Here is a 121,896-nt window from a genome sequence, read left to right on the forward strand (position 1 = left end):
GGCTCTAGGGCAGAATCTGTTTTTTGACCTTTCCAGTTTCTAGAGGCCATTCACTCCCTCTGGCTCAGGACATCCATGCTTCAACTTTCAAGCCAGCAATGTTGCATTTTTCTGACCAGTCTTGCGTCATCACATCTCTCTCTGACTTCAGCTAGGAAAGGTTCCCAGCTTTTAAGGACTGACATAATTAGATTGGGCCCACCTGGATAATCCAGGCTAATCTTCCACTCCCAAGGGCCTTAACTTAATCACATCAGTAAAATCCTTTTGCCAAGTAAAATAGTGCACCCATAGGTTCCAGGGATTAGGAAGTGGACATTTCCTCCTTTGGGAGACCATTATTCTGCCTACCATGTAGAGAGACAGCTGCATAAAGGGAAGCGGGTAGAGGTGGGGATTGGAGGTAGGAGGCCCTTTCCAGGAAACCACGTGGAAGGGCCCTTAGGTGAGAATATTGTGCATTCTAGGAACCGTAGGGACTTTTGTAAGCCCAAGTATGAAGTTTACATTGGAATGTGGGAGGCTATTCATTCAATACATATTTATTGAATACTATGTGGTGGGTGCAGTTTGGGAGATGCAGGGATGCACAAGACAAAGTCCTTGTTCTCTGAGGCTAGAGTGAAAAGCAAGGGCTGATTGTGAGAGAATTCAGAGTTTCCTTAGGAGATTGGACTTTAAGAGTTAGAGAAAGTCACGCATTAATTCATCTGCCAAAAATTTTGTGAGCACAAGTGCCAGGCATGGTTCTAGGCTCTGAGAATACAGATGTTTAAAAACCAAAGTCAAAAAATCCCATGTCCTACATGTTAGTTGATTTTAAGCAGGAGAAGCAGATATTTGCTTTGGAAACATCACCCTGGCTGGGGTTACTTGAGAAAAGATTGGAAGGGGAATAAGACTAGAGGTAGCCCAGTCCCTTTCTTCCCCCTTCTTCAAGATTCACAGCCTTTGCTGAGCTTCACTTTCCTCCTTGAGGACTTCCTCTTTTGTCAGGAGCCCTCTTGTCCTTTTATGCCTCTACTGTACCTATCTTGGAAATCTGACCTCATGAGGTCACCTGGTCTTCCAAGTGCTGCAGAAGAAAATGATGAAAACATTCGAATGTTTTTATTCATAGCCACAACATATTAGAGTATCCAATGCCAGCTGTATCTTCAACTCTGCTGACAATTTTCTCTCTTTCTCCTCTCTCTGGAGCTACCACTCTCATTCCTTATTCCTTTCTATCTTAACCTTAACCACTTTTTTTTTTTTTTGAGATGGAGTTTCACTCTTGTTGCCCAGCCTGGAGTGCAATGGCGCGATCTCGGCTCACCGCAACCTCTGCTTCCCTGGTTCAAGCGATTCTCCTGCCTTCGCCTCCCGAGTAGCTGGTATTACAGACATGCGCCACCACACCCAGCTTTTTTTTTATATATATATTTTTAGTAGAGACGGGGTTTCTCCATGTTGGTCAGGCTGGTCTGGAACTTCCAACTTTAGGTGATCCACCCACCTCAGCCTCCCGAAGTTCTGGGATTATAGGCATGAGCCACCGTGCCCAGCAACCTGAACCACTTTCTTTAAGCCTTTAACCTCATCTTGAGCCTTTCTCTCTCAGCAGATTGCTTAGAGACTACCAGGCAGCAACCAGTCCTCTCAACATCTAGTCTCAAGTTCTAGTCTCTTTACCAGTCTACAAATGCCTCTGCTTTTGTACAGCCTTCCTCTCAAAGATATCAGAGGCAGCTCCACCCCATATGCCTGGGTCCCAACTCCCTCCTATTCATGATCTCGCTCTCCTTGGTCTTACTCTTCAGCATATGGACATGCTTAAGCCTTTCTTATCCTGAAAAGAAAAAAAAAAATCTCTCCTCTGATCCTGCATTCCCCTCTACCCACTGCCTTATATTTCTCCTTGTCTTAAATTGCCAAGCTTCTAGAAAAACCATGTCCCTTTTATTCTAGATCCAGGTTCATTCGTTCACTTACTGACCAATAATTTATTGAGCACCAGCTTTGAATCAGGGAATGAATCAGGCCTAGAACCCACTGGAGGCTGGTTTAACTATGACCACTCTTACTCCATGAGCACCAGTGACTTTCTTGCCCACCCAAAGGGCATTTTCCAGCCCTACCCTCCTGGAGGTTCCTGCTGCACTGGTTATCCAGTCATTCTCTTCTGAGATTCTCCCACCCTAGTTTCTGACACTCTGTGGCCTCCAGTTTTTCTCTTACCTCTCTGGTTGCTTCTTCTTTCCTCTTTATGCCCATCTGGATGACCTCATACAGGCTTATAACTTCACTGACTACCTATAACCTACAGAATCCAAAGCTGCTATCACTTGTCCACACCCCAATATGAGTTTAGTTTCATAAGTTTGCTGTCTACTAGACATCCCCATCTAGACATTCCATAGATACCTCAAACCCAACATGTTCAAAATTAAGCTCAAGATCCCTCTGCCAACACCTGGGCCCTGTCTTCCTAATTGTCCCTAACTTAGGGAATGGTACCACCTGCCAACAATTTCTAAGGCTTCACGTAGGGAGTAATTCCAGAGTCCTCCTCTTCCCTAATTTCCTACATTTTATATATTTATCAAATATTATTGATTTCTCTTCATAAGTATCTCTTGTATCTGCCCGTTTTTTTTCATCCCCACTGCCACAGCTCTGGCACAGTTTTGAGATTCCGGCTCCTGAGATCAGGAGTAGCATTATATACATTACGACATATGTGCAGACCAAGCTGCCTTCAGTTAATTATCAAGATGTTTCACCTACATTCTCTCCTTTGATCATTATGAAAGCCCTGCGTGATAGATGAGGACGCTATTCTTGATATTCAGAGGGCGAAGTGGACTACTGAAAGTCACAAGCATTGGGTACAGAAGGCACTGTAGGATCAGAAAGGGGAGTGATCCCTTTCCTCCCCATCATAAGAGTCACAGCCAACACTTCTATAACAAAAGACAAGTTAACAAGAGAAAAGCATAACAAATTTATTTAATCATGGTTTTACTTGAGAGGCTGAGGACCAGGTGTTAATCTTCATAGTCTGTCGAGAAAGAAAGAAGAAATGAGGGCAGTGGAGGAAAACACGATTCACGTTTTTAGGAAAATATACTTTGAGATTAGTGATCGTTGGTACTATGCAAACCAAATGCAAACGAGGAGCTGGCCAACTCATGGTTTCTTTTGGGTGGAGCCTTTGGGAAAATTCTTCCAGAGACCACTGCTGGAAGAAAGGTATTTAGAGTAGAAAATTTAAATATAACATATTGTATGAAAGGATTTTTTTTTTTTTTTCTCACTACCCTAGTTGGGTTGGAGGATCCTCTATCTCCTCTCCCTACTTAGGTTGACTGCTATTTTCTGGATCGCAGCTCGGAAGATCCACCTGGGCGAATACAAAAACAGACAAGACTCCCCTTCCAGAAAGGGAGGAAGGAAGGAGACAGAAAGACGAATGACACTGAGCATGTAAAGCCCGGAGACGGCCTCTCTCTACCCCAACTTAACCCTCAAGGTAGGGGATCCCCCGAACATCGCTACCGTAATTATGGTAGAAATTCCTGAAACGGATAACTGGACCTCAGCACCGTCATTTCTAGCAGAATGATTGCGCTTTCCTCTGACCCAAAGCCAAGGGGTTCCAGCAGGGGAAAGTAACGACCATCCGCAAAAACCCTCACCCAAGTGGGGAGTGGAAATCCTGGATCTTGGGTTGCAGAGCACAACTTGACGCCAGCGCGTTTCTCTTCCCCCACGCAATGGCAAGTGGGGCGGGAGTCGGAGGGGAGAGGAGGAGAGGAGAAGAGAAGAGGAGGGGGAAGGGGAGGGGAGAGGTGAAGGGCGGCCCGGGTTCCAGCAGCCGCCCCGCCCTCCGGCTCGCGGCGGATTCGGCGCCGCGGCTGGAGCCGGCGGCCGGGTGGCAGCCTGTCCAGGCAGGGTCTGGCCGAGCCTTGCGTCGCCGTGCAGTGCGTCGGGTGTCCGGGAGATGGCTTCCCCTCTCTCGCCCGCTGCTCCCGCTATTGTCTCACCCGGGGTGGCCTGACTCTGCGAGCTCGCGCACGCTCTCAGCAGAGAGCACCCCTCCCCACCCCCACAAGCTGGTCCTTGCGCCCTTTGCTACCTCTCCCTCTGCCCCTTGGAGCCTAGGGTCTGTGCGGAGCCTGGAGAGGGAAGCGGCCCGGGAGCAGGCGGCGTGCGGCCGGCCAGCTCCTCTCGCGCTGGTGCAAGAGGCGCCTGGAGCCGCAGAGCGAGCCCGGGAGGCGCGGAGCGAGCAGCCCACGTCGCCGGGCACAAGACACGTCGGGTGTTGCAGCAGACCCCGCAGCTAGCGCAGGTAGGACACGCACCCTGCGGGTTGCATCGGCCCCAGGGTCTGTAAAGTGCCCCCAGAGTGGAGGCAGCCGAGGTCAGGGGGCTCTCCCTCCAACATGGCAACAGCGGAGGTGCAACAATGGAAGCAGCCGAGGGTTCCTGGCGGCTGGCTGAGCGGCGGACGCCGTGGGAGCCCGAGCTCCTGCCCGCCGGGCAGAGCAGGTTGCCCCTCACCCCACCCCACTCCACTCCAGCAGCTTCAGGGCCTCTGGGGCTCCAGGCACCCGCGTCCCCACCCCCTTCTCGCTAAACACACTTCCTGGCTCCCAGCTGCAGGGCGATCTGAACCAGCCAATGGCTTTGGGGTTTGTTTATTTAAGATGAGAAATAAAAAAAGCAAAACCTGTCCTGTGATGGGGTTAGTGCCTTCTGTGGACTGGGTGAGAAGTCGGCATCTAGCCTGGGGAATGTGTACATTTCTTAGCCGGGCGGAGGGTAGGATTGGATTCTCCCTTATAAGGATACTGCAGCAAAAGGAGACTGAAAGCTTGAAGGAGGGAGAGGGACCCTCAGGCCTGAGTTCGCCGGTGCTGGGAGAAGGCGCTGCTCTCCTGGCCTATACTTGTCCCTCGTTTTCAGCTCCCGACAGCGGTGACTTTGATGTTGGAGGAGCAATCGCAGCAGGAAGCGCAAGCAAGGCTGCCAAGCTGGTGTGGGGTGGAGTAGGGTGGGGAGCCCAGGGGCTTGGCAGGCTCCTGGGTTGTGGGAAGAGGTTACCAAATGTATGAGGTTAGTACACACACCCTAGTTGGCTGATGTTGAAGAGTGTGTGTGTGTGTGTGTGTGTGTGTGTGTGTGTGTGTGTGTGTGTGTGTGTGTTTTCTGCCATCGCTCTTGCTCCTTCAGGCCTGCCTTTTCTCCATCTCCACCCGCTTCTGGGGTCTTCGTAGCTTCCCTGCCTCAGCCCTTCCAATCATGCCTGGGATGGAATCGCTGTATTGTCTCTGGCAGCCCTCTTGGGCTGTTTTTTCTCAACTCTGTTGGAGAGTTTTGTACCCTGGGCTGGCTGGTCCCAGCATGGCACCAGATTCTTTAGCAGGCAGCTACCCAGGCTCCAAGAAGTGGGCCAATGCTGCCCCTCCTCCTTGCTCTAAACTACCTATTTGGGATATGGCCAGGCAGATGTAAGCAATTTGTACTAAATTCCAACCCTGAATCAGTGCTGAATGAAAACTTACTCTGTTGCTGTATCAGGCCTTGGGAAGATATTAGGAAGAGAAATGGCCCAGGGGGTGGCAATGCCGACCCCCAAATACTTCCCTCTCCCCAACTCCAGCTGCCGATCCCAGAGCAGAGGCAGTGAGCCTTTGGAATTCCAGCTCCTCCAGAGTTTGGCGGTCCCATCTTGAGGTTGTGTCCATGGAAAAATTAAGTCGAGGCACATTTTATAGCTCTGCTTGGCAGCCAGTGTCTGAAGAGATGGTGGCTCCAAGCTGGAGCCCTAGACCCAGACTGTGGCTACTTCTCCTTTGGCCTTTGGGTGAGCCTGAGGTTTGATTGCCATGGCTCTGAGCTTACTGCTCAGTGTGTATGGATGAATCTGATCAAGTTCTCAGGCCTGGCTGCTTGTCCATTTCCTTCTCCACTGGAAGCATGAGTGAGAAAGGGCCAAGGGGGTGTGCTGGGTGAGGAAGGGTCAGTTTATCTGGGGACTTGGGCTGTTTTGGGGGGAGCTCCTTTGGACTTCCTTGGTGGTCTGTAATGCCTTTGGTCTTTGTCATGACCTAGTATGCTCTGGCAGATACTCTATACCCTCTTGGGCCTTTGGTCCCTGCTTGGTGGTGTCCCCACTCCTCCTGTGCCTGGTGCTTTGCATCTATATCATGTCTGTGGTCCTTCAGCCAGGATAGCCCTGGCCTGGACCAGTGGGTAGAAAAATGAGGTCTCTGTTCCTTTCAGGGGCTTGTAACTAGCCATAAGGTTCAGGCTCATGTTCCCAGGATGTGAACTTGGACATCATAATGTGAAGTAGTAGAGAAAACAGTGTCTTCGTATGACTTTCTTTTTAGCTATGTGAGCACTGACAATTTGTGGACCTAAGATTTAGTCTGTATATTTGTAAAATGGAGGTGGGGGAGTAGCCATGGCTCACAGGATTAATACTGAAATACTGCTTACCAAGAACTAAACAGAATCATGTGTGCAAAAGTACCCTGAACACTACAGAGTACTTTACAAATGATTATTCATACTGGGTTTAGCCTCCCTCATAAGGGAGGGAGAACTGTCAGGGATGGGGATAGGGTGGGATCTGAGGGCCACATGGAGTAGGGAATGTTTTGGGACCGTTTCTTTCTTGCTAAGGAAAGAGTAATGTGACAATACCAAGGTAACTGCTGTATTCCTTGGGTATTTTTCTTTAAATAGTGTTGGCAGGATGGGAACTGAGAGAGAAGGAAAGGCTGCCTCATGATATTTGTAGGAATTGAGGAGGGATAAACACCTTCCAAAGGCTGGCTACTGCCTATAGAGAGGATAGTGCTGAGCTGGCAAGTAATGTAATCGCTAACACCCACTGATGTTAGCCAGCTAGTAAATGGTAGAGGTGGGATTTGAAGCAAGCAGTCTCACTCCATACCCTGTGCTCATAGCCTCAGTGCTACTCAGAGAGATATTGGGTCTTGGGAGAACAGAAAGGGACAGCAAAATTGTGGAATTCATTCTTTTTGTTTGTTCTTGAGACAGGGTCTCTCCCTGTTGCCTAGGCTGGAGTGCGGTGGGCTCAAGTGATCCTTCAACCTCAGCCCCCACCCTGAGTAGCTTGGACTATAGGCATGCACCACTATGTGTGGCTAATTTTTAAATTTTTTGTAGAGATGGGGTCTCAGTATGTTGCCCAGGCTGGTCTCAAACTCCTGGCCTCAAAGGAACCTCCTGCCTTGGCCTCCCAAAGGGTTAGGATTATAGGCATGAGCCACTATGTCCAGCCTCAGAATTCATTTTTTTTTTTTTTTTTTTTTTTTGAGACAGAGGCGAGCCCTGTCACCCAGACTGGAGTGCAGTGGTGCCATCTCGGCTCACTGCAACCTCCATCTCCCAGGTTCGAGGGATTCTTGTGCCTCAGCCTCCCAAGTAGCTGGGATTACAGGCGTGTGCCACCATGCCTGGCTAATTTTTTGTATTTTTAGTAGAGACAGGGTTTCACCATGTTGGCCAGGCTGGTCTCAAACTCCTGACCTCAGGTGATCTGCCTGCCTCAGTCTCCCAAAGGGCCGGGATTACAGGTGTGAGTCACCATGTCCAGCCTCAGAATTCATTCTTAAGGGATTCCTTGAATGCCCATGAGACGTCACCAGCCTGGGACATCTCATGGGCATATAGGCATAATAAATTTTTCTGGGCCTCATCTGCTTTTCTATGCATTTTTATTTCCATGTCTACCTTCCAAGGAAGGAAGAGATGTAGGATAATCTGATCAAGTCACATTGCTGCCTTCTGAGCAACACTAATAGAAGGTTTGGGACTTGGAAGATCCTGGGGAAATTAAGGCAGATTTCTTGTTTTGGTTTTTTTTTTGTTTGTTTGTTTGTTTTTTTCAGACGGAGTCTCACTCTGTTGCCCAGGCTGGAGTGCAGTGGTGCAATCTCAGCTCACTGCAAGCTCCGCCTCCCGGGTTCACACCATTCTCCTGCCTCAGCCTCTGTTTTGGTATTTTCATATCTGCTTCATTTTGCATCTGTTTTATAAAATGAAACTTGAGGGACTATTCTTGCATTTTTGTTTTTTCTTTTTCTGTTGAGACAGGATTTCACTATGTTGCCTAGACTGATCTCGAACTTCTGGTCTCAAGTGATCCTCCCACCTCAGCCTCCCAAAGTGTTGGGATTATGGGCATGAGTCACCTCTCCCAGCTTGTTCTTGCATTTTTGTATGATCACATAGAGTATCAAAACTGGAAAGGACCTGGGCCATCACTTCCCTGAGAAAAAGTGACTTTCTCAAGGTCATGCAGTTAGTAGCAATGCTGGAACTGAACCCCTACCCCGCAGATCACAACATGACCCATGAAAGGACTTATCCTGCAGCACTTTGGAGTTTCGTGCCGACCCAGTTAGTGGCTTTGTCTTTGGGAAATTTACTTCCCCAAAACACTGGGACATTGGGATGGCATTCACTCACCCCAAGTCATCACCCTGGTTAAGGAGGCTAAAGAATCAGAAGACATTTGTGCTTTGGGGAGCAGAGGCCCTCAGGGTATAGAGAAGGAAGAAGAGAGAGGTTCACTGTAGTCCTGAAGCAGAAATAAGACCTGTGGCTGAAGGAAGCCTTAGCAATTCACTCCTTCCTCTTCCTGAGAACTCTCTGTAGGAAGTCTCACCTAGCAGAGGCTTCACAGTGTTTCAGAGAAGCCAAAGATGGTTTGCCTCTTTAGAAACTGTTATCCTTCCATCATGACTGTGTCACTCCTACCACTGTTCCACCATAGAGGTGGGTGCCTAGTATTAGAGAGTTGCTTCACACACGTGGCTCATTCCTCAAGCCTGGCTAAGCCAAGCCCACCAGGAGGAAGCTTGAATGGAAGCATTCTCTCCAGCCAAATCTTTCTCTCTTTCTTTCATACTAGATGGCGTCCTTTGCAGCAAGCCATAAGTTATAAGGATGAGGGAAGAAGAGTAGAGGGCCAAAAGGATTCCATTTTGAGGAAAAACTACAGTTTGTCTTGCCAGGTAGAAGAATCAGGTATGAGTTCTTTTTGTCTCGGTAATAAACTAACCAAAGCCCAGATAGTAGTAATGATGGAGCCCTTCAACTATTGACGTCTCCCTAAGAGCCCTCGTTTTCTGAAAGCAGAGTGTTTGTCTCATTCCTGACTCGCCATGCTGTGTGTCTCCCAGAGAGTGAAAGAAATTGATGTGACTGTGAGCACCAGTAGAGTGGATTTAATTCTGACCAAGAAAAGGGAGGTGGTTTGCAAATGGGTTGTTTTGGGATCCTGGGAGAAGAACATTGTAGCCAGAGATATTAGATTTTCACTCTAGACTTTTAAGGAGGCAGATTTTTTTTTTTTTAATTAAAAGATAGGGGCCAGGAATAGTGGCTTATGCTGTAATCTCAGCACTTGGGAGACTGACATGGGAGGATCACTTGAGCCCGGAAGTTTGAGACCAGCCTGGGCAACATAGCAAGACCTTGTCTCTACTAAAAATAAAAATAAAAAAAATTAGGGTGTGATGGCGCACACTTGTGGTCTCAGCTACTCAGGAGGCTGAAGTGGGAGGATCTTTTGAGCCCAGGAGTTTGAGGCTGCAGTGAGCTATAATTGCACCACTCTGATTGCATCCAGGTTTCACTCTAGCCTGGGTGACAGAGTGAGACCCTGTCTCTAAAAATAATAATAATAATAAAGAGCTTGTACAATTAACTTGAGAGGAGCCAAAATTTGAGTCTAGGTCAGGAAACCTCTAGAACCTGTGTTCCTTCTGTGCTATGCTGAAGGGGCCTGTGAGAAAAAAAATGTTTATGAGGCTCGAGTCCTGAATGAGATGGAGCTTCCCCAAGAGCCAGTAATGACAGAAGTGGTTCTTAAAGTCATTTCTGGAATATGATAGGATCACAAGGGTTGAAGTCTATCAGATCATGTTAAAAAGGAACTCATTCATTTATTCATTAATTTGACAAACATCTTGATTGTTTACTAGTGACTTTAGGTACTTTTAAGTCATTGAGTGGGGGAAATATGGGTTGCCTTGTGAACTCATAAGTGGGGCCTTTTTGATGGTCAGACTTCTTGGAGGAAATTAAGTGTCTGCAGAGATCTGAACAATAAGTAGGAATTGGGGCAGGATGGGGAATGGAGTGTGGTGAATGAGGTGAACTGAAAGCAGTTTAATCTGGCCAGAGCCACTGAAGGAGTTTGCATTTTATCTTTTGGGCATTCATTCCACCATTGTACATTGAATGCGCACTGACACTCTTCTACGTGCACAGCAGTGAAGAGGACAGGTAAAACCCTTGCCTAGTGCTTGGTGTTCTGAGAAAACTTAGTTCACTCATAGTTCTTAGTCCACTAAGAGTAGTTCACTAAGAATTAAACCAAGCTTTTTAATGTTACTGACAGGAATTCTATACTGATAGATAGGGAATTACTTGGAGAGATTCTGTAGTTGAACGCAAGGAAAGTTTGAGAAGGACTCTCATGATAATCCTGTAGATTATACAGAGTAGAGACAAAAGATGGGTTAATGATTGGTTAATTGTTCATTCAACAAAAACATTTTCGGTGCCTCTGCTCATTCATTCTTACATTTATTCATTCATTCATCAAATGAGGGGCAGTGCAAGTTCAGCAGATGGTTAAGAGCATGGCTGTGGAGCCAGATTACTTGGGTTCAAAGCCTGGCTCCACCACTTACAAGCTGTATGACCTTGGAAAAGTTAATTTAATTTATCTGTGCATCACTTTCCGCATATGTAAGATGAGGGAAATAATAATACCAGACAAAATTTGTTGTAAAATGAAATGAGTTAATTAATGAACTACTTAGAGCAGTGCCTGATGCATGTAAATGGTGACTCAACAGCTCATGGTTCTTGTAATTATTATTCCTCAATAGCAGGTTTGTGCTAAATTCTAGGAATACAACCTTGAATTGAGTGTGGTCCCTGACCTTGAGGGAACCATGCTGTACCCCCCTCCCACCCAAAATGCCAGTAAATGGATGAGTTTCTTCATGGAGTGAGGTAATCCTATAAGCTCAATATGAATCGATTGTGATAAGATGCCCCAAGAGTTATATATATATAGTCTCAGGCAGCATTTCCCAGCATCTTAATATATACAGTCTTAGGCAGCATTTCCTAGAGATTATAGAAACTAGAACTGTGGTGTTTATTATTTTGGAGATCTCTAAACTCTTAGAATCTGATAAATGCTATGGGGTGTCTACTTGGAAAAATACATTACAATTTTGCCTTCCTCAAACAGCCTCCAAACCTCTGATCCTATGACAAGGAGCTGTTAACTCTTCTCCTCTGGGTTGGTCAGACCACGCTGAGAACACAGTATTAACAGTTCTGTACTGAGCATGTACTTGGTGTAAAACATTGTGCTAAGCAACCTGGGGGAGACAAAGATAAATACAAGGTAATCCATGTGGTTTAAAGGCTTAGTGGAAAAGAATGTTTTGTATGTAATGAGGCGTTTGTAGATACATGTTGAAATGATAAAAGTAAGAATGTTCAGCTTGAGCAATGGAACGAGATTTATCTGTACAAAAATTTAAAAATTAGCCAGACATGGTGGTGCGCACCTGTAGTCCTGGCTACTTGAGAGGCTGAGGTGGGAGGATCACTTGACCTGGGGGGTTTGAGGTTACAGTGAGCTATGATTGCACCACTGCACTCCAGCCTGGGCAACAGAGTGAGACCCTGTCTCTTTAAAAAACAAACATAGGGGACGGGCGCAGTGGCTCACGCCTGTACCAGCACTTTGGGAGGCTGAGAAGGGCGAATCACCTGAGGTCAGGAGTTCAAGACCAGCCTGGCTAACATAATGAAACCCTGTCTCTACTGAAAATACAAAAATTAACCGGGCCTGGTCGCATGTGCCTGTAATCCCAGCTACTCTGGAGGCTGAGGCAGGATAATTGCTTGAATCCAGGAGGCGGAGGTTGCAGTGAGCGGAGATTGTGCCACTGAACTCCAGCCTGGGCGGCAGAGTGAGACTGCATCTCAAAAACAAACAAAAAACCAAACAAAAAATGAAGGCTGTTACTTAAAAGTTGTGTTGGTAACTGTGTTAATAAATAAATAAGAGGTAATCCTCTCTCTTTTTTTTTTTTTTTTTTTTTTTTTTTTTGAGATGGAATCTCCCTCAGTCATCCAGGCTGGAGTGCAATGGTGCAATCTCGGGTCATTGCAACCTCCGTCCCCCAGGATCAGGCGATTCTCCTGCCTCTGCCTCCCAAGTAGCTGGGATTACAGGCACCTGCCATCATGCCCGGCTACTTTTTGTATTTTTGTACAGACGAGGTTTCACCATGTTGGCCAGGCTAGTCTTGAACTCCCTACTTCAGGTGATCCATCTGCATCAGCCTCCCAAAATGCTGGAATTACAGGCATGAGCCACCTCACCCAGCCATCTTTATTCCTTTTTTTTTTTTTTTTTTGAGACTGAGTCTCACTCTGTTACCCAGGCTGGAGTGCGGTGGCACTATCCCAGCTCACTGCAACCTCCGCCTTCCGGGTTCAAGTGATTCTCCTGCCTCAGCCTCCTGAGTAGCTGGGATTACTGGCGTGCATCACCACGCCCAGCTAACTTTGTATATTTAGTAGAGACAGGGTTTCACCATGTTAGGCTGATCTCGAACTCCTGACCTCTGGTGATCCACCCACCTCGACCTCCCAAAGTGCTGGGATTACAGGCGTGAGCCACCATGCCCAGCCTTATTCTTAAGATTAGTGGGCTAATGTCTATAAAAATGCTTTGTACCTATAAATACCTATACAAATAAAAGCTATTATTTTTATTCTAATCACTAGTAGGGATAATCCAAAGCAGAATGCACATAAATGCAGTAGAGCACATTAAAAATTATAAAAATATTCAAAAGAGCAAAGTCACTTTTATTCATGGGGGATGTGCAGGCACTGCTCTTATATTAGAGCCATCGCACATCCCCCATGAATAAAAGGGTGTGGTGGCTCACGGCTGTAATCCCAGCACTTTGGGAGGCCGGGGCAGGCAGATCGCTTGAGTTCGAAATTAGCCTAGGCAACGTGGTGAAACCCCATCTCTACCAAAAAGACAAAAAATTAGCCAGGTGTGTTGGCGACCACGTCTGTAGTCCCAGCTTCTCAGGAGGCTAGGATGGGAGAGGATTGCTTGGGCCTAGGAGGTGGAAGTTGCAGTGAGCCAAGATCCTGCCACTGCACTGCAGTCTGGGCGACAGAGTAAGACCCTGTCTCAAAAAAAAAAAAAAAAAAAAAGAAAAGAGGAAGAATGACATGATCAGAGCTGCCCTGTAGGAAGATTATCCTGGCAGTGGAGAGCAGATACTTTAGGGGGTCAGCAAGGAGACAGACTAGTTAGTGGTCTGTCTCAATCATTCATCATTCAGGTGAGAAAAAGGAATAATAATTTTTTTGGTGCCAAATAAAATAATTTTTCAGGTAAAAGAATAATCATTCAGGTAGAAGAAAGGAATAACAAATTTTTTGGTGCCCAATATATGCTTTATATAGGTTATTTCACTTGAAGTCATCAGACGCTTGGAAAGGAATGGACCAATTTAAGAGAGATTAGAACAGGAGGGCTGAGGGATTTCCTTTCTTGAACGATTTTAAAAATGGGAGAGATAGCTGGGTGCAGTGGCTTACCCCTGTAATTCCAGCCACTTGTGAAACTGGGGTGGGAGGATTGCTTGAGACTGGGAGGTCAAGGCTGCAGTGATCTGTGATCACACCACTTCACTCCAACCTGGATGGCAGAGTGAGACCTTGTCTCTTAAAATTAAAAAAAAAAAAAAAAGACTGGAAGACTGGTTATAGCTCAGCCTGGGAAGAGCACTGGAGAGGGAGTCTAAGGACCTGACTCCCACTTCTAGTCTCATCTCTATCACTGACCAGCTGTATGACTTCACACAATGCCCCCTGCTCATTGGTTCTCTTGTCTACCAAACTGTGGGGTGTGTTTGTTTGCTTTGCTTGTTTATTTATTTTTATGTTTATTTTTTTGAGTGGCCTGGGAGAGTGAAATGTTCTCGGATGGGGGTGTGGAGAGCATGGAGCTGTTCCAGAATAATCACCAACATCCGCTTAAACACTTTTTTTTTTTTTTTTTTTTTGAGACGGAGTCTGGCTTTGTCGCCCAGGTTGGAGTGCAGTGGCGCGATCTTGGCTCACTGCAACCTCCACCTCCCAGGTTCAAGCGATTCTCCTGCCTCAGCCTCCCGAATAGCTGGGACTACAGACAAGCGCCACCATGCCCAGCTAATTTTTGTATTTTTAGTAGAGATGGGGCTTCACCATGTTGGCCAGGATGGTCTTGATCTCATGACCTCGTGATCCGCCCACCTCGGCCTCCCAAAGTGCTGGAATTAAGTGAGCCACCACGCCCGGCCATCAGCTTAAACACTTAATCAAATGTAATGTGCCTGGGTTTCCACAACAGGATGGGAAAAAGACCATGAAGTTTGGGCTCACACGCATTTCAGTTTAACTCTTGATTCTATCATTTACAAGTTGTGTGACGTTTGGGCCAATTACTGCATCCCTTTCCTGTTTTCTACTTTTCCTCTTCCATAAAAGAAGGATGATAACATCTACATTTAAGGATTGTTGTGAGGACTAAATAAGACAATACCTGGCACAAAATACCAGAGGGGGAAAAAAAGGTATATTTCCTTCCTTCTATTTCTGTGATGCTTATATGCATGTAGTCTTCCCTCCTGTCTCCCCACTTCTCTGCCATCCTTCTCTTTCCCTTTCACCAGCACAAAGTGTAATACCCTCACTCCTGTTGGGACAGTGGGCTGTATGAGTTTCACAGACCTTGAAATGGCACATACACGGGAAAGGTGTTTCGACACAGTTCCTGTGGACTGTTCGTACAGGATGCCTGCACAGTCACACCCTGGCCGCTCATCCAGCTTAAGCGGTCAGTGAATCCCTGCTGAGAATGACCTCTGACTGTTGCTACCCTGGGAGACACTGGGCGAGGGTCACATGGGCAAGGGGCTGGTGGAATGTGAGTGTGCTATACTGTGCCGGTGGTTCACCCTTCTGCCGAGTGTCCCCTTTGCTTAGTGTAGACTTAGGTTCTGTCTTAAGGAGATCTCTGTCTCCCTTGGGACCTTCCTGCGCAAACTGGGGGGATAAGAGATCGGAGAAAGGCATCAGGGCATGTACAAAGCAACATCAAAACTAATTGACATGATTCTTTGCTCTTACCCCTCCCCCTCACTAAAGTCACTTTCTTTTTTCAAAATCTTCATGACCCATAACCATTCCATGCACAGAGATGCAAAAATGGCCAGTTAATATCTAAAGCAAGAGCGTGACAGGGCCACAGTTTTTATCAGTGTGAAACACAGAGTATCAGGGTATTAAGGAGACACCGAGAATAAAAGTGAGGAGATATTGGAAGGCTTAACCAGGGAAGGCTTCTGAAGATCGTTTTTTTTTTTTTTTTTTTTTTTTTTTTGAGACAGGGTTCTCTGTCACCCAGGCTGGAATGCAGTGTCTCAATCATGGCTCAGTTGATCCTCCTATTTCAGCCTCCCAAGTAGCTGGGACTACAGGGACATGCCACCACACCCAGCTAATTTTTGAATTTTTTGTAAAGATGGAGTCTCACTGTGTTTCCCAGGCAGGCCTCAAACTTCTGGGCTCAAGCGATCATCCTGCTTTGGCCTCCCAAAATGCTGGGATTGCAAGTGTGAGCCACTGTGCCTGGCCTTTCTGAGGATCTTGAATTCGGATGGAAGCAGGAGAGAGAGAAAGCAGGAGGAAGAGAAAGGCACCCCCAGTGGTAGCCATGGCTTTGAGGCCCTAAGAGTCAGGTGCAAATGGGAAATAGGGGATGGGGAGTCCATACCAGGCTGTACGTGCAGGTGAGCAGGGCTAAGGGGAAACTGAAACCTACTGCTGCAACATGTCTAGGGGTGACCAGGCTGACATGGGCAGTCCTTCTGGGATCCCCTGTGGTCTGGCACCATCAGGACCACTGCCTTCTTCCCATTCCCCACATCGAGGTATTCTTCCTGTGGTTTGGGGATTCTGGGACACCACAGGCTATCTTGGAGAGTATCTCGTTTCTCAGTTCTTTTTTTTTTTTTTTTTTTTTGAGACAGAGTGCAGTGCAGTAGCGCGATCTTGGCCCACCGCAGCCTCTGCTTCCCGGGTTCAAGAGAGTCTTCTGCCTCAGCATCCCAAGTAGCTGGTGTTACAGGCACCCACCACCACACTGGCTAATTTTTGTATTTTTGGTGGAGACGGGGTTTCACCATGTTGCCCAGGCTAGTCTCGAACTCCTGACCTCAATCTGCCCACCTCGGCCTCCCAAAGTGCTGGGGTTACAGGCATGAGCCACTGCACCCAGCCTTCAGTTCTCTCTTAAGGCATTGCATCCTGAGTAGGGTTTCTCCTTTGACCTGGCTAAAGTAGAATCCTTGGTCTTCCTGCTGGGTTCAGTGTCCTTGACTGACCCTGGAGCAGGATATCCTTCTGGCCTGCTACCAGGAAGAATGGAGGCTCCCAGCTTGGGAACTGCATGGCTATAGGCAGAGGACTGTGGCCACCTGGATCAACCTGGGCTAAGAATAGCCAAGGCCAGGGTTTGGAGGCGTCAGTGCCTTAAAGGGGCAGGCTGCCCAGTGGGCAGCATTGTGGGGACTGTACTCTAGAGGGGCAAGAGGTTCCTACATGCAGGAGCTGAGACCAGGGGGAGGCCATGGAGTTGTGGGGCCTAACATTAGAGAGCACCCCCGTCTTTTCATGGCTCATTCCTCCCTGGGAAAATAGAAGTCTTACCATTTCCAGGGCCTGTTGGGTTGGGCGCTCCCCTCCTTAGACTCTGCTTTTTAATGCAAATGTCCCTGGGAGGGACTAACACCTTGACCTTTCACAGCCCTGTGTAAATGAGTATCAGATGTTTAGGGGTGTTTCATTTTTCTGTTTTTCTCTGGATTGAAAGACTGGAACTGCTTGAAAGCCGGTGTCCCTTTCTTTTCCTACCCTGGTCTGTGGGGACCCCACGGCTTCTTTACACCTTCCTGCTTTAGGGAACGACCAGCCACCCTGGGGGCCTGCCAGAAGGCCTGGGGGCATTTGGGAGAGGGCTCTTGTGAAGCTCTTCTGCCTGAGGCTCCTTCTGTGGCATTCTCTTTGCCTGAGTGCCCTCAGCCTACTGGAATGCAGAGAAGAGCCTGCCTGGGGAAGGGATGGAGCTGCCCCCTGGCGCTGAGAGGGCCTGTTTTCCTTTTTCTTCTGGGTTTAACCTTTTTTCTCAGACTTCTTTGCCACTGACACTAAGAATGTGACCTCGGCGCTGTGGCTCACGCCTGTAATCCCAGCACTTTGGGAGGCCCAGGCAGGTGGATCACGAGGTCAGGAAATCGAGACCATCCTGGCTAACATGATGAAACCCCGTGTCTACTAAAAATACAAAAAATTAGCTGGGCGTGGTGGCGGGTGCTTGTGGTTCAGGAGGCTGAGGCAGAGAATTGCTTGAACCTGGAAGGCGGAGGTTGCAGTGAGCCGAGATCACGCCACTGCACTCAGCCTGGGCGACAGAGCGAGACTATGTCTCAAAAAAAAAAAAAAAAAAAAAAAAAAAAAAAAAAAAGAATGTGACCTTATGGGTCTAGGCCAGCTTCCTCTCTTCTCTTCTGGGAGAGCTGGTGAGGGAGTGAGTGAGCAGGAGGGTGTGTGTCGGGGGAGAGTAGGGTGTGTATGGGGAGGGTGTGAGGGGTATGGGATAAGCATGGGAGGTGTGTGGTGTGTATGTAGTGGGGAGACATAGATGTGTGTGTGGGGTGCAGGGGGAAAGTATGTGGAGGGGTTGGGGGTTACACATGGTTTGTGTGATCCCTATGGCTTCAGGTCCCCAAGAGTGACTAATCTATTAGGGATTGCCTTGATATTTGAGGAGTTAGCATTAACTGAAGCTATCCTGCTTTATCATTAGACTCTGAGTCTAGCTTGCTGGTTGAGGAACACCATGATGGCACAGGGACAGTGGGCTGGGCTGTGGGCACGTGGTGGAGAGCCTTCCTATCCCGAGGGAGGAAAGAAGCGTGGCGTGGGGGCTGGTCGGCACCTTAGCCGGTTCCCATGGATGGCTGGCTCTGCCTTTTTCTGCTTGACTTCCTTTGGCCCTTCTCAGAGCTGAGCAGGTGGCTGTCAGCTGCCGGCAGCCCACCACCCACACAGCCTGGCCCTGCCCATTGGCTCCTGCACCCAGGCTTACAGGCAGTCACCCCCGTCCTCCCCACAGACAGCACCACCACCTGGGAGCTGCTGGCCCTGCCTCCTCTACTCTTATGTGTGTGATCCTTCTGGGTACTGGGGCTCTGGCATATCTGTGCTGAGTGTATACTTGCAGGGGAGAGCACAGGGCTGGGGCCAAGAGTGTTTCTGAGTATTCTCACCATGCCAGCCTCCCTTCATCGGGTCTACAATCTTTTCCCAACTCTGGAACAGCTCCACTTAGCCTTAGTGGTCCTCCCTCTCATCTGGGACAGAAAGGAGGACCCTGTCATCAAGACCAGAGAGAACCTTTTAGACATCTGAGAAAGGTGCTACCAGAAAGCACCCTAACAATTATTATAATTGAACGAATCGGAGACAATTGCTCAAAAAGCAAGTGTCAGCCCAGCAAGGATGTCTTCCTTCTGGAGGATGGTCTCACGGGCATTATTCAGTGCTCTCTGGTCAGTCCAGTGCCTCTGCAGTGACGTACATCCTCATCCCCTTGCAATGGGGCTGGGCCCTCGTTTGAAGTATGCCTCCACACTGCCTCGTTGCTCCTTGCAGACCCGGATGGGTTAGCCCAGCCCCGCTGAGCCCAGTACAGAAGACCTGGGGAGGCAGCTCCTCTGCCGTGGCCTCTCCTGTCCTCTCTCTGATGAGCCCTCCAGGCAGAGCAGGGCCTTGTTGGCATGTTGTTTCCTCACTTTGGTGCCCTGGCTGGATGGGAACAGCTGGGACTTGCTTTATGGACTCTGCTGAACAGGCTGGCATCCTCCGGGGAGTTTTCCCCACCCACACAGGAATGAATCCTGCAGAACTGGATTCCCAAGGGCACGAACTAAGGAAGCTGAACTGAGGCTGGAGGTGACAGTGGTGACAATCTGGGCCTTGCAGGAGACCTCAGTTTATAGGAAGCAAATGCTGTGTTGAGGCAAAGCTGAGGAGGGTGGTAGATGCGGGAGGCCAGGCCTAAAGAGAGCTACTGTGTCTTCATCTCCAACTCCACCCATTTTCTGTGTCTTCTTTCAGAGGAGCTTCTTTTATACTTCACAGCATCTACAGTATTTTCAGAGCGTTTAGGGTTTCCTAGGTGTTGCTTTTTGGAAATTCTGTGGTTGTTTTTCTAATACGGGATGGGCTGGTGTGAAAGTTGTGTGTAAAGAAGTTCCCTCGATGGTCTCCTCAACTGGAGGCCAAGGTTGGTCAGGGGAGGTCATCTTGGGACCTTCCCTGTCCCCCTACCTTTCTCTGGAAGGCCAAGAAAGCTGGAGGAGTCCCTCATAACTACCATGCCCTTAGAGGGAACCTGGGGTGAACTGGATGAGAAGGATTGGTTCTTGGGTGAGGGAAGAGGGGAGGAGGAAGCAGGAAGTAGGAACCAGACAGAGATGTGGCTGCTCTGGCTCCTGGGATGATTCCTGGGTTAGAAATACACATACTGCCAAAGCTTTTCTTCCATCTTTGCCAAATGTTCCGTTCAGTTGATTGCCAGCTTCTGGTCCCTGGCCCTGCAATCAAAATTGCCAGCTCTAGAGGAAGGAAAGTTTTTAGAGGAGCCACAGTTGCCTCACCTCTTCCATCCTGGTCTCTCCTCATACGCAGAGCCCACAGTCTACAGGGTATGTAGCAGGAGCTATGATCTCCAAGGATTCTATGTGTGTGCATGAGACCAGATGGTTTCTGAGCTGGAATCGGGGTCTCTGAGTTGGAATCAGCAGTGCATGCAGACCTGACTTTATGTAGCCGTGTCCCACAGGCTCCAAGCTCCTGTCCCTCTGATTGTCTAGGACCTAGAAAGACTTCCACTAAACTCTTGTGTGCACTTTGGCTTCAAATTAATGGAGAGTCCAGGGTATGGTATGCCCAGAGAGTAGAAGAATGGAGAGTAAGTCCTGGTAGGAAATGCCAGACCATGTGGGGCTGCTTTAGTTTAGCTATAGAGGTTACTAGAGAGGGGATGTATAAGTGGGAAGAAAACACAAGCTGTTATTTTGTGTTCTCACATTTGGAACTAGATGAGAGGCACCCAGAGGGCATACACACTAGAGAAGAGAAAGACCTTATTGATGCATGTGATTCTGTAATAGACCTGCCATCAAAAAAGCTTATAGAGCTGTATACAACCTGTGGGTTTTCCATAAGGAAGCAGGGATCAGATGCACATCTGTTGGAGGCTGGGGGAGCTGACTTGCTTGACCTTAATACACCTCCCTGCTGTAGGAGTCAGATTCCTGGCAGAGTGTGTTGATGTTCCCTGTTAGAGCCGGGCTGTGGGAGGGGCAGTTGGAGCCAGCGGCACGTGTGTGGAGTGAGATGCGGGGCAGGGTCCCTGGCTGCAAAGGAGGTGGGATTGGGGGTATGGGTGAGTGTGGGTGCTGGGGGATGGACAGAAGTGGAGATCCTCTCTGAAGAGAAAAACCTGGACACCAAAGGGTTTAAGTCCTTATGGCCTCTGACTCCCTGACCCTGCCTGTCCTTAGGGGACGTGCTGAGGGGTCCCTTCCTGGGGAAGTCCTAGAGCTGAGTCTCTTCCCTTGGTAAAATCTACTGAAAATCAGGATGCCCAAGACTGGGGGCTTGAAACCCTGCATATTCTTCACCGCCTTGCTTGAGAGCTTTCCATTTTCCCTACCCACTGAAGATGGTCCAAGACATGCAGTACCTTCTTCCTTCCTGCTTTACACCCCAAGAGGGGATTGAATTCTTTATGTATGTGTCTGCCACCTTTGCTAGATTGTAAGCTCCCTGGAATTGTGCCATAGTCATCGGAATACTTCTACTCTTTAGATATGTATGTGCCTGGCCTGGCATGTAGCTGGTACTCAACACGCTTTGGGATCCAATCTGTGGCTCAGGGTATGGGGAAGAGATGACCCATACCCCTCTAGATTCTCCCAGTCCCAAGCAGAACAGTTCTGTTAGGGTGCCTTCCAGCAAGACAGCAGGAACCCTCACCACCCACTGGCTCCAGTGGTGGCCCCTGCGCTCCTCCCCCTCTGGCACAGGGACTAAACCGAACCAGCTCCACTGGAGGGAGTGCCCTCTCCTTTCTTTCCGCCCTTTGACTCTGAACCATTGTGTCACTCTGTCCTGACCCCATTTCCTCCCCGGCCAGCCCTCAGCCATCTGTGGGCAGCTGTGAGACTGAGTTTGGTGCCTGGTGCAGCTCAGACCCTGGCACCGACCTGCTTGGCCATAAGCATGTCCTCTTGTTTCATCAGCTGACTGGTGCTTTTTGGGGTGCCTCTACCCAGGTCCTCTTGTCTTCCTGAGACTTCTGAAACCCTCTTCTGTGGGGTCAAACCTGGCTGCACATTTGAATCACTTTAGGGGCTTTTGAAGCATCCAGCATCCAGGGATTCACCCTACTGAGTCAGAACCTCCAGAGGAGAGGTCGGGAATGTGTATATTTTTAAAGCTTCCCAGATGACAACTGCGGTCAGTCAAATGTGGAGTGTGCATTAGATAATATTATTGTTGTCAATGTTAAGTTTTGTGGGTGTGCTCATGGCATTGTGTTTTACATAGGAGAATGCCCTTGCTCTTAGAGATTCAAGCTGAAGTTTTTAGAGGCAAAGTGTTTCTTACAAACACTTTGCAAAGGGCATCTTACTTTTAAATGGTAAAGCAGAGCAAGAAAGAGAGCAATTGTGGGGAAATGTTAACAATTATTGCAGGCAGGTGGTGAAAGAAAACTGGCTGTAACAGACCTTCTGGACGATTTCCGTCTGTTTTCTAAGAGGTGGACATTAGGAGAGAACGCAGCCTGAACCACCAAGGTGTATAACTCCAGGAGGCACCATTCACATGGTTTTCTTTTTTGTGGTCAGGGGGTATCACTCACATAGAATACAATGTGTGGGGTGCCCCCTAGAGTTGTGTGACATAGTGACACTGGCCCCAGCCATCTCTCCCTGGATGGGCTGCAGAGTAGCAGAGATGCAGGCCCTGATCTACCCTTCCTCTTTCAAGGGACCGACATGGCTATTTGTTTTTATACAGAATCCCTAGTAGCCCTTGAAGACTAAGGGAATAGAGCAATCTTTATTTTAATTTTAATTTAATTTTATTTTATTTGAGACAGGGTCTCTGTCACTCAGACTGGAGTGCAATGGCACGATCACGGCTCGCTGTAGCCTCAAACTCCCAGGCCCAAGCGATCCATCCACTTTACCCTTCCCAGTAGCTGGGACTACAGGTGCATGCCACCACACCCAGCTAATTTTTTTCCCCCTATAGGGATGGTCTTGAACCCTGGGCTCAAGCAATCCCCCTGTCTTGGCTTCCCAAAGTCCTGGGATTACAGACATGAGCCACCACGCCTGGCCCTAGAGCAATTTCTAATGTAGAGCCTGACAGAGAGAGAACTGAATTGGGGAAGAGGGGAGGCAGGAAACATGAAACCCTGATTCCTAAAATACTTTCTGCATGTCCTCTAGTCCTGGAAAATGAAATCTAGGGCTTGAATTTTTAGAGGAAGCCAGCTCGCTGTGTTTCAAGGTCGCTGGGACTGGTTGCTCCTGTCTTTCCGTCTCTGGAGTTCCCTCGTGTCTGGCTGCTGCTCTCTGAACCTTCACTTCACCTTGGGGGTGGCCCTCCTGGTCCTGTGGGGGATGCTGTTTGTCCTATTTCCTCACTGCCACCTCTCAGCATCATAGTGAGCTGAGTGCTGAGCCTTTGGGAGGAGCATTGCCAGTGTGGCCCCGGGCGTGAGATCTGTCAGAGGGCTGGACTTCCTTCCCTGTGTGGCTGAGACAGTCTAGTGGAGCCCTGGCCCAGAGCCAGGAGGATGGTGGTTGGAGAGGGGTAGCTCGCCTTTCCTCCATCTGAATTCCAGTCTGGGAAGAGCTTCAGGAACAGCGCCTGCTTGCATCACCCTGGGACCTTTCCTTCTCTTTCCTGTGACTTTGGAGTCCTGAGAGATTTGACCTAAGGAATCAGTAGGTTGGAATCAAGGAATCCCAGGGCTGGAAGGGACTGTGTGGTTTTCTTGCCTTCCTTGCACCCGCCTTACAGATGCCAATCCAACCTGGTTAGTTCCAAAACCCAGTCCTGTGTTTGAAGGATACTAAGCAGCACACCACCTATATCCTGACAACCCATCTCCATGTCTGAAAATTCCCCACCTCCCAGAAGGTTCTGCCCTGACGTTCCAGTTCAAGCTCGGTGGAAATGATGGGAATTTGGAACTTGAGGAACATAGTAGGGGTGATAGATCCATAAACATGTAATTTTGAATAAAATATCTTAAGCCTGTGTTTGAGATATACACTGGGTGCTATTGGGAGCCAATAGCAAATAGCAAATTGGAACAACTTGAACCAAATCACGGAGGTATCACATACGTGGTCAGGAATGGTTGGAGATGAGAGGGAGAGCGGGGCCGGAGAGAGTCTTATAGAGAAATCAGAGAGCCTTTGAAATATCTTAGGCAGGAAGCGAGGTGATCAGATTTACATTTTAGGAAGAGCCCTCAGGATGTTCTGTGAAAAAGCCTTGAAGAGGCCAAGGTTAGTAGGGGGAAGAACTATTAGGAGGCCATTGTAATAGCCCAAATGAGAGAAGATAAGGGCTTGAATTAGGGCAACCACAGTTAGGATAGAAGGAAAGATTAGCTTTGGGAAGTATTAAGGAGGAAAAGGTGGCAGGCCTTGGCAATTGGAGAGAGGGGTGAAAGGAAGGGGGACTCTAGGATGACTGCAGGATTTTTAGCTTGGGGGACTGGGTGGTGCCATTCACCACAATGGGGAACCAAGAGCAAGGAGCAGATTTTGGGGAGGAAAGAAGATGATAGTTGAGTTTTGGACATTTGGATTTTGAGATATGAGTGGGCATATAAACTTGAAGGAGAGATACATATTTGGAATCATCAACATGTGAGTAGTATGGATAGGAAACAAGAATAGATGAGATTGCCCAAGCAGAGGGGGTAGAGTTAACAGTAAGCTGAGAATAGAATCCTGAGCCAACACCAACATTTCAGGGGTGGACAAAGGAAGAGGAAGACAAAGAAGGAGGAGATGGAGAACAAGAAAAAAATATCTTCATGAAAGCCAGGGGAAGAGGGTTTAAGGAAGAAGGGAATGGTTTGGAGAGCCAAATATAGCAGCAATGTCCAGGCAGGTGGAAATGGCTACCGAACTGGGCAGCCCAGGCATTGGTGCTGGAGCAGTTTTAGTGGGATGTGGGGGGCAGACACCAGATTACAGTGAGTTAAAGAGTAAATGGGAAGGGAGAATTTGGAAACATCAGGTGTAGTCCATTCTCTGGAAGCTTGGCTGAGAACGGAAGGATAAACAGAGAGGACAAAAAGTCAAGGGGAGCTGAGCACCGTGGCTCACGCCTGTAATCCCAGCACTTTGGGAGGCCGAGGTGGATGGATCACCCTGAGGTTGGGAGTTCACGACAAGCCTGACCAACATGGAGAAACTCTGTCTCTACTAAAAATACAAAATTAGCTGGGCGTGGTGGCGCATGCCTGCAATCCCAGCTACTGGGGAGGCTGAGGCAGGAGAATCGCTTGAACCCTGGAGGCAGAGCTTGCAGTGAGCCGAGATCGCACCATTGCACTCCAGCCTGGGCAACAAGAGCGAAACTCCATCTCAAAAAAAAAACAAAAAAAAAAGTCAAGGGGAAGTGTTTAGGGTTCGGGGTTTTTCCTTTCTTGTTAAGATTAGGTGAAGCATGTTTATGTGCTGAAGAGAAAAACCATGTTAAGGAGAAGAGATTGAAGATAGAGAGGGAAGGGAAATCCATGGAGCATTATCCTAGAGATGAAGTGGATGGGGCAAGAGCAGAAGAGGATTGTGCCTCAGCAGGAGGCAGGAATCTGCTTCCCCTGGGCCAAAAGGAAGAAAGTGAAGCTGAGTGCAAGTATGCACAAGTGGGTGTTGGAAGAGAGGCTGGAAGTTGAAAAAGATTGTTTCCAATGGCCTGAATTTTCCTCCTCACAATAGTGCCTGCTAAGGCAAATCTTAATACTCTGTTTGTCCTAGCTCAGTGCCGAAAATACAGTCATTCTCTGGATTAACATACTTAAGCCCAATCCAACTTTGAGCATTTATCTGTTATCTCCTATCTGTAAGGCACTAGGCCCTCCTTTTCCTGGGACTAGTCTCCCAGCTCCAGGCAGCTAGGTTCTGGATATCTCTATCTGCTTATGCTACTCCTTTGAATTTCAAATAGCAAGACTCCCTCATACCCACTGTGGATAAAAAGTGATCTGTAAGGAGCTGTGGAAAGGCAGAGAAATTAAGTTAACAGTGAACTGCTTTAGATACCCTGAGGCTGGGCTTGGGCTGGTCTGTCCTTGGTGAACTAATTCCTAAGTGCAATAGTTGTCAGATTCACTCAGCCAGAACCCTTCAGACCAGGGTCCTGTGCCTATACCTGACAGATGTACCAGGGTCCTGGGAGGGCACCCCAGGGTAAGGGATACCTTTGTCCTAACTTATTTTGAATCTAAGCAACTTGCCACCCAAGAATCTATCTGAGCCTTTTTCCTATTGATGTTTTCAACATTCTAATCATGAGGTGTAATTTCATGTTTGTTACCTGTTGGGTGAAGCAGTACAATAGAATGAACATTTTCTGATAATTTTTATGGAACTGTCAACCTCTTGGCTGCTGATGCTAAGAGTCAGAAGTGACTACTTCACACTGGTCTCCCCCAACCTAATCACAAACACACATTCATAGATCCACAGTTCTGAGGTTGGGCTACACATTAGAATCTCCTGGGGAGTTTTTAAAAAATACCATTACCCTACCGCAGAGCAATTAAATCAGAATCTCTTGAGAGTATTCAGGCTTCAGTACTTTTTTTTTTTTTTTTTATAGACAGAGTTTTGCTCTTGTTGCCCAAGCCGGAGTACAATGATGCAATCTCGGCTCACTGCAACCTCTGCCTCCCGGGTTCAAGCGATTCTCCTGCCTCAGTCTCCTGAGTAGCTGGGATTACAGATGCGTGCCACCATGCCTGGCTAATTTTTTGTATTTTTAGTAGAAATGAGGTTTCACCATGTTAGCCAGGCTGGTCTCGAACTCCCAACCTTGGGTGATCCGTCTGCCTTAGCCTCCCAAAGTGCTGGGATTATAGGCGTGAGCCACCGTACCCGGCCGGGCTTCGGTACTTTTTAAAAGTTCCCCCAGTCGGGCGGGGTGCAGTGGCTCGCACCTGTAATCCCAGCACTTTGGGAGGCTGAGGTGGGTGGATCACAAGGTCAGGAGATTGAGACCATCCTGGCTAACATGGTGAAACCCCGTCTCTACTAAAAATACAACAAATTAGCTGGGCCTGGTGGCGGGTGCCTGTAGTCCCAGCTACTCGGGAGGCTGAGGCAGGAGAATGGCGTGAACCCGGGAGGTGGAGCTTGCAGTGAGCTGAGATCCCGCCACTGTACTCCAGCCTGGGCGACAGAGTGAGACTCCGTTTCAAAAAAAAAAAGTTCCCCCAGTGTTTTTTTTTTTTTTTTTTTTTTGAGACGGAGTCTCGCTCTGTCGCCCAGGCTGGAGTGCAATGGCACGATCTCGGCTCACTGCAAGCTCCACCCCTGGGTTCATGCCATTCTCCTGCCTCAGCTCCTGAGTAGCTGGGACTACAGTGCCTGCCACAACGCCCGGCTAATTTTTGTATATTTAGTAGAGACGGGGTTCACCGTGTTAGCCAGGATGATCTCGATCTCCTGACCTCGTGATCCACCTGCCTCGGCCTCCCAAAGTGCTGGGATTACAGGCTTGAGCCACCGTGCCCGGCCCCCCCAGTGTTGCTAATGTTGCAGCTGGGGTTGGGAACCACTGGGCCAGACTGACCTTGTCATTACCACCATTTGTTGAGTGCTTCTCAACTCTGTTCACGTCATGGCTTCTGGAGAAAAGGATACCACCACAGAAGTAAGTGGAAGCACTGGCCTGGAGATCCTGTGTGGCTTCCTGAGGGCGGGGGGGATCAATATTTTGGCACACCTGTAAGACATCAGGTAGCTGGGTCTCACCTGTTGGCAAGCTTTGTTTTATTTTATATATTGGTGTATTTTGGGAGGATCCTAGTGCAAACTGAGTAATTACAAGGTCTGTTTCACAGGGTTCTCTTGTACTTTTCATTTATAGTTTTATTGAGGTGTAATTGACATATAATAAAATATACATATTGAAAGTGTATAATTTGATAAGTTTTGACATGTGAGTGTACCAGTGAAGCCATGATCACAATCAAGATAATGAACATATTCATCACCTCCAAAGGTTCCCTTGTGTCCCTCTGTAATCCACCCCTCTTTCCACTCTGCCCCCCAGATACCACTGATCTGCTTTCTGTCATTATAGATCAGTTTGCATTTCCCAGAATTTTATATAAATGGAATCATACATACTCATACTGTTTTGTCTGGCATCTTTTACTCAGCAAAGCTATTTTAAGATTAGCCTTATTATTGCATTTGTCAATAATTCATTCCTTTTTATTGCCAAGTAGTATTCAATTGTATAGACATCACATTTTTAAAAATCCATTCACTGTTGATGGGCATTTTGGGATATTACAAATAAAGCTGCTGTGGATATTCATGAACAAGTCTTTGTGTAGACATATGCTTTTATTCTTCTTGGATAAGTAGGAGGGATAGTTGAATCCTATGTTACGTTTACCTTTTTTAAGAAGCCGCCTGTTTTCCAAAGTGGTTGTACCATTTTACATTCCCCACCAGTAGTGTATGAGAACTGTCCTCTTCAAATTGACTGGAGAAGGTTTGCTTCCATCTCTTCTTCTTGGCTAATAGAAGGTGCCTCTTGGGTGGGCGTGGTGGCTCACGCCTGTAATCCCAGCACTTTGGGAGGCCGAGGCGGGTGGATCACCTGAGGTCAAGAGTTCGAAACCAGCCTGGCCAACATGACAAAACCCCGTCTCTACTAAAAATACAAAAATTAGCCAGGCGCGATGAACATTGATGCAAAAATCCTCAATAAAATACTGGCAAACCGAATCCTGCAGCACATCAAAAAGCTTATCCACCATGATCAAGTGGGCTTCATCCCTGGGATGCAAGGCTGGTTCAACATACGCAAATCAATAAATGTAATCCAACATATAAACAGAACCAAAGACAAAAACCACATGATTATCTCAATAGATGCAGAAAAGGCCTTTGACAAAATTCAACAACCCTTCATGCTAAAAACTCTCAATAAATTAGGTATTGATGGGACGTATCTCAAAATAATAAGAGCTATCTACGACAAACCCACAGCCAATATCATACTGAATGGGCAAAAACTGGAAGCATTCCCTCTGAAAACTGGCACAAGACAGGGATGCCCTCTCTCACCGCTCCTGTTCAACATAGTGCTGGAAGTTCTGGCCAGAGCAATCAGGCAGGAGAAGGAAATAAAAGGTATTCAATTAGGAAAAGAGGAAGTCAAATTGTCCCTGTTTGCAGATGACATGATTGTATATCTAGAAAACCCCATTGTCTCAGCCCAAAATCTCCTTAAGCTGATTAGCAACTTCAGCGAAGTCTCAGGATACAAAATTAATGTACAAAAATCACAAGCATTCTTGTACACCAATAACAGACAAACAGAGAGCCAAATCATGAATGAACTCCCATTCACAATTGCTTCAAAGAGAATAAAATACCTAGGAATCCAACTTACAAGGGATGTGAAGGACCTCTTCAAGGAGAACTACAAACCACTGCTCAATGAAATAAAAGAGGATACAAACAAATGGAAGAACATTCCATGCTCATGGGTTGGAAGAATCAATATCGTGAAAATGGCCATACTGCCCAAGGTAATTTATAGATTCAATGCCATCCCCATCAAGCTACCAATGACTTTCTTCACAGAATTGGAAAAAACTACTCTAAAGTTCATATGGAACCAAAAAAGAGCCCGCATCGCCAAGTCAATCCTAAGCCAAAAGAACAAAGCTGGAGGCATCACGCTACCTGACTTTAAACTATACTACAAGGCTACAGTAACCAAAACAGCATGGTACTGGTACCACAACAGAGACATAGATCAATGGAACAGAACAGAGCCCTCAGAAATGATGCCGCATAGCTACAACTATCTGATCTTTGACAAACCTGACAAAAACAAGAAATGGGGAAAGGATTCCCTATTTAATAAATGGTGCTGGGAAAACTGGCTAGCCATATGTAGAAAGCTGAAACTGGATCCCTTCCTTACACCTTATACAAAAATTAATTCAAGATGGATTAAAGACTTATATGTTAGACCTAAAACCATTAAAATCCTACAAGAAAACCTAGGCAATACCATTCAGGACATAGGCGTGGGCAAGGACTTCATGTCTAAAACACCAAAAGCAATGGCAACAAAAGCCAAAATCGACAAATGGGATCTCATTAAACTAAAGAGCTTCTGCACAGCAAAAGAAACTATCATCAGAATGAACAGGCAACCTACAGAATGGGAGAAAATTTTTGCAACCTACTCATCTGACAAAGGGCTAATATCCAGAATCTATAATGAACTCAAACAAATTTACAAGAAAAAAACAAACAACCCCATCAAAAAGTGGGCAGAGGACATGAACAGACACTTCTCAAAAGAAGACATTTATGCAGCCAGAAAACACATGAAGAAATGCTCATCATCACTGGCCATCAGAGAAATGCAAATCAAAACCACAGTGAGATACCATCTCACACCAGTTAGAATGGCCATCATTAAAAAATCAGGAAACAACAGGTGCTGGAGAGGATGTGGAGAAATAGGAACACTTTTACACTGTTGGTGGGACTGTAAACTAGTTCAACCATTGTGGAAGTCAGTGTGGCGATTCCTCAGGGATCTCGAACTAGAAATACCATTTGACCCAGCCATCCCATTACTGGGTATATACCCAAAAGACTATAAATCATGCTGCTATAAAGACACATGCACACGTATGTTTATTGCGGCACTATTCACAATAGCAAAGAGTTGGAACCAACCCAAATGTCCAACAACGATAGACTGGATTAAGAAAATGTGGCACATATACACCATGGAATACTATGCAGCCATAAAAAATGATGAGTTCGTGTCCTTTGTAGGGACGTGGATGAAACTGGAAAACATCATTCTCAGTAAACTATCGCAAGGACAAAAAACCAAACACCGCATGTTCTCACTCATAGGTGGGAATTGAACAATGAGAACTCATGGACACAGGAAGGGGAACATCACACTCCGGGACTGTTGTGGGGTGGGGGAGGGGGGAGGGACAGCATTAGGAGATACACCTAATGCTAAATGACGAGTTAATGGGTGCAGGAAATCAACATGGCACATGGATACATATGTAACAAACCTGCACATTGTGCACATGTACCCTAAAACCCTAAAGTATAAAAAAAAAAAAAAAAAAAAAATTAGCCAGGCGCGGTGGTGGGCACCTGTAATCTCAGCTACTGGGGAGGCTGAGGCAGGTGAATCACTTGAACCCGGGAGGCAGAGGTTGCGGTGAGCCGAGATTGCACCATTGCATTCCAGCCTGGGCAACACAGCGAGACTCCGTCTCAAAAAAAAAAAAAAAAAAAGGTGCGTCTCTCTCTTTTTGGGGCACAAATGACAGAGGTGAGTGTAGGGATTAGGGCACAGAGATGAGGTATGTAGAGATGAATGGATGGGTAGTTGGATATAATAAGTAGGTAAAGTTGTCTTGGTACCCCTTTTTTCCTCCATCTTCCTGTACATTCCATTAGTTGTACACACCGAAGAAGCAGGCACTGGCTCAGATAATGTCACCTAAATTGGATTATTATGGATTATTAGTAAATCTCTCTTTGTGACTGATTGATATTTTTACCCCTAACCTGCAGGCGCCCAGACACCATGTCACAACCCTCCAGAACTGACGTTGACAGGAAGTAGAGACTTCTTTGTCGCCTGTGTCCCCCATCCTCACCATGTCTTCGACTCAGGGCAATGGGGAACACTGGAAGTCCCTGGAGTCGGTGGGCATCAGCCGCAAAGAGCTGGCGATGGCCGAAGCCCTGCAGATGGAGTATGATGCCCTGTCCCGGCTCCGGCATGACAAGGAGGAAAACAGAGCCAAGCAGAACGCAGACCCCTCTCTCATCAGCTGGGATGAGCCTGGGGTAGACTTCTACAGCAAGCCAGCAGGACGGCGGACCGACCTCAAGCTGTTACGCGGTCTCTCTGGCTCTGATCCTACCCTCAACTACAACTCACTCTCCCCACAGGAAGGGCCGCCCAACCACTCTACCTCCCAAGGGCCCCAGCCTGGCTCAGATCCCTGGCCCAAAGGCTCCCTGTCTGGAGACTATCTCTACATTTTTGATGGTTCAGATGGGGGAGTCTCTTCGTCCCCAGGACCAGGGGACATAGAGGGCTCTTGCAAGAAACTATCCCCACCTCCTCTGCCTCCCCGAGCTTCTATCTGGGATACCCCTCCCCTGCCTCCCAGAAAGGGGTCCCCGTCATCCTCCAAGATCTCCCAGCCCAATGACATCAACACTTTCTCTTTGGTCGAACAATTGCCGGGCAAACTGCTAGAGCATCGGATCCTAGAAGAGGAAGAGGTGCCAGGAGGTGGGGGTCAGGGGCGCCTACTGGGGTCTGTGGACTATGATGGTATCAATGATGCAATTACTAGGCTCAACTTGAAATCGACCTATGATGCGGAGATGTTGCGGGATGCCACCAGGGGCTGGAAGGAGGGCCGAGGGCCCCTAGACTTCAGCAAAGACACCTCTGGAAAACCTGTGGCCAGGAGCAAGACTATGCCCCCTCAGGTGCCCCCCCGCACCTATGCCTCCCGCTACGGCAACCGAAAGAATGCGACACCTGGCAAGAACCGCCGGATTTCTGCAGCCCCGGTGAGGACCTTCTTGTGTTTCTCCTGCCTTCGTTTCTCCATGTCCTTCAGAAACAGGGACTAGTGTCTCTGCTGTTCTACATCCAACTCTGCCAAGTCCTTACCCCTTTAGGCCTCTCCTACCCTCTTTTTCTGCCACTGGGACCCTGGCCCTGGTGGGGGAGGTCCAAGGGAGGCTTGATTAAGGGTGGACACCAGTAGAGGGAGGGCTCCTTCTCAGGGCCAGGTTTCATGTATCTTGGCCAAAACGGCCCTTCTGGGGCAGGCATTTGGGAATCCTGGTTCCTAGCGTGTGCCTGCTTCCTGATATAAGGACTGAATTGAGAGTTAGGGGATTCATTATTCACTGGCTGAATGGCCCTCTGGACCGGAGCAAGTTGCTTCCGCTTGCTCCGAGGCCCTGCGCTGCCAAAAATGCTGCATGGCGATGAAGATCATTTACAATAGTAACCACTTGTTTAGTGCCCACTGAATGCCAGACCCTGGTCCAGATCTCCACAACAACCCTTCCTGATAGTCCAAAGCCACACAGCAAGCAATAGCAGGGCCAGCATTCAGCCCTGGCCTCTCTCGTTCCTAAGCCCTCTCTCTCCTCCTCTCCTTGTCTCTTTCTCTCTCTCTCTTTCTCCCTGCTCTGTTCTTTATTGTGATAAAATATACGTAATGTAAAATTCACCACCGTAACCATTTGTAAGTGTGCAGTCAGTGGCACTGACGACAGTCACATTGTCGTGCAACCCTTGCATTATTCATCTCTACCCATTCTCCTCACAATGAAAATATTTAGAAAAAATATGCAGTATGACAAATAGTTTTATTTTTATCAGTACATAATGTAAAATAGCGAACTGTCTAGGTCAAAGCCCCCAGGCAGGTTCCAGGGCAGCTCTGATCTTTTTTCTGGTTTAGGGAAGCTTCAGCAGCGTCTCCTGGGTGGGATCAGAAGGCCTCTTTGTGTTTCATCCTTGGTCCCTGGAAACCCTGGCTGCAAGGAGTCAAGAGACAAGTGACACCCCCATGGCTGATTCCTTTTTTTTTTTTTTGAGATGGAGTCTCACTCTGTCGCCCAGGTTGGAGTGCAGCGGCGTGATCTCAGCTCACTGCAGCCTCTGCCTCCCAGGTTCAAGAGATTCTCCTGCCTCAGCCTCCCAAGTAGCTGGGATTACAGGCACCTGCCACCACGCCCAGCTAATTTTTGTATTTTTAGTAGAGACGGGATTTCACCACATTGGCCAGGCTGGTCTCGAACTCCTGACCTCAGGTGATCTGTCCACTTTGGCCTCCCAAAGTTCTGGGATTACAGGTGTGAGCCAATGCCCCTGGCTGCTGATGCCTTCTGTGACAGCTTAACATTCCACTTCATTCCGTCCTGGCTTCCTCCTTAGCCATTGTTTAAGGGGCACTGGGGTTTTCCCACCTTGTGTCTAGCCTTTGGGAACCTTCCCAACTCTGAAGAGCTCCACAGTTCTTCCTTCCTTTGCTTCTGCTAAGACAGTCCCCCCAAAAGCAGAATCAGCTCCTGGGATAAGCCACATCCCTAGAGCTCAGGGATTTTTAAAGGCCCTGCTCTGAGAGGTGGGGCTGTTCTCGCTATTTATAGGGACTGGGAGATTCCTGTTCCCAGCTCTGAGCTCCTCACACCCAGCTGGGCCTGCTCACTTAGTCAGGGCACCCTGGTAGGTGGTCACCTCTGTCACTCCTTCTCTTTCCTGCCTCCCCTACTCCCTCACCCTTCCCCATCTCCTGCATGTCATCAGAGTTCTGAGACAGAGCTCAGCCCAGAATCTCCTTGAAGAAGTGGGCACAAAGCAAAAAGCTCTTGCCAGTTCTGAGTGGGGAAATGCGGCCTTGGTCCTCCCCGGCTCAGCTTGTTGCAGGGGCTCAGCCTACTGGGAGGGGGGACCCCTTGGGCCCTCGGCCTATACCACCGCCCCGCTTTCATCGGGCTTCCAGCCGGAGGGAACCTCCTTATCCCAGGCCAGCGGAGCCAGTTCTGGAAATGGCTGGCTCCAAATGCCAGCCTGATACCCCCGCTGCCAGCCTCTGCCCGGCAGACTCCCCCAGCCAGCATCGGGCGATGCCACCAGGGCCTGCCAGCCGGGCAAACGTAAGTGGCTTTTGTTTTCTTATGGTGCCAGTGAGTGGTACAGAAAGGGCATGACAGTGGCCTTCAGTGGCCACTCTGTTCTCTCCCTCTCTCCCTCTCTTGCCTTCTCTTCCCTCCCCCAACTGTCTCTCTTTTTCTTCCTCTCGCTCTCCTTTCTCTTGTGGGTTAATTGCTGACAGTGGTACTATTGTTTTGACTGGGACACAGGCACGAACTTGGCAGAGCCAGGGCCTCACATGCCAACTGTCCCCACTGCTGCCCTCCCCTCTGTGCACCCCCACCCCCCGCCGCCCATGCACACCCAGGGGAGCAAGGCTAACAAGAGAGGGTCAACCAGAGGAAACAGTCTGGATATTCAAATGAGGAGCTCAGTTGCTGTCATCTGCCCCAAGAGGCAGGGAGGACTTGAGAGTAGCCAGTGGGTTGGATGAGAGATGTGAGGCGTTGCGACGTGCACAGGCCGGAGCTAGACTCCCCCCAGAAACAGCTGTTGGAACCACATGCCAGCCAAATCTCCATCTGAGCTGAAGCCTCGTTCCCCGGTGTGGCCTCCCAGGCTGCCCTGAGCAGACCTCTCAGGCAGAAACCTGTCATGCACCAGCTCTCCCTCCCCCTCACTTCCTTCTCCCTAGGGCTGGGCTACAGGCCTTGCCAGGGGCTTCTTTAGGAACCCTCCTGGGTGACTGAAAGCAGCTCTGGGATGGGAGACCGTTTGGGGCCTTGTCTGAGAATCCCACCACCACACACGTATTTTGAGAGAGGAAGTGTGGCCAAGGCAGGCTCCCTGACATTCCAGCCGTTCAGAGCCGGCTGACTTGGAAGCCAGAGGAGCCAAGCTTCTGCCAGGTCCTCCCCTGCCCAGACCACTGCTTTGACGCTTTCTTCCTCAGATAGCGTTTACCCAGAAGGCACATGTGTCTGAGTCATCTCCTCTATCTAAGGGTTCTGGGTCTCTCTCTGCTTTGGGTCCCTGGGGCTTGTGGATATTGAGGCTTTAGACCAGGGCCAAGCTTCCCTGGGCACCATTTGGGCAGCCTACCTGCTCTAGCCTCAGTAGAGGGGCTGGAAAAAACAGCTGCCTGCTCTGCTCCCTGTCACGCCTCTGGGAGAATCCCCCAGAAAGCCCGTGTTGCAGGAACGGCCCAACAGCACTGGATTGCCTTACCGGCTGCCTCACACTTATCAGACTGTCCCCTCCTGAAGTGGCTTTGGCCACACTCTTGTCCATCTCAGCCAGAGCTTCGCCTCCTTCTTCAACTTGGCTCCTGGTCTCCTAGGACAGCAGATACATGTATTCCCGGATGTCCCATATGTTCTTGTGTCCCTTTCATTGAATGTCCAGTGACTAGAAAGTCTTTTCATCTAGAGTTTGAGTTTAGGTCTGGGAGTACCTCATAGGGAGGGGACACCATGAGGGAAAAGGCACTGAGTCGTCTGCTCTTCTCTTAAAGGTGGGCCCCCGGCCCCGCACCGTTGCCAATGGCCATGAGTTGTTTGAGGTCTCAGAAGAGAGAGATGAGGAGGTTGCGGCATTTTGCCACATGCTGGATATGTAAGAGTTAAAGAATGGGGCAGGGGATTTGGGAGGGCTATGGGGGATGGGGAGGAGGGCCATCCATTTCAGAACTTTCTTTAGGAGGGAAGAAGCACCATAATTAAATAAATCTCAGTTCATAGCTGTGAAAATGCTTCCTACAGCAGGTGTCTGCAGGGTTTTTGAAATCTTAGAAGTCTCACATTTTTAACAAAATTCATGAAACCTCCATTGAATGGTCAAAGTATCCTGATCACTCTAGGGTCTGACCCTCAGTTGCCCTTAAGAGCAAATGCACCCCAGCTGGCGATAAGAATGTTATCTGGAACTAAAAGAGAAAGGAAATGGATTCATAAAAAATTTTCCATTAAACTTAGCATGGAAAGCTTTGTCATTTTAGAACTATTTGTACTGTTCAATGGTGGGAAACATTTTGCAATTAGAAGTGTCAAGAAGGGGGTTTCTCAGAGCTGCTACCCCACTGCCCCCATCCTGGCCTGCAAATTTGGAGGGCTGGGCTGAGTGGGGACAGAGGGGCTCTTGAGCCTCAGAGCATGAGGGTCCCAACAGACCTCTTCTCGACTACTCTCTTCTAAAGGCACAGTGAGGGTTTTTTTTCTTCCTGTACAGCCTTCGATCTGGCTCTGACATCCAAGACTACTCCCTCACTGGCTATGTCTGGAGTGCTGTCACCCCTAGCCCAGAGCACCTCGGGGATGAGGTCAACCTGAAGGTGACTGTGTTGTGTGACAGGCTTCAAGAGGCACTCACTTTCACCTGCAACTGTAAGTTAGTGAGGGTGGAAAGGGTGTGAGCATCCCTTGAAGTGGGGTGGGGATGACTGTGTTTTAGACTCTATTCCCACCTCATCTTGTGGCCTAGATGAAGGGCAGTGAGGATGCTCCTTTGGGGGTGAGGGGCTGGCTATGGGGCAAGCATTCTAGTGCAGTCACTTTCCCCAACTCTGAACTACTTGCCTGCTTTATCTGGTTGTTGATGGTGCTGGAGAATACTTAGCTGGGAAGGGGGATCAGGGTGGGGAAACTGAGACCCATCTGCCTTGACATCCATCGTCATTGCTCCCCCTACCTTACCCTTCACAGGTTCCTCCACTGTAGACTTGCTTATCTACCAGACCCTGTGCTACACCCATGATGACCTGAGGAATGTGGACGTGGGTGACTTTGTGCTAAAGCCCTGTGGGCTGGAGGAGTTCCTGCAGAAGTGAGTGAATGGGTGGGAGGTAGCCCCTGCCTTCCTGGTAATAAGATTGTGAGGGGGCTTCATGGGATTGGTGCTGGGACCGGCCTGGCAGCTCCACCCCAATTCCACAGTCAAGACTCCTGCTTTCTGGGCACACTCTCAGCCACGTAGCACTTTCCCCAGGAGCTCTGTCTTCCAGCAGGGTTGGCTGACGTCCTGAGCCAAGTCTGCTGTGGAAAGAGCTTGGAGCTGGGATTAGGCAAAGACTAGGTCATATCTGCTTGCAGATTCTGCTTATGGAGAGATGTGTGTATTTGTGGGGAGGGATGGGCTTGGGGAGACTATATGGGTAGTGCTGTATCTCCTGCTCTAGATTATGTGTGGTGTTTTTATGGCTGGGGCAAAAGGACTGGGCAGAAGTGCCCTTGTGGAGCCCAGGGGAGAAATTACAATTACTGTCTCTCCCCATTCTCCTGCCAACAAGTCTTTTCCCCAGCTGGCCCGTGCAGCTAGTTATCCTCCTCCCAAAGGCGTGCCTCCAGCTCCTCTCCAACCAGTGCCCTCTCTGGAAAGCACCCTCCCCAGAAAGTCTGATGTGGACCAGCTGAGGCAACCCCCTTTCCACTACCCTGGGCTCTGGAGGGCTGCAGTGGAAGAGAGGCAGGGGCAAGGTTACCAATTCTCAGATGGTACACCTGTGTGACAGCAGACAGATAAGATCTGCTTTCCTCTCTTAGGCTTCAGAGCCACTCCTGCCCCCAATGTCCACTTGGAGGAAGCACGTCTTGGGAATGGAGAAAGGAGAGACCTGTGTCTCACTTCTTAGGAGTGCCCTATAAGTGCCACTGCTTGCTTTTTCTCTCTCTTACATTCAGGTCTAGATGCAAGGATGGTTGATCTATGTCTAGAGCATAAGATTTGGCAGTCAGGATGGAAGATTCATTTCTGGGCTTCTTTCTTTCTTTGAGACAGAGTCTTGCTCTATCACGCAGGCTGGAGTGCAGTGGCACCATCTCACTCAGCTCACTGCAACCTCCGCCTCCCAGGCTCAAGCGATTCTCATGCCTCAGCCTCCTGAGTAGCTGGGATTATAGGCATGAGCGCCACCACGCCCCGCTAATTTTTGTATTTTTTAATAGAGGCTGGGTTTCACCATGTTGGTCAGGCTGGTCTCGATATCCTGACCTCAGGTGATCTGCCCGCCTTGGCCTCCCAAAGTGCTGGGATTACAGGCGTGAGCCATTGTTCCCAGCTATCTGGGCTTATTTCAAATTTAGGGATATTGTGGGTTCCTTTCTGGCCTCTGCCTCCTCATCTGGAAGCTAAGGGAAAGGAAAGAGGCAGGGTCCTGTATGGTACAACTCCAGGGTACCCTTCAAATGTGCCCCACCTTTAAACTCACTTATGTACACACTTTCCCCTAGAGGAACAGGAGGGGTCCTAGACTCAGGGTCGCCTGGCAGAGAGAGCGCCAGGTGGCCTGCCACTGTTAGAAGGGAACAAGGGGACATAGTGGGTAAGTTGGAGCTCCTGCTGACACCATTACACAGGTTTGAATTCTGACTTGCCACTTACTAGTTGTGAAGCCTGATTGATGCTTAGGGCCCTCTGTAGGCTGCAGTGAGGGTGAAATGTGAGAATGACCTGTGAGCAATCAGTAAATACCAGCAGGGAAGGAGCAGCCCACGGAGAGAAGTCCTAGGGCTCTGGGCTGCACAGATACTGCCATTTCCCTTGCAGCACCCCAAATCCTGGAGCCCCTGGGTCTGGAGGTAGTGGGAGCTGTCAAGTTCTACCTTCCTGCCAAGACTCAGGTGAAATATTCTTAGTGAGGTGGGACAGGGTCAGTGGTCCTTAGATCACACCCCTCATACTCTCACTTGAATGCATAGAGAGGAAGGCCTTCCACAGAGAAGATCATGCAAGTCCCCAGGGGACCTGTGTCCATGACTCCTGGCCCAGGAGCCCCACTCCCACCCAACAGAAAAGCACAATGCTGTTTCCTGGCCCAGCCCCCAGACCCCCAACACATGACAACTGCCTGGGGTGAGGGTGGAAAGGACCCTCTGGGGGTTCCAGAAATCTGCTAGTTCCCAAGGAAGCCCTCAGGTTTTCTACCCCTGCCTGGCAGGAGGGGCTGATACTGAGGGGGTGAGTGGGTTCAGGATGCAGGCTGCTTTCAGATAAGAACCTTGAGGCAGTCCCGTGGGAGGGTTGGGTTTCCTGCCACCTCCCCCAGCCCCACCACACTCTTCCTTCCTCCCAGGCTCTCCCACCAGGCCCAGCCCCGCAGCCCAGCCTCACCACCTCCCGATTTTGGCTGCACTTCAGTCTTAGATCCGAGAGGGCCTAGATCGGAGATTTGGTCCTCTCAGGATGTGGAGAACCCCTCATTCGAGTCCTCGTTGGACCTAGACGACCCTGGGCCCTGCACCTCCGCCAGCTTCTGCACATATTGCCCCCCTTATGCTCCTGTCCTCTCCTCTCCATTTCTGGCCTAGATTCCCAGCTCTGCTGAGGAAGGAAGTCCTTTTCCGGCTTCTGTTACCCAGCTGCTGAGACCAGGCCCAGGCCTGCAGTGCTGGCCTGGAGGTAGTTCTCCCTCTGCCCCTCCTCTTGGGTTTCCTTGCTGATGAAGGTGTGATTTGGGAGAGAGGAAGAGGTTGGATCGCCGCGGGCTCCCACACCTTCTCTCTGAAAGGGGGAGTCTCACACATGGGTGCTTGTGGGACTGGCATGGTGGGACTGGCATGCATTTGGGACTTTTCAAGAAGTCATAGAAACTTGTAAGGTTATTCACAAGCAGGCAGGGCCAACAGATGGAAGGTAGAAAAAGAAGTTGGGTGGGGACACTGATCTGGAGGCTTGGTGGGTTTGCCCCAAGTTCTTTTGGCCTCAGCACCCTAGTTGGTAGCATTGGAAGAGGGGTCACTCGCTGAGCTCCCACTCTGGAGCCTGAGCACAGGCGGACTCCAACATGTCTCTTCCTGGTTGTCCCCTATACAGAGGCCCAGAAGATAGGGCTTCAACAACTGCTCCCTGTGATGTGCCTCTGTTTCCCCGCTCCCCTCAACAGTTCCCAGCCCTGGAGTGAACCAGTGATTACCACACGGATAATAAATACCTAAGAGAGTCAATATTTATACCGACCAAGGATTAAGTATATTAGGTAGCTTTTGTTTAGATAGACCTCTGTTCCTTCTCCTAAGTTCTACCATGATATTTTCTAGGAGCCAAAGTAGGGTACAACACAGGTACTACCCCCTTACCTAAACCTTCTTTCTGTATCTCTCTCCCCAAGGCTAAGGTATGCATCTCCCTTGCCAGTGAGTCCCCAGGATGCTAATGGTCTTGTCCCTCTACCCTACCAGCAAGCATGCCTTGGGCAGTCATGAGTACATCCAATACTGCCGCAAGTTTGACATTGACATTCGGCTACAGCTGATGGAGCAGAAGGTTGTGCGCAGTGACCTGGCCCGGACGGTTCGTGTGAGGGTGGTGGAGGGTTGCCCAGGGCTGGGAAGGTGGAATGGGAATACAATATGGAACACATCAGGTGGGAGGGGGGTAGGAGTGCTGGGCTGAGATAAGGGCACTGCCCCTCTCCAAATAGGTCACTTCTTACACAGGTGAATGATGACCAGAGCCCCTCCACCTTGAACTACCTCATCCATCTCCAAGAGAGGCCTGTCAAGCAGACCATCAGCAGGTGAGTGTGGGCACCATCTTGGATGTGCTCCAAATAGGAACTGTGCAGGGATCCCATCAGATGTGCCTGCTTGCCTTTCTGCCAGGGCTAAGGGATTCTTGCAGGTGTCAGGGGTTGGGGCCCCCACATCTTATCAGGGAGGATCCCCACTCCAGGCATGTTTCATCTCTTCCCTCTGGAACTTTGCCATCATTCTCTCCAGGCGAGAAGTGGCATGATAGACTCTCCTTCCTTCAGTCTTCACAGGACATATAGAAAGAGTGGGAACTCCTTTAAATCAGAGTGTGAGCTGAGGAGAGGGAGGGAGAAAATGGGTTTCCGGGGGCACTGGGTCTTTCATGACCTCTCCTATGGTTTTTCCCTGCCCCCAACTCCCAGGCAAGCCCTGAGTCTTCTGTTTGACACTTACCACAATGAGGTGGATGCCTTCCTGCTGGCTGATGTGAGTACGAATCCAGGGGCTGGCCCTGCTGCCCGAAAGCTCCTCCTCTCCCCTTCCCCAGTCCTCCTGGGATCACCCAGCACTGTGAGGGATCTGGGTGGAGCCTGAAAACCTGTTGGCAGAGCACTTCTTTTAACCCCTCACTCATGGGCAAACTAAGACTACTAGATGTTGGGCAATGGCAAGTGCGTAGTCAGGGATTCTGCTCCTCTATAGGAGAAGCAGGTCGGAAACTGCACGCCAGTCCCATTCTCTGGAGTAGGATGTCTCCAGAGCTAAGGAACCTAGAGCTGTCACCCCCCAGCTGCTGCACTTGATGTACACTGGAGCATGCATCCTGTGAGCAATGTCAGAAACCTCTGGTTTGAGAGGTTCTGTTTTGCTGTTATCGCAGGTAGGAAACCATCAGGAGGTAGAAGGTTTCACATGTAGGGAGGGCCAGAGCCCTCCCCACTTGGACTCACGCAGAATCTCAAGCCTCAAAACCATGAGAGTCAACATTTGTCTTAAATGTCACAACGCCAAAGAAAATCTGACAGTGATCTTCAAAAACAATCCCTTGCTGAGAGTGATGGCCCACGCCCGTAATCCTAACCCTTTGGGAAACTGAGGTGGGAGAATTGCTTGAACCCCAAAGTTCAAGGCCAGCCTGGGCAACACAGCAAGACCCCATCTCTACAAAAAATACAAAAGTTAGCCAGGCATGGTGGCACACACCTGTAGCCCCAGCTACTCTGGAGGCTGAAGTGGAGGATCGCTTGAGCCCAGAAGTTTGGGGCTGTAGTGAGCTATGATCACACCATTGCACTCCAGCCTGCATGACAGAGTGAGACCCTATCTCAAAAAACAAAACAAAAACCAATCCTTGTCTCATTGATCCAGTTAATAGTAGTCAAAAGTGCTTCCTTTTTGAGGGGTTCAGCACTATGTCTAGTCACTGCCAGAATCCCTTCTCCAGCAGCCTGTGCATGAACATTTCCAGTGATGCGGGGGAAGCTCTCTGAACACCTGTGCTGTGCTGGTCTGGCCCTTTGCTAGTGGCTACGATGGATAGAGAAGTGTAAGAATTGTCGTAGCCGTGGCCAGGTACGGTGGCTCATGCCTGTAATCCCAGCACTTTGGGAGGCTGAGGTGGGCGGATCACCTGAGGTCAGGAGTTCGAGACCAGCCTGGCCAACATGGTGAAGCCCCATCTCTACGAAAAATACAAAAATTAGCTGGGCGTGGTGGCAGGCGCCTGTAATCCCAGCTACTCAGGAGGCTGAAGCAAGAGAATCGCTTGAACGCGGGAGGCAGAGGTTGCAGCGAGCCGAGATCGTACCATTGCACTCTAGCCTGGGTGACAGAGCAAGACTCTGTCTCAAAAAAAAAAAAAAACAAACAAAAAAAACATGTCATAGCCTTTGGGGAGCTTGTATTCTTGTTAGAAAAACTGAATAGTAACACAAAGCTATTAGTAGACAGAACAAGATGGTAATAAATTAATTAAGGGCTCCTGGAGGATGCTAGAGGAAGGGGATTGGCTGGCGGGGGGCGGGGGGGGTTATGCAGGAGGTAGAATTTTAGCCGCTCTGTGATTTAAATGTACGTAGGTAATCAGAGCTGGACAAGTGAGGGAATTCCAAATGAGAAAATTCCAGGAGCTAAAGTGCAGAGGGGAGGTTATGGCTGTGGCATGTCTGTAGAAATGAGATGAGATCTGTCTGGAAATTCTACAGGTCTCTGGGAGAGACCCTGTATATATGTGTATAGTATAAGTAGACTAACTATAGAGAGAGGCTAGAAATAGGAGGAGCTTCAAGGGGAACGGCTGAAAGAATTGGGGCATGTGGGCATGGCCCATTGAATTCAGTGGGAGAGATTATTTGCTGATGCTGAATATTTGAAAATAAAATGTATTGCACATTTACCCCCGAGGATCAAGAATCTCTCTACTCTTCCCAACGCTTTCCTTTAAAGACTGGGGGGGGGAGGGGTTGGAGACCAAGAGCATGAGAGCAGAGCCTGCCAGCCTCACTGTGCCACCTCCCACAGGGAGACTTCCCACTGAAGGCTGACAGGGTGGTCCAGTCCGTCAAGGCCATCTGCAACGCCCTGGCTGCCGTGGAAACCCCTGAGATCACCAATGCTCTCAACCAGCTGCCCCCTTGCCCCTCCCGCATGCAGCCTAAAATTCAGAAGGTAAAGGGGCTCAGGGTGCTGGCAGGGGGAAGGAGGAGAGGGATACTGCCAGGTAACTGAGTTGCCTGTTGCTAGGGTGTGTAGGTGTTCACTCACTAAAAAGGGGCTTCTCTCCACCTCCACCTTTTATGTTTAAGGAATTCAACCACAAGAGCTCTTCAAAAATGGATGCCAAGTGTGTCTCCTCTTCCTGAGGTTGAGGGAGAGCTACCTGGGACTGCTTGTTGGGAGCCCAGGCCAGTAAAGGCTTTATTCACAGTCACCAAGGCATTGCCTGACAGTCTGCATATCCATCAGGGTGCAAAAACAAACCAGGAGGAAAATCTCTCTAGAGCCAGGGGCTCCGGGACTCCAGCAGGGGCTGTGTGCTCTGCAGACAGGGCCAGCACCATAGGCACCGTGATCTGCAGCCGAGTAGCCTGAGGGTTGAGATATCTCAGAAGGGTGGACACGATGATTGCTATCCTCCGTCAGCTCACTCTGTCCATCATACAGATCTGGTACAAACCATTACTCTATCCTCTCTGGGGATTCTCAGCTCCTCACATTTCAGCCCATTCTGGTCCAGATGAGCGCAGCTGTGAAAAGCCCTTCTTCCAGCTGTGACGAAAAAGGCTATGGCCCTGAAGCTCCCCTCCCTCTTCTTTTTCCCAACAGGATCCCAGTGTCTTGGCTGTGAGGGAAAACCGAGGTAAGGGAACTGCTCTCCATCTTCATCCAGTCGGGCTGCTGAAAACTGCAGTCTCTGCCCAGATTCCTTTTTCTGCCTGGCCCCCTTGATTTATGTGTCGGAGTTCGGCTGGGGTGTGTGTGTGTGTGTGTGTGTGTGTGGTGTGTGTTCCTATATGAGGTGTGGACACAGCTGGAGAGCACATTTCTTTCCACAAAGTGTTTTCTCATTATTTTTCCTAGTCATTCCTCCTGGTGTCCCTGGGAGATGGTGATGAGGGGGTAGAAGTGTGGGAGTGGGGTGGTGGGGCAGCACTAGCCCTGTGATCCAGATGGGAAGCCTCCCACTTGGGTAGATTGTGATTATTCTCCCAACAGCTCACACTCGCTACCTTTCCGATTTAGAGTGGGCCTTGGGAGAGGATGAGAAAGAATTTTCCCTACGATTTTTCTAGGATTCCCCTGTTGTGTCCTTCAAGCTGAACTTTGCCCTAAGACTGACCTATATCCCTGGGATTCCTTTGTTTTGGTTTTGTTTTTTGTTTTGGCATCCCTGGAGTTCTTATGGTGATTCCCAGTCTTTTGGATTTCATAGACCAGTAAAATGTCCCCCAAAGTATTTGGGGGGCCAAGAGAGAATTGGCAGCCTTTTACTTGGCCAAACTTTTTTGACCTTTGCTTTTTTGAAGCAACTGACAATAATTATTAACATTGTTTCCTAAAAGAAAGGACATTTTAATGCTAAGTAGCAATACGTAAAAATAAGGATTATGTTTAACATTGTATAACTGTCATTTTATGAAAAGCTCATGACACGCTTCTGCTTTTTTCTCATTTCACTGCAGATGGGTGAACTTTGTCACAGCTATTAGAGACTGACTAGCATTTGGGGACCACTGTCTTAGGCCATCCCATTCTAGCCAGTGCCATGGCAACAAGGTAGGGCTTGTGGAGGCCTCATGACTTTCCCTTCTGACCCCTTCCCTTCCCAGAGAAGGTTGTGGAAGCCCTGACCGCTGCCATCTTGGACCTGGTGGAGCTGTACTGCAACACATTCAACGCAGACTTCCAGACGGCAGTGCCCGGGAGCCGCAAGCATGACCTGGTCCAGGAGGCCTGCCATTTCGCTGGGTCCCTGGCCTTCACTGTCTACGCCACCCACCGCATCCCCATCATCTGGGCTACCAGGTGAGCCCAGGGCTGAGTAGCCACTAGGGAGCAAGCTGAGTTTGACCTCCACCAGGGCTTTTTCCTATCTGCATGTAATACCACTGTCCTAAGTCTTAGGATGTGTGGCATTGTGTGACATTGTGGTGCAATGGGGCTGCGGGGATGAGCCAAGTGCCTGAGGAGGACTTGGGCTGGGAACATCCTAGAGGAGAGAGGAGGTCCCTTAGGAGATGAAGAAGATCCTGTTATTCCCTCTTGGTGCTGGCTGCCTCTGCATCCCTGCCCCCTCCAGATCCAAGACCAGTGGAAGGAAACGTGGCAACAGATGGCCGATTCCCAGATAGAGTGCAGCTCCCTGGCCAGTGGGAGGGGGCGGGGAGGTGGGATTGACCCTTTGTCTGGGGTTCTCTAGGCCTGCGGGGGTGGGTGGAGGAGGATGTTCTTCTGGTAGAATCCTCAACGCCTCTATTGGGTCCCCAGCATCCAAGGCCTGAGGGAATAGGCACTGGGCCCTACCCCGCCCCTGCCAGTCCCCTTTCCCCAACCCCCTTCCCCTTCTCTCTTTGTTCCTCACTTAATGTATTCCTCTGGGCGATTGGCAGAGAACAAAGGAGGCAGCCTGGGAAACCGGGGCCTTCTCTGACCTCTTCTGTCAGGCACCTGTCATGAGCCACAGGGACCCCCGTGTGTTGGCATTCATGTCGGCATATGTCGTCTTCCTCCCCCACCCTTCTCACTTGCGCATGCACGTGCGCGCACACACACGCACGCACACACAGACACTCAATGGGCTGGAGGTTTCTATAAAGAGGCTGGGTGGCCGGTTCCCATTAAAGAAAGAAAAACCACAAGGCTCAGCGTGGAGCCTAAAACCGAGCAGAGGAATCCAGATTGAGTTGCTTTGGCCTGAGCACATTTCCTTACATCCAGTTTGGCTGTCCTATCCGGAGATCCCGTGTTACAGCCCTCAGAGACTGAGAGTTTTACCAGGGGAAATGGATTTTGGCCTTAGAGGGATGCATAGGTTTGGGTGATTGGTTTTGGGAGCTGGGTGTCCTGACCTGCTCCCTTTCTTTTGTAGCTATGAAGATTTCTACCTCTCCTGCTCCCTCAGCCATGGCGGCAAGGAGCTGTGCAGCCCCCTGCAGACCCGAAGAGCTCACTTCTCCAAGTACCTCTTCCACCTCATCATCTGGGACCAGCAGTAAGCCCTTCCCCCAGGCTCCAGTGCCCAGGTCACTGCAGACCTGCTCAGCCTCTGAAATATCCCTGGGGCCAGATAACTAGTCCAGGACAAATGATAAAACCAGTCTTCCTTGTTAACCCTAACTGGACAAGTCATTCAACCTCTTGAGTCTCCACTTCCCTGACTCCTTTTTTTTTTTTTTTTTTTTTTGAGAGGGAGCCTCGCTTTGTTGCCCAAGCTGGAGTGCAGTGTTGCGATCTCGGTTCACTGCAAGCTCCGCCTCCCAGGTTCACGCCATTCTCCTGCTTCAGCCTCCAGAGTAGCTGGGACTACAGGCGCCCGCCACCACACCCAGCTAATTTTTTGTGTTTTTAGCAGAGATGGGGTTTCCATGTGTTAGCTAGGATGGTCTCGATCTCCTGACCTCGTGATCCGCCCGCCTCGGCCTCCCAAAGTGCTGGGATTACAGGCATGAGCCGCCGCGCCTGGCCTCCACTTCTCTGACTCTTAAAGGAGCCAAGTATAATTACCACCTCTCAAGTTCTCATGAGGATCCAATGAGAAGTATCTATAAAGGCTCTTTGTAAACCATAAAAAACATATAAATGTTAGTTGTTAATTTTAATAATACTTTATTTTCTGATCTTGTCTCCCTTAAAGAGTTTAAGTAGTTGGAGGGCTTCTCATCCTCTTCCTTCTTCCCTCAGTTCCTGTAGACTATGGCAAGGAGACTGTGCTTTTCCCTTTATATATAGAGAAGGGAGGGTTGTCTAGAGAAAGAATATTGAGCTTGGATTCCCAGGAGTGAGCCTCTATTTCTAGCTCTGTCTCAAATACTACTTTCTCTCTATTCTTTCTGTGCCTCATTTTCTCAAACTGAGAAATGGGGACATTTGTTTCACTCAGAGGCAGTTATGGCGTCAAGATGAGATAGGTGGGTTATAAATATAAATATGAAACCAAAAGCACAAGGTGGTATTAATCACCACATGTAAACAATAATTTGGTGTTGGGAAGGTAGGCGTCAGCCAAGCAAAGCAGGAAGGAAATGGAGGAGAGGGTGCCTTGCTTGAATGGGGACACTGCAGGGGTTTTCCTGCCCTGTGCCTCGTCTGTGCTATGCTCTACCTTCCTTCCAGTCAGTCAGAAAATCCCCTGTTTGCTGCCCCCAGCTTTGCTTCCCCACACTGACTATATTAGAGTCCTCATTTGCAGAGCAGCACTGCAAGCTAAGTGTTTGGAGCACAGATTAAAGAGACTGAGGGAGGGTCCTGGGGAGGCCGAGGATGCAAAATAGGTAGATGAAGAATCTGGAGATGCTGGAAGAGGTGGGTCCTTTTACAGATGGACAACTGGGAAAATGGACCCTTTCTTATGCCCTTCACACTTAGGTAATTCTTAGAGCAATAAAGGTGTATATGGCTGGGCACGATGGCTCACACCTGTAGTCGCCGCACTTTGGGAGGCCAAGGTGGGACGATCACTTGAGCTCAGGAATTTGAGACCAGCCTGGGCAACACAAAGAGGCCTTATCTCTACTAAAAAATTATTTTAAATGAGCCGAGTGTGGTGGCATGCATCTGTAATCCTAGCTACTTAAGAGGCTGAGGTGGGAGAGTCAATTGAGCCTGGGAGGTGGAGGCTGCAGTGAGCCATGATCACACCACTGCACTGTAGCCTGGGCAACAGAGTGAGACCCTATCTTAAAAAAAAAAAAAAAAAAAAGCACACAGGGTGTGCATTAAAGGTCCTTAAGCAAACAACTGCCAGGACAGGAGAAACTCCTTGCGGGCAGAGGATAGCTGCATTAAATGGCCCTCGAGTTCCACCATTCCCTTGGGATTTTTTGGTCACAATTGCTGCTGCTGTCAAGAGAAGGGGTGCCAGCCTGGGCAACAAGGGAGACCCAATCTCTACAAAAAATACAAAAAATTAGCCGAGTGTGGTGGCATACACCTGCGGTCCCAGCTACTTAGGAGGCTGAGGTGGGAGAATCACTTGAGCCTGGGAGGTCAAGGCTGCAGTGAGCATCCAGCCTCGGCAACAGAGCGAGACCCTGTCTCAAAAAAAAAAAAAAAAAAAAAAAGAATGGGGTGCTGTACAGTGTTCTGGCCCAGGAGGACTTTAAAAAATTGGGCTTAAATCCTTTTCTCATACAGTATCAGAGGTAGAGAGGCAGCCCAGCCTGCCCCATGAGTTTCATTTTGTTCCCTGAGATCCCTACCTTGAATTTTAAAGGGCCAGTCCCCTGCCTAGAGCCTTGTGAAGGGCATTATCTTGCACTGCCCATCCAGATGCCCCGAATGAGACTTCTTGGCCCTTCATGGTCAAGACCAGGACATTTGGGGGAAGGCGTGCCAGCGTTCTGAGGACAGGCTTTGGGCCAGTCATTCTCTCCTTCCTACTGTAGTTGCAGCCTCCGGCAGGTCTTTCAACCTAGAATGGTGGCGATAATAGGGCCTACCCTACAGGATTGTTTGAGGAGCAGTTAGGACACTGTAAATAAAGTACTTGGCACAGGCTTCTTAGCTGGGGAGCCCTCTTGGTTTTGGTTTCTCTGTTCCAAGCGACTGACAAACTGGCTGATACATGGGGATACGTGCGCATGAAAATACTATCTGTATAAGCCAGTGCCAATGCAGTAACCACAGCGTCACATAGCAAAAAGTACACAGTGCACACACATCATGCAAGTGAAGCTATGTTCCCCTTTTCCCTGATGAGAAACTGAGGCACAGAGATGGGAGTTAAGTTGCCCAGGATTGTGAGTGGCAGAACCAGGACTAGAGCCAACCAGCACATTCCAGGAATCCTTCCTGGAGGAGGCAGCCTGTGTGATACGATGTTGAATGGGCTGCAGGAAGGAGAGGGGTTTCTCAGGGAGGAAGGTAAGGGCCACAGCCAACGTAATGATTATCCTGACCAGCCCTGGGTGAAGGTCTGTGGGAGAGGTTGTGGAATACCAGATATACCCAAGGACTGAAGGGAAGAGGGCCTTGGCTCACTCTGGTTTCACTCATAAAGTCTTCTCACTCCCCTTTTCCTTAAGACATGAAGCTGGAAGCTTCTTCCTTGGGCGAAAAGAAAGGGCTCAGGACCAGCTCCCTCTCCCCTTTGCTATGGGGTCAGCTGATTCTCTGCCCCACTGTAGCGGTCCAGGGATCAGCTAACTCTCAAAATAGGCTCAGCAGCCGTGCTTTGTCACCTCTAGCCAAGCCCTGGCCTGGCATGTCTGCTGGCTGCTGGAGGGGCCCTAATTATAGCTGTGGGCCCCCAGGGTAGAGGCAGCTGGGACAGAGCAGGGCTCTGCCAGTCTGTGGTGGGCTGGAGGGAGTGCCTCACTTAGGTGGAGATTCCTCTGGAGGACAGCGGTGGAGGCAGGCTGCTTTATCATGAAACAGCTAACCTTGGGGGTGGCCGCCCTGCCTCTGTGCTCTCTGGCATAGAAGTTGCTGGGCCCTGGGCTGGCCAGGAGGGTGTGACAGTATGGACTTTGGCCCAGGGACAGCTTCCCCGAAAGGTAACGTGGGTCCTCCCTGCCTTTCCACAGCTCCCCTCCCCTGTGTACTTCACCCCACCCAGCAGTTCCTTATCCTGAGCTTAGAGGGAGTGGCTAGGTGTGATTCAGACTGAGAGACCTGGAGAGAACTTATGGGCTTGAATAGTGGTGGGGCTTATGTGTCTCAGTTCTCTTGGCCCTGCCATTGGCTTTCTTACCACTGGGGGACTTGGAGAAACCCCTCCTCTTTGTCCCTTTGGCTTTGAATCTGTTTGGGAGTGGGGGTGAGAAAAACCTATCGTGTGTCCCTGGGGCTGGGTGAAGGGGACTCCTGTGAGGACAAGTGAGAGGGCTGTGGGGGAGGGTGAACCGAGGGCAGAGAACATGGTGCTTCTTCCTGGTGGCTCTCAGCAGCAAGAAGTGGGGGAGGGATGGGGACTGTCAAATGGAAAAGGAGGACAAAAGGAGTAGCTTTGTGGATGCTCTGCAGAAATTCTAAAACAAGGAAAGGAGCAAGGCTGACAACATGGGACGTGTCATCACCTGAACTCTGAGGTGGCTGTGCTAAGCAAGTTCTGTCCAGGCACTATGGGTAGCCTCAAAATCAGGATGTTTGCCTCACTCTACTGCAAAGCTCCAAGGACACCACATTGTGCTTCTGGGAACATCCAGTGGGGGTTTCGCCTAGTTTGGGACCTCTCCTGGTTCTGCAGGAGGAGGGCTTCCTCAGGGAGTGTGTCTGAACCCCGAGAGGGAGGCTGTAGCCTCAGCCTCAGCCTCAGCCTGACTTCCTGGGCCACCTGTTGCTTGAAGCCACAGGAGGGGCCCCTCCTAATTTGACTTCCTGTCCTCCATAGGATCTGCTTCCCAGTGCAGGTGAACCGGCTGCCTCGGGAGACACTGCTGTGTGCCACTCTCTATGCTCTGCCCATCCCCCCACCGGGGAGCTCCTCGGAGGCCAACAAGCAGCGGCGGGTGCCTGAAGCCCTGGGCTGGGTCACTACCCCACTCTTCAACTTCAGGCAGTATGTGAGCCCCAGGGTACAGCTTCTTGGCCTTGGAAGGGGAGGAGGGGGACAGAGAAAGGGGCCTGGCTGCTGCACTGGCCAGTGCACCTTGGGAGAGTTGGCCATGTGGGGCTCACTGATGAAGTCCAGAGGATCCCCAAGCACAGAACTGGTGACCAGGACTATTGATGTAACCAAGAGCCACTGAGCGGTTCTGGTGGCACAGGACCATGTTGAGGATACATGGAAAAGCAATGCTTGGGTAATAGATCATCTGGTCTTGTCATTGGAAGAACCTTAGAGGTCATCTAGCCCAGCCTCCCCACCTCACGAAGGCATCCCTGCCACCAAGTCATCCAGACCGGGGTGTGGTTAGCTCACAAGTCCTCTTGGAGGGCGTGAGCTTTTACAGGACTTGGTAGAAGGAAGAGGCTATGGTCTATGGGGAGAATGAGAGAGGGGAGTTGGATGGTGGCTTCAAACAGAAAAGGCAGATTTTTGGATTGGGGGAGCAGGAGAAATACTCTCTGCTTAGCCATTTTAGCGGCTCTTCCCACTCTGCCTCCTTCTTAGGGTCCTGACATGTGGCCGGAAGCTTCTGGGTTTATGGCCAGCAACACAGGAAAACCCCAGTGCCCGTTGGAGTGCACCTAATTTCCACCAGCCAGACAGTGTCATCCTGCAGGTGAGGCTTTAGCCCTTCCCTCCCACTCACCAGCAAGACCATTCCAGTCAACTCTACATTTTTCTCCTGGAGATTTGGGCTGGGACAGCAGGAGAGAGTGCTAGAACTTCAAGCATGGGAGGATGATGTGACTGAAGCAACTGAGGGAATATGGTTAGATGTGGATTGTGAGGTGAGCTGTAGGGTATCCATCTCCCATCTCCTGGAGGTTAAATTGATTTCGTGGAGCCTGAAGATGGGGTCTGAGACCCTCTGCATTCAGAGCTCAGCTTCTGAGTCCCTTGTATTGAATCTTCATACTTCTAAGTCTGATCAAACCTGACCTGTGCCCTCTTAGGGCCTGAGGGGATACCTTTCCCCCTGCCAGTGACTCAGTGCTTTGGCAGGATGGACCTATTCTCCAGGGAGAAGAGGAGGAGCTGGTCATGCCCAAGGTGTAGTTCTCAGTTCCCAGCTTCCCCTTCTTGTGGTTATGAGATACTTTGGTATGGAGTATGAATGTTGACATAGAATGAAAGCTCCCTGAGGCAGGTTTTTTTGTTTTTTTTTTTTTTTTTGGAGACAGGATCTCTGTCACCCAGGCTGGAATGCAATGGCACAATCTTGGCTCACTGCAACCTCTGCCTCCCAGGCACAAATCATCCTCCCACTTCAGCCTCCCGACTAGATGAGACTACAGGCGCACACCACCACTCCTGGCTAATTTTTGTCTGTCTTATTTACTACTTTATGCCCAGACTCTAGAAAATGCCTGGCACATGTTGGGATTCAATAGATATTTGTTGAACAAGGCTGGGTGCGGCGGCTCACACCTGTAATCCTAGCACTTTGGGAGGCCGAGGTGGGGGGGATCACTTGAGGTCAGGAGTTCGAGACCAACCTGGCCAGAATGGTGATACCCTGTCTCTACTAGAAATACAAAAATTAGCTGGGTGTGGTGGTGTCTGCCTGTAATCCCAGGTACTCAGGAAGCTGAGGCATGAGAAGCACTTGAACCCGGGAGGCAGAGGTTGCAGTGAGCTGAGATCACACACCTGCACTCCAGCCTGGGTGACTGAGCAAGACTCTGTCTCAAAATAAATAAATAAATGAATAAATAAATAAGCTTGTTGAATGAAAGAAAGTAGACATCCTTTGGAGACTTGGCTCACTCAGCTCTGATACTTTAGTAGGATGAACATCTGGTGGCATAGAGTAGGGACCCAGTGTCCCAGGGCCTTCTCCCAGTGTGTGGTCTTGCCTCCCCTCTGGCAGCAGTGTCCTCTGGCACCATGGAAGGCTCCCCAGACTCAGCCTGGATGCACCCCGTGTTTCAGCTGGGTGACACCTCTGTTCAGAGTTCTGGCTGGGGCTTGTCCCCTCACCCCTCACCAAGGTGCATCTCCACCGAACCTCTTCCTCACATGTCCATTCTTTTTCTCTTTATGTTTCCCTCTCATTTTTTGCCGAGAGTTATAGCTGGAAAGGACTTTAGAGATCACCAAGTCTAACTGGGCTATTTTACGAAGAACCTGAGGGAAAGTGAGGGAGGGACAAGGCTGGAATGCTGGGGTGAGAGAAAGAAGCTGGGAGTCCACACACGCTGCCTGTTTTCTCTCCTCACATCCCTGATCTCATCCCCCAGATTGACTTCCCCACCTCGGCCTTTGACATCAAGTTCACCAGCCCCCCTGGAGACAAGTTCAGCCCCCGCTATGAGTTTGGCAGCCTACGGGAAGAAGACCAGCGCAAGCTTAAAGACATCATGCAGAAGGAGTCCTTGTACTGGTGAGACCCGGGCCCCCACTGAATCTGTCATGTTTCATCTGACCTCCCAGCACTGAGTCTCTGTCCTCCTGCTTTGGGAGTGGAGGTGGGAAGGGGTGGGCGTTGCCACCTCAGCAGGAAGTGGAGGCAGCCCCCAGGCCTTTCTCCATCAGCTGACACTAGGAAAAGTGGAGAGGTCAAGGTCAGGAAATTAGATCTGAGAATACCCAAGTCCCCACCCCAGGGACTTGGTCCAGACTCAGCTACCCAGGAGGACCAGAGCTCTGCCCCACATCCCAGATGTGCTGTCTACTACCTTCTGTCCACTGGGGCAGCTGGCCTCACCACCCTGCCCCCACCTCTTGCTCTCACCTCCTGCCCCTTCCACACCAACAGCCTTTGAATTTTTCTGGCCCTGTCACTTTCCAAAAAGGATCAGGTGTCAAGGCAAGCTGGCAGCTCTCAGGGGTAAGCGAGTCCAGGCTGATCTCATCCTTGGGGCTGCTGCTTTCACAGGATTGGAGAAGGAGGGGTGAGAATAGAATGGAGGAGCTGGAGGGACCTGGTTCCGCTGCCTGCTCTCTGTTTACCTCTCTGGCTCCTGCGCAGCCCTGTGCGTGTGTTGTGTGTGGGGGGGCACGAGAGAGATGGGGCTCATCTCTGTCCCTGATGTCCACCCCAAGTAGCTGGAGTAGCTGAGTGACCACAGACCTCCCTTCCCCCACTCTGCCGACTACACTTCATTAGCCCCTCAGCTCCCTTCTCCCATTAGACACCTGATCTCAGGCAAGGCCCAATTAGCTGCAGGTCCTTGAAAGCCGACAGCTGGTCCCTGGAGGCCCCAGGAGGCCTCTCAGCAGCCCAGACCCTGGTGTTGGGGGACCACTGCCCTCTGGTGGTTCTACTTGAGCGTGGTGCCCTCAGGGCATCCGCAGGAGGGGTAGCAGATTCAGTGCCCTTGGCCCATGCAGTCTCCGTCCAAGATGTCCCTGAGTTGGGATCAAAGATAGGATTTGGGCTCTGGTTCCCGAACTTTGATTCATATTGGAATCACCTGGTGATCTGTGGCATGGACCGATGCCTGGCTTCCCCAGCCATTTGGACTTAACTGGTATCAGGTGTGACCCAGGCATGGTGAGGGGGTTCACCCAGCCCCTCAAGTGGCTGTCATATGCAGCAAAGCTTGGGGAACCACTGAATTGCAGTGTGTGCAGCACTCCCTTAAGGTTAAGGGCTGCACCCCCTGGCTGACGCTGTTCTCTCCCACTGCCCCCTACCCTCCCACCACCTTCTCCTTTCCGTGTGCCCGCCAGGCTCACTGATGCTGACAAGAAGCGCCTGTGGGAGAAGCGATATTACTGCCACTCCGAGGTGAGCTCGCTCCCCCTGGTGCTCGCCAGCGCCCCCAGCTGGGAGTGGGCTTGCCTGCCTGACATCTATGCTCTCCTGGAGCAGTGGACCCACATGAACCACCAGGATGCCCTGGGGCTCCTGCATGCCACGTGAGTTGTAACATCCGCCTTTTCTGACCATGTGTCCTGGTAGAAGCCAGGGCACGACACTGCCCATCACTGATCTGAGCCAGTCCTGGGGAAAATGGTAAAGTGGGTGTGGATATTCAGGGATTTTCCATTTCTCCTTTTTGCTTTTTCTTTCTCATTTTTCCCCCCAATGTTATATTGTCATTTTTCAAACATACAACAAAATTGAAAATTGTACAGTGAATACCCATGTGCCTACCACCTAGATTCTATCGTTAGCATTTGCTCTGTGTGCTGGATTGCATACATTTCATTTATCCATCCCTGTATCCATCCATCTATCCATCTTATTTTTTATGCTTTTTTATTTTATTTTATTTTTTGTTTGAGACGGGGTCTTGCTCTGTCACCCAGGCTGGAGTGCAGTGGCATGCATATGGCTCACTGCAGCCTCGACCTCCTGGGCTCAAGCACTCCTCCTGCCCCAGCCTCCAAGTAGCTGGAGCAACAAGTGCACACTGCACACCACCACACCTGACTAATTTTTAAAATTTTTTTGTAGAGATAAAGTCTCACTATGTTGCCCAGGCTGGTTTCGAACTCCTGGGTTCAAGCAATGCTCCCTCCTTGGCCTCCCAAAAATGCTGGGATTATAGGTGTGAGCTACCATGCCCAGCCTTTTTATACATTTTGAAGTAAATTACAGACACCATTAAACTCCCTGCTTTGGCATGCACATCATTAACTAGAGCTCGATGTTTTTTCTGTTTTGTTTTTTTTTTTTTCTTTTGAGGCAACATTTATACATAAGCAAATACCCAAAGTTTACCTGTACATTGGCTGAGTTTTGACAAATGCATACACCTGTGTAACTGAACTCCTTATTACTTAGTTTTATTTTAACCATTGCCCATTCCCTCTTTCTCTTGAAGGGTTCCTTTGGGGCCCAAGCCTTCTAGTCTCAGATCTGTTAGGGCTGCCTTTTCTAGATGGTACCCAGGATTTCCTGCTTATTTCTCACCACTCTCAGTAATCAAAATGTACCTATTCATGTGATCTGCCTTAAGGAGTTTTTGAGCCAATGGTTTTGTTAATCTCTGCTAAACTAATTCTGCCAAGGTTTATTGGCTTATATAAAATTCTGCGATTTTCTGTTATTTGCGTGGTACATTTTGCATTAAAGGATGTTACCAAGACAAAATAATGCTTTTACCCACATCAGGGCCCTCCAATGGTGGGAATTTCTGGCACAGTGGGAGTCAAGGGAGAAATCTTTGGAGTAGAGTTGAGGACTTTGTCTCATTTTCTTTAAATCATCCAAGGAGTGAGAGTGGTTACCCAGTTGTTCCCCCATGGCTCAAGGTAGACTCTGACCATGAAGAAGGCTCATTCCCAAGGGTTGCTATCCAGGGAAGGTGCTAAGGATTCTTCTAGTGACTGTGGCAGAATCTAGGGCCATTGCATTTTCTTTCTCCGTGCCTCTGAAGCCCAGGTGTGAGGGTGCTTGGCTCACAGCTGTTTCTCAATCTGCAGCTAGGTTGTCAGGGCACTGGGCTCTGTTTTGCAGCTTCCCGGACCAGGAGGTGCGTCGTATGGCTGTGCAGTGGATTGGCTCACTCTCAGATGCTGAGCTGCTGGACTACCTGCCCCAGCTGGTACAGGTGGGTGGATTGGTCCTCCCTCCAGTTTTGCTGGTCCCATCCCCAATATCCCAAGTGAGTCTGCATTCTGCCCCTTAGAAACCAGAGATCCCAGTGCAATAATAATAGGTGTAGGTTACAGGCAGTTAATGAAGCTTCATATTCTCTTTCTCCCTTTCTCCGAAACAGGCCCTGAAGTATGAGTGCTACCTGGACAGCCCGTTGGTGCGCTTCCTCCTGAAACGAGCTGTGTCTGACTTGAGAGTGACTCACTACTTCTTCTGGTAAAACTGCATGTAGAAAAGTGGGAGGTAGACCTGTGTCTTTCACGTAGGAGTATTTCACTCTTAGGCACGCAAGGGTGAGGAGCTGAGTTGTCCGGGCTTCAGTATGTTGCTGACTTACCCTGTGGCCTTGGACCAGCATCTTTTCCTCAGGGGTCTCAGCTCACTCCCCTGTAACATGGTGAGGATTATGTTATCCTGTCTCTCCTCTACCCACACATGGCAGAAATAGAAAGGAGAAACAAGATGCAGAGGGGCTGTGAACTCTACTTAAAGTCAGAGTGAGTGCACACACTGGGGTATGGGCACAGGTGAGCATCTCCATATAAGCCATACATACAGAGTGTATTTTCCCTCCCGAGTTCGGGGTGGGTTTTGCAGTGAGTTGGAGCTGGGCCTGACTGTGTCTCCCCCTGTACCCTTGCCTTTGATCCCTGGAGTGCCCTGACTCCCGACTCCCTCTGTCTTGCAGGTTGCTAAAGGACGGCCTCAAGGACTCTCAGTTCAGCATCCGCTACCAGTATCTGCTGGCAGCCTTACTGTGCTGCTGTGGCAAGGGGCTGAGAGAGGAGTTTAACCGCCAGTGCTGGCTTGTCAATGCCCTGGCCAAACTGGCCCAGCAGGTCCGGGAGGCAGCCCCATCTGCAAGACAGGTTAGTGGGGTGAGGCTGCCTCTACCCATTTCTCATCCAGGGCTTTGGCAGCCAGTTTCTTCTTAGGAATCCTGAACAACAAGATTCCACGTGATGATTTTTGATTTTGGAGCTGGGAGCAGATGACTCTGGAACCTGTAGGCCGTAAACGGGCAGTCCACAAGCTGGATACAGCCCGTGGATGTGTTTGTTTGTCCTGTAAAATATCGAAATTTATTTAGCTGTTTGCTTTAAAGGCTAAGCACAGTTGTGTAAGTTGTTCACTGCACAAGAGCACTCAGCCAGAAGGGGCAAGTGAGGGCTGAAATCCAGCCATATTTTGTTCACCATGCTGTGACCCACGGCTCAGGCCTGATGCTACCCAGAGAGGACACCTTTATCTGTTTGTACAAAGGCATTATAACCAGCCAGCAGTGTTCCTGGTTAATGACATTTAAAAATTGAGAGATTTTGTATCAACGTCCAGATTATTAGCTTTTCTTGGCAGAAGCCTAAATAGCTCTTCCCCCTTGAGAGACAGCCTGCCCTCTCTGTGCACTGTGGCCTGCTTCATGCTGTTCTGCCATCTGCTCCCCTCTAGAGCTATTTGGTCTTGCTGTTAGTGTACTGTCCCAGGCTGGGGTGTAGGGGGTCCTCCTCCTTAAGGATCTTCTGGAGGGTGTCCGCACTTCTCAGGGGGTAGTTTTCATACCGACTACTACTGAGAACCCACCCCTGGGAGAGGTCTGGTTCTCAGTATGGACCCTCCATTTCACCCCTGCTGTACTCCTCCCCTTCTTTCCAGGGAATCCTCCGCATGGGCCTGGAGGAGGTGAAGCAGTTCTTTGCCCTCAATGGCTCGTGCCGCTTGCCACTCAGCCCCAGTCTGCTGGTTAAGGGAATCGTGCCCAGGGTGAGTGACTGGTAGGTTTAGGACTCTCAGAGTGGGAGAGCTCAGTGGAGGTGAGGTCCTCACTAACCAGGCACTCAAGGGCGAGGAGCTGAGTTGTCTGGGCGTCAGTATGTTGCTGACTTACCATGTGGCCTTGGACCAGCATCTTTTCCTCAGGGGTCTCAGCTCACCCCCATGCCACATGGTGAGGATTATGTTATCCTGTCTCTCCTCTACCCACACATGGCAGAAATAGAAAGGAGAAACCAGATGCAGAGGGGCTGTGAACTCTACTTAAAGACAGAATGAGGGCACAGACTGGGGTATGGGCACAGGTGAGCATCGCCATATAAGCCATAAAATAAGAGAGAGATTAGGAAGAAAGGCATATCTGTGGCCTCTTCCCATTCCTAAATGTGTATGGACTTTTAGAAGCCTGACAGCTTGCAGGGTAGAGGAATTGGGTTGGAGGTTGGGCGGCTGGGCAGGTGTCTTTCTCTGATGATGTTGGAGATGAAGTCGGGGGTGGTGGTGGTGATAGCAGCTGTCATCTGTAATTTATTGAGCACTCTCTGTGCCCGGCCCTGTTCTGAGTGCTTGACGTTGGTTATGGCATTTCATCTTCACAACTCTTAGGACGTTGGTACTATTGGGAGTCCCTTTTTACAGAGGAGTAAACTGAGGTGTAGATGGGACATGTGACTTACCAGAGGTCACACAACTAGTAAGTTGTGTGCAGAATGAACTAACAGGATGGGAGGTTAAGTGCTGGAGCTGAGGTCATAACAAACTGAATTGGGATGATGACTCTTTAACGAGAGAAGGAAGGAAATTGGGTTCCTGGGAAATCCGGAAGAAACAATGAGCAGGTCTTGGGTGGACCCGGCAGCAGCAGGGAGGCAGCATCTTGGTCTGAAGTGGAGAGGTGGTTTTCCTTTCCTGGCACGGGCCACTCTGACCCTCATCACTATCCTTTTCACCGTGGCAGGACTGTTCCTACTTCAACTCCAATGCTGTCCCCCTCAAACTCTCCTTCCAAAATGTGGATCCCCTGGGTGAGAACATCCGTGTCATCTTCAAGGTGAGAATACTTTACTCAAGCCTGGTGGACCAGGGTGGGAGAGAGAAGGAGGCAGCCTAGAGTGTCATTAAGTAGCCCCTGGGTGGTTCTCTTCCCACTGTTCCATGCTGTCTTAATGTAGGAAAGACGATTCTGCATGGCCCCAGAGGCCTAAGAACAGAGTGTTAGGTATAGGGAGGCAACTGGCAGCTCAATATCCTGAAGTGCTTTCTAGGAGGCAGAGCTCCCTCAACAATGGGTTGGGTAAGGTGGTGATCCGCTTGTCCCTCGGGTATTCAGGCAGAGGCTGAATGCCATATGGCAGGGCTGCTGAAGAGGAAATTAATGTATCAGGTGCAGGTCCAACTAGATGAACCCTAAGGTCCCTTCTAACTCTGATGTATCCACAATTCTGAGAAGTAAATGATAGTCTCAGAGCATATAATCTAATGGGGGAGACAAAATACATGCATGTGACTTAGTAACTTATATATTTGCTATGCGCAAGTTCCAAATCCAAAGTGTAAACGTTCAAGTTTAAAAAAGGCCTGATGGCCTGGGTGTGGTGCCTCATGCCTATAATCCCAGCACTTTGGGAGGCTGAGGCATGCAGATCATTTGACGTCAGGAGTTTGAGACCAGCCTGGCCAAGATGGTGAGACCCCATCTCTACTAAAAATATATATATATAAAAATTAGCTGGGCGTGGTGGCAGGCACCTGTAATTCCAGCTACTTGGGAGGCTGAGGCATGAGAATCACTTGAACCTGGGAGGCAGAGGTTGCAGTGAGCCGAGATCGTGCCACTGCACTCCAGCCTGGGTGACAAAGTGAGACATTGTCTCAAAAAAAAAAAAAAAAAAAAAAAAAGGCCCGATGGTCAGAGGGGCTGCATGCAGAAGCAGACCGTGGATTTAATTCAGATGGGGCCATGGGATTGAGGGACAAGCTGGAACAACACATGGGCAAACTGGAAGCTTCCCGGGCCATCTTTGACCTGGTGTGAGCTGAGTGAGCACGTCAGGGGTCTGAGGCTGGGGAACTCCCTGTCACTGTTAGTTTAGGGCCAAAGTTGAGCACTTGGGAGACCTGAGAGCTGGGGAGGCAGTGGAGATTGGATCTGGTCACTTTCTCCATCCATCCAGTGTGGGGACGACCTTCGCCAGGACATGCTAACGCTGCAGATGATTCGCATCATGAGCAAGATCTGGGTCCAGGAGGGGCTGGACATGCGCATGGTCATCTTCCGCTGCTTCTCCACTGGCCGGGGCAGAGGTCAGTTGGGAGTAGGGGTGAGGGTGGAGGCGGGGACCCCTTTACTTATTGTCCTCCTGCCCATTGCCAACACAAACTGTGTCCTCCTCCAGGAAAGTGAAAAGGGCAAGATTATTTCATGAGAAGCTGTGGGATAGCCTGAAAAGGGAGGCATGGGAGTATAAAGTAAAACAGACTTGGTGCCGTGACAGCCAAGCATATTGTGTAGACTTTGAATCCTGATGAAAACAAACCAATTGTAAGGAAATATTTTTTGGGCCAGGTATGGTAGCTCATGCCTGTAATCCCAGCACTTTGGGAAGCTGAGATGGGAGAATTGCTTGAGCTCAGGAATGTTTGAGACCAACCTAGATAGCTCATCTCTAATAAAAATTATAAAAAATTAGCCGGGCCTAATGGCATGTGCCTGCAGTCCCAACTCCTCGGGAGGCTGAGGCAGATGGATCGCTTGAGTCCAGGAATTCGAGGCTGCAGTAAGCCATGATGGTGCCACTGTACTTCAGACTAGATGACAGAGTGAGACCCTGTGTGAAAAAATATATAGAGAGAGAGAGAGAAGGAGAGAGACAGTTGGGGGAAATTTGAATATAGATTGAGTTAGATTAAAGAGTGATTGTTAATTTTTTGGATGTGACAATGGCTGGTGTCTTTGTTAATTACACTTGAAATATTTATGAGTGAAATAAAGTATCTGGGATTTGGTTTAAAATACTCCAACCAAGGTAGCAGGGAGTGGAGAAATAGGGTTGTGTGATTAGCAAACGATTAGCAAAATGTTGATAATTTTTGAAGCTGGGTGATAGTTACATGTGAATTCATGATACCATTCTTTTTATTCTGATATATGTTTTCAAATTCCCATAGTAAAAGCTAAAAACAAAGGGAGCAGCAGCTATGAACTGGAGAGACCAAAAAGTCACACTATGGAATAGGAAATGTGGGAATGACCTTCCTTTCTATGGTTATTCTTTTCCTATTATTATCAGACTTAGTCCAAATGCCTTACAGCTTAATTTATAGGGAAGCATGAGCGCAGTCCTTGTAGTCCTCTCTCTGCAGTGCCCTTCATTCTGGTCTGGAACGTGACCCCCATTTCTCCCCTCACAGGGATGGTGGAGATGATCCCTAATGCTGAGACCCTGCGTAAGATCCAGGTGGAGCATGGGGTGACCGGCTCGTTTAAGGACCGGCCCCTGGCAGACTGGCTGCAGAAACACAACCCTGGGGAGGACGAGTATGAGAAGGTAGGGTTGTGGGTGAGGAGTGTGTCTGGTGTGTGTGTGCCTGATGCCGGCACACAGCTCTTTAACCACAAGACCCGCATTTGCTCAGAGAAGACAGCTCAGCTTTGTTGGTAGAAGGACCTACCCTTTCTTGGTTGACTGGTGCCTCCAAATATCTAGGGGTGACTCACTCAAATGCCTCTTGTAAGCTGGTTGAGAAAATCCCCTGATACTGGACTGAGAAACTTTCACTGAGTTCTCCTAGCAGATTAAGTCTTGGAGGAGGCGCCAGCTTTTGAGAGCCTATCTGTATCCCTCCCAGTTGTGGATCCTGTTCAAGTTCCCTTTTGTTCTCGGAGGGTTCGGTGGTACTTTCTAGAAGAAGAGTTGGTTGGAAGAGACTTTAGAGATCATTTTATGCCAGCCCCTTCTTTTCATAGCTGTGAATTAAGATTCACTCATTCATTCCTAGTTATGGAGCTGATGTGTGGCAAGGCTGTAACTCAAAGCTAGGATTGAGGTTAGATATGAGACAGAGACGAGTGAAAACAGGGCTGGCTGGTTCCTGATGAAAGAAGGTTAGATTAGAAGTGGAGCTTTCCTGGGTGGTAGGGCCTTGGTAGCCTGCTAGGGTCCATGGCCTGTTCCCAGCCTCACAACTCTAGTCTCTCGGTTAATTAGGTTGAGGGAAGAAGGGACACTGGGAAGGAACAAATCACAATAACCAAACTCACAAGGGACTGGCTATAGGCCAGAATGCTAATTCATATAATTTTAACTTCAAGGGACCCAAATACTGATTTATATTGATCAATGTACTTTATCCTGGAGGGAAAACCAGCATGGGCAGCCAAGGTGTAATCAGAACATTGTTTAGTGAATGTGTAATTAGATGATCTTAAATGGCTTTCAGTGTTTGTGTTCCCCAGGGCTTAATTCCTGGCCTGCTGGGCCCTCTTTGCACTCTTCTTGCGCCAGCTCATCCTCTTATTACTTCAGCTACCACCTATATCTTGATGACCTCCGAAGCCATTCCTCTAGCCCTCTTCACTTCCTCCAGGTGGTTCTATAGCCACTTTCTTGCTGGACTTTTCCACCTATGTTTCACCCACGTCTCAAACTCTGCGTAGGCAAAACTGAGCCTGCTGTCTCTCCTTTGCCTCTTGAAACCTGCTTTTTGTGTTTGCTATTAGTCAATGGTGTGACTCTCTCTGTGCATTTACCCAAGCCAAAGCCACAGTCTTCCTGATGCTTCCCTCTATCTCACTTCTGTACCAAGCTCTGTTTATTCTTCTTTCCAGCTATCTCTCAAATCTGTCCTCTTCTTCCTATTTTGTTACCATTGATTTTGTTCAGCTCTTTGCTGTCGGTCCCCCGAACCACTGGAATGCCTCTCTTCCATCTAGAGCCAGCCTCTGCTTGATTTCAGAGGTGGTTTTTTTTGTTTGTTTTTTTTTTGAGACAGAGTTTTGCTCTTGTTGCCCAGGTTGGAGTGCAATGGCACAATCTTGGCTCGCTGCAACCTCCACCTCCTGGATTCAAGCGATTCTCCTGCCTCAGCCTCCCAAGTAGCTGGAATTATAGGCGTGCACCACCATGCCCAGCTAATTTTCGTATTTTTAGTAGAGAAGGGGTTTCACCGTGTTGGCCAGGCTGGTCGTGAACTCCTGACCTCAGGTGATCCACCCACCTCAGCCTCCCAAAGTGCTGGGATTACAGGCATGAGCCACAGTGCCCAGCTGTTTTTTTTTTTTTTAAGTGCAGATAAGTCTTCAAAGCCTCCGTGTGTCTTAACAGATAGCATTGCACACAGAGCCTTTTTATAATCCAGCCCTGCTGACTCCTGTAAGCCCATCCACTGCAACCTACCATCTTATGCTAACCTATGCTCCAGCTAGGCTACTAGCTGGATCATGCGGTGGGGCAGGGGGGGCTACTAATTTCATTTCTGCAGTACTGTAGGCAATAATATTTCCTTTACCTGGAAAGTCATTTCTTCCCTTCTCATTCCTCGAAACTCTGCTGCTCTATGCTATACATTTCAAGGCCCTCTACCCTTGGAGAAGAGTAATGATTTTTTTCCTTTCTACTACCAACCTCCCATATACTTACTCTTTATACTAATATGCATTTTTCAGGTATTAAACACCCATATGCAGAGGCACTGTACTAGGTGCTGGAGTTTTGATTACTCCCTGCCAATGTAATCGTCATATATGTGTAAATGTATGGAAATAATACTAAATAATAATAAATGTACAGACGAATGTACAAGAATATTATAAAAATAAATGTACAGAAGAATGTACGAGAATACACACAGAGAGAAACTAACTCTGCATGTTCATGTTTAATCTCAGTCTTTCAAAGATAGCTTCTCTGCCCTTCTAGCCTTTCTGCAAGAATAATGCTGGTAGTTTCTTTTTTCTCGAGGCAGGGTCTCACGCTGTCACCCAGGCTGGAATACAGTGGCACAATCACTGCAACCTCCACCTCCTGGGTGCATGTGATTCTCCTGCCTCAGCCTCCCGAGTAGCTGGGACTACAGGCGTGTGCCACCATGCCCAGCTAATTTTTCTATTTTTTGTGGAGATGGGGTTTTGCCATGTTGCCCAGGCTGGTCTTGAACCCCTGGGTTCAAGAGATTCACCCACCTCAGCCTAACAAAGTGCTGGGATTACAGGCATCAGCCACCACTCCCAGCAATGCTGGTAGTTTCATTTGATGACTTCCAGAAGAAAGAAACTAGAGGTATTTTCTCTTGGCCACCTACTCAGCAAGAGAGTATCCCACACCCTCACGTGAAACCCCTGAAATCAGGAGGCAGAGCGCCCCTTATAGAGTGAGACTTCTTGCCAGTAAGCGGCTAACACCCTGCATAACTTAGGGAGGTGAAAAGAGTTTAGTCATTTACCCACAGGCACACAGCTATTTTCTCAGCCAAAATAGGATTCATTTAAGGTAGAAAGAGCATCTGTGACAGGGAGAGGATTTGATAGAGATCCAGGTCAAGACTGGGAGTTACGTGTTATGCTCCTTATTAAGTGCTTTTATTCATTTATTTTACTTTCTTAGAAATAGTCTTTTTCTTCCAGAAGATGAATGCTGTGATTTCTTTACAACCTTTCCATTCTTAGTTTCTGGTGGATCCATCATCAGGTTGTAATTCGACAAGTAGCTGGATGGGTGCATTCTGTGTGGAGCTAGTTTTGCAATAGGCCTTGTGAAACAGGCGAGAAGCTGTTAGGAGAACAGATCTCTAAACCCCATGGGACTGAAAGGACAAAGTCAGCACTGTATGAATGGAGGTGACAGTGCATCTGTAGGGGTTCGGAGGAGGAGAAGTCAGTATGAGCTGGGAAGGTCTGGAAAGATATGAGACTTAAGGTCATTGAAGGATGATGGGTGGAAATTTATGGAAGGAGGCAAGGAGGGCAGGCATTCCATATCTAGCAAGCTTTCCCTCATTCCTAATTTCATATTCCTACCTGTCTATGACGATCATTGGTCTCTGCTGATGTCTTTCCTGAGTTCTTAGGAATTCTACAAACCTCACGAAGAGGATTTTGAAGGCAGGAGTGGTCTATTTCCTCATTCCATGTAGTTTTTCTTTCTGGAAAGACAGATAAGGGGATGGATGTTGACCAGACAAAATAAGATGGAGTCAACCCCTCACCACTCCTCTCCTGCTTTAAACTCAGAAATATCTCTAACATATTTTACCAACTAGAGATGTCTCATATTCAAGTGTAAAACACTCTCTAGACGTGTTAAGCTGCCTCAGCTCTTCTTTGGAGTGCAGTGACTTTAATTAGATTAGCATTTAGCTGTTACCAAGAACTCTGGAAATGGGAATTTTATTTGGGGCAGGAAGAAGGATGACAGAATTCTGAGCAGGGTCAGGAAGAGATTCTTAAGTTGGCTGCCTCAGTGGCTGTACTTAAGATCATCATGGCCAGTTGGGGAAGTTGTAAATGACAGTCTTCCCATCTCTTAAGGTCCCCTCAGCCTGGGCTGATCAAGACTGGGCTCTTGGATCGGTCCACTGTCTTTCCAACCAATCTCCCTAGGAGAAAGAAAAGAGAAGATGGTATTCAGATGAAGTGGTGAAGATAAACATACATATAAACCTCCATCTTCTCCATAAGACATGGGAGATGTTTCTGTGTATAAGTGTGTAAGTACATGATGAAGGATGAACAGGCAGATGTGAGACACTGTTGGGGTTCACAGAAGAGAGAGAGGCCAGGGCTGGCTGAGTTCTGTCTGGCTGTGGCCCCTGGAGTCCTTCCAAGCCAGCTTTATGTCCTCTCCTCCCATCTGCCTTGACCCCTCCCAGGCTGTGGAGAACTTTATCTACTCCTGCGCTGGCTGCTGCGTGGCCACGTACGTCTTGGGCATCTGTGACCGACATAACGACAACATCATGCTGAAGACCACTGGTCACATGTTCCACATTGATTTTGGCCGCTTCCTGGGCCATGCCCAGATGTTTGGCAACATCAAGCGGTAAGTGATCTCCTGAAGCCAGGTTGTGAGTGAAGGGCAAGGAGGTGAGCAACAGTGGTTCAGAGCTGGGACACAAGCCCATGATGGAAGCAGCTGGGCCTCAGATCATGGTCCCGGGGCTGAGCAGCATTGGAGGAGAGAAGACTGATAAAGAGGTCAAGTCCTTGCAGGGCCTTGCAGAAGAATGTGGGAACCAGCTGTTCTTCCCTACCAAGGACTGTACAAAGGGAAATGAACCAAACTGTAGCAAAAAGGAATGCAATCAGATATCCAGAAAAAAATATTGCCAGCTCACAGATAAGGAACCAATGAAGGATACAGAGATCTTTTAAGATTAAGGTAGGAAAGGAACAAAGAAAAAAGTTAGAGCCCCATCTATCCAGTGTGTCCACGTGATGAGGGATGAGGGAAACTGACCCCTGATGCAGCCCATATGGTGGGCTTCCTCCTCCATGTTGACCTTCTACCTGTATGTTCCCCTTGGCTCAGGGACCGTGCCCCCTTTGTCTTCACCTCGGACATGGCGTATGTCATCAACGGGGGTGACAAGCCTTCCAGCCGCTTCCATGATTTTGTTGACCTTTGCTGCCAAGCCTACAACCTCATTCGCAAGCACACCCACCTCTTCCTCAACCTTCTGGGCCTGGTGAGGAGCTCCATCCCTTTCCGAATACCTTCTTCTTCTTATCTGGCACCATCTTTAAGACTTCCCTGTCTTGCTGCAGAGGATTTCTAGAGATTTACCTCTCTGAGCCCCAACTGAATACCTGCCTGCCCTAGATAAAGGCAGGGACCCAGACTACCTGAGGAACAGTGATGTCCGTGTAGGTGCCTGACTCCCTGCTCCAGCCCGTCAGTTCCTGTGGCCCTCCAGCCACTGCCCACAGCATCTGTCTACCTCCCTCTAGAAGGGTTAGGGAGCCTAGCTGTAGAAAACCTTGCCTAAAGGTGGAGAAGCAGCAAGAATTCTCTGTTGTTACAGGCACCCTCTCTTCTTCTTTCTGCTCCTTTTAGATGTTGTCCTGTGGGATCCCTGAGCTCTCAGACCTGGAGGACCTCAAGTATGTGTACGATGCCCTGAGGCCTCAGGACACAGAGGCCAATGCCACTACCTACTTCACTAGGTAACATGATTCCTTGAGTGAATCAGCAATGCCCACCCTGATTAATTCCTAGCCTGCAGGAGGAGGACTGGGGAAAGGTGAAAGGCTTAGCTCAGATGCTAGAGCCTAGAACTGACCACGTGGATATATTGTCCCAACTTTGCCCGTGATTTAGGTAAATAATTTTGCTTCTCTCATCCTTGGTTTCCCATCTGTGTTTTGGTGCTAACCTTTGCACACAAGGGTATTGCCATCACTCTTATCTACATTCTCACTAGGTCCCAGTCAAATACTTTGTCTATGGGGCAATGTATAATGTGGCTTTTGTAATAATTTTTAACTTTCTTGGTCAGATCCTTCCCCCTTGCCAAAACGTGGAGTTCCATGATTCAGTCTCCTCATATTTGACAATGTTTTTAGGCACACTGTGTGTGAAAGCAAGGATGTGTTTATCTATGAATGCCTACAAAATGTGGTCCGTGTAGATAATGTTCTCCACTCTTTTTGGAACTCAGAGAATTAAACTTTCTCTATTAGGTCTCCTAACACAGGACCTCTCCCTCTGAATTGAAATCTCTAGATTAAACAATGCTTGGTGAGGTTCTATTGTAATGAACCTTGAAATTTTTTGACCACGATATTTAGACATTTACACAGAGAGAGTGAGTTCCTAGTTCCTTTCTACCTTGGTTTGATGGTCTTTGGCTCAGGTGGGCAGCCAGGGGAGGAGATAAGACCCTAGGGTTCACGTGAGCAAATTGCATGAGATAATTGTGTGCCAGTCGTTTGCTTTATGAGGATATGACACAGGAAAATGGTTTGATCTGAGCTGATTGTTAGTCTCAGGAGTAAGAAATATTCCTTGGAACAACCCTGTCGAGGCAGCAGGAATTTGGGTTCATGGTTATATCCTCTTTTCTTGTCCTCCTGCCAGGTTGATTGAGTCCAGCCTGGGCAGTGTAGCCACAAAGCTCAATTTTTTCATCCATAATCTGGCTCAGATGAAGTTCACGGGCTCAGATGACCGGCTGACCCTCTCCTTTGCCTCCCGAACACACACCCTCAAGAGCTCTGGCCGAATCAGTGATGTTTTCCTCTGCCGCCATGAGAAGATCTTCCACCCCAACAAAGGCTATGTGAGTGTTTTCTCCAATCTGACCCCCTTTCTTGCTCTCTGCTGACCCTGGCTTACTGGGGTCCTGACTTTTTTCACACTTGCACAGTGGGCACAGGAGTTGACCGAGCATCCTGTGCTGGGAGCAGTCCTGGACCACTTCCCTCTCCTTTGCTCACGTGACCTGCCTAGAATTGGGGAGCTGAATTGGATGGTTATTTCCTCTGAGTCAAGGATCCCGGCAACATATGTGGGAAGTCTGCTTTTAGATTCCTGTGTATGTGCTATCATCTGTCTCCACTGGAGAGACTCTTGCTCTCTTCCTTCTGGAAATGTGTCCCTCCCCTCAGCACATGCATACACTTCCGGACCTTTCCTACAGCCTTCGCTGGGTGCAGAGGGCTCGGCAGGTACACCCTAAGATGTGGACCTTTGCAGATATATGTGGTAAAGGTGATGCGAGAGAACACTCACGAGGCCACCTATATCCAGCGGACGTTTGAGGAGTTCCAGGAATTACACAATAAGTTGCGGCTGCTCTTCCCTTCTTCCCACTTGCCCAGGTAGCTGCCCCCTTTACTATCTGCACAGAGGGATGTGGGGGAGGGGGAAAGGATACGGGATGGGAGGTGGGCAGGACTGCAGGGGCAGAAAATACCGTTTTGGACTAAACATCTGCCTGCTTTGCTTGGCCTGGTATGGAGTTTGATGATAAGTGCTCCCCCTGCTGGCCGAGCTCTCCTTGCACGCAAGAGCTCTCACTCCGGGCCCACTGGACAGAAAGGAAGGCGTGGTTGAATCTGATGTTTCAAAATTTCTAATTTTTTAAAGAGTTACACCATTTTTCAAATGGATAAGCAAAATGTCATATGTACATACAGTGGGATATTATTTAGCATTTAAAATGGAGGGAAATTTCGACACGGGTAACAACGTGGATGGACCTTGAGGACATTCTGCTAAGTGAAATAAGCCAGTGACAAAAAGACAAAAACGGCGTGATTCCACTTATCTGAGTTACCTGGAGCAGTCAGATTCCTAGAGGCAGAAAGTAGAAAGCTAGTTGCCCAGGTCTGAGGGGAGGGAGGTTTGGTTGTTTAATGGGTACAGAGCTTCAGTTTTGCAAGATGAAAAGAGCTATGAAGTTGGATAGTGGCGATGGTTGCACGACAATGTGAATATGGTTAATTCCACAGAACTGTACACTTAAAAATGGTTAAGATGGCAAATTTTATGTTACACGTATTTTACTGCAATTTTTTTAAAAACTACTTTTCAGGCCGGGCGCAGTGGCTCACGCCTGTAATCCCAGCACTTTGGGAGGCCGAGGTGGGCAGATTGCCTGAGGTCAGGAGTTCGAGAGCAGCCTGGCCAACATGGCGAAACCCATCTCTACTAAAAATACAAAAATTAGTGTGTTGGCATGCTTTTATAATCCCAGCTACTCAGGAGGCTGAGGCAGGAGAATCGCTTGAACCCGGGAGGCAGAGGTTGCAGTGAGCTGAGATCACGTGACTGCACTCCAGCCTGGGCGACAAAGCGAGACTCAGTCTCAAAACAAACAAACAACTTTTTAAATGAATTTTTTGGCTGGGTGCAGTGGCTCGTGCTTGTAATCTCAGCACTTTGGCAGGCTGAGGCAGGCAGATCACGAGCTAAGGAGTTTGAGACCAGCCTGGCCAACGTGGTGAAACCCACCTCTACTAAAAATACAAAAATTAGCTGGGCGCGGTGGTACATGCCTGTAATCCCAGCTACTGGGGAGGCTGAGGCAGGAGAATCGCTTGAACCCAGGTGGTGGAGGTTGCAGTGAGCCGAGATTGTGCCACTGTACTCCAGCCTGGGTGACAGAGCAAGACTCCATCTCAAAAAAAAAAAAAAAAAAAAAGGATTTTTACATTGATGGGAGAAACTGAGGGCTCCCGAGCCATTTCTGGGGAGCCACAGGACTCTGGCCCGCTGTTTGGTTTTCTTGTCTGGGGCCCTTGGAAATGTAGGCGTGAGATGCTGAGCAGGTGTCAGACCTGGGCACAGATGCGCAGCACAGGAGGAATTGGGAGGGTCCCCAGAAATGGAGGCTGCTGGGAAATGGGTGCTAGGGGACTGGAAATGCAAATGAAATGTGAAAAAAGCCCATTGTGTCCATTTTCTTTCCCCATCTTCACCTCCTGCATCCCCACTGCCTATGTTGCCACGCCAGCTTCCCTAGTCGCTTCGTGATCGGCCGCTCCCGGGGAGAGGCGGTGGCCGAGAGGCGGAGGGAGGAGCTAAACGGTTACATCTGGCACTTGATCCACGCACCCCCCGAGGTGGCCGAGGTGGGTGGGCTTGCCTCTCCTCCAGGCTGTCCAGGCTGGTGGGGGTGGTTGGGGAGGCAGGGGTGGAAGCATCCGGGGGCACTAGGAGTCAGCAACAGGACTTGGCACTTCGGGGTCTGTGGGCTGAATGACCAATGCTCCAGTCTGCAGAAGACAGGAGGAGGGTGGGTCCAGCCTCACAGGGTTATACACAGAAATGCAATTAAACAGAAACATGAATGCATCCAGGCACATGGTCTGAGAATGATGAGAATGAGCAGAGCCTCAGAAAGGGAGGCTCCTCTTTGAGGAAAAAATTTTTTGAGCAGGTTGAGTATGTATTATCAACCTAGATTTTTTTTTAAACAGATAGTATTATAATGGCCCTAACAAAGTCATGAGGAATCCTATTACTAAATACTTTAACAAATCATCTGCCCCTATTGTCCATGTTCCCTTCCTATTTGTCCATATGCAAGCATGATTTTTACAGTTTTATAGTGGTCATAGCTTAAGTATAACTCTAGGTTCTGAGCTTTTTTCCCTTAGCGTTTATAGTATGCATATGCTATAACTTTAAATATCTGTTCCTCCAGACACCAACTTGCAGTACCATAATCTTAACCATTTTATTTTTGAAAGATATTTAGAGTATGTGTTTTTTTTTCCATTAATGTTCAAGTGAGTATTTTCACACAGTTGTTTGTTTGTTTGTTTGTTTGTTTTTTGAGACAGGATCTTGCCCTGTCATTCAGTCTGGAGTGCAGTGGCACAATCACAGCTCACTGCAGCCTCGACCTCCCAGGCTCAAGCGATCCTCCCGCCTCAACCTCCTGAGTAGCTGGGACTGTAGGCATGGGCCACCACACCCAGCTAGTTTTTGTATTTTTATTTGTAAAGACAGGGTTTCACTATGTCACCAGGCTGGTCTCAGACTCCTGAGCTCAAGCGATCCTCTGGCCTCAGCCTCCCAAAGTGCTGGAATTACAGGCATGAACCACTGCACTCGGCCTGTTTTTTCTTTTTAAACTTTTTAGTGTTAAAACTTTGAAACATGCAGAAAAGTAGAGAAACAATATAATTAGCACCTATATATCCATCACCTAAACACTTAACGTTTTGCTATATTTGCTTCTTCTATTTTTTATGAAGTATTTAAAAATAAATAACAGGCCAGGTGCAGTGGCTCATGCCTGTAATCTTAGCACTTTGGGAGGCCGAGGTAGGTGGATCACCTGAGGTTAGGAATTTGAGACCAGCCTGGCCAACATGTCTCTACTAAAAATACAAAACTTAGCAGGGCATGGTGGCGCATGCCTGTAATCTCATCTACTTGGGAGGCTGAGGTTGCAGTGAGCTGAGATTGACCCACCGCACTCTAGCCTGGGTGTCAGAGCGAGACTCCATCTCAAACAAATAAAAAAAGTAAATTACAGATATCATAATACTGTACCCCCTAAATACTCACTATGCATCTCTAAACAATAAAGCCTTGTTTTTAATGTAACTACAGTATTATTATATTATTCAGTACATAGTCCATATTCAAAATTTCCCTATCATCCCCCAAATTCCTTTTACTGTTGGCTTGTTAGAGCTATAATCCACATAAGAACTGCATGTTGTTGGTTGTTATGTTTCCTCAGTCTTTTTAAATCTGGAACAGTCCCCTTCCTTTTTGTATTGGGCCATTGTCTTATTGAAGAATGGCCCTGTTTCTGATTCTGTTCCAGTGTGATTTGGTGTACACCTTCTTCCACCCACTGCCCCGGGATGAGAAGGCTATGGGCACCAGCCCAGCTCCTAAGTCCTCAGGTACAGTATCTTCTCTGAGACCTTCCTGCCAACTCCTCTGAACTACCCCAAGGGTAACTGCTTCTGCCCCAACCTCTTCTCAGTTCTCTCTCCTTGACTTGCCTCCTGTTCCTTTTCTTACTCTCCAGGGAATCTAGTTTCCCACCCAGGCTGTGGGGTCCATAGCTCCTTACCTGGGTTCCCCACAGGGTGGATATTCAGTTGATTATATCCTCAGACCCATCCCAACCCAGTTAACTCTAACCACATTCAGACTACACTTATGTAGATGCCTCATGAGTATCAGAAACCTGACGTGGAGAGGCTGGGGCAAGGGGGTTCAGAAAGAAAACAGAAACACCTGCCTGGCCTCTTGACCCTTCTTGGTTTCATTTGTCCCTACAGATGGCACATGGGCCCGGCCCGTCGGAAAGGTGGGAGGGGAGGTGAAGCTGTCCATCTCCTACAAAAACAATAAACTCTTCATCATGGTGATGCATATTCGGGGCTTGGTAAGTGCCTGCACAGCCCTGACTTTTTTCTTTTTTAATCTTTCTTGAGCTACTTTTTTGGGCAGACCTTCTCTGCCCTGTGTCATACGGGTAATCACCACAGTCTACTGAGCATCCACCATGGACCTATAACCATAGCAAGCCTATGGTATGACTAGGCAATACATGATACAGCTTTTTTTAGCTGTGGTCTTTGACAAGTAACCTAATCATTCTGAGCCTCATTAGAATGAGGAAAATGTTAAGCACCTACCTCATAGAGTCATTATGGGGATTAAATGAGATAATGCTTGTGGAATACTTAACACTATGCCTGGTTTTATTAGATAATGATTATTATAGTAATTATAAGGGAGAGGCCCAAGGGGCTCATTACCTGGCTATAATGATTCAGCAGCCACGTGACATCCTTTGAACATGATCAAGGCAGTATATAATTACTAAATTTTTGGTATGAGTTCTAAGAACATTGTGACTAGAAGAGGAAGGGAACTTTTTTTTTTCTTGAAGTAGAGTTTTGCTCTGTCACCCAGGCTGGAGTGCAGTGGCGCAATCTTGGCTTATTGCAGCCTCCGCCTCCTGGGTTCAAGCGATTTTCCTGCCTCAGCCTGAGTAGCTGGGACTACAGGCACATGCCACCACACCTGGCTAATTTTTATATTTTTTAAAATTAGAGACCGGGTTTCACCATGTTGGCTAGACTGGTCTCGAATGCCTGACTTAAGGTGCTCCACCCACCTCAGCCTCCCAAAGTGCTGGGATTATAGGTGTGAGCCACCACGCCCAGCCAGGAAGGGAACTTGAATACTTGCATTGTGCTGCATCCTATGTTAGGCATTTTGTGTAGGTTGGGGCAGTGGGATATGGCAGGAGGAGCATGAACATTCATCCATTTATTCTTCATTCATTCAATAAATGTTTGAGTGCCTGCTATATACTGATACATTAGCTCTGGGTATGGGGGAAAACAAAACAAAATCCCTGCCCTCAGGGGGCTTACATTCTAGTTGGAAACGGCAGACAGGCAGATAAGTAAAATACATGGCATAGAAGATGGTAGTAAGAGCTATGGCAAGAAATAAAGCAGAGAAGGAATGCTAGGATGGAATGAAGGGAGTGGACTTTGCAAAGAGTGGTCAGGGAAGGCCTCATTGTTGAGGAGGTGTCTTAGCAAGATGGAGAAGGTGAGGGAGGGAGCCATGTTTATGCATCTGAGGGCAGACTTTCCCAGGCAAAGGGAGCAGTTAGATCTGACAGCCCAGAGCCAGGAGCCTGCCAGGGGTGCATCAGAAACAGCAAGGGGCCAGCGGCTGAAGCCAATGGAGCAAAGTCAAGAGGAGTGGATGATGAGGTTGGAGAGGGTATGATGGACCAGCACCTCACCCCGATAGTAAGAACCATGGCCTTTTCCCTGAATGAGATGGGTTTTGAGCAGAGACATGACATGATCTGACTTAGGTTTTAAAAGGATCAGGCTGGGTGAATCATTAGTTGGCTGCCCTTGAGCAAGCAACTCAATCTCTGTGACTCATGTCTCTACCTCTTAGGGGTTAAGTGGACCAAATGACAAAATAGACAAGGATAGTAGATATGGCAGGAAGATACCTGGGAACATGATGGTTCACTCAAAACAGAGCACATTATGGGATGTCCTGAGGATTTGGATAAAAAGTATAGACTTGATATCATAGGCAAACCAATTGATGTTTTAATAGGACACGATGTTATCATGGTAGATATTTTTATCACAATAGAGTGAGCTTGGAAGCAGACAAATAAATTAGTTGTGCATTGCAAGATGCCACATGGCAGATGAGAGTCTGGATCAGAGTGTGATCACAGGAATGGTGATGAAGAGACAGATGTTAAAAATCTTAACATTTTTTGGTTCTCATTCTATTGTAGCAACTGCTCCAGGATGGAAATGACCCTGACCCCTATGTGAAAATTTACCTCCTTCCTGACCCTCAGAAAACCACTAAGAGGAAAACCAAAGTGGCCCGGAAAACCTGCAATCCTACCTACAATGAGATGGTGGGTGGGGAAAATGGTGGGGTAGGGCAGGGGTTGGCAACCTGCACCTGTTCTCCTAGATAAAGTCGTATTGAAGAACATATTAAGATGTTGTATTAAGAACATGGCTGTACTTGCTGATTTAGGTGTTGCCTGTGGCTGCTTTCATGTTGCAATGGCAGGATTGAGTAGTTGTCACATAGACCATATCGCTTATCAAGCCTAAAAATATTTACTGTCTGTCCCTTTACATAAAAAGTTTGCCAGCCCTTTTGGGCTGGGATTTCATGGCTGGGGTCTGGCCCTATCCTGTGGGAAGGAGGAGCCTGCCAGTCCTGTGCTGAAAATAAGCAGTGGCCCCAATACAAAGCCCTCACCTGCTTGAACTCTGAGCAAAGAACAGAGTTCATTAATGCATCCCTTGGAGTCTGTGTACCTTGTGTACCTTCGGTATTACCTGGGACTCTGCAGGGTCAATGCTAGCCTCAGCTGGATCAACCCTCAACAGACTTTACCATCTCCCTCTCTCGGGTTCCCTCTGGATTCTTCTTGTTCCTTCTCTCACCACTTCCCTCACCCATCTCTATGTTTGCAGTTGGTGTATGATGGGATCCCCAAGGGAGACCTGCAGCAGCGGGAGCTTCAGCTGAGTGTGCTGAGTGAGCAGGGATTCTGGGAGAATGTCCTCCTTGGTGAGGTGAACATCCGCCTGCGAGAGCTGGACCTGGCTCAGGAGAAGACTGGCTGGTTCGCACTGGGATCTCGAAGTCATGGCACCTTATGAGCCCAGCAGAGCCACCACCCAGCATCCCAGGCTGCTGGCGGGAGCTGGGGGAGAGGACTCTCCCATGAGACTCTTCCTCGTGAAGGGCCAGGGCCCTAGGCAGGTCTCCAGCTCGGTCCAGGTGATTCTGGCCTCTGTGGTAGGAGGCAGGGAGAGTAAGACATGCTCTGCTGTCTCTTCCTCTGGAGACTGAACGTGGGTTGGTTGTGATGAGCAGCCCCTTGGAGGCTGTGAGGTTGTCGCAAAGTTTTAAGTTTACCTTGTGTCAAGGGAGCAATGCTTGGTTTGGGGAGTGTGTGGGGTGGGCTGTATGAAGTAGCATTTTGGGGGTGGGTGGGTGGATATCTTAATTTTTATTTTTAAAAAATGAAATAGTGATGTTGTCCTAACTGGGACAGGAAGCCTTGCGAGAAGGGACATACCTATGCCCCAGAAGGCAAGAGAGGAAGACTATTTGGACTTTTTGTATGATTAAGGTTCTTATTGGACTTTTCCCTAGGTTTTTTTTGTTGTTGTTGTTGTTGTTTTGTTTTCTAGCTATAGGAACTATTTGGGGAGGGGCCCAGTGGGTCCTAGGCCAGAGCCCTCTCTAAGGACAGGTTGGGGAGGGTTGGGGAGGGCTGCCTGTGTTGGACTGAGGCTTGCGCCACTGGGCCTTTCTGATTTTGCCTCCAAAGGAGAGCGCTGTGATACCTACATGTGTAAGGAAGGGCCTTCCGTATTGGGGTTCTGCTAAGGACCCGTATTCAGGGACCCATGCTCTTTTGGGGGGACTTTTCCTCTTGTCTTCCCTACTTTATTAGGACTTGCCCTGAATACCATTTTCTACCCCTTGCCTCCATTCTCCTGGCCCTTCTGGGGGTCAGCTGGTCTCTACGAATATGCTGGGGGTGCTTCCCCATAGGTCTCTCCCTTCATTTCTCTCTGGTGGGACAAAATACTGACTCAGTCCTTAGATGTAGTTTCACCCAAGAGCATCGTGGCCCATCTAGGCTGCAGATGCCACTGACTGCTTGCTAGGTAGCCTCTGGAAAGCATTCCCCATCCATCGCTCCCCACTTCTTTCTGCTGTGCTGCTTCCCTCCCAAACTCCATTTCTGTCACCGTTTTTATAAGACTTTTCCTCATTCTGTGGGGCCATAAACCTATTTAGTCTGGAGCCAAAGGGATGCCCTATCTGAAGGAAAGGGGCATGGGGTGGGGGATTCCATCAAAACTGTTGTTTTTTGCCCCATGATTTTTCTTTGGTCAGTAGGAGGCTGGATTGGAGTTGTGATTATTCCCCTGGAGCTAAGCTCAGGAGCCCAAAGGGAGAGACTGAGACTGAGTCTCTTATCTCTTCATATTCTTTATTCCCTACCAGATGGATTTTTTTTTTTTTTTTTGGAGACGGAGTCTCGCCCTGTCACCAGGCTGGAGTGTAGTGGCATGATCTCAACTCACTGCAACCTCTGCCTCCCAGGTTCAAGCGATTCTCCTACCTCAGCCTCCCGAGTAGCTGGGATTACAGGCATGTGCCACCATGCCCAGCTAATTTTTGTATTTTTAGTAGAGACGGGGTTTCACCATGTTGGCCAGGATGGTCTCTATCTCTTGACCTCGTGATCTGCCTGCCTCGGCCTCCCAGAGTGCTGGGATTACAGGATTACATGGAGCCACCATGCCCGGCCAGCCCCAGATGAATTTTACATTTGCTCTTTTGTGTTTCACTCCAAAGGGTTGTCTTCCTTGCCAAAAGGAGGGAGGGACTTTGAATTTGATATTAACTTTTAAAGCCAGAATTGGCTGGATGTTTCCCATGATTGGGAAAAGAGTGAAATGAGGACATTCTGTAAACTGTCCCTCCCTAATTCCAAGGATCAGAAACTCCCCGTTTTGCTGACTCATTCCATAACTGGAGAAAGAAGCTCCATTGACCGAAGCCACAGGGCAGCATGGAAGTTTAAATTTTCTCTAAAATTCAAATGCCAAGGATAAAGCTGGCTGCTTCCAGGAGGGGGAAGGGGAGTGGGGAGTGGGGAGTGGGTGGTGAAACTTTTCCAGATGAACGGACCATAAATGTGTTACTGGCTTTGTGCCTGTAGCTCATTTTATTATGACCTGTATGCTCCTGATTTAAAGAGATCTGTGTACTGTTTACTTCCCACTTCCCAGAATCCCTTGTATCTCCTTTCTTGGGAATTGTATTTTCTAATAAATGACATTTGAGAAAAAAAATGAAACTATAATTTTATTTATTTTTTTGACACAGGCTCTCTCTTGGTCGCCCAGGCTTGGAGTGCAGTGGTGAGATCTAGGCTTACTGCAACCTCCACCTCCCGGACTCCATCCATCCTCCCACCTCAGCCTTCCCAGTAGCTGGGACCACAGGTGCACACCACCATGTCTGGCTAATTTTTTTTATTCTTTGTAGAGACAGGGTTTTGCCATGTTTCCCAGGCTGGTCTTGAACTCCTGGGCTCAAGTGATCTACCTGCCTCAGTCTCCCATAATTTTTAAAAGTAATTTTTAGTAGAGACAAGGTCTTGCTACGTTGCGCAGGCTGGTCTTGAACTCCTGAGTCCAAGCAACCCTCTCACCTTGTCCTCTCAAAGTGTTGAGATTACAGGTGTGAGCCACTGCACCCAGCTGAAACTATCATTTTAAAGATTGGTTGATATTTGGCTGGGCACAGTGGCTCATCCCTGTAATCTCAGCACTTGGGGAGGCCAAGGTGGGTGAATCACCTGAGGTCAGGAGTTTGAGACTAGCCTGACCAACATAGTGAAACCCCGTCTTTACCGAAAATACAAAAATTAGCCAGGCGTGGTGGCACGTGCCTGTAACCTCAGCTACTCAGGAGGCTGAGGCAGGAGAATCGCTTGAACCTGGGAGGTGGAGGTTGCAGCGAGCCGAGATTGTGCCATTGCACTCCAACCTGGGCAACAAGAGTGAAACTCCATCTCAAAAAAAAAAAAAAAAAAAGATTGGTTGATGTTCAAATGTTTACATTGAAACATCTGAACATCTGATGTATGAGATGAAAATAATAATGGTTTTTTATACCACCAAATGGTAACTTTTATATGTACTAGTGCACTGCACTGACCAGTTTTACATTTGTTAGCTAAATCTAGCCTCACAACAACTTGATCAGGTGTGTACCATTATCCATTTTACAGATGAAGAAACTGAAGCTCAGAGGGATGAAGTAACCTGCCTAAGGGCACACAGCCAATAAGTCTTGGAGTTTGAACCCAGGTTTGTTGCACTCCAAACCTTGTGCAACCCCTCCTAGGCAATGTTTAATACAATCCCTTAAATTGGTCTAATTGGTATTTCGGGTGCTTTTTATACATGATATCATCTTCCATTACAACTGCCCTGGACAGTAAGTATGGCTCATTCATGAATTCTGCAACAAACATTCACAGTTCTTACTAGTGCTACCTAATGGTATGCCTCCATTCATTAAAAAAATACATTGTATTGAATGCCTCCTGGGCCCTGTACTCTAGGTAGGGGATTGGGGCTTACCAAGGTAAATTAAGACAGTTCTCTGCATTTAAGACGTTTACTACCAGGGCTGGGCACAGTGGCTCACACCTGTAATCCCAGCACTTTGGGAGGCCGAGGCGGGCAAATCACGAGGTCAGGAGATTGAGACCATCCTGGCTAACACAGTGAAACCCCATCTCTACTAAACGTACAAAAAATTAGCTGGGTGTGGTGGTGGGCGCCTGTAATCCCACCTACTTGGGAGGCGGAGGCAGGAGAATCGGTTGAACCCAGGAGGCGGAGGTTGCAGTGAGCCGAGATTGCGCCATTGCACTCCATCCTGGGCAAAAAGAGTGAAACTGTCTTTAAAAAAAAAAAAAAAGAAGTTTACTACCAAGTAATATTTAACCAACTCCATTTTATAGGAGAAAAAACTGAAACTTGAGATGCCTCACAACTATGAAGCCACTACAGCATAACCATAGCCCAGAAGTGAATCCCCCAAGTGCAGGATGGAAGTGAAGTGACCCTTGTTCAAGCATTGTACCCAGAAGTCTTCAAAACTCTCCAGTGGGGAGTCATGTTTCATACTGGGGAATTCTGTGGGGGCTTCCAGGGGATTTTTCAGTAGTAAACAGTGGGAAGTGTTACCTGCTTTATTTCTAGGTGGTCTTGAGGTGTCACTGCAGTTCTGGGCAAGTCCCTATGGACTTTTTAAAGGTTAGTACTTGAATCGGCCAAGAGTCTTAGTGAAGGAAATTTCGTGGCCAAATGAGGTAGAAATCTGAACCCTCCTGAGGGAGGGGGAATGAGAGAGAGGGGGAATGAGAGGGGGAATGCGAAAGAGGGGGAATGTGAGAGAGGGGGAATGAGAGAGGGGGAATGAGAGAGGGGGAATGAGAGGGGGAATGAGAGGGGGAATGAGAGGGGGAATGAGGGGGGATGAGAGGGGGAATGAGGGGGAATGAGAGAGGGGGAATGAGAGAGAGAGAGGGGGAATGGGGGAATGAGAGGGGGAATGAGAGAGGGGGGAATGAGAGAGGGGGAATGAGAGGGGGAATGAGGGGGAATGAGAGGGGGAATGAGGGGGAATGAGAGAGAGGGAATGAGAGGGGGAATGCGAGAGAGGGGGAATGCGAGAGGGGGAATGAGAGAGGTGGGGAATGAGAGGGGAATGGGGGGAATGAGAGGGGGAATGAGAGAGGTGGGAATGAGGGGAGAAAGAGGGGGAATGGGGGGGGAATGAGAGAGAGGGGGAATGAGAGAGAGGGGGAATGAGAAAGGTGGGGAATGAGAGAGGTGGGGAATGAGAGAGAGGGGTTGCCCAAGGAGAAAAGAAACAAAAGCAGCCCAGGGGGCCCAGATTTCTGAGTTCAAAGAGAGGTGACAAAAATGAAGAAGTCCAGCTTGCCGAGATTTGGGGAGCAAAGATTAGACTGGATTTGAAAGGTGAAAAAATGAGGCAGCATTTTAAATTGGGAGGGAATTTTCTGGTGGCTGGGACTTGTCTAAAGTGTCTGATCAACAAGCAACACTAATGACTTACTCTGGGTGAGGCGAGGTGTCCGGTACTGTGGCTACTCAGATAACAAAGTTGTGGATCCTGTCTTCAAGGAACTCAGTCTTTCAAGGGAGGCAGGCATGGAAATAAATACAGTGCAGTGTGATACGGACAAGGTGGCATAAGAAGGGGTGGGGCAGGCAGAGTGGGCTTCAGAGAGGATATCTGATCTGAGTGTTAATCAGAGCTTCAGGTTTTATTCTTAGGGTGATGGGGTTTTCAGAAAGGGAACTGCAGAGGCCGGGCACGGTGGCCCACGGCTGTAATCTCGGCACTTTGGGAGGCCAAGGCGGGTGGATAATCTGAGGTCAGGAGTTCGAGACCAGCCTGGCCAACATGGTGAAACCCCATCTCTACTAAAAATACAAAAATTAGCCAGGTGTGGTGGTGAACGCCTGTAATCCCAGCTACTCAGGAAGCTGAGGCAGGAGAATCACTTGAACCCAGGAAGTGGAGGTTGCAGTAAGTTAAGATCACACCACTGCACTCTAGCCTGGGCAACAGAGAGACTCTTATCGCAAAAAAAGAAAAAAAAAAAAAAGAAACGGTAATATCTAATTTATGTTTTAAGAGATCATTCTTCTGGCTGCTGTTCGAAGCAAGAATGGAAGCAGAAGAGGAGGCTATTGTAATCCAGGAGGGAAATGATGGTGGCTTGGAGATGGTGAAAGTGGTCAAATTCTGGATATATTTTGAAGGTAGAGCTGACAGGACTTGCTGATGGACTGCATATGGAATTGAGGGAAAGGGGAGCTAAGGATGACTCCTCAATGTGGTGCCTCAGAATGTAGGCAAAGAGTCCTCTGGAGGAATTACTGGGAGTGGGGAGGGAGGTTCAGTAGAGCTGAATCAAGACTTCTGATTTTGATAAGTTTGAGATGTGTGATAGAAATCTAAGTGGAGAAATAATAGAATGGAATCTGAAGCCCAAGGGAAGTCAGTCTGGAAGTTTAGATATGGAAGTCATCAGCACTCAGGTGGCGTTTAATTCCATGGAATGAGATGAGATCACCCAGGTTAGAGAGGCCTGTGGGTGGATTGAGGCCAACATTTAGAGGAGGAGGAGGAGCAGATCAATGGTGTCCTGGCAACCTAAAGAAAAGTATGATCAGTTTCCTGGGGCTGCCATAACAAAGTGTCACAAACTGAGAGGCTTAAACAGCAATGTATTTCTGGAGGTTGGAAGTCCAAAATCAAGGTGTCCGCAAGGTTGATTCCTTGTGAGGACTGTGAGAGAGTCTGTTCCATGTTTCTCTCCTGGCTTCTGGAGGTTTGCTGGCAATCTGGCATTTCTTGGCTTATATATGCATCAACCCAATCTCTGCCTTCACATTGCCGTGGCATTCTCTCCATGTACATGCACATGTCTGTGTCCAAATCTCCTCTTTTTATAAGGACGTTGTCATCTTGGATTAGAGCCCACCATAATGACCTCATCTTAACTTGATCATCTGCAAAGAACCTATTTCCAAATAAGATCACATTCACAGGTACTAAGGGGACTTTAGTACTTTATCTTTAGGACTTTATCTTTTGGGGGACACAATTCAACCCCTAACAGTCAAGAGGAGTGAACATAGCAAAATGTTCTTGGTGACCTTGATAAGAGCTGCCTGAATGAGTGGTGGGGGTGAAAGCCACATTGGTGTAGGCTGGGGAGAGTATAGGTGAAGAGAAAGTGGAGACCATAAGCACTAACAACTCTTGAGAGGTTTCACTCTGGTGGTGCAGCTTGGAGGGGTGTGTATCTAGGGAAGGTTTTTTTTTTATTATTTATGTTTTTTTGAGACAGAGTCTCGCTCTGTCACCCAGGCTGCAGGGGGGTGGTGTGTTCTTGGCTCACTGCAGCCTCAACCTCATTGGCTCAAGCAGTCCTCCCACCTCAACCTCCCGAGTAGCTGGGACTACAGGTGTGAGCCACCACGCCCAGAGAACTTTTTAAATTTTTGTAGAGACAAGGTCTTGCTATGTCGTCCAGGCTGGTCTTGAACACTTGGGCTCAAGCCTTGGCTCAAGCCCCCTGCCTTGGCCCCGCAAAGTGTAGGGATTACAGGCGTAAGCCACCATGCTGGGTGGTCTTTTTATTTTTAATATAGGTGATATTAAGTTATGTAAATGTGAATGATCTATTAGTGAGAGAAACATGTATGTTACTAGGGAGAAGGGATAAGAGAGGTCAGAATTCCTTAAGTGAAAATGGAGGGATGGCATCCAGGAGGTTTCTTGGGTTGCGGCGGGATTGAAGGCAGATTATGTGGGTCCAGATGCCGGTGGATTTGTTCAGGGAAAGATGAGGTGATTTATGTCCAGTTGTATCTGTTTTTTCTTGAAATATGAGTGTGATCATAAACTGAGAATGTGTGTTTATGGGAAATGCTGGAAATTTGAAGAAAGAAGTATTGTGAGACAGTCTCAGAGTGTAGGAGAAGCAAAGCTTCTAGGGAACTGTGGTGGGAGTGCCTGGCGTCGATGAGATTTGTGATCACAAGTATGAAGTGAGTCACTCAGCATGCCTGAGCAATCTTAAGCAATGATTAGCTGCAAGGGTGCAGGCGCAGAATGAGTGAGTAGTTGGGTTTAACTAGGGTTGGAGTTTTGCCAGGGAGTAGAAGGGCAAGGGGGTAGTTTTAATACTGGATCATGGAAATTCATGCTGAGTAAGGAGGGAAATGAAGAGTGTGATGGATCACAAAAAGTGGTAAGAGCAATGGTTTGTGGTCTCTGGGGGGTTGACCGGCAGCTGAATAGGGATATCAGGGCAGTGTGGATTGGTAGGAGGCGGCAACCAGAGTGGGAGATACTGGGATGTCAGATTTTGGAGCTGGTGGTGACTCTGAAAAAATCAAGAGCCATATACCCTTTACCTCAGGCTGGCAAAGTCTTTTAAAATAAACAGAATTAACTGAGGTTTTAATTTTCTCCAGCCAAAGTGCCAGTCAGCTTGCCAATGGAAGGACTTTTTGTCTTCACCAGCTTGCACACAGCCTTGGCAACATGTTATCTCTGTGTACAGATCTGGCCTCCCTCTGCCCTCTAGCAGGCTTGGGAAGGCTGAGTCACACTTTTCCAGCTGAGACGAACAAGGCAAAGTCACATATTCTCAGAGGCAGCTCTCAAATATTTTAATTTTTTAAACTTTTTTTTTCATAAACTTTTGTAGACTGTTGCTCAGGTTCTTTCTTTCTTTTCCCTCCCTTCCTTCCTTCTCTCTCCCCTCCCCCCAGCACTCCCTTCCCCCTCCTCTTCCTCCACTTCCCTCCCCTCCCCTTCCCTCCCCTCCCTCCCTCCTTCTGTTCTTCCTTTTCTTCTTTCCTTTCTTCCTTCCTTTTCCCTCCCTCCCTCCCTTTCTCCTTCCTTCCTTTTTCCTTCTTTTTTTCTTCCTCTTTCTTTCCCTCTCTCCTCCCTCCCTTCTTCCTTTCCTTCTTCCTTTCCTTTCTTTCCCTCCCTCTCTCCCTTCTTTCCTTCCTTCCCTTCCCTCCCTTCCTTCCATTCTTCCTTCCTTTTTCCTTTCCTTCTTCCTTTTCTTTCCTTTCTTCTCTTTCTTTCCTTCCTTCCTTCCCTCTCTCCCTCTTTCTTTTCTTTCCTTCCATCCCTTTTTCTTTCAAGACAGGGTCTCACTCTGTCACCCAGACTGGAGTGTGGTGGCATGTTCTCAGCTCACTGCAGCCTCAACTTCCTGGGCTCTAGTGATCCTCCCACCTCAACCTCCTGAGTGGCTGGGAACACAGGTGCACACCACCACACCTGGTGAATTTTTTGTAGAGACCGGGTTTTGCCATATGTTGCTCAGGCTGGTCTTGAACTCTTGGGCTCAAGCAATTGACCTACCTCCCAAGTGCTAGGATTACAGGCGTGAGCCACCGTGCCTAGCCCAAATACTTTATGATTGCATTTTCCCTCTCTAGAACTTCTAACATAAGGAAGAATAAAAATTATATATCCAATGACTACATAGGGAAGGGGAGTTCCATTCAAGAAAGTTTTAAGAAATTGTTTTCAGGGGTATGTGGTGTCAGTCAGTGACAAAGTTGACAGTGGAATGCAAGAGGCTTGGTCTTAAGGAAAACGACATTATTTTAAAGTATTATTACTCTTCCGTTCATTCAACAAACATTTATTGGATGCCTATTATGTACCAGTCAACATACTACCTCAGTGGTTCTTAAACTTTTTGGTCTCAGGAAAAAGTTTATACTCTTAAAAATTATTGAGGGCCCCAGCCAGGTGTGCTGGCTCATGTCTGTAATCCCTGCACTTTGGGAGGCTGAGGCAGGCAAATTGCTTGAGCTCAGGAGTTTGAGACCAGCCTGGGCCACATAGCAAAACCTCATCTCTACTAAAAAGAAAAAAAATCCCAACTTGGCCAACCTGGTGAAACCGTCTCTATTAAAAAAATAGAAAAATTGGCCGCGCATGGTGGTGGGTGCCTGTAATCCCAGCTACTTGGGAGGCAGAGGCAGGAGAATCACTTTAACCTAGGAGGTGGAGGTTGCAGTGAGCTGAGAATGCACCACTGCACTTCAGCATAGGCAACAGAGCAAGACTCCATCTCAAAAATATAATAATAATAAAAAAAAACAGGTGTGGTGGTACACACCTGCCATGCCAACAACTTGGGAGGCTGAGGTGGGAGGATTGCTTGAGCCTGGGAGATCAAGGGTGCAGTGAGCCGTGACTGCACCACTGCGCTCCAGCCTGGGCAATACAGCAAGATCCTGTCTCAAAAAAAAATTACTAAGGACCCCAAATAACTATCTTTATGGCTTTATGTGGTTTATAGCTATCAATATTTCCTATTTATGAATTCAAGACCGAGGAACTGAAAAATGTTCATTTAGGCTGGGTGTGGTGGTGTGCACCTGTAGTTCCAGCTACTTGGGAGGCTGAAGCAGGAGGATTGCTTGAGCCCAGGAGTTCAAGGCCATAGTGTGCTGTGATTGCCCTGTGAATACCCACTGCAGTCCAGCCTGGGCAACATATGAAACCCTGTCTTTAATGAAAAATACAATGAAATTTTAAAATTCATTTAAAAATAACCAATTACATGTTAATTTTTTTTTTTTGAGGCAGGATCTTACTCTGTTGCCCAGGCTGGAGTGCAGTGGCACAATCTTGGCTCACTTCAACCTCTGCCTCCCAGGCTCGAGCAATCCTCCCACCTCAGCCTCCTGAGTAGCTGGGACCACAGGCGTGCACTGTCATGCCTGGCTAATTTTGTATGTTTTGTAGAGACAGGGTTTTGCCATGTTGCCCAGGCTGGTTCAATTATTTTTCACAACATAAAAAGCTTAGTGAGAAAAGTGGCATTGTCTTACATTTTTTCCAAATGTCTTTAGTATCTGGCTTAATATAAAACAGCTAGAATCTCATATCTATCTGCTTTTGCATTCATTCTGTTGACAGTTCACACACCATGTATCTTCCATAAGACTTCACTGTACATACATGAGGAAATGAGAGTTAAAAAAGCTTAGAATTATTATGGAAATATTTTTGGCCTTAAGGACCCTCTGAAAGGGTTTCAAAGCAGGATCCCCAGGGGTGCCCAGACCATACTTTGGGAACCACTTTTCTAGATAGTTGGATACAGCCCTCAAGGAGTTCAGGGACCAGCAAGAGAGAACACTTACAGGTATATGTAATGCAATGTGTTAAGTGCTCTAATAGAGCGGAATAATGTAAGTGCTGTGAGGGATCCATTAATTCTGGCTGGAAAGGTCAACGAAGGCTTCAAGGAGAAGCTGACATTTGAATTGGATCTTGAAGGATGAGTAGGTCTATAACAGGAAAGGTGAAGCTTTTCTTGGCTGAGAAACAGCATGAGTAAAGGCAGGAAACAAGGAGTACAGGTAAGTCCAATGTTCCTAGAATATAACATGCATGAAGACAAGTGACAGAGGAGGCTGGAAGAGTACAGTGGGAGGGCAGGCTGAATAGAGCCTTTATTCTGCAGGCAATGAGGAAACAACTGAAGACTGTAAAGCAGAACCACACAACAATATTAGCTGATCTTTGTGCTCCTACTCTGTCTAGGCTAGGCACTGAGAAAACTTAGTTTTACCAATCCATTGAAAGAGGAATTACTAGCCTCACTTTACAAGAAACAGGCTTCTGGTAACAAATTTGCCTGCTTGGATCTCTATTATGAAACTGACCTCTATTATTAATACATTTTTCTGAAGTCCATAGGATTGAGATTTTCCAGAGGTATGAATAATAATACAGGGTAAACAACAGAAACTGAGGTCCTCTTGGCTTCCTAGAAAGAAGTGGTTGTGCCGGGTGTGGTGGCTCACGCCTGTAATCCCAACACTTTGGGAGGCCGAGGCAGGTGGATCACGAGGTCAGGAAATCGAGACCATCCTGGCTAACATGGTGAAACTCCGTCTCTACTAAAAATACAAAAATGAGCCAGGAGTGGTGGCATGTGCCTGTAGTCCTAGCTACTAGGGAGGCTGAGGCAGGACAATAGTTTGAACCCAGGAAGATGGAGGTTGCAGTGAGCGGAGATCACACCACTGCGCTATACACTGGGCAACAGAGCGAGACTCGTCTCAAAAAAGAAAAAAAGAAGTGGTTGTTCCTTGAACAGGCCCAGTAAGGCAGGAGGAGCTGCTGGTCTCCTCCCAGCTCCCTAAAGATTTTTCTGCTGTCCCTAGTGCTCATAACTGCCACCCTCCCTCTGTAATTGGTACTTGACTTCAGGGGTATCTATTACAAAGTTTTAGCAGAAATAAAGAAATGAACTAAGACCAAACTCACAAGAGATAATCAAATACAGCAATTAAAATTACCAGCCAATTTTTTTTCAAAGGATAGTGGTCCATGTTTCCTTTTTGGCTGTTGTATTCTGTGGTTCTGGTTGCTAAGGAAGTGTTAATAAATATGAATTGAATATGTACATACCAGACACGTATGTACGCAGCACTGCCCAACTTTTACATAAGATCTCAGGTTGATGGTCTACATAGTACTCAACAATAGGAGAACCCTGAAATATCTGTCAGGCTGGGCGCGGTGGCTTACGCCTGTAACCCCAGCACTTTAGGAAGCCGAGGCGGGCAGGTCACTTGAACTAAGTTTGAAACCAACCTGGGCAACACGACGAAACCCTGTCTCTACAAAACTATGCAAAAATTGGCCGAGCGCGGTGGCTCACGCCTGTAATCCCAGCACTTTGGGAGGCCAAGGCGGGTGGATCACAAGGTCAGTAGATCGAGACCATCCTAGCCAACATGGTGAAACCCTGTCTCTACTAAAAATACAAAAAATTAACTGGGCGTGGTGGCACACGCCTGTAGTACCAGCTGCTCGGGAGGCTGGGGCAGGGGAATCGTTTGAACCTGGGAGGTGGAGGTTGCAGTGAGCCGAGATCGCGCCACTGCACTCCAGCCTGGCGACAGAGTGGGACTCCGTCTCAAAAAAAAAAAAAAAAAAAAAAAAAAAAAAAAATTAGTCGGGCGTGGTGGTGCGAGCCTGTAGCCCCAGCTCTTCGGGAGGCTGAGGTGGGAGGCTCACTGGAGCCCAGGAGGTTGAGGCTGCAGTGAGCCGAGATCGCACCACTGCACTCCAGCCTGGGCGACAGAGCTAGACCCTGTCTCAAATAAATAATAAAAATCTAAGACTACGATAACCCTACAGTTGGCCCGGGGGGCATTCAACCTTCCATGGATTGAAAATATTTGGGAAAAATAATAAAACATAATACAAATAAATACAGTATAACAACTAGTTCCATGGCACTTGCATTGTATTAGGTATTATACTTAATCTAGGGGATGATTTAAATAACTGGGAAGGTGTATGCAGATTATATGCAAACACTACACCATTTTACATAAGGGACTTGACCATCTGCGCATTCTGGTGTCTTCGGGGTCCTGGAACGAATCCCTATTTCATGAGAGGGGATGACTGTACACACGTCAGTGTGTATTAGGCCATCAAAACGCCTCCGGGAAATTCTCGGGTTATTTTGAAAACCCCTTCCCTCCCCAAGACCTTTAACCTAGAGGGCTGTTGAGGCGGTCTCCTAGGAGACCACACAGAAACGACTGCGCATGCGTGCATTCCCCCGGCTGATGCAACCTCACGCTGCCGTGCGGCTCTACCTCGAGTAAGGAAGCCGACAGGGAAATCTGGCGAGACCGATCGGCGGCCACACGGAAGTGGGCGGAAAGGCCCACCCCCCGGGGGCTTTGCGAGTGACGTTGGGCGGCACGGCGCTAGCGGCGTAGTCCTGCGTCTCTTCCGGCGGCTGGGGGGGTGTCCTGCCGGCGCGCGGGCCCTGCGGCCATTTTGGGCTTCGTTTCCACCACAGCAGCCGGCCTACTCAGTCCTTCCGGTATCGCGTTGCTCAGGGGCTTTTCAACCCTCTGTCACTCGGAAAACCATCGCCGAGGCCGTGGGGGCACTCCTATCCATGGTGTTGAAGCGTCGAGCCGACTAGGGAACCTCCTTCCCCGCCAGGATGGAAGTCGCATCAGTCGCCTCCTATTGCGCGGGCTGTTCCTCCCTGTGTTCTGCCGCCCGCTGCCGCATCCGCTGCCCTCTGTGGCTTTTCTGCTGGCTCGAAGATAGGCCTGGAGCACCGACGCCACCGCTGGGCAAGGCCGAGACTCTGTAGGCTTCCTCCGAATCCCGTCGACCTCCAGCCGCTGAGCGCCGCGGCCCTACCTGAGAGACTGCCAAGAAAAAGGAGATGGAGCCGGGGATAGGCGGATCGCGGAAACGGCTTGGCCTTCGGGCGGGCTTCCGGTTCTGGCTACCCTTTTTCCCTCGGCGATCGCAAGCAGGCTCTTCTAAGTTCCCGACGCCTCTTGCCCCGGAAAACTCCGGGAACCCCACACTGCTTTCCTCTGCTCAGCCCGAGACTCGGGTCAATTACTGGACGAAGCTGCTCTCCCAGCTCCTTGCGCCGCTCCCCGGATTGCTTCAGAAGGTGCTGATTTGGAGCCAACTTTTCGGTGGAATGTTTCCGACCAGATGGCTAGATTTTGCTGGAGTCTACAGCGTCCTGAGAGCCCTGAAGGGACGGGAGAAACCAGCCGCGCCCACAGCGCAGAAATCTTTGAGTTCGCTGCAGCTCGACTCCTCAGACCCCTCGGCCACTATTTCCCTTGATTGGCTAGAGGAGGGGATCCACCGGCAATGCTCGCCCCCAGACTTAAAATTGGAGCTTAAGGCCCAGGGAAGTGCTTTGGACCCTGCAGCACACGCTTTTCTCTTAGAGCAGCAGCTGTGGGGAGTGGGGCTGTTGCCCAGTAGCCTTCAATCCCGTCTGTACTCTAACCGGGAACTTGGCTCTTCGCCCTCTGGGCCTCTAAACATTCAACGCATAGACAATTTCAATGTGGTATCCTGTTTGCTGAACCCTTCCTACCTGGACTGCCTTCCTAGGCTAGAAGTCAGCTATCAGAACAGTGATGGAAATGGCGAGCTAGTCGGCTTCCAGACTCTAACCCCAGAGAGCAGCTGCCTGAGAGAGGACCATTGTCATCCCCAGCCGCTGAGTGCAGAACTCACTCCGGCCTGGTGGCAGGGATGTCCACCTCCTTCTACGGAAGGCCTACCGGAAATTCACCGTCTTCGCATGAAACGGCTGGAATTCCTTCAGCAGGCTAGCAAAGGGCAAGAGTTACCCACCCCTGACCAGGATAATGGCTACCACAGCCTAGAGGAGGAACACAGCCTTCTCCGGATGGATCCGAAACACTGCAGGGATAACCCAACACAGTTTGTTCCTGCTGATGGAGACATTCCTGGAAACACCCAGGAATCCACTGAAGAAAAAATAGAATTATTAAGTACAGAGTTTCCACTTGCTTTGGAAGAGGAGAGCATTTCTGAGAGCTGTCCATCTGGTGAGAAACCTATGGAAAAGGAGCCTGGAGAGGGCCGAATAAGTGTAGTTGATTACTCATACCTAGAAGATGACCTTCCCATTTCTGCCAGACCAGCTTGTAGTAACAAGCTGATAGATTATATTTTGGGAGGTGCATCCAGTGACCTGGAAACAAGTTCTGATCCAGAAGGTGAGGATTGGGATGAGGAAGCTGAGGATGATGGTTTTGATAGCGATAGCTCACTGTCAGACTCAGACCTTGAACAAGACCCTGAAGGGCTTCACCTTTGGAACTCTTTCTGCAGTGTAGATCCTTATAATCCCCAGAACTTTACAGCAACAATTCAGACTGCTGCCAGAATTGTTCCTGAAGAGCCTTCTGATTCAGAGAAGGATTTGTCTGGCAAGTCTGATCTAGAGAATTCCTCCCAGTCTGGAAGCCTTCCTGAAACCCCTGAGCATAGTTCTGGGGAGGAAGATGACTGGGAATGTAGTGCAGATGAAGCAGAGAGTCTCAAACTGTGGAACTCTTTCTGTAATTCTGATGATCCCTACAACCCTTTAAATTTTAAGGCTCCTTTTCAAACATCAGGGGAAAATGGGAAAGGCTGTCCTGACTCAAAGACCCCATCTGAGTCCATTGTGGCCATTTCTGAGTGTCACACCTTACTTTCTTGTAAGGTGCAGCTGTTGGGGAGCCAAGAAAGTGAATGTCCAGACTCGGTACAGCGTGACGTTCTTTCTGGAGGAAGACACACACATGTCAAAAGAAAAAAGGTTTGTTTCTTGTCTTTTAACATGCCTGATATGTTCTGACTGTTTTTATATGGTTAAATATAGCAGCATGACTTTGGAGGCTTAGGAGTGCATGTGTTTTTGAGGAAGGCCTCAATTCATATGCTTGGATTGAGAAATATGTAAATGACCCTTCTCCTGTCCCTCACCCCCCGCCCCAGTGCACATTGTTGCTGTCCAAAACGAACATACCAGTGTGTAGATGTTAGCAGGAAAGTGCCATTTTTATTTGGGTTGGTAGTTCTGGACTGTTTCCTTACAAGCTTCAACTTCTCACACTTTTTAACGGACTATAAACTTTGTGTGTACACGATTTAATTTTTCTAGGATTGAAAAGGTCCTGTTACAGCCATAGAGTTTTAAAATGATTTTAAATGTATGTTGTTTGCAAATACTTAATATTTTGTTTGCATATAAGAAGAGTGTCTTCATTCCTGTACATTACAACCCAAAGGGATGATGATATGAAGTAGCAAGTCAGATTTATCTGGTCCAATTTGCCATGAAAGAGAATAGTAATTTCAGTGGTTTTGACATTACATGGTTTTAATTGAAAGTCAAAGCCAATACAGGAAATGGTATTGCCTTTTCTTAGGAATGCAATGCTAGTTATCAGTGGTCAGCTACAGGTTAATATTAATAATAAACAGTGATGGCCACTTACTTGGTTTATCTTGACTAGTTGCTTCCTGTTCCCAGGCTAGTCTGAAAACTTCATGCAGCGTTTTACGCTTTCATTACATTGTCAGGTTAACCTTATTTTGGGAGTCTTTAGAGTTGGTTTTTCTTTATAGTTGATTCAACTAAAGTTATTAATTGAACTCTCCCCAAACTGAAAGGTGTCTATTATTGTAGAGGGAAAGTTTTTTTAGTTTCCTATACCGTTACTTGGAGAGAGAAGATAGTGGGTGAGTTATTATTGACCTGAGATTCTGCCGCACTGGGGCGTTTCAAATGGACAGTACCATAATCTTTTGGCTCCAAATGACCAGCTTACTACTTTGAAATTATTCCTGGGTAGAAAATGTCTCAAAATGGTGATAATCTTACGTCTTACCTTTAGGGCAGAATAAGTCATGTTAAAAATTAAATTTTAGTTCACACTTTGTAAATGCCATCTCTCTGTCCTTTTAAGGGGCCCCTGACAAATGACCTATTTAGAATGAATAGGTAAGAAACAAAGTGGGGCAATGGAATGAGCACTTGGCAGCTGGAGCCCCGTGTTCTCTACTCACCAGTGGTTAGGGCGCAGAGATTTGGAAGGCAGCCAGACCTGGGAAGTTACTTGACTCTCATGGCCTCAATTCACTCTTACTTGATGGAAAAAATAATAATATCTATTGTACAAATTATTGCAAGATTTAAATGAGACAAGTAAATAAAACTCAGAATTTATTGCCTTGCCTTTAAATGCTAGCTCTTATTGAGAGACCTCAGGCCAGTCTCATGTCTTATTTTAGCTTGCTCATTGAGTAAAATGAAATGAGTGGAGTAGATGATACTATTGGCTATGAACTAGAAGCAGAATTTATAAATGATTATGTCTGAATATGATAGAATTATTTGACAGCCTTGGACTACCTGCCATTGGTATATATGGAGTATGGTGTATGGAATATATGGAGTATATAGGATGATGGACAGTGAGTCTAAAAAACCCTTCTACCTCTGTTTTCTTATCTGTATAATGGGGATGATAATAGTGCATACCTCATAGGGTTCATGTGAGGATTAAATGAGATAAAAATGTAAAGCTCTTTGAAAAAAGCCTGGTATATGGTAAACACTGTACGTTTTTATTATTTATCTTAATGACACAATGAATGAGTAGTATTCAAGAGTAGAATGCAATAACTAGTAAGGTGTTACATACCTGCTAATTGTCCTCAGGGGCATCCCTTGGCCTGATGTAAAGGGAACGAAAGTATAGGCCACAGTGGGGTTAGCTGATGTAACTATTAAACATACTTGAAAGCAAGTATTTACTTTTGGAGTTTGATATCTTAGAAAGAAACTTCATTAGAAATTAAGTAGTGATTAGTAATGAGTAGGGATTGTCACTCATTACATGACATTATGTATATTAGAATCACAATTTCATATATAGTGATAGCATATTGAACACAAAAGTTTTTAAAATCTTAACTACAAAGTTTCTTAGAGTAACACAACTTTAAAAGTACTAATTTTGCTGTATTTTGTTTACTAAGTAACTTTTTCTCTTCTGTATTGTTATTGCCAAAGTAATGATACAAAAATAGTACTACATGTTGATTTAAAAGTTGGAAAGTGATAAAATTTTTTAAAAGGAAAAAGAAGTAAGCAAGAATATTGTTAAAGCCTTTATGCAATGATAAAAACAGTGATTTCCAGGGATATAGTGGTTATTTTCAGAAATATTTTGCTTGTCATTTTGAGGGAAAAATATCACAGAACTGTATTTCCCTAAGGATTAAGAAATAGCAGGGGTTAATAACAGCATGAAAAATTCAACTCTCTATCTGGATTCATTTTATTAACACCAAAAGCCAAGGGCTGGTGGAGGATGGGGGGGGCAGACGACTGTGTGTGTGTATTATGCAGATATATATAAATGAAATATATATAGATGAAAGATATATATCTCTATATGAAATATTTAGGTGACATTTGTTCACTGTTTTATCCAAATGCCATCTAATCAGAACTTTTTTTGAGACAGAGTTTCGTTCTTGTTGCCCAGGCTGGAGCGTAGTGGCGCAATCTTGGCTCACTGCAACCTCCACCTCCCAGGTTCAAACTGTTCTCCTACCTCAGCCTCCAGCATAGCTGGGGTTACAGGCATGTGCCACCACGCCTGGCTAATTTTTTCGTATTTTTAATAGAGACAGGGTTTCGCCACGTTGGTCAGGCTGGTCTTGAACTCCTGACCTCAGGTGATCCGCCTGCTTCCGCGTCCCAAAGTGCTGGGATTACAGGTGTGACAGAACTTTTTTTTTTAACTTCAAATATAGCTGGGACCAAATATTCCTAAGAATAATATGTTATTCTTAGTTGGGAATATTCTGAAAGAATTGGTAGCATAAAGGGTTATTGACCTCAATGCTAATTGTAAGATCCTAGAGAGTTATTAAAATTAGTCTTTGTTTTTGTAGGTAACCTTCCTTGAAGAAGTTACTGAGTATTATATAAGTGGTGATGAGGATCGCAAAGGACCATGGGAAGAATTTGCAAGGGATGGATGCAGGTTCCAGAAACGAATTCAAGAAACAGAAGATGCTATTGGATATTGCTTGACATTTGAGCACAGAGAAAGAATGTTTAATAGACTCCAGGGAACATGCTTCAAAGGACTTAATGTTTTCAAGCAATGCTGAGTCGGCAGCCTGTAGTCCTAGCATACACTACCTCTTACCTGAGAGGTGTCTTTTAAAAACAAATCTTGGCAGCTGTCCTTTGACTTTTTTTTTTTTAGAGGAAATGTAACTTGGATCTAGTTTAATTTTTTTTTTTTTTTTTGCAACGTATCCCACTCAAACATTCAGGTTTGAAGCCAGCCCTGATAATGAAGGATGAACTAGTGTGATTTCTAGTCCTCCCTTTTTTGATTTAGTTGGATGTGCTTTTAAATGTCCTTTGCTTGCATGAGGTGAAAAGGGGACCTTTTTGAGTTGTCATTTTGCACTTTCAAAAATTATTTTCTTGGAAACAATATTTATAGGGCTTAAAGCCCATTTTCATTTCTAATCTAAATTATGTGTGCCTATCTGAAAACTTTGGGCTCTTGTTTCTTTCCCAAAATTCAGAAGTTAATGGGCTTTTATGTTTTTCTACATTTTTTTTATTTCAATGATTTGGCTTGTCTATGTTAGGCTAAAAAATAACCTTGTTTATGCTACCAACTTAAAGTACATTATTTTGTGTCACTTTTTTTTTCTTGTAAAAATGACTTGGATTGAAAATATGTGGTAGCCTTTTTATTTCTACATTAAGTTCTACCTAGGATATTTCCAAGGACTTCCACAAAACCCGAATGTGCAGTACTTTACTACTTTGAGAAAGCTGCATCTTTCTACCAAATTTTAACATCTAATGTATTTAATTTCTTTACAAACTTCTTTGGAGAGGGTTCTGTATATGTTATTGTAGTTCCCAGTTTAATATAGTTCTTTGTATCTCTTAACAGGTTGAAGTTACTGCAAAACACTCTGGAAAGTAATAATTACATCATAATCCTTTATTTTTTAAACTTAAAAGCCTAGAAATTTCCTAGAAAGAAAATAGGAGACATCTCAGAGCAATTTGGTTTTGGTGTATATGTTCTTAACAGAAAACCAGTGTTAATGAATAACATGCCTCAGCACTGTCACTTTTAAAACCTGTCAGGATCCCACTGTAAAATTGGAAATGGGCAGTTCTGAAGTTTCACGTTTGAAATGTAAAATATAAACTTCAGTCAATATCCAGATTTATTGTGTCCTACTATTTAATAATGAGAGAAGTAATGGCAAGGCCTTTACTTTCAGGAAAGGACAGAAGTACAGATTAATGACTGGAAAGTTTTAATATATTTAGCCCAAAGCTTACTTTGAATTGAAGTCTTTGCATTGACTGTGTTTGGTTTATTTGTTTAGCTTTACAAGGTACACATAAGTTAGGTTGAGGGGTTGTTAACCCTTCAGTGGTCTGCTTTCATTCTGTGTGCTTCCTGTCACAGGTAATGGAAAACATAAGTAGAATAGGTGACCTCTTAGTTTTGAACTTATTTAAGTGTGGGGATGAATTTTTCATCAGAAGTGCTTACAGGGTTACTACCTCAGTTTACACTCTACCTGGTCATTATTTTATTTCTATCCGGTTCTAAGAACTGCTTCCACTGTTTATATATTCATAATTAAACACATTGAGAATGCAACACTATAAAAGCTGGTCACATTTTTGCAGAGCCCTTATTCTGTGTGTTTTTTGTTTTTGTTTTTGTTTTTTTTTGAGACAGAGTCTTGTTCTGTCGCCCAGCCTGGAGTGCAGTGGTGCGATATCGGCTCACTGCAACCTCTGCCTCCTGCCTCAGCCTCCCAAGTAGCTGGGATTACAGGCGCACACCACCACGCCTGGCTAATTTTTTGTGTATTTTTAGTAGAGACGGGGTTTCGCTATGTTGGCCAGACTGGTCTTGAACTGCTGACCTCGTGATCCGCCCGCCTCGGCCTCCCAAAGTGCTGGGATTCTGTGTGTTTTGTGCACCTCCACTTTAGGTAATCATAGGGAGCACATTTACAGGATGGTCTAACAACATGAAAACAGGCTAGTTTCAAGCAACAGCGATGTCGGTTGGAAAGCAGGCATCATTTGCCTTGAAAAAAAAGCCTTTTGACAACATACAGGCATTCTTTTAAAACCAGGCTGAAACATTTTATTTCCGAGACTTAGGTTGTGTTTCCTGTTTCTTAAACCTAGCACCTCTGTGTATTTGAAAATAATGAGACATCTTTCATTGGATTTTGGAAAATTGTTCCCCATGGGATTCTAACCTCACTACCAAATGAGTGAAAGCTTGATTAAGAGTTCTTCCATATACTAGCCTCCTTGGAAGAATCAGAAGGTGACAAGAAGGACAGAAAGGACTATTTTAAAGTTGGACTGAAGGAGAAAAAAAGCAAAATTCTTGTTTCATCCCAATTCTAGTTAGAACAAAGTTAAACCCCCATAATCTTAAAGAGAATGTTTGGAGGTTTTAATTAAACATTTTATACATTTAAAGTCTTGTTAATGGTGCTTTAAGTGTCAATGTAGCATGTAAAAAGGCTTTGTACAGACAGGTAAAGTTCCATTTCTGAGTGATGAAATGTAACACCTCTTCATCTTTAACTTGAAATCAAAACTATCAGATTTTATTTTTGTATAATTTAAGGAAGGTAAAGTTAGGGGACTAGAAGACTCTAAATTGGCTTCTACAGATCAATAATTTAAATGTAACTAGTTGGGATTTTATAGTTAAAATTATATTATGTATATAACATAACTAATCTGTAAATTGTAATAAATATATTTGCAATTATTAAATGTTAAGTGATATTTTGGTTCAACTTTATATTATATGTATCATAGTATTTTACAATGGTTTTGGAATTACTAAGCAAGATTAGTATAATTGCAAACAACATTTTAGTAATAGAAGAATTTGGTTCTTGCAGTATTATGAGAGGCCCTTCTAAGAAACTGAAGATTTGATTCTGAAATTGACCCTAGCTTTTCAGATCTGCTGCAAAGAAAATTAAAATAAACTGGGTATTCACAGAAGCAATAACATTCAGATGCTGGGCTTAGCCTAGTGCTTAAGTAGCAGGGAAATCTCTGTTTTGTGCATTGTTATTATTTTTTTTTGAGACGGAGCCTCTGTCACCCAGGCTGCATTGAAGTGGCACGATCTCAGCTCACTGCAACCTCCACCTTCCTGCCTCAGCCTCCCGAGTAGCTTGGATTACAGGCACCTGTCACCATGCCTGGCTGAATTTTCTATTTTTGGTAGAGATGGGGTTTTATCATGTTGGCCAGGTTGGTCTCGATCTCCTGACCTCGTGACCCGCCCGCCTCGGCCTCCCAAAGTGCTGGGATTACAGGCGTGAGCCACCGCGCCTGGCTATTTTGTGCGTTATTAATCACGATAATCATGGTATTGTAAAATCATGAAGATCTCTCATTTACAAAAGTGGGCCAGGTATCGTGGCTCACGCCTGTAATTCCAGCACTTTGGGAGGCTGAGGTGGGAGGATTGTTTGAGGCTTGGAGTTCAAGACCAGCCTGAGCAACATAGTGAGACACTTTCCTCTACAAAAAAAACCAAAAACAAAAACTGGCCCATGGTGGTGCACACCTGTGGTCTTATCCTATAGACCCAGTTACTTGGGAGGCTGAGACAGGAGGGTTGCTTGAGCACAGAAGTTCAAGCCTGCAGTGAGCTGTGATTACACCATTGTACTCCAGCCTGGGTGATAGACTCTCTCAAAAAATAAAGTCAGATGGAATCATGCTTTAATACTAGATAATGGATCATTGAGACTGTCACAAAAGAATGTTATCAGAAAAAAATTTTTACTCTGAAAAAGCATTTGGGTTATGGCAACCCTATTAATGCATTAAAGAATAATAGCATTCTTAATTCAGGCACTTTCAAGATGAAAGGATAATGAAGAAAAGTTATTAAGATATATTGCTGAACTGGAAGGAAAGAAACTAACATTTAGTTGCAGTTATATAATATTTAGTACAAACTGAATGGACATCCCCGGGTTATAATTTTATTTCTATCTTGGGGTTAATTGAAGCATGTCTGCCATTCCCCAGTAATATATGTGAAAATGGCTACATTTACATTAAGCCAGATTTGTTGCTATGCTTATCCTGATATTTTATGGAAATTGTGTTATTTTTCTTTTGTACTTTAGTAGAAAGTTAAAAGCAAATATTTAATTGTTGACCTCAGAATTTCTTGTTTTTTTGAGACAGGGTCTTGCTCTGTCCTCCAGGCTGCAGTATATTGGTGCGATCTTGGCTCACTGTAGCCTCAACAGCCTCAACCTCCCAGGCTCAAGCGATTCTCCCACCTCAGCCTTCTGAGTAGCTGGGACTCCAGGTGCACACCACCACACTCAGCTAATTTTTCTGTTTTTTGTACAGATGGGGTTTTGCCATGTTGTCCAGGCTGGGACCTCAGAAATTTAGATAGTTACTCAGATTTGGGAATTTGGTGTTCTCTGGCATATTCTCATTTGGAGACTTCATTTGGACTCTATTCTCTGTACCTTTTTAAAACAAAAATGGGAAATTTTCATTTTTTTCTCATAACAATGCACGTTGTTTATAAAAGCATCTAATACAGAGATCTACAAAGACATTTTTGGTACATTAAAAAATATTGCTTCCCAGGGTGCCTTTCTGAGCTGAGAGACTTAATTTCTTTTTATCTGTAAAAAGAGGTTTTGAGAGTTATTTAATGATACGCATGTTAGCTATTTGGAATCTTTCCGTATGAACTTAGTTGAATGTTTTGTGATCAACACAAAACACCAATCTTTTCCTTCCTGGATGTGCTCCAGCGAGACTTAAGTCTGTGTTGGCAGCATGCTATTGAGATCTATAATAATCGGTATCATTAAGAGGATACGTAAATCTCTTCTAACCCTGCTGACTTTGAGGATTTATCAAGCAGGACCTATGATGCTTTCAACCAATATGTTTCAGTGGCAGGTTTGACATCAGGGAATTTAAAGAGAACTAACTTGTTCTGCACATGGAATGGAGAAGGCGGTTGAGAGTAGGGGTTATGTATTACCATGTAAGCAATTTGAGTTACATCAGTGTTTCACCACTGGCAGACTCAGAGAGAGACAGGGGAAGCTAGGTTTGTGGAAAGTAGGTTGCTTGACCCATGGGGAGGATACCCTAGAGGTCTAATGAGTCTGAGAGCCGCAAGGCCTGGAGAGCTGTACTACAAGGGAAGCAGCTTTGGAACAATTTTTCAGGTTTTGTTCTTTTAATCTTTTACACTTCCCCCTTTATCTCAGTAATACCCTTTCTGTTTCCTCCTGCCTTTATTTGCTGACTATTTTCACTACTGTTTTATAGATCCTTACCAAGAAGAAGGATGAAGAATTTAATAGCAAAAGAAGAGCAGAATTGCCATAGATGCAAGAAGAAAGGACCTCACACAGTTCTTGACTTCTACAGAGCTCATTGCACATTTTCCCACTAAAATGTTGGGTAAATATTTATACTTAAGATTGGATTGGCCAGGGGTGGTGGCTTATGCCTATAATCTCAGCACTTTGGGAGGCCAAGGTGGGAGGATCTCTTGAGCCCAGGAGTTCAAGACCAGTGTGGGCAACATGGCAAAACCATCTCTACAAAAAATACAAAAAAAAAAAAAGAAAGAAATTAGCTGGGCATGGTGGTGCATGCCTGTAGTCCCACCTACTCAGGAGGCTGAGTTGGGAGCTGTGATTGAATCACTGCACTGCAGCCTGCGCAACAAAGTGAGACCCTGTCTCAAAAATGTTGAAAAAAAAAGACTGGATTAACTTTCAGAAGCATTCCAAGGATGTTCAGGGTCAAAGAAAGAGGTGATAGTAAAGCTGAATAATGCTGCTTTGTGTTAAGCCTTCTTTTCTTTCTTTCTTTTTTTTTTTTTTTTTGAGACAGTGTCTCACTGTCACCCAGGCTCTGAGGTACAGTGTCATGATCACAGCTCACTGCAGCCTCGACTTCCCAGGCTCAGGCAATCCTCCCACCCTCAGCCTCTCGAGTAGCTGGGACCATAGGTGTGCACCACTTTGCTCACCTATTTTTTGTAGAGACAGGATCTCACTATGTTGTCCAGGCTGGTCTCAAACTCCTGAACTCAAGCAATTAGCTCATCTTGGCCTCCCAAAGTGCTGGGATTACAGGCATGAGTCGTCAGGTCCAGCCAAACCTCCTTTTCTTAATGGGTTTCACATATTGGCTCTGAAGGCAAAAACCAGAGGAGTCCCAGGAGTTTTGAAAAAGACTTATCTGGATATATGTTCCGAAGTGGGTGTTTTTAAGACCAAATTTTATCATGAAAGACTAGTTCCTCTTTGGATCTCAAATAATCACCTCAAAGAGACCTCTGATCACTCTATCCCCCAACCCCTCCTTTTTCTCTCACAGTACCTTTTAAAATTATGTTCACTGTGCCCTCATCTTGTTAACCTTTTTGCTTGTTTCTCATCTACCCCTACCCTCACTAGTCTGTAAACTCCATGAGAGCAGGGATCTTGTTGTTTATGAGTCCAGAGCCTAGAACTGTGTCTGGTATGCTATAGTCAATAAATATTTGTTGAATAAATTAACAACTTTTTTTTTTTTTTTTTTTTGAGACAGGGTTCCACTCCCACCACCCAGACTGGAGTGCAATGGTGCAATCTCGGTGCTGAACCTCCGCCTCCCAGGCTCCAGCGATTCTTCTGCCCTAGCCTCCTAAGTAGCTGGGACTACAGGCAGATGCCACCACACCCAGCTAATTTTTATTTATTTTGTTGCCCAGGCTGGTCTCGAACTCCTGGGCTCATGAGCTGCCTGCCTTGGCCTCCCAAAATGCTGGGATTACAGGCGTGAGCCACCACGCCTGGACTCTTTTTTTTTTTTTAATATATATATAAATAGAGATGGGGTCTGGCTATGTTGCCCATATAGCAACTCCTGGCCTCAAGCAGTCCTCCTGCCTTGGCCTCCCAAAGTGCTGGGATTACATGTGTGAGCCACTGGGCCTGGCCAAGTTAATAGCTTTCCCAGAGTCACCTCTCATCAGCTTCATTGAAGTTTCATCCACACAGCCTTGTCTGACCAGAAACAAGTGTGCCACAATCATCAGATGATGTAGAATGACAGAATTTAAATGCCCTTAGAGAAAAGCTACAGTAAGCTTTAACTAAATTTGTAGAAAGTAATTACAAATTTCAATTTGGCTAGGGATACCACATCCATTAATTCTAGTGTCATTAATATGAGACACATTGTTAATTTATGAATTTAATATGCGAGCAAATCAGCTGCGACCCTTCTTTCCCAGAATTAATAGGCTGCATTGGAGTACTAGAGTATTCTTGCCACCACACCAGGGGTTTTTAGCTCTTTTTTGGCAGAAGACTGGCTTTGGGTTTCTAGTGATGCTCTGTTGTCTCCACCAGATGGCGTTATCTTCTATCTGGGAGTGCCTGATGGACGCCTGCTATTACAGATCTGGTTGCTATTGCTCCCCTGGAGGTGGGTCCCTCAATGTGTAAACAAGCTGGAAAACTGCCCTGCCCTGCCCATTCCAGGCCTGCCTGGCCCAGTGTGGCTCCACCTTTTTGTGGTAATTACCCAGAAGTAGGGGCTGTTTCTTATGGGAGAACCAAGATTTGTATTTGAACACAAACAAAGGAACTGATTTTTTTTTTTTGAGTCTCGCTGTCGCCCAGGCCTAGGCTGGAGTACAGTGGCACGGTCATAGCTCACTGCAGCCTCCAACTCTTGGGCTTAAGCAATCCTCCCACGTCAGCCTCCCAAGTAGCTAGGACCACAGGCATGCACCACATTGCCTGGCTAATTTTATTATTTTTGTGTGTAGAGATGGGGTCTCATTATATTGCCTAGGCTGGTCTCAAACTCCTGGCTTCAAGAGATCCTACGGCCTGGGCCTCCCAAAGTGTCGTGATTACAGGCATGAGCCACCTCACTTGGCCCTTGTATGCTTTTTTTATCACTGTTCATGTCACATTGGATTTTAATTGTGATTTGCTCTTTTCTTTCTTCCTCTGTGGTGGAAGGGTCTGCGCAGTGACCAGAGTATTTTAGACACACAATACACTTTTCTTTAACTCAAGGGGTAATTTCCATAGCCTCTTTTTTCCAACACACAGGCTCCCTCCCGACATAACAAGTAATTTATGAATTCATTTCAAAGAAGCAATTTTATGTGTTAAAAGGTCTATCTTCAGTGTTTACATTATTTTGTATTTGTAGTATTTGAGATTTTTTTTTTTTTTTGAAAAGCTAGCATTATTAGTGATGACTTGCAACCTAAGGTTTTAAATCAGTTGATGTAAGGTCTTCATGACTAATCTTTCCAGTGGTAGCCTAAGGTTCGCTGAAACATTGTCATTGTTATGAAAGGCACTTCATTATGCAGGATATCATTCATATCCAGTTTTCTAAGATGGTTGAGGACATTGTTTTTTAAACTTTTCTGTTTTTTAAATTGACAAATAAAAATTGTATATGTTTACTGTCTACAACATGTTTTGAAATATGTGTGCATTGTGGAATGGTAAGTCAAGCTAATTAACATATGTATTACCTCACATACTTAGCATTTTTTGTGGTAAGAACCCTTAAAATCTACTCTTAGCAATTTTCTTTTTCTATTTATTTATTTGTTTGTTTGAGACAAGCTGGAGTGCAGTGGTGCAATTTCGGCTCACTGTAACCTCTGCTTCCTGGGCTCAAGCAATTCTCGTGTCTCAGCCTCCCAAGTAGCTGAGACTACAGGTGCGTGCTACCACACCCAGCTAATTTTTTGTATTTTAGTAGAGACGGGTTTCACCATGTTGCCCAGGATGGTCTCGTACTCCTGAGCTCAGGTGATCTGCCCGCCTCAGCCTCCCAAAGTGCTGAGGGATCCCTCCCAAAGGGATTACAAGCGTGAGCCATCACGCCTGGCCTTTTTTTTTTTTTGAGACAGAATCTTGCTCTGTTGCCAGGCTGGAGTGCAGTGGCATGATCATGGCTTTCTTCAGCCTCAACCTCCTGGGCTCAGGCAATCCTCTTGCCTCAGTTTCCTGAGTAGCTGGGACCACAGGCTCACACCACCATAACAGGCTAATTTTTAAGTTATCTGTAGAGGCGAGGTCTCCCTATATTGCCCAGGCTGGTCTTGAAGTCCTAGGCTCAAGTGCTCCTCCTGCCTCAGCCTCCCAAAGTGTTGGGATTACAGGTGTGAGCCAGCTCACCTGGCCAATTTGCAAGAATATAATACATTGTTATTGACTGTGCTCACCATGTTGTATGGTAGAGCTCTTGAGCTTATTCCTCCTAAGTGAAATTTTGTATCCTTTGAGCAACATCTCCCTAACCCACTTCTTGTTTTTTAACTTATTATAGTTTACATACAATAAGTTTCACTTATTTTAAGTATGAATTCAATGAGTTTTGATAAACATGTGTAGTCATATAAACACTACCACAATCAAAATATGGATCATTTCCATCACCCAGAAAGTTCCCTCATGTTCTTTTGTATTCAGTCCCCTTCCCAACCTCCAGCTTTTGGCAGCCATTGATCTGCTTTTCTTTCCTCTTTATTTTTTTTTTGAGAGACAGGGTCTTACTGTCACCCAGGCTGGGGTGTAGTGGTGTGATCACGGCTTACTGCAGCCTTGTCTCTCTGGGTTCAGGTGATCCTCCCACCTCAGCCTCCTCAGTAGCTGGGACTACAGATGTGTGCAACCATCTGGTTTTTTGTTTTTGTTTTTGCTTTTTTTTTTTTTTTTTTGTATTTTTAGTAGAGATAAGGTTTTGGCATGTTGCCCAGGCTAGTCTTGAACTTCTGGGCTCAAGAGATCTGCCTGTTTTGGCCTCCCAACGTGCTGGGATTACAGGTGTGAGCCACCACGTCTGGTCTTTGATCTGCTTTCAACACTATTTTAGCTCTTCTAGAATTCCATAAAAATGGTATCGTATGTACAGCATGGACCCTTCTGTGGTGGGCTTCTTTACTGTAATGCTTTTGAGATTCATCTGTGCTGTTGAGTGTCTCTGTAGTCCATTCCTTCTGTTGAGTGTATCAGTAGTCCATCCCTTTTCATGGCCGAGCAGTATTTCATTGTATAATTATACCACTATTTGTTCATTTACTAGATAATAAACAGTTGACTTAAGTATGAATTCAGTGAGTTTTGATAAACACATGTAGTCATATAAACATATGACTACATATATAAACACAAACACATAAACATGTACATATATAAACACATATAAATTTGTGCCTATTATAAACAAAGCTTCTATGAACTGTTGAGTACAAGTGTTTGAGTGGACATATGTTTTCATTGCTTTTTGATAAATCCAAGAGTGAGACTGCTGGATCATACGGTAAGTATGTATCTAATTATATAAGAAACTCCCAAACAGTTTTCAAAGTGGCTGTACTACTTGGCAGCAGCATATGAGCTCCAGTTGCTCCACATCCTTGTCAACACTTGATATTGTAAGTCTTTTTAAGTTTAGCTATTCTAGTGGCATCTTATTTTGGTGTAAATTTGCATTTCCTTGGTGTTTAATGATATGGAGCATCTTTCCATATGTTTATTTGCATTGATAAATACCTTCTTCAGTCAAGTGTCTGTTCAAATCTTTTGTCCTTTTTTTAAGCCAAATTGTTAGCATTTGTATGGATTTGTGTATGTGTGTGTGTCTTTAAAAACATATTCTAGATATAAGTCCTTTATATATGCTTTGCAAATATTTTCTCCCAGTCTGTGGCTTGCCTTTTCATTTTTTAAATTATGTAATTTGGAGAGCAGAATTTTTTAATTTTGCAGAAGTTCAGTTTATCAATTTTTTCTTCTATGGTCCATGCTTTTCCAAAGGTCTTAGAAGTTTTACCTAACAAGGCCATGGATATTTTTGTTTATGTTTACTTCTAGAAGTTTTATAGTTTTAGCTCTGACATTTAAGTCTGTCATTCACTCTGAGTTAACCTTTGTATGTGTTACGAGGGCAAGGGTTAAGCTTCATATTTTTGCACATGGATATTCAGTTGTTGAAAAGACTATCCTTTCTCCATTGAGTAATTTTGGCATATTTTTCAAATTTCAATTGACCGTGTAGATGGATCTGTTTCTGGACCCTGTATTCTGTTTCATTGATCTGTATCTCTGTGCTTATATAAATACCACACTGCCTTGATTACTGTAACTTTATAGTGAGTCTTGAAATTACTTTGTTCTTTTTCAAAATGGTTTTTGTTACTCCAAGCCCTTTGCTTTTTTTTTTTTTTGAAAAACAAATCTTTATTGTCTAGAAATACATATTTTAAAAATCCCCTTCAAAAGATGCTATTCACTCGTTTCCCCATTTCCTCTTCTTCCACACCTCTGATATAAAGGACATTATTACACCTTATTAAAACTTCACCTAGATGTCCAGGCAATGCCTCATTTATGAATTCTGTATCTGCAAGCTGCATGTTCATATAGCCATCTACAGATACCAGATAGCCCTTATACTCCATTCCCGCTTAAGCTTCAGCATCACTGGCTCTCCTGTTAATCTACTGAGGAAATATTTGAGATTGAGGGGTAAACTCATCCTAACTAAAGGGAATGTTGCGGGCTATTTGCCACCGACCTAGCTGCTATTCTCCTGTCCCTCCTAACTCAGCAGATACTACAGGTCCCGAACCACTGAGCTTTAAGAGAAATGGCTGCCAAATAGGAGTGTCACCCTTTGCATTTCTATTTGCATTTCAGGACTAGCTTATTAATTCTTACCAAAAAAAAATGCGGGGCAGGTGTGGGGTGCTGGTGGGGCATTGAATGGAATTACACTGGCTGTATGGATTGATTTAGGAAGAGTTGACATCTTAACAATATTGAGTCCTTTGATCCATAAACACACTATATTTCTCCATTTATTTGAGTCTTTTTAAGTTTCTCTCAAATGTTTTGTAGTAGTCAATATGTTGATCTTGTACATATTTTGTTACATTATTGCTAAATATTTCCTTTTTGAGATACTATTGTAAATTGTACTTTTTTCATTTCAATTTCCACTTCTTTGCTAGTAATATAGAAATACAATTTATTTTTCTATATTAACTCTGTGTCTTGTGACCTTCGAAAATATTACATAGATGATCATATCTTAGAATAAAAATAGTTTTGCTTCCTTCTTTCTCATCTGTATGCCTTTTATTTATGTTTTTCTTGCTTTATTGTGCCGGCTAGTATAACAAGTACAAAGGGAAATAGAAGTGGTCAGAGGAGGCATCCTTGCCTTCTCTTTAGGATCACTGATGTCTTCTTTTTCATTCCTGATCTTGGTAATTTATGTTGTCTTCTCTCTCTCTCTCTTTTTTTGCTTATCAGTCTGGCTAGAGGTTTGTTAATTTTATTGATCTTTTCAAAGAACCAGTTTTTGGTTTCATTGATTGTTTTCCAATTGTTTTTTGTTTTGCTTTGTTTTGTCCATTGATTTCTGATCTGTAGTGCATTTTCTTTCTTCTGCACTTTGGGGTTCAGTTTGTTCTTTTTCTAATTCTTAAGGTGGCACTTAGATCACTGATTCAAGACTTTCTTTTTTTCTAATATAAATATCTAATGCTAAAAAGTTCCCTATAGACATCATTAGATGCTTCTCACATGTGTTTATGTGTTGTGTTTTCATTTTCATTCAGTTCAAGCTATTTTCTAATTTCCTGTGTGATTTCTTCGACCTATGGTTATTGGAAGTGTGTCATTTAGGCCAGGCACAGTTGCTCACACCTGTAATCCCAGCACTTTGGGAGGCCGAGGCGGGAGGATCACTTGAGCCCAGGAGCTCGAGACCAGCGTGGGCAAAATAGGGAGACCCTGTCTCTACAGAAAAGCAAACAAACCAACAACAACAACAACAACAACAACAACAAAATGTGGACATGGTGGCACACATTTTTGGTCCTAGCTCTTCAGGAGACTGAGGTGGAAGGATTTCTTGAGCCTGGGAGGTTGAGGGTGTAGGGAGCTGTGATCGTGCCACTGCACTCCAGCCTAGGTGACAGAGCGCGACCATGTCTCCAAAACAAGAAAAATTAAAAGTATGTCACTTAATTTTTAAATTTAAACACTTGAAATATCCCAAATCTCTTGTTGACTTCTGACCTAATTTTATGGTGCCTAGATAAAATTACTTTCTTTTGTTCTAATCCTTTTAAATGGATTGAGATTTGTTTTATGACCTAGTGTATGTCTATCTTGTAGAGTGTTCCATGTATGTTTGACCAAAAAATGTGTATTCTGCCTTTGCTAGTGACATGTTCTCTGTATGTTAGTTAAGTCAAGTTGATTGATAATGTTGTTCAAGCCCTCTATATACTTACTGATTTTCTAATTGTTTTATAAATTGATACTCCAAGAGAGGAGTATCAAAACACCAACTATAATTGTTCAACTGAACTGTTTATTTCTGCATTCTCTACTGTCAGTTTTTACTTTCTGTGTTTTAGGGCTCTTTGCTAGGTGCATTTAGATTTATTTTTGTTTATCTTCCTGGTTTTGCCCCCATGGGGACATTTGGAAAAGTCTGGAGACATTTTTGGTTGTCGCAAATGGGGAAATGCTGCCGGCACCTAGTAGCTACAAGCCAGAGATACTGCTTAACATTCTGCAATGCCTGGACAGGCTCTGAAACAAAGAGTTATTCAGCTCACAATGTAGGGACTGAGGTTAAGAAACCAAATTTCTTTTAATACTTAATACCTAAAGCTCTAGCAATTTTTAAAGAATAAATGCTTCTCAGTTTTTGGGCTACCTTTGGTTCATTTTCAGATGCCTGAAATGTTTATTTTTGTCAGTTTTTTCCAGTTGTATATTTACTTTTGAAGAGGAGGATTTGCAGATCTCGTCATAACACCACAAAATGGAAGTCTGTCCATCCTTTAACATTTAACCTGTTGGTGTCTTTATATTTAAGTTTTTTGTAGATAGCATTCAGTTGGATCTTTTTTTTTAAATGCAATCTGAAAATGTCTGTCTTCTAATTGGGAATATTTAGACCATTTACATTTAATGTAATTATTGATAGAGTTAAGATTAAATCTATCTTGTTTTTTTTGTTTTCTGTATTTTTCTTTTCTTACCCTTTTTTGGGGATTATTTTTTGTGACACCATTTTATCTTCACTATTGGCTTATTAGCTACACCTCTTTATTTTATTTTAGCAACTGTTGTTTAAATATATGGCTTTAACTCATCATAGTCACAGTATACCTTTAAATAATATACCACTTCATGTATATTACCTCACTTGTGTGTCTCTGTGTGTGTGTGTGTGTGTGCACCTAACAACAGTATGCTTCCGTTTCCTCCCTCCTGTCCCTTGTGCTACTGTTGTGGTACCTTTTTTCTTATACAAAAGTTATACACCTACAATATGTTGCTATTATTTTTGCTTTAAAGAGTTCATCATCTTTTAAAGAGATTGAGAATTAGAAAACTATTTACCACTTGTTTACCATTTCTGCTGCTTTGTGTAGATCAAATTTTCTACTAGATATTATTTTCCTTTTGCCTAAAGAGCTTCTTGAACATTTCTTGTCATGTAACCTTGCTGCTGATGATTTATCTCAGATTTTGTCTGAAAAAGCCTTTACTTCTTCCTTCACTTTCGAAAAATATTTTTATTAGCTTTAGAATTCTAGGTTGATGGTTTTTCTTTCAGTACTTTAAGAACTGGGTGAGATAATGGAGTGACTTTTTTTTGAGACAGGGTCTCCCTCTGTCACCCAGGCTGGAGTGCATTAGCACCGTCATGGCTTACTACAACCTTGAACTCCTGGGCTCAAGCAGTCCTCCTGCCTCAGCATCCCTCCCAAAGTGCTAGGATTATAGGTGTGAGCCAGAGCACCTGGCCAAGTGACTTCTTTAAACTCTTCAAGTCCCTGATTTTGTGCTAGGCTCCTTAAAGTTAAGATGTTAGATGTAACACCTGTCTTCTCAAGTTAACTGTTTTGTTACCTTTTCTCAGTAACAAAGTCTGATATTGCTCTTGGGCTCACACCCATGTTTTCTGTCATTTTTTTTCCCTTGTCGAGTTACACATTGGCCTGTCAACTGCCTTTGACTCTGAGCCTCATATTACTTCCTCATGCTCCTGTGTTTCTCTATGCTCCTTACCAGCACGCACATTCTCCACCTAAGAGTAAGCTTGAGAGATTAGATCTCCCTGCTTCTTTCCTAGTGCTCTTTCCAGTGCTGTAAAGAGAATGTGCTGTAAAGAGAACCTGGGCATTGGTCCAGACAGATTTGAGGTTGAATTCCAGCTTTCCATTTCTACCAGCTGTGTGCCCATAGGTAAGTTATTTGAGTCTTAAGAGTCCATCTGTAAACTTTGAATAATAATATCTCTCAAAGTAGTTGGGAGGATTAAAGTAGGTAATATATGACAAGTTCTTACACCATATTTGTCTCATAATATCAAATACTCACATAGTATATATTATGTTATATATCCCGATTTACAGATGAGGGACCTGAAGCATAGTAACCCGCCCAAGTTACATAACTAGGGAATGGCAGAGAACTAGGAGTGAAACCCAGTCTGGCTCCAGATCCTATGCCTCTAACTACAATGCTTCACTCCTTTTCTAGGTAAATGTTAATTCCTTCTTTTTGGATTAGATAGGGTTGGACTCTAACAAATGAGTACTCTTGACTGAGTGGATGTTGGGGGAATGGGGCAGTTAAAGGGTAGCAAGGCAAAGGATATTTCAAGTAGGAAAAATAGCTTTGGAGAAAAGGTAGAAATGGAAGGATATTGGAAACATGCTGGGGAAATGGCTAATAGGCTGATAAATTTGGGTGGAGGTCCTGGGGGATAGAGAAGTATAGTGGTGGATAAATTTGTTATGTAGGGTCTAAATGATAGAGTACTTTGAATGCCATGCTAACAAAGTTGGTCTGTTTTATTCTACATAAGTGACAAACCATTGTGGGAGTGACATGGTCAGATGGGTTCTTTTGGAATAGCTCTTGGATCATTTGGTGGATAGATTAAACTGAGGGGCAATTATAATAGATCAAGTAGGATGCTCTTGTTCAAATATAGGCCTGAGGTAATGAGCTCAACCAAAGGGATGGTTAGAGTGGAAAGGGGGAGCCATGGAGGTGTAATGGTTGGCAGGATTCAGTGGCTTATTAGCTGAAGGAGAAGGAGAAATCACAAAGGAGTCAGCTTTGCTAGGCTTGGTGACAAGGAGGAAGGTGATGTTTTCATTGAGATAGGAAATTCTGAAAGGGGAGCAGGTTGGTGGAGGGAGATGTAAGAGTTCTGTTTCACATGAATAATTGGCCATTTGTAACACCTTATTCCCCTTTCTCATTTGTGGGAAGCAGTGAGGTAGACCACCTAAGGGAAATTTTGTAGGACAGTCCTAAGGGAGGAGGAAAAGAAGAGAAGGGCTTAGGTAAAGAGAGGTGGGATTCACAGACCAGAGGCAGGTTCAAAGCAATTTCAGAGATGAAAATGGCATGGAGTTTTTGGGAGGTCCTGTGAGTAGACTGGATCAAAAGTTTGCTCCCACAAAACCCCTCAACCTCTCTTATCTATCCTTTTTCCCCAAGTCCTAGCTTGGCCAAGAAGCAGCCAATCCTGGCCGGGCGTGGTGGCTCATGCCTGTAATCCCAGCACTTTGGGAGGCCGAGGTGGGCAAATCAGAAGGTCAGGAGTTCAAGACCAGCCTGACCAATATGGTGAAACTCCGTCTCTACTAAAAATACAAAAATTAGCTGGGGGTGGTGGTGTGCACCTGTAATCCCAGCTACTCAGGAGGCCGAGGCAGGAGAATCGCTTGAACCTGGGAGGCAGAGGTTGCAGTGAGCCGAGATCACGCCACTGCACTCCAGCCTGGGCAACAGCCAGACTCTCTCTAAAAAAAAATAAAGAAGCAGCCTTCAAGGAATGATAGAGGCTAAAGCCAGGTGCATATGGAGCTGAAGACTAAAGGGCCCTTCCTAGATCTTTTGGACTCCTTGGACCTCCTTATGACTGTAGAGGTTGTGGGGAGAGGCCCAATAATGACTGAGATTGAATCTGCTGCCACCCCAGTGGAATGAGGACCCAGAGCAGATCACATTTTCTTTAGTTTTAATTTAATTTAATAATTTTTTTAGAGACGAGGTCTCACTCTGTCACCCCGGCCGGAGTGCAGTGGCATGATCATAACACTGCAGCCTCCAAATCCTGGGCTCAAGTGATCTTCCAGCCTCAACCTCCCAAGTAGCTGGGACTACAGTTGTGCACCACCATGCCCAGCTAATTTTAAAAATTCTTTTGTAAAAATGAGGTTCTACTTTGTTGCCCAGGCTGGTCTCAAACTCCTGGCTTCAAGTGATCCAGCCCCCTTGGCCTCCCAAAATGCTGGGATTACAGGTGTGAGCCGCTATAGCCAGCAACATTTTATTTAAGAAAATAAAAGACTATGCCACTTCTTACTCCCCATCATATTCAAACTGTTATGCATATTTTGTTTAAAAGGTTGATTTATGCATTTGTTTCCCAGTAGACCATAAAGTCCCAAAGAACCGTATCTTAGGTTATAAAGGTGGGCCCAGTGCCTAGCATACAGCTTGGTTTTCTCATGATTTTGTTCATTCAATGTCTTTTATGAGTACAGTGAGAGGTTCTGTACTTTGTGCTGAATATCCATTTACTCATCAAATATTTATTGAGCACTTACTGTGTGCCAGGGTCTGGGCCAAGTGCTGGGAACACAGATTTGAATAAGACTGGCAAGGTCTCTGCTCTCAAGGAGCTTACACCTTAAGTGGTGGAGTCAGAAAACAAAAATAAGATAACAAGAAGCCTTCAGGTAGTGATATATGCTATAAAGACAATAGAAGAGAGTGATGTGATAGGGAGAGACTTGGAGGGTATCTTTGGATACAGTAGTTGGGGAAGGTATCGCTGAGGAGGTGACCTTGATCTCAGGCCTGAGTGGTAGGGAGCGGTGGGTCATGAGGTGATCACGGGGGAGGCTCGGATGAAAGATGGCTTTGGTAAGCAGTAATAAATAAGGAGGAGAGAACTATGAGATGACGGTGGCTGGGCCAACAGGGGCCAGATCATGGGGAGACTACAGGAAAAAAATTTGGATTTATTCTCTGTGTAATTGGCTGGTGAGAGTGTGGGGTGCTACAATCATATTTTCTCTTTGCTATTGATCCTCTGGCTATTGGGTAAAAAAATAAAAAACGTAGCAGGCCAAGTGAGGAGGAAGGGAGGCCAGATGAAGAGGCTGTTTGGATGGTCTACGTAGGACACGATGGAGGCTTGGACCAGGGGGCAGTGGAAGTGGAAAGGGGGAAGATCTGGGGTATATCTGGAAGGAGGTCAAATTGACTGGATGTGGAATGTGAGGAAAGAAATCTAGGGTGGCTCCTAAATAGAATGACAAACCAACCCAGATTGCCTGAGACTGAGGGGTTTCCTGGGACATGGGATTTTCAGGGCTAAAACTAGGACAAGTCCCAGACAAACCAGGATAATTGGTCACATTACTTTTAGGTTTTTGGGCCAAACAATGGGGTGAGTAGCTGGTGCCATATACAGAGATAGAGACGACTCAGGGAGAACAGATTTCTAGAACAGAATTCTATTTTGGCCATGTTAAGTTTGAGATGCTGATTAAACATTCACACAGAGATGGAGTAGGCAAATGTATATACACATCTGAAGCCCAAGAAAGAGATTAGATTCCGACAGAAATCTGGGGGCCAGCAATATATAGATGGCATTGAAAACAATGGGGGAGATTACCTAGGGAGAGTATGTAAATAAAGTACAGAAAAGGGCCCAGGGCAGAGTTTGGATATGAAAATGTTGAGGCTAAACAGAAGAGAAGCAGTCATCCAAGGCATTAAGAAGGAACAGTCAGTGAAGTAGGAGGTAACCCAGGAGAACAGGGTGTCATGGAAGCCTAGAGAAAAACGAGCTCCACGAAGGACAGAGTGGTCAACTATGTCTAATGCTGCTGAATAAAATGGAGAAAGAAAAGTAGATTAAAACACAGTCCCTGCTCCCAAGGAGTTTCAGTGTAGTGGGGTGATGGGAAAGTCAATTCCTATACAGCAATGAGTGCTCTAGCAGTGAGAAGCACAGGCTGCCAGGCAAGTACAGTGGGCTCCTTCCTGGGCTGCATTTCGAAGGAGAATTGGAAAACAGGACATGGATGGAGAAGAGTTCTTCAGGTTGAGGAAGCCACAGGCACAAAGGCACACTCAAGGAACTACAGGGTTTCAGGATGGCCGGGGCACAGAGTAGTGAAACAAAAGGAGGCATGAAGTGCAGGGAGCGGGGACAGCCAGGGCTATCACATGCGACAGAGGGGTCACCTAGGATGCAACTGAAAAGTGTTGGATTTAGCAGCTTGGACATAAGTGTCTATCTTTGCCAGAATAGCTTCTGCCATTTCAAGGAGTTATGGGGACATAAGCCAGATTATGAGTAACTGGAAAGCAAGGAATAAGACACCCCGAGTGCACAGATCACTCATTTAAGAAACTTGAAGTGGACAGAAGGAGAGTGGTAATGTGGCATCTGGGAGTGGGGTTGGGTTTTGTGTGTTTTTTTTCCTCTATGGTAGAAATCTTGAGCTTAGTTATAGGCGTGAGGGAAAGAACTAAAAGTGAGGGAGAGGTTGAAAATATAGAGGAGAGGAGATAATTGATGGAGTAAGAATTCTGAGAAGCTGGTGAGGGATGGGCACGTGTAGGGTTGGGAACATGTAAAGTTTAGCTTTGGATAGGAGGAAAGAGACAGATGGGTAGAAATATAGATAAGATTGTTAACAGTGGGCTTAGGAAGACTGAAGGGAAAGTGTGCTTTTCTGATTGCCTTTATTTGCTCGCAGAATAATGATGAGGTCTGCTGCTGAGAGCAGCTGTAGACCCAGCAAGAGGTATATGGAAGGCTAGAGAGTGAATTTACAGGGGTATCAACTTAATTCCTCCAGTGGCTGGATGTGATATTTTTCTGGGCAGGAGCAGAAAAGTGGACGGATTAATCCAGAGTGGCGTCTTGCAGTGTGGATACAGCTGAGGACAAGTGGACAAGGATATTAGCAAGGATGAAGTGACAGGCTATGAGTTTGGACTGAATAATGCAGGAAGTGGAATGAGGCTTTGGTTGATAGATTAGGAGGAAATGTACTGAAGGAAGAAGGCAAGGAGCAGGTATAAAGAGAAGAAAGGAATCAGGGTGTGAGAAGGACCAAAACTGTTTTCAAGAAGCAGGACATTAGAGTTTAAGTTTTCCAGGTTGGAGCAAACCTGAGTGGTGAGAAAGTCCAAAGTGAGGCCTTGGGTATGAGTAGGTTATTGGAGTGGAGGTGAATAGCCCTGGAGTTGAGGGTATCAAGGTATTGTAAGGTTAGGACACTGGATAGATAGTTCATTCACATGAGTGCTGAAATCACCCAGAATGAGAGGGAGATATGGGAGAGAGAAGAAGCTGCTGAACCGGGAGCCAAGGTCCTTGATAAGTGGAGAGGACTGACCAGCAGGTTGGTGGGTGACAGAGACAAGAGAGGAAGAAGCTGATTGGCTGAAGGCAGAAACAGTTTTTACAGAGATGAAGGCATAATTGTGCCTTATAATTTTATTGAACTAAATTGAACCGAAGTGCTATGTTAGTCCCAGGAAATGCCAAAGTCTGCATCAGCTGCCATTTTCTAGAAAAACCCCAGGACACACATTAAAGTCAGCACTGAAAGAGCATTGCCTACCTAGAAAGAGCTGTCAAGTCAAGAAGAGACTCAGAGAAGAAATGTCGCAGGTGGACTACAGACGGGGCCATTCCTCTGAGCTCCACCGGGCCCGTATCTTGCCCTGACAATTTCAGTCCTCCCCTCCCCCTCTGGGGAACTGTCAGTGCCAGCTCTCTGCTCCATGACACATCCTGGCAGGAAAAGTCAGCCAGCCATCTTGAGCTGGCATCATTCCCAGGAGAAGCCAGAGCAGAGGCTTTGAGAGATGGAGCTGAAGGAAGCACATTTCAGCACACTTTTCTATGGAAGAGCAAGGGCTCATTAGCTAAAACGATCATCTTCCCAGGCCTGTTCTCAGACCAACTTAAAAATCACCTGGGCTGTCTCTCCACCCTTTCACCCAGGAGTACAAGTTTCTTCCTGCTCAGACAGAACCCACCCTAACCTCAGCCCTTCTGGAGCACAGGCACCACTTGCACATTGCTTCTGCTTGTGAGTGATGTGGATACACACAAGGTACAGACGCCGCCGTCGCTTGTCCTCCTGTTTCATGGACACTAGTTGTCCAGTCTCCTTTGCAGGTTCTTTCTTATTAACTTGACCTCTGACATTTGGAATGCCCCAGTTCTCAGCCCTTTATCTCTGTCTCCTCTCTCCCTACACGCATTTCCTTTGTGATCTCAACCAGTCTCAGGGCTGTAATACCTTCTAATCACCGAAAGATACTAATGCATATCTCTACTCCTCAGCCTTCTATTAGGTTGGTGCAAATGTAATTGCGGTTTTTGCTATTGTTTTTAATGGCAAAAACTGAAATGACATTTGCACCCATCTAATAGTCTTATACATCCACTCACCTTGTTGGCATCTCTGCTTGGCTATCTCATAGGCATCTCCAACTTAACATGCTCAAAATTGAACTTCTGATTCCCCCAACTCCCTGCCACACCTGCTCTACCTGCAGCCTACCCCCATCTCAGTCAATGGCAACTCTACCCTTCCAGCCACCCAGGCCAAATCCCTTGGAGTCATCCTGACTCCCCTTCCTCTAAGCCCAAATACAGTCTATCAGCAAATCCTGTCAGTTCTACCTTCAAGAGATACCCAGAATCTTACTCTTTCTCACTGCTTCTCCCCTCTGACACCCTGAACCAAGCCATCTTCATGTCTTGCTTGGATTATTACAATAGCTTCCTAACTAGAATCTGCTTTGACCCTATTTCAAACAGCAGCCAGAGTGATCCTCTAAATACATGAAGTCCTGAAGATCATGTCACTTCTGCACTCAAAACCAACCAACCATTTTCTGTCTCATTTAGAATAAAAGCAAAACTCCTTACACTAGCTTGGAATGACCTCCACCCTCCATCGTCATCTCCTCCTGTTCTCTCCTTCATTCACTCTGCTCCAGCCTTACTGGCCTCCTTGTCACTTCTCACTTCAAGGATGCTCCCGCCTCCAGGTCTTTGCATTTACTATTTCCTCTGCCTAGAACATGCTTCCCCTGGTGTCCACACGATTTGCTGTCTCCTGACCTTCAAGCGTTTGTGCAAATGTCATTCTTCTCACTGAGGCCCTTCCTCAGTACCCTATGTAAAATATTCACAATATAAGACAGCAGCACCCTCTGTGCTCCTTCTGTTCCCTTTACTCTCTCCATTTCTTTCTAGACTTATCTTCTGAGACCACATGCTTATTAAATGTGAACTCCATGAGAGGAGGGACATTCTGTCCTTGCCTGCAGAGGGTATCAATAAATATCTGTGGAACCAATGCAATTCAATATACCTGGTTTTGGGGAAACCTCAGAATTCTGCCATCCTCTGGATACTAGCACTAGAATGGCAGTTTTTATAATGAAACCCTTCTCTTTCAAGTCCTTACAGATGTATGACTTTAATTAAGCAACTAGTCTGTCTGGACTCTTGCATATTTACACAGCCATATCTCGAATGCCAGCAGAGATGGCTGTTGCCTTCCTTTCCTTTGCTTCCTAGTTCTTGGAAGAAAATCAACAGTGGCTAGTGACCTCGCCTGCAGGTGAGCATAACTATTAAACACCAGCCCTTAATGCAGATTGCTGTTGTGATTATTCTTTTATAGAGCAAAGGAATCTGTTATAATCTTCTTGTAACTATGTGAGTCTGTTGGCCAAATATGTTTAAATGAGGTAGCAAATGTCTCAATGTGAACTTTCTACTGATCGGGTTTTCAGGAGATTTGAGTTTTGGTCTTAACTCTACTGTGGAATTGCCACAACTCCGGGTACTTTCCTGAATTCTCTAGTATCTTCGTTGGGAAAAATGTGTTTTTTTGGGGTAGATGATCACTAAGACCCTTTCTTGATCTAAAATTGTGGTTTTCTCAGAACAGAAGAGCTCCTATTTGTGAGTCACTAGAAACACACATGATTATCTCTTTGGCTTTCCCATTACACACAAAAAGCCTTTTTTGTGTGTGACTTTTATATCGGTCAGGACTTTTTCATTTGTTAGGGGCAGAAACCCAGCTCAAACCAACTAGAAAGGAAGTAAGGGGTCTATTGGCACCTATAGCTGGAAATATAGGGGTAGAGCCTCTCTGGCAAGCTGGATCCCAGGGCTCCCAGGATATAAGGAGGACCCATTCTCTCTCTGTCTTCTGGCTTCACTTCCTCCTGTGTTGGTTTCACTTTCAGGCAGTCCCCACATGACGACCCCAGCAACAGCGACACAACTCGTGCCACCTTCAAATGCAAGAGGAAAAGGGCTTCTTCCCGAGAATTTTGGGATCTTTAAAAAACAGGGTCTCATTGGTCTCGTCTGAGTCTTTTCTCCTTTCCTGAACCAGGGGAATGGAGAGTTGTCAGATCTGTGGCCAGATCTGTGTCACAGCCCAACCCTCAATGGAGCTTGAGAGTAAAGGTGGGGCCAGCCCACCCAGCCCACACAGGCTGAGAGTGGCAGAGGGTAACTAGATGTCAAAAGGAAACCTGCAGCTATTAACAGAAGAAGGGAGAGTAGATGCTGGAGAGGTAAAAATAACGGACATTTATTTCAGTCCTCATTGAGGGTTTTTTTTTTTTTTTTGAGACAGGGTCTCACTCTGTCACCCAGGCTGGCGTGCAGTGGCGCAATCTCGGCTCACTGCAACTTCCACTTCCTGGATTCAAGCTATTCTCATGCCTCAGCCTCCCGAGTAGCTGGGATTACACGTGTGCACCACCAAATAATTTTTGTACTTTTAGTAGAGACGGGGTTTCACCATGTTGGTCAGGCTGGTCTTGAACTCCCGACCTCAAGTTATCCACCCGCCTTGGCCTCCCAAAGTGCTGGGATTACAGGCATGAGCCACCACACCTGGTCCTCACTGAGTTATGATTTTCTTGTAGGTACTGTATTAATTTCTCATGGCTGCTGTAACAAATTACTACAAATTGGGTGGTTTAAAATAACAGAAATTTATACTCTCACAGTTCAGGATGAAACCAAGGTATTGGCAGGCCTGCACTCTCTCTGGAAGCTCTAGGGGAAAATGTACTCTGCCTTTTCTAGCTTTTGGTGATTGCCAACATTCCCTGACTTGTGGCCACATCACTCCAGTCTCTGTTTTCATGGTCACATGACTTCCACCTCTTCTATTACATTTCTTATGTGTCTCCTATGAGGACATTTGTCATTAGATTTAGTGCTCACCCCAGTAATCCAGGATGATTTTCTCATCTTAAGATTCTTAATTGTATCTGCAAAGACCTTTTTCCAAATAAGGGAACATTAATAGATTCCAGGGATTTGACGCAGATAGCTTTTGAGGAGCTGTTTTTCAGCCTACCACAGATATCGAACCAGAAATAGGAATGTTGAAGTGATTAAGACATCAGAATGTAATGGAGAATCAGAATAATTTATAAATATTACTGATCTATTTTTTCCAAATGCTTGGTTGCCTTTTAAAGAGATAAAAGAGGCCAGATGCACTTGCTCACTCCTGTAATCCCAGCATTTTGGGAGGCTGAGGTGGGATGATCGCTTGAGTCCAGGAGTTCAAGGTCACAGTGAGCTCTGATTGTGCCACTGCACCACCTTAGCCTGGGTGGCAAAATGAGATCTTGTTTTTAAGCAAATAAATAAATAAATAAAAATTTTTAAAGGGATAAAAAAATTTGCCGTAGGGGGAAAAGCAATCAGACAGCTAAATTTCTGACTTGGTTGCCAGCCATGTATGATTTTCATTTTAATATATCAACCCTCCTTCTCTCTTCTAGGTAATTGTTGAACCAATAGCTGCTTCTATTTGGGTTTTCTACTCTTTTTCTACATGTCTTTAGCTCTTTTGCTAAAATGTCGTTACTAGCAGTATCAATACTAATCATAATTGATAAACAAGAACTAGCATGTAAAAAGTCACTAGTGAGACTAGACCACAGTTAGGAAAATATTTTTGAACCTGATTTCTTATTTCAAATGAGTAATAAACATTTAAAAATCTGAGCCACTGGCCTTTTCTCATCTAGGTGAATGTCCCCAGGAACCCCAGGCTAGATTGGACATTAGACAAGACAAAAATCTTGTGGAAAAAGAGATCAACAGGCGCTCAAAGAAGACAGTGGTGTAATACATGTTTTCAAATATATGTCATCTTGTCCCCTGTTTCCGCCCACGTTCAGCACAAGCAGCTGCCCTTACTGGTTGCTCAGGTTGGACTGGGAGTGCACTGATTGCTGGTATTTTCCCTTGAGGCATCTTGGCAGCAACTCTGGTAGTTTATATTCTTGGCCATCACAGGGGCTAGGCAGGTGGCTCTGTGCTTTGTCAGTGGCGTGAGTCCTACAGGTGTTTCATATGACTGCTGACAGGGGACTGCAGCCTGGCAGAATCTGCTCCCTTGATCTGCCAACCTTCTCCAATTCAGAAATGAAGGGGCACCTAGACCTTTTTCTGTGCTTCCCAGGTGCAGCTCTGCTTTATTGTCAGATGAAGCTTTCTTTACTAGAAATTTGTAGGATGTGAGAAGAGAGAAAGAATTTGGACATCATGGGTTTCTGCATGTCTTCTGCTTCTGGAGAATGGACTTAACTTAGATCTGGCAGCCAGGATGTTGGCAGAGTCAATTTCCAGTGTTGGAGTGCGAATGATGTCATGCAAACAGCTCTGGCCTGAGACATTGGTGGGCAGATCCTTTTCAGCCACCACCTTTCTCAGTGACCTTGACCAGCCCCTTTCCCTTCTCTGTTCCTCACTTGCCATATTCAAAACAAGAGGATTGGGCTAAATGTTCTCCGAGGCATCTCCTAGCTTTACCATCTATCAGATGTATACACTTTAAACCCTCCAGGTTGAGAATTTGGGATCTATGAGAAGGATCACAGGCTGTTTCTTTTCCCAGAAAGATCTCCCCCCACACACCCTGATGTTGCTGATGGTTATATTGAGAGTGCCTCTAAAGTCCAAAAGTACGGGATTGTGGTTAGAGTTAAGAGTAGTTCCCAGTTATGACCATATCAAGCATTCCTCAAATGTTAATTGGTTTGGGCACGGTGGCTCATGCCTGTAATCCCAGCACTTTGGGAAGCTGAGGCGGGTGGATGAGATTACTTTAGGTCAGGAATTTGAGACCAGTCTGGCCAACATGGTGAAACCCTGTCTCTACTGAAAATAACAAAAAATTAGCCAGGCATGGTAGTGAGTGCCTGTAGCCCCAGCTACTCAGGAGGCTGAGGTGAGAGGATCACTTGAACCCGGGAGGTGGAGATTGCAGTGAGCCGAGATCGTGCCACTGCATTCCAGCCTGGGCGATAGAGTGAGACTCCATCTCAAAAAAAGAAAAAAAAAAATTGTTAATTGGTGTCACAGGCAGCCGCCAGGGCTATAAAGATGGATAAGATGGAGTTCCTGCCCCAAGGAGCACACAGTCCAATGGAGGAGACAGATGACTAAATCAAGGATTGTATTACAGTGTGATAAGTGCTACTATAGGGTTATTCATCAGGTGCCATGACACATGGAGGATGGACATAGATCTCTCTGGGGTAGTGTCAGGAATGGCTTCCTGGAGGAGGTGGCACATGGGTAGACACTGAAAGGATGAGTAGGAATTACCTATGTGGAATGGGGATCAAGTCTCCTGGAATGCTCACAAAACGTATGCTTGCCCAACAGATAATTGCCAACTGTCATGGAACACATAGCTCCCTTTAAACACAGGTGTCTCTCTCATTTGTCTAATTATTCTCTTGGGCCTGGCACATGGATTGGAACTGTATGTACCTAATTGGAGCCCCAGTGGCAGATCTGGAGTAAGCTGAGATAGCCAAATGGACTTCAGCATTTTTTCTTTTTTGAGACAGGGTCTCACTCTG

The 121,896-nt window shown here is 46.7% G+C and overlaps 2 protein-coding genes across 6 annotated transcripts; both read left to right on the forward strand.

The window, feature by feature from the left end:
- The first annotated feature begins 3,022 nt into the window (after nt 1-3,022).
- PIK3C2B (phosphatidylinositol-4-phosphate 3-kinase catalytic subunit type 2 beta) lies at nt 3,023-78,098 on the forward strand. Of its 4 annotated transcripts, XM_030813155.1 has the most exons (34): nt 3,023-4,333; nt 8,936-9,051; nt 31,113-32,132; nt 35,690-35,790; nt 36,403-36,557; nt 36,876-36,996; nt 40,347-40,458; nt 40,605-40,684; nt 41,063-41,126; nt 43,161-43,307; nt 43,965-43,998; nt 44,969-45,164; nt 46,228-46,350; nt 50,689-50,856; nt 51,412-51,523; nt 53,148-53,290; nt 54,583-54,771; nt 56,318-56,411; nt 56,580-56,674; nt 57,147-57,327; nt 58,112-58,219; nt 59,187-59,279; nt 60,403-60,532; nt 61,640-61,776; nt 66,095-66,264; nt 66,754-66,910; nt 67,279-67,388; nt 68,302-68,503; nt 68,920-69,044; nt 70,682-70,799; nt 72,512-72,593; nt 72,978-73,084; nt 74,990-75,118; nt 75,693-78,098. In XM_030813155.1, the coding sequence occupies exons 3-34, from the start codon at nt 31,200-31,202 to the stop codon at nt 75,879-75,881; spliced, it is 4,905 nt and encodes a 1,634-aa protein (XP_030669015.1). In that variant the 5' UTR covers nt 3,023-4,333; nt 8,936-9,051; nt 31,113-31,199; the 3' UTR covers nt 75,882-78,098. The 4 variants fall into 4 exon arrangements, 3 of the variants coding, with proteins under 3 accessions (XP_030669015.1, XP_030669016.1, XP_030669017.1); XM_030813156.1 differs by lacking the exon at nt 8,936-9,051; XR_004030127.1 differs by lacking the exons at nt 8,936-9,051; nt 70,682-70,799.
- A 10,758-nt stretch (nt 78,099-88,856) lies between these two features.
- Nucleotides 88,857-97,612, forward strand: PPP1R15B (protein phosphatase 1 regulatory subunit 15B). 2 transcript variants are annotated; one of them, XM_030813159.1, is made up of 3 exons: nt 89,488-90,953; nt 91,445-91,540; nt 94,693-94,778. In XM_030813159.1, the coding sequence occupies exons 1-2, from the start codon at nt 89,621-89,623 to the stop codon at nt 91,471-91,473; spliced, it is 1,362 nt and encodes a 453-aa protein (XP_030669019.1). In that variant the 5' UTR covers nt 89,488-89,620; the 3' UTR covers nt 91,474-91,540; nt 94,693-94,778. The 2 variants fall into 2 exon arrangements, with proteins under 2 accessions (XP_030669018.1, XP_030669019.1); XM_030813158.1 differs by having other exon boundaries at nt 88,857-91,540; nt 94,693-97,612.
- The last annotated feature ends 24,284 nt before the right edge of the window (nt 97,613-121,896 follow it).

Source organism: Nomascus leucogenys, chromosome 5, assembly GCF_006542625.1.
Source record: "Nomascus leucogenys isolate Asia chromosome 5, Asia_NLE_v1, whole genome shotgun sequence".
NCBI lineage: Eukaryota > Metazoa > Chordata > Mammalia > Primates > Hylobatidae > Nomascus > Nomascus leucogenys.

Bases quoted from the DNA above. Each gene is read 5' to 3' on its own strand.
- PPP1R15B (XM_030813158.1), top strand. From the start codon at position 89,621: ATGGAGCCGGGGATAGGCGGATCGCGGAAACGGCTTGGCCTTCGGGCG. The intron at 91,541-94,692 runs GTTTGTTTCTTG...TTGTTTTTGTAG, and splicing joins CACATGTCAAAAGAAAAAAG to GTAACCTTCCTTGAAGAAGT.
- PIK3C2B (XM_030813155.1), top strand. From the start codon at position 31,200: ATGTCTTCGACTCAGGGCAATGGGGAACACTGGAAGTCCCTGGAGTCG. The intron at 35,791-36,402 runs GTAAGAGTTAAA...CTTCCTGTACAG, and splicing joins TTTTGCCACATGCTGGATAT to CCTTCGATCTGGCTCTGACA. The intron at 70,800-72,511 runs GTGGGTGGGCTT...ATTCTGTTCCAG, and splicing joins CACCCCCCGAGGTGGCCGAG to TGTGATTTGGTGTACACCTT.